This window comes from Orussus abietinus, unplaced genomic scaffold, assembly GCF_000612105.2.
Source record: "Orussus abietinus isolate OABI.00-Male unplaced genomic scaffold, Oabi_2.0 scaffold71, whole genome shotgun sequence".
Lineage (NCBI taxonomy): Eukaryota > Metazoa > Arthropoda > Insecta > Hymenoptera > Orussidae > Orussus > Orussus abietinus.
Window position 1 is genome coordinate 15,422 of NW_019394238.1, and position 144,179 is coordinate 159,600.

The 144,179-nt window shown below is 43.5% G+C and overlaps 1 protein-coding gene across 1 annotated transcript; it reads right to left on the reverse strand.

Annotated features, from left to right (window-relative positions):
• Positions 1–32,333: 32,333 nt before the first annotated feature.
• LOC105699014 (T-box transcription factor TBX20) lies at positions 32,334–91,841 on the reverse strand. Its single transcript, XM_012423715.1, has 6 exons — positions 91,394–91,841; positions 71,021–71,252; positions 61,986–62,259; positions 55,807–55,971; positions 37,320–37,396; positions 32,334–35,825 (listed from the first exon to the last, which is right to left on the reverse strand). Exons 1-6 carry the CDS (start codon positions 91,839–91,841, stop codon positions 35,174–35,176), a joined length of 1,848 nt encoding a protein of 615 aa, XP_012279138.1. The 3' UTR covers positions 32,334–35,173.
• Positions 91,842–144,179: the final 52,338 nt, after the last annotated feature.

The following is a 144,179-nucleotide window of genomic DNA, read 5'->3' on the forward strand; positions in this document are numbered from 1 at the left end:
AAGCTCTTCAATATCCGTATAGAGTCACGGCCACAATTGTTCCTAGTATTGTTGAACATTCGTCAATTAGCGATTAGTTAGAACACAATAAAGGCTGCAAACACGTATCAGCTTTAAACTGGTAAAATGATTTAATTGCACAAGTAATTTCGTTAAGTACCTTGTATTAAATAACGAATTCTGTTTAATTGCGCATTCATATGTTTTTGATGTCTTTAAGTTTTGAGCATTAGAAAAGAAGTTTACTATTTTTCTCAACTATCGGAACATCTACCAACAAGATGAAGACGAAGAGGGAGTTTCGCTTCACAAAGGAACCGATTCCTCCGGAAAGTTCGATGAAAGATCCGCCTAGAGAAGCGGTTCGCGAAAGGGGGAATCTGACCCCAAATCAGCCATCCGCACGATTTTATCGTAGAATTGATTTCGGCACATCGGGAGGTCGAGGATGCCAAAAGTTGGAAACTGAAGTTACGCGCTTTCATGGCTCTTTGGATATAATTTTGGCTCGGAACTCCTCTCGATCGTCCTTCAACATCTGGCACTATGGATGATAACCAAACGGATTATTCCTCGAAACTTTATCGAAGTGCTCATCTTCGAGTTTTGTACTTACTGCAAATACAAAGTTATAATCCTCGGTTCGTTTGATTTAGCGAATCCTAGTTTTCGCATTGAGAATTTCTAGCAGATTATCCGATCGTATCAACTGTAAAGAACTATTTCCCCACACATCCACTGGTATTATACACACCTACCTAATTTAAAGTAAAAATGATGCACCGAATAACCAAACAAAATAGGCCCAGCCCCCAAGCAAATAATACTTAATGCAAATCGAAAATTTAGGAGGAAATAACGATTTAACGATCTCCTACCATTTCACGGGAACATGCAGTCAACGCTAAGATTACCTTTGTTCCATTCCGAATCCACTTACTTTAACTGGATTCATAACTTTAAGAAGTCAGCCAGCCAATTTTATTGTTGTTTGAGAAAATAAGTAATATCATAAACAACTTCTGGGCAGGATTCTGAAATCCCTGCTGACAGCCCAATCTAAGAATCGATGGCGATCGGGATAACTGGGGAACAGAGAGCCAAGAGGAAGGGAACCCGGAGTCCAAAACCCAAGACCGGGGACGCCCGCGAACCGGGCAATAAACGCCAGTGAAACCGACACCGCTCTATTAAAGAAAGCCGAAGATTTGTGAAACACGCCCTTCGGCTACCCGGACCGAGAGGCACGAATGTGCGACGTCATCCGTGGCCCAAGATCAAAGGGGGCCCCACGACAACGCCCCGGCGTGAACGTGTTCCTAATTACTGCACGTCCACGGCCCATCTCCGATGCCGGATCGGCGAGGGGTTATAAAGGCGAGTATCCAGCCATCGGCCACTGAGGTTGGGTGTCGGAACTAGAAGTCGACGGGCTGACGTTTGGAGTTTCCAAGTCGCCAGGAAGACGAGAAGGTCCTACTCGCCAGGAGGTCGAAGAAATTAACAGGAATAGGAAGTGCACCCCAGACTGGGGGCATCGGCGGACGCGATGGGGACGAAGTCGATCGTCACACCGAGAAATTTCTGGACTGGCGGTTTGGAGAAATGCATAATAAATCGTACAGGGGTGTTATAGGTACTTATCGTGATCTTCTCGATGGGAGGAGAAACGGCATCCGCGGATTGTCCTCTTCTCGAGAACGATATAAATCGCGGACTCGAATTCCGGGGTTTCGGATTTAATTTCCCGCTTCTGGCATTATCTTACGGAAATGGACTTTTTCGTGGGATTTAAAATTAACTTGACCACCTTTGTTCGGAGAGAGGAAGAGATATCGGCCAACCGGAACCCGATCGAGAGGTCGGAGGCATCGTTCTTTCCGTCTAATTTCCTCGGAATGACGGTCCTGCCCGAAGGTCAGCCGTAGATCTCGACTTAGCGAGGCGTCTCGGTACGTCTCTGTCGGTTAAGGTCCGAGGTCCGAGAGGTGCTCGAGCCTCGATCGTCGTCACGCGATCGGACCCAGCTATCCGGACCTCCTTTCGGGCCAGATTTTCAACACGACAGGAACGGCCGACGTCCGAGCGAGGAGGATTTCTCGCGGATTCTCGCGGCACGCCCCTGAACGACCTTTAACATCGAAACACGCAGAGCCTCGACTCGATGGCGAAGACGTGCGAGAGGGTGCTCCCTGGATATCCATTAAGCAGGTGCAGCCTCTCGTTTCGTAAGCGGCTCGATTATCCGCGGCTCGCGGAAGATTGCCCGTAGAACTCGGTAGCCACTCACGATACCGCGTGTCGGCGCAGATTCTTTGGGGATCAAAATCGGAGTTCGTCAAGGCACTCGCCAGTCCTGCCAGCCGATAAAGGTGTCGGTGCTAGGTGTCGGTGTATGGGTGTACTTATCCGCACGCCAACCCAACAACACGATCGCACTTTTTCTCCCTCGTCTCCGGCTAAACCTTCCTCCCAGCTAGAGCGTTCCGATTTCCCCTAGAATCAGCCTCGGGTCTTCCTTGCTCCGATTCCCGTTACCAATGTTCGAGGCACGATTTACTTCTTTTCTCGATCCAAAATGGACAAAATGCAGCGTTACGTTGTCCGTTCGATCGCATCCGAGTCCGGATCGATGGGTGGTTGCGATTAGAACCCCGGACGTTCCGACGCGTGCTCGATGCCCTCGGCATCTCGAAGCGGATTCATCGACGCCGCGTTACTTAATTAATTACAAGTTTCTATGCAAATACATATCCGTAGGCCGAACCGTAAGACGACGAATAACAAAGTCAGGGGTAATACATCATCTCCGCGTCGTGTTTTACCCAAGGAGCGTGTCAGGACGTAAGCCGCGTCGACTAGTCGACCGGCGTAGGTTTCGCCCTGTGGGGTCCGGGGAATCTGCGGTCATTGGAGGAAGTCGTACACGCTTCGAGTCGTCCGACGATTAGGAGGATAGGCCGATGAACACGCGGACGAAACAACCGCGGCTTCCTTGTTTCGGGAGATTAATGTTGAACTGCCAACCCGCTTGTTTCGTAGATCCTAATCTGTTCGGATAGCGGTCGTATAGGAGGAACTCCGGTCCCTCTTGGGCTGGCCAATGCCGGGTCGTCTCGAAAAAGTTGCTCATTTCGACGTACCGCGGCTTATTCGACACCTCTCGACCCACCAGAACGCGTCCTTTTGTGCTGGCCGCGTCTCGAGGTGTTCATAATGCGGTAATAATAAGTGCGGGACACGCGATGTCGAGGTCGAGGGCTGCCTACTTCGCACAAGCTCCTCGTCTTGCAAAATATTACGCTCGCTCGTCCCGCCGAGTGCGACTCCCTCTCGGCTCTTTTCAACTTTGTCCAGCCTCCAATTTTGCATTGTTGCCCGGAATATCCTCCCTGTAAAATAAACGCTCGACGACCGACGATACCGAGGGGCGGAGTTACTCCACATGGGCAGTTCACCTGGCGAAATGTTGTATTTATATGCGCTGGTAATTACGGGTTTTTACCCTCCTTTGGGCCTTCCTTGGTTTTCGTTCTCTCGTTATTCCGCGGAAACTTTGCGATGAAATGAATGCTCCGTTTCTAATGAAGGCCATGGGCGGGGTTACTTTATGTGGACAACTTCTCTCGTCGAATATTACATTTACTCGCCCTGTCGGTAATTACAGGTTTCTCGGCTGCCTTTCGACTCTCGTTTCCAATTTTGTACCGCTGCGAGCGAATTCGATGACGTAATGAGTGTTAAATATTGAACGGGAGACTACTCAGGGACGTTTCGTTTCGAGAGATATTATACCTATTTAACTGTTTTTCTGATGACGGGCCTGTCCCTTTACCTTTCGAATTCGAAGGCGAGTTACAACGTTATACGCCACGCAAGTCGTAACTACCATCAAACGTGAAAATTCGCAAATTGGAAAGAACCCTTTTAATTTATCAAGATCTTCTTTTATTTCATCCTATCGAGACTTTGCCTCAATTCCGGACCTTATACATTTTATTTAAATTGTTATTTAAATTTTATACCTTTCATCTGTACATATATATGTAGAAGAGATCCCTGATTGACTGACCGACTCATTATCATCCAGCCCAAACCGTTAATTGTAAGCCTAGAAACGTAAAATTTGGAGGTTATGTTCCTTTCGTAACATAAGTGCTCACAAAAACGGAATTCTTCGAAATTCAACCCCTAAGAGGATGAAAAAGGATAAACACATTTTCACCAACTTTTTAATATCTCTGAAGCCCTCTAATATATCGACTTGGCAATTCTTTAAAAATAATACACATATAAATTCCCAAAAATCAATTTCAGGATTCTGCCCTAACCAACTCCCAAGGGAGTGAAAAGGGGTAAAAAGAAAGATTGTAAATTTTGTATTCCACTTACTCCTATCGCGATCGCCGGGGTTTAAATTATATTCAACCAAACATTTATCGGAACATTACTCTTGAATAAATACATTAAGTGGACGTTCACTTTATTTATTTGTTTATGAACCTACTGTCAAACAATGAGCGATTACCTAGGTACGTAGGTTCGGTGAAAAAAGAGAACAACGTTTATGGCATGCAATCATTTCATACGAGGCAGGACGTCAGACTATCGTTAACAGCATTATTAGCACTATTTACGAAATCGAATAAATAAATTCCCGTCTCGATACGGTTCTGTGTAGAGAGTTTTTACGTTCCTGGTTCTCAGGTTGGTTTGCCGCTCCATCGCAGCCGCTCCCTCGTATCGTTTATCGGTAGTTGGCCGTTTACTCGAACCAACGTTGCGCGAAGACGCCCCTTCTGGACGTTGCGACGCACCTAAACTTCGAGCTTTTTCCGATAATGTGGTAAGTCGACCTGATGTGCCTTCGGTAACGCACGTTTCAAGTAGGCTTGTACCTAGCAATATCGGAGTTACTTCAACGCGTACAAGAAGTTTCACAATGCGAGGACCGATCGCCACCGTAAAGTGACGTTTAATTTCGTTGAAAAAGTTCAATGGCAAATATTCGTCAATTGATTGCGATTACTTCAGAAGGTGTATCTATCCTCCGAGCCAAGTGATCAAAAGATTTAATTTTGTTTCTAAAATGTAATTTTGTTCTATCATAGATTGTCGAATATCCCACAAAAATGGTTTATCGAGAGGATAAACTATGTGTTACATTTTGAATTAATGAATGGAGATATCAATTTTAGATGAATTTCCATCAAGAATGCGGTTTTAAGGTAATCATGCATCATACTTGTATGTTTCGATTGCCTGAAACATTTACCCAGCCAATATCCCGAGTCGAAATTTGTATTCTACTCAGGATCTCTAATTCTAGTTTCTTAAATGAGTTTTGGCACGATATACTTTTATACATTTGAGACCCTACTTTAGATCTTAAAAGTGGCAGATATTTCCATTACATCTACTCGTGGGCCTAAATTAGCACGTAAAAGGGTGAAAAGAGGACTCAGAAGAGGGGAGGAGGACCAAAAGAGGTCTCACTTGGGTTATGCAGGCTCAAAGGAGGGCTACAATTTCGACTCAGGATTCCTCTCCTCCTTGGACCGGCACCGGCCAATGGCACCGCTCCAAGGTGTCGCCGGGCGGCACCCTCGGCCCGCCGTACTTGGCCATAACTTGTCCGAATTCCATCGCGAAATCGCGATCGGAGGATGGCAGAATCGGCACCGATCGGCCGGGTCGATAGCGACTCGCCGGTTGCGAGCCCGATGCCGATCGGATCTCCGGAGCCGGGTGGGAAGAGCGGTGTGGGAAAATGGGTGAAACGGCTCGGCGCGGTCTCCGGGGCCGGGTTCGGCGGAGAGCGCGGATGCATCGTTAGTCGCGGTATCTGGGGTGCCGTGTCACCCTCGGTGCCGGTCGTCCGGGGTCCGAGCGAGCGCGAGAGAGCGCGAGCTAGAGCATTGTGCTCGGTGTCGAGGATACCGGCACCGGCGGATGGGTACGTACCGTGTCCGTTGTTCCGCTATCGGAGAATCAACGCGCATCACGCAACGCTAATTTGTCTTCGATTGCCCCGTCGGGGTTCGTGGCGTGGGAGATCCTTCTCCCCGGCCCCGTTGGCCCCCCTCGCTCCCCTCGCCCCCCTTGCCCCCTCGAAACCGGGGCCCTCTCGAGCGGCCGCCCTCTCGGGCCGCGACGGCCGGCCGGGGACGAGTATCGCGGGTCATCGGATGCCGTATTCGTAATGACCGCGTCGTAAATAACGTTTGTTTCAATGTTAATCTGCGGCTCGGATCAAATCTAATAAGTACAGAGGCGACGCGGAGCAATGCCGAGGGCGATCGCGCGCCCGGCTCGGCTTCGCCGAGGCCGCCGCGCGGCTCGGGAGGGGGCGGAGGACCGGAGGAGGGAGAGCGGCCCATCGGGACCGGGGAAGGAAAGGTAGAACGAAAGAGAAGACGGGCTCCGGCATTGTTCGCGGCCGCTCGCTCGTGACTCGTGACTCTTGCGACCCGGATGACCCCTAGCCTCAATTACCTCGGACACATCCGCCCGCTCGGCCGCTCGAGCCCACCCCCCGCTGCCGACCCACACGAATTCGTACCTGCGAACCGGCACGACCCGACGCGCCCCCCCTCGCGCCCCCTCGCGAACGGGCGCACCGCGACGCGACCCCGACCGGAGCTTCTGCCACTCCGCTCTCCTTCCTTCTCCGTCCACCCCGAGATTCCCTCTCTCGTGCCGATCGACGGGACTCGTATCAAAGGATGGCCCCGATACTTCCCCGAGATCAGTTTTCGGGAGCGGTTTAGTAAAGCGGGCTCCGCGGGGCGTCGGAGAAGCTCGACCTAGGTCAGGAAAAGGGAACCGAGGTTGGTGCTTGAGCGTTGTCGATCTCAAAGGAGGTAAAGAATTACGGAAACCGTTTTTTCCCTACTTTTAAGGTAAAGCAGCAGGAGATTAATTTTGTTTTATTCAGATAAATGGTGTTTATAAGGGAACGTGAGAGAGATTTCATCTTTGAGCATTGATTTTATAGATCCGAGAATTAGGTTAATTATTTAAATTGGGTTTAGAATTTTTGTTGGGGGAAAGAGTTAGTGGTTTAATTATACTTTTCATGGCGGTTACTCCAGGGGGCAGGGGGTGCAGCGCATCGTTCCGAGTGTTTCTAGAGTTATGGGGTGAAGTAAAACGTTGGTAGACACGGTAGTGATTATTGAACAAAATATTTTGATAATGAAAATTTGAATTCCGTCGTCAACGTGTGTTATACGATTGGATACTGTTCGTCCAATGACACGAATATAAAAAACTAGCTTTCTTTTTTATGAACGCGTAGCATCTGTGACCTCTCGATGAATGACTGTCCCATCTTCCATTAAGAGCAATTACGTCACCTTGACTGCTCTTTCCGGCATGTACTTTCTTCCTTCGATCTCTCTCGCTTAATTAATCTCATTGCAGACACTTTTTACGGGTATGCTATAATTATATGAAACGTCGTTATCCTTTTATCTTCCTCTCGCACTCTTCTTAAATTTCTTATCGACCGTTTAAGTACCTTAACGTAAGAATTTAAATGTATAAAGTGAAACGGCGAACGATCGCTCTGCTAGAGAATACGACCAGGTTCCCCGGAACCGTCGAAATTGAAAATGCGCGACTTGAACCATTACCTGGTTTTTGAGAATGGTGCAGAAATTTCATCCGCTCGATCCGCAAGTACCGATCAGTCGTACCTGAAACCCACCTCGGCGATTAGCATCGTGAATAAGCGGTTGTATAGAAAGCAAGAAAAAGCGGTTACCTTGCCCCCCACAGGAAACTATTCCATCAGCAACGCCGTTTAGTCAAAAGGAATCAACGGGTAGGTAAACGGCCATCAAGGGAATACCTTCTCCTCTTGGCAGGGCAGCACCGCCGCTGTAAAAGTACTCGGCGAAACTGGTTTTGCATAGACGAGGCTAAAGTAAGCGATCCTTGGCGAGGGAGAGTGGTTCGAAGAGAGGCCAGCGAGGGGAAGCCTTTCGCGGAAGGAACTGGGGCGTCTTCCTAAGTTAATTACCTCGAGCCGCGTCGAAGCTGCGTCGGGGCGGCGGGCGTCTGCGCCTTCTCCTGTAATTTACGTACCAGGTCCAGATATCCGTTGTTCCGTCAAGCATTCCGCCGCGAGTACAACGCCTAATTACGCTTTACCGTAGCCTTCGCGGGAGCGCGAGCAAAAAGCCGGCTGAGGCGGCTTCGACGGCCCCGAGGGACGAGGGACGGCCCGAAGCGGCACTCGAATCCAAATACGTGAGTACAATTAAGTGGGCGGCGTTCCGTGATCGATCGATGATAACTTACCGACCGCGTGGCCACGATAAACGATCATTTTCTTGGCGCTAATGCCTTCGCTCCTCGCGATTCGCGCATCGCCGCCAAGCCCGCCGCCACATCCGCCGCATTCGCTGCGTTCGCCACATTCGCCACATCCGACATATGCGACATATCCGACATATCCGACATATCCGACATATCCGACATATCCGACATATCCGACATATCCGACCGACATATCCGACATATCCGACATATCCGACATATCCGACATATCCGACATATCCGACATATCCGACCAGCCAGTTCCAAGATAGCTGCAGGATTTGTGTATTTGCTTTGGAAAATTAATTCGGTGTAAAAATTTGATCATTGATCGAAAATTATCATTGTCAGGGTACCGAACTCGTACATGACTATGTCGATGGTACCGTCTATATAAGAATTCTCAGTTAAAGAACGGTAATTTTTATGGTATATGCAACTTTATATATACGGAGGGCGGTCGGCCCGCCATTGTGATCGGTGAGACTCGCGAAAGGCTCGTGAATACTCTGCGTTAAATGTGATAACATTTGCTTAAACAAATTATCTAACATAGCAAAACTGTGGATTAAAGGGTACTTGATCCAAGGCAAAAAAATGAAACAACAGCGACATATCAACACCTACACAGGAACGAAAGTATAAACGCTGTAATACCCGCTAACGACATTGCAAAACCCTGGCTTAAAAGGAAACCAACTCAAGGCGAAAAAAACGAAAGAAAAAGAAGAACATTGTATATATTATAAAATACAGCAATATTGAATAATTGATCGTTGAAAGGGGAATGCAAGATGACCGTTATAATCCATATCGTGCGAGGGTAATGGTTCCGATCACTCTTTTTTGTAATAAACGAAATAAAGGTAACTAATAGGGTGGAATTTGAAGAAAGATTGTCACCGTGAAAATGATTCGGGGTAGTAAGCAAAATTATTGAGGTATCAAGTGATTGGGATAGGCTCGTAAATGTTGCCGGATGATATTTTTGAAAACATTCGTGCATTTCACAATGTTGTCACGGCACCCAACAATTGTTCAACTTCGAAGAGGTGCCGTATCACTCGCAGGGATCTGAATTGTCGTGTTCCTGTCCGTTGCGTGCCGCGGCTCGTGCACGCATTGAATTTGTAATGTCGTGATTTCTCGATCTGTGCCCGTCCATCGCGTTAACAGTGCCGACGAGTTTGCACCGCATCATGTAGGATAAATAACATTAAAAGGCAATGAAGTCTTCATCCGTCTAAGAGTGCGATAAGTTTAGCATACTTGTCGCCGCAGCGTATCGCTATCTATATATTTCCTGCAATTAGTGCTGTAATGAATTTTTTGCAAAGTAATCACCCCCCAAAAATGTATGGTTTTCCTCTCGCCCATGATAAAACGTTATTATATCCCTGAAAAATATGAAATCGGTGGAAATAATTTGCTATTCAACATTTTCGTTGTGAAAACTTCCTAAAATATTTGGCAATGTCAGACTACTATCGGAGAGATTCGTTAATATTTTTTACACGAGGCGAATATTCTTCTTCTAAAAGTGTTCTTCGTTCCATGGCACATCGTATACCGGTGTTACCGATTTTCCGAGTTTAAAGTTTCAAAAGTTAAGTTCGAGAGTCTGCGGCGAGCAATGCCGGTGGGGCAGAAGTACGAAAGAATCTTCAGAAAATGTGAGAAAGTTTGTAACCGAACGGTAGGCACCGGTGCGAGCCGTCAGTCGTGGAGACATCTTTCATAAATGTATTAAATATCGGTGGGATTTATAAAAACTTGAGCTTCGGGGTCTCCCCGAAGACTCGTATTTTCCTCGGCGGTATAAGCGAGGGCTTAATCCGTTATTCGCCCTTCCGCCTTGATATCCCTTACTCCTCGGTTATTGGCCGAGGCACGCCCTAAAAGAAGGTCCCCTTATATCTTCCAACTCAGTCGGTATATTTTTTAAATTGCTGCGTTTAACTTTATTTACTTTATCCCGTGTCACTTCGCTCCGCTCTCCTCGGTGTCAACGCATACACATATAGCGACGCGACTCACTCTTGAATGTACTTGTAGGGAATATCCATGTAAGATGTATGGAGGATGATCCAAAACGAAGCGACAAACGTTCACAAGTCGAAATATTCCGTTACCTACCGACAATTTCTATTTTCTCTTTGTCTTATTATCTATAACAATCTTTAATGGAATAATGATAATTCATTGATATCTGTTCTGACGGTATTTTGTTTTAATTTTTATATCTTCACGAGTAGAGTGATTTGTGTAGGTTTGGTATTAACTTTGTGATATAGGTAGGTATGATCTACTGGATCCAATTCCGCACCATGAACTCAGGACATCTTCTCTTTATCACTTGAACAAATATTCCTTTGTTATAAAATATTAACTCGTATCAACTGACGTTGGTAAAATTCGTCGTCGTTAAACCCCAGGGAAATATCTCTAAATGCATGTTCCCTATATCATGCTGACGTTGCGAGCGAAATAGAAGAGGGTAACATTTTACCTAAAAAATGAAATGATAAATATTCGAAAACGAAGTCTCGGTGTATTTATTTCTAACAAGCAACTTCTGCAACGTTTACATTATAATTATTTCAAACATCTAATTTTTGGTATTTTAAGCATTCCATTAATTTACTGGATCTTTTTCGGATTTTTCATCCGTTATACTTGGTTGACACAAGTACTCTATCGGGTAATTTTATAAATAATTACTTTATTTCCTGTTTTCAACGAACAAAATACAATCCAATGTTGCAGTCTCCCTTCATCATCCGAACATCATTTGCACTACTTTTTTAAATAAATCGGAAACGTATTAATTCTTAAATATTCAATGTTATTTTTTCTCTACACTTGGAGAGATTATCTACATAATGTTCATCGGTGAGTTAAAAGTGCGTCGATGTCGGTGGGTAACATCCTTGCAGGCGTTTCGTGCGTTCGCCGGGTGTAAAGAAGCGTGTCCGAAGGCTATCTCGGTTGGTTACTCCGGCATAGCGTGCAGAGGCAAACGAGCTTCCTCTTGGTTGCTCGCTAATTCGCGCCAATTGAATTAGGCAAAACGAAAATCGCCTAGGACACCGGTCACGAGAGTCCTTCTCGAGTTGGTCGCTTTTGAAATCCCCTCGAGCGTTCCTCCACCTGACATGGGAAAAGAATCTGCGGAATCATTCCGGTCTTTTGAAATCTGCAATGGACTATCACAAATTACCCCTTTCCCATGTACAATGGAATCGGTAAAATGAATGTCCGAGGACTACCAGTACTTGTCATAACGTGGAGATATTAAAAAATGATTAACTGTACACCATACCGTTATACGTTATATTCAGTTTTCCTCTTCTTAAAAATTGACGCAGAACATATTAGCCTGTTTACAACGACGATATTTTGGAAAACTACGAAACCTGGAAATATCTTCCAGAAATATAACCGTTTAACGGCATTCACCACCAAAGTGGGGACGACGACTTCCACCGCTAGATGGCATTAGCATCGAATTCGGTGGGAGGTAACCAAAACGTACTTTCTCGCTCGGATAAGTAAGACGCGACGCACCAGGGGCGGTGTATAGCGACGATCGGAAAATATGTGCGTATCTTACACGTGTGGTACTCACGCAACGGCTAAACGACTCTGATTTGGCATCGAAGCGTGTGTGTCATCTGGACGCCCGCACCCTCCAGTTGGACGCTTCGCCTAGATTTTATTAATTTTAATTTACTTTAAAAGAGCATTGAAATAACGTCATAGCACTTTTTCATATGAAAATGGCCACTTATCGAAAATCCCTCAAATATAAACACAGGTTAACGTTTTATCTTTAATATGAGCACTTGTTGAGCTCGATGGGTTTAAAAATACGTTCAAAATCGTTGTCCCCGTGAGGCTCTGTAAATCGCTGGAGCGGTGAGCGCCCTTAACACTATTTCTACCACGATTTTGTGTATACCTATTTCGACCAAAAGGTTTCGATGAGCTGGAGGAAAATGATACCGCTAAATAAATTTAACAATTATTATACGAAAACTCAAAACATTAATTGAGAAGAAATTATTACACTTTAAAAATAATTTCAAATTAAAATTTTAAAAGGTGTCTTTTGACACCTTTGGTAGAAATAGTGTTAATTTAATGAGTGGGGCGCGATGTGGAAGATCCTCTCGTAATAAGCGCGAATCGAATTCCATGACTTCGATCCCCGGTAATGTTTATCGTGCGCAGGTTTCTCGGTTTCAGGAATTTCTCCCGTTCTCCAATCGACACGAGAAGGAATCCCGAGGGTTCTCCGGAATCCTTGACGGGCTGCTTCGACTCGCCTCGCCTCGCCTCTGCACAATAGGATCAATATCCCGCTGGGGGATAAACCCCATAATCCTCCCCGCATCTGTGGGCCACCTGCAGTCAAGCGTTTCGTCACGGACACCAAGCAGTTTTCCTCTCGGTGTCAACCACTCGGTGTGTACCGGCCGAGATTCCAAATATTTAGACAAGTCGCTCCAAATCCTATTTTTCAAAAGCACGTATAGGGCTCCGCCAAACAATTTGGACAGATATGACCAACGGAAATCTGCTAAGTGTTTAAATCTTACGATGCTTCACGGATGGTTTTTGATCACTTTTGCACTATAACTCTCCTATGTGAAAGTATCTTTAGGAATTCGAGGTTTGATATAGGTGGGAATTAAATGTTTGGACACTTTTATTCGCCTACAATCTAATGCGTTAATAAGTACTCGAGCGAGCGTTTCTCCCTCACCCTTTTGCATCGTGTACAGATTTATGTCGATAGCCACTTACGGTCTTGGGGGACACGTAAAAAGTCTCCAGGGGTTGTTTGTACGACGACGTAAAGCCATCGATCTTCAGTAGATACTGCATTCACGCATGGGGCATGTAATCGTTTAACCTTACATCGGTATCTCAGTTATCGTTATCTAATATTTATGGCTTATTAGGGTTCCGAATAAAATGCTTTCATATTGAGCACCAATGACGTGGAGTTACTGCACGTATGATGTACTTGAATTGTTTTATTAATAGATAATTATAAATTTCGGAACCATTCTCTCGAGGTGTGGCAATACGATGAAGTATTTTTATTTTATTTTTTTCTCTTATAGGAGTCGTTTGACAGATAGTTGTTTTAAAGACACGTCTTTAAACTGTCAGCACAGAAATGTAGGTCGTCTTCATCCGTGAATAGGAAATTAACCCTTTGCACTCGAGGCCTTTTTCTCCCGGCCGACCCAGCAACTCGAGACGATTTTCCACATACTTGGGGAATTTCCTCCACCAACTTGGGGAATCCAGCTAACGTAAAATGATTTCACATAAAAATTAACGTATAAAACTATTATATTTTAATATTTCACATGTATCCCTACATGTGAAAGAAGAAAATTTGTTAAATATTAAGGACTGTATTGTTGCTTTGTATGGCATTTTATAATATAATCGCCAAGATGCATCCTCGGCTTATCGGGGCAATTATTGTATTAATATGTTGTTTGATGTCTTTCGCCGGGCTTATTTCATCAAGAGCAACCCTTGCAATCATTCTTAACTCCTGTTAGAATGACATGTAGCTTTCCATTCGATCGAATTTCGTCGAAAGTAGAGGCCGAAGTAGAAGCTCGATCACGAGTCTGGAGTGGCATTTTTTTTTTTTTATTAGATATGGCAACTCCTCATTTGTTAGGATCGTTCCAGTTAAATGACAAGGGGTATCATTCTACCCTTGGTCAAATTGTACAAACATATGTATACCTTGTTGCCGATCGGGTTTCCGCATCAAACGAAATGGTGATCGAGTGTCACCTCTCGAGTGCAAAGGGTTAATCTAATCACTGTACGACTTTCTTACGTTTTCTTCGTCTTCGAACGTAAGACTTACGTCTTCAAACGTAACCTCAGATTAAATGCATCGAAACCGTACAGAACGCAACGAGGACGTCTAGACGTCAGTTACCAACAAAGCGAATCGGAGCTTTAAGGACGTTTCCGTTTCGTGAAAGCGCGCGAAACGGTCCTTCCATGGTCGGTTGGTCGCGATCAGCTTTGTGGCCACTTCTTATGACCGGCAACAATTGGAAGAGGCACAGGCAGCCGCAAAATCATCGATCCTTTTTGCCGATCGATCACGGTGGTTACGCATTTCCGAGACTCCTCGTGAACGTCCGTGACGGTTTCCCAATAAAGCCTAAAAAAGGAATAAGGAAGCAGGACGGTCCGAAAGATGTAGGACTCTTCGGGGCACGTCGTTTCCGAATTTCTCAGTTCTCACCTCCTTTCTTTCTTTCCCTTTCACCGCCTGTCAAGACGCGCACCCTAAGTCCAAGACGAAGGATGGCGTCAACAATGCGCCAGCGATGACAATGGCCGGCGTACCGCAAGATCTCCAAATATTTTCGCAACCATCCGACTGTACCGTGACACCGATTTCTCTCGGACGACCGGCCGATCGACTTGACTTTAAAATCCTATCATTTTGCGGCGACTTTGAGAAAGGCATTGAGCTCTTTTCTAAACGAAGATGACGGTCCGGTGACGTCTGGCACCTGGGCAAGTTCAATAGGAAGTAGCTAGCGAATTTAGCAACTAAGCCGAACCGTTTACGTATTTTTACTACAGATTAGTATTCATAACGTGGTTACAAGTACTGGGCTATTCCAGGTTTTAATATCGCGTACACGTGGAATTTACTAAGTTTCTTACGATTTTACACCTGGCAAAGATGCCATGCTTGGGACAAAACGAACAGGAATGATCGCTATGGTATATCCAAAGAAATTGTTTTCATTTTTTATTCCTCCCTGAGAATTAACAGGGGGAAGGAAAGAACGCCTCCGATAGTTTATGGTTTCGACACGACCAGCAGAGTTCTTCAGGACTTCGCTTTCACCCTTAAAGCTTTCTTTGCTACTTTTTTACTCACGTCATGAAGTAAACGTTTCCGTTTGCGTGACTTTATTGGGTCAGTCGATGAGTTTCTCCAAAAGAACTCGAGTACTCATTAAGGCGAATACTCTGGGTGGTCCTTGTAAAGTGGAATCAAAGCACACGAGGGCCTACGGAATTTTCCGGGCTATGTAATTCGATGAACGGCTTCTGTACTCTGTAAATACGTCGACAGGAAATGTATTCCGCATGTCGTTGGGTCTCCAACATATCTGCAATAATTTGTGATACCTACATTTTAGTAATTAACATTGCTGAATTTTGGTCAAACTTGGATAGACTTTCCGTACAAATCATCGATTAAACTTTGCCAGTCATAAAATTACTTCCCTGTTTACAATAATTATTATCCGCAATGATTTTAGGTACCGACCGTAGCCTATAAGAGTGATATTAGTAATTGATACCACAAGACATAGATTACTTATAAGTACTCCAGATAAATATATCGAATTTCACATTCTGGAAACGAACGCTCGTCTTCCGGAAGATCTACTGTTAAAATATAATCCCCCGCTTAGGTCATTTTTATATACGTGAATGTTATTAATGCACCATTACAAGTTTGACGGAAACATTCTATTTCCTGTCGATTTAGCACTAACAGATACCTCCCATTAACTCGATCATCATGGGTGGTCGAAAGTCGGAAAGAAGCCCGACAGTGACCGTCAAGTTTTCCCGACCACGTAACATCGTAACATGACGGATCGGTCCTCCACATTCGGATTACGTCGGCGATGAACCGCACCGCGGGTGTCATTGAATCACGAGGGTCACAGCAGGGCGGAAGTACCGAAGGGAGACTCCAGGGTGCCGGGGTTACTAAGGGCTGGTCCAACAATGCTACCAGAAAAGGGACAATGGACCCAGGAAGCCCGGAGCAGCGGACATGGAGGCTCGCTCGTGTCCAGGGCAGGGGACATAAGGGCGGATCGTGCCTCGTTTCTTCGACACCGGCTCCCAAGAATTCCTTTACCGGGTCGCCGAGGACCGGCCATTTTCAATCGTCAACGTCAATCCACTTTGCGGCGGGTTTGTTGCTCCTCGGCAGCATGCGCAGCGCAGGGACGGATATTTGGACGGCGTTGGCTGTCGCAAATCTTGGAGGTGTCAAACACCGCCGAATCACGCGCTCGTTCCGCTCCGGACGCGGACCTCGGCTCGATTCGTCACCGATTATACGATGCGGAGAAAACGGAGCGGATTTTTGTTTAAAACGGCAGCGCAGCTGCCCGCCAACGCGAGTTGCATCAAAATTCTGAGTCTGATGGTGATATCGAAATTCTGAGTCTGATGGTGATATCAAAATTCTGAGTCTGATGGTGATATCAAAATTCTGAGTCTGATGGTGATATCGAAATTCTGAGTCTGATGGTGATATAAAAATTCTGAGTCTAATGGTGATATAAAAATTCTGAGTCTGATGGTGATATCAAAATCCTGAGTCTGATGGTGATATCAAAATTCTGAGTCTGATGGTGATATCAAAATCCTGAGTCTGATGGTGATATCAAAATTCTGAGTCTGATGGTGATATCAAAATCCTGAGTCTGATGGTGATATCAAAATTCTGAGTCTGATGGTGATATCAAAATTCTGAGTCTGATAGGGCGCAACCCGAATGATTGAACACTATGATTGGCTAATCCTAAAAATTAACCACGAGGCGATGGGTCGTTCACAATTCTTTGTTGAGTTGAATCGCGTACACTGAAAGAAATCCATGGAAATTTACATACTTTTTTACACCCTACATAACTGAGGTTCTACATAAAAAAAAAAACGCAAAATGTACAGATTACAGATTAGAAAATGTATAAATGCCATTGACACTGTATATTTACTGCATTAGTTGATTTTTAATTGAATTAAATGTAACATTACGTAGCAATGTTAGCGGCGTAGCGTATCATTAGTTGTTGCGGACGTTTGGTCGGTGAAGATTCAGGCAATCTCCGGAGCTGACTTGCCTCAGTCTAGTGCCATCGAATTGACGCGAAAGAAGTAAGTACCTACCCAGGAAAGTGTCTTACAATTTTGGTTACGTTTTCTTGTAGAATATGTTTTAATAAGTTTACGTCTGGGTTAGCATATGAGGCCCGTCAATATTATCACCGACTGGAAGATTACACCCCACATTTACACATATAATATAGACCGATTATACATTTGACATGTAAAATTACCCTATGCCTGCAATGTTATTATTAATTATAATTAACCTTTATGTTTACATATGAAATGTACGCCTACAATACATTCTTTGGATAAATTTAGATGCTGAATGTGGTATTACCCAAACAATTTCATTTTACGTTGTTAATAGTGGCATTAAAATCACCAATGATCAAGAGTGTAAATTTACATGGGACTTTTTTTCCGTGTACGGTTAATTGGATAGGTAGGTTGTAAAAGATGGAGGCATACCTTATGTTCAAATTGCTTGGGTATTCTACGAAGCACGGGGTGAATATTGATTACCTTCGAATGTAAGAGATTTGCATACCAGTTTTTTGCAGTCCAATATACAAACCGCTAATAAGTGGCTGGATGAAACAGCTCTTCGATATAGTTTATTATTATGGATTTCCAATTCCTCTACCGGATCGAAATGAAAAGTATTTGTCAGAGGGACTCCAACCGCGAAAATCGGACGAAAGCTCGATAGGAGATCGATGGCTTAGCCGAAAGTTTAGCTATCGATTCGCCGGGATCGGCGAAGCGCGGTGACCCTACCGGGCCCCTCGTTAAATCGGACTTATACGATATTTGAGCTACGTAAGTTAAGAAGTGTGTTTAAGGATGGCGTGCCACCCAACGTATCCGCTGGCTGGGCTTGCACTCGGACGCTTTCGAGAGCGGCGAAACCTGAGCCTTCGGCCGGCTCACCTCCGGGGATAGGCACTCTATTCATTCATTCGTTCGTTCGCGTGCACGACCTACCGCGCGTCGCTAATCTCGATTTACGGCTGAGAAAAATCAACTCCTCGATATCCAATCAAATGTTCGGCATTGGGTTTCAATGGGTCGCAAGGGAGCTCGGCCCGCACCGCTCCCTCGGCCAACGGGCGCGACCCGAGCCCACGGTTACGTCCCAATTTTACGGGGCCGCGATGTCAAACTGTCAGGAATCAGTTATCGACCCGTAGCCGAATCGTTGACTGAGTTATCGTTAGGCGGTAGCTAATGCTGGGATGGCTTTAGAATGTTAGGCTCGCTACCGATTTTAGAGATTTTTTTAGATAATTTCAAAGTTAGCAGTGGAAATGTAAACATGGTGAAGTAAGAACCGGATTAATAGATGGACTACAAATGTGAATATTCATTATTAAAGAGACGCGGAAATAGCGATGACATTTTATAATAATGGAGATTACCTGCTGGAGACACGAGATAGTTTTGTTATACGGAGTGTAGAATTCTTGCACGTGGTTTATACGCCGCTATCTTTGTGGGAAGTGGAGTCGAAAAGTCCTGTATATATTTTGTTTATGGTGCATAGTTTGTTTGGGATAATTGATTGAATAATAGCCAATGAGGTGTGTCGATTAACTGAACGCGTATCAGCTGTGCCCTGCTGTCTACGGTCGTACAGCTAGATTTTCACTTCCTGTTTACTGCAAATCTGATTGCAGCGAAATTACCTGACTGGCTCGCAATTCTCTCTGTGTCATCCATGATGACTATTTTTAATCAATTTAATGTATGCAAGGTTGCAGCAATGTAAGTAAAATGGTACCTTTAGAGTAAGACAGTTTACGGCGTGCTCTTCCGATTCACGTCTCGTCAATCAACGTGCCAGGTTTTTTTATTTTTCGATAAATTAATACAAGTAAACTATTTGGCACTAGGAAAAATTGCCAGAACTTTTCGAATGTACTTCCGGCAATGATAACTATGTGTAAACCGTGGGCACAAATTCTGTTACGACTTTGTACGTGAAAGAATAGAGAGAAACAAGAGATAAGGTGTTCCATGCGATAACAACAATTGTATTATGTGCGTCATAAATTCTTGTTTTTATTTTTCATATTAACTCCTCCATTTTTACACAATTTTTTATAATGAAATATCATTATTCCTATTAACATTAATAGAAAGCGATCCTCTCCAAAAGTGGACGTAGTTTAATCATATAAATACGTAGTTCGAGCCTTCAATTAAATACATTAGAAGTTGAAAAATAGTCGTTGAATTAGCCGATAAAATTTCAATGAAATTTAGTGGAGTGAGTTAATCCGAACGTTTACACGATGTAGATAACGGTCCAAATACTCACTAAAATAGAACGCTGCCTCGTTATAATTGCGTACGCATGATTTCTTTTCTAAATCGTATCAATAATGCTATATGCGATAAAACCAGTCATGTGAAATCGATAAAGCGTCTTTTCAATATCACACGAAGTGGATTGCAGGTGCCACAAGCAGCTCCGTATAGAAACGTACTTACATGTATATACTGGAAAGCGTATGTACGTGTTAAGTATAGTATGGTCAGCCCCAGACATTTTGACCATTACTGTCGCTTCCACTGCCCACTTCTTTTCCGTGAAGATATTAAGTTTAACGGCAACTCATCGGACCTCCCTTTGATGTACTCGCCGCATATAGGATCCACGTAGATCAGCAGGTGCAATTTCCGGTTACTCGAGTAAGGAGTAACGAGGTTAACGATAACGATTAAGGCGATCGTTCGGTTCACCTCGGCTGTGTTCGAAAGAAATTGCATTTTTCTTCCCCGAAACACCTCATATTACGTCCATGGCCGTATTCGATGAGCGGAGGCGGACAAGTGAATCTGCATGGGAATTAAACAAAACAGGTTATTAAACGTCATAATGCGCCACATCATTTCGCTAACACACTTTTTGGTACATTCACTGTATTTTCAACATGACTAAAAAATGACACCTTTTCTAAATTCACACGAAATACTCACTGCGAGGCAATTAGTTTGAGCCTTCTAACATTTTATGGGTACTATTGCTATAATATTGTAAATGGCATGAGGTCCTGTATTTCTGTCATTTTGAAGTCGTTTACATGAATGTCCCGAGTTAAAATTGAAAGAACGCTTCTATTCGCCGCAAATTTAAGTGAAATTTTGTAGAATTAAAATAACACCGTCTTACATTTTAAATACGTAAGTTAGTACCGTTCCATTTTTCATTACCTACAAGTTATTAATTTCAACTGAATTCATGTGGTTTAACGTTTTACATCACGATTTCAGCACGTTTGTGCTGGCGAAAATTCCACCTTTCTACCCGCAGTATGTAGATTTGAATTATTTGGTTGTCATTTATTTATGATATCCTCGTATCTAACGATGCGGTCAACTTGCGGAAGATTTAATTTTGTATTTGAAAATCAACCATTAATGTATATAAATCATACTTTAATTTAATAATTATAAGGAAGCAAATTTTTAATGTAGACACAAGTCTTCAAGCATCTCGAAGAAAGGTACTAGTACGAATGTACTTCCTGTTTTGCATATGGACATGGGTTTGCAGTCAGTGCATAGTATGCAACCTACAACACACTGTGCAGTATGCAACGCAGGTGCATGCTCATGCACGCGCATCGTCGACGCGTGTTTCGAATCGGTACTCATCAAATGGCAATTGCGCACTAGCGGTTCATTTCGATTGAATTTATTCCTGTGTGAGAGGAGCGTTTCATCGAGAACAACCGTTATCGGCACTATCAATCGATTTTCATACCCAAGTAACGCGTGAAATAGAAATTCATCACGCAAGTAAAAATGCCTCATTGAAACGTGTTGCTGTAAACAATTCAATAGCTATCGAGTTCCAGAGAGTGAATTGTCGATGAGGACATTTTACCGCACTTGTTAAACATTTTTTCGCATTAACAGAAATTGAATTTCATTGCGGGGGCTAGTTAAATGTATACACAGAATCTTACATCGGTGAATTTATTTAAATATATTGTACAAAATGTTGTTAGCGAACGGTAAACCCGCGAGTCAATGGCAATCATGGCTAAATACTACAACCGTATAACAAGTAAGTCGAGAATAATTAGTCGGCAGGATTACCTAGTTTCCCGTAAAAGAATGTATTTTTAAGATCTCTGAGATCGTATAATTTATGTTACTGCTTACTCTTGCAAAAATGTTTGTAATAAATGTCTATGCAAATCGGTGCTGCAGTGTTACGAGAAAAGGAATGATTTATTCAAAATTAACATGAAATATTGCGCGGAATACGGGATGCTCTTGTAAATTACGGTATTCATTTTTGGACTATGTGAAAACTTTCGCTATTGCCTTCCAAATCGCTTTCTTCTATGCTTATGTAGGTTCATAGCATCCAATTTTGCGCCGTTTAAGAGACTGACTTGTGGGAAAAACTACAGGTTAGACGGCTTTGCGCCGAAGAAGCTTTTTTCGAAAGAATGCCAACAATTAACTGGCGCGCTAATATCCAAGGAGAAACGCCTCGGCTACGTTACTCGTACGTAATTGCATAATTGTCGAGGAAAGAAAACCGATTGTTATACCGGTAGCGCATTTGTTGGAAAAAGAAAAAACCAACGTGTCCTTTTAGAGCAACCAGAACGAGTACTGAGCTGTGACCAAATAACCAAGTATCGCTGGTATGTCTAAACTTCTTTTCGGTAAGAAACAGGTCGTGAAAAGTATAGACTTTTTAGCACCTCGGTGGTGCACAGAAAATTTGAATAAAAATTGGATTTGCGTCACATGCCATTTGCCTTGTAAAATACTTGGGTAGTTTGGGAAAACCTCCTCGACGCCGAGCATATTTCTTGTTGAACTTCTACATACCATCATGTGCTTACAATCTAGGTAACTTGTATCGCATAGGAAAAATTCTACCTTAACCAGGAAATTTCACTTTCATGAGACAATAGGTATCTGTCGCTTCACTTCCATGGTCCGCATTCGTGAAGCGTATTTTAATAACGGTTAAACCCGAATATTATACTCATTATCCTATTAACAATTTTAAGAAGTAAATATTAAACATTAAAAATGCGGTCCTGCGTTAAGTTATGAGCCCTGCAAATATATAATTCGTGGTACCGCGCTTTATATTTCACTTTTGATTGAAAGGCGTTGTCCATACATCCATCTTAATAACAAAAATAGGTATCTTCTACACAAAATTTGACCATTTTCGACGCACACTGAGAAAGATAGTATCGAAAATGACCAAACGGTCTACGAAATAATCTTCGGGTCCCTATAAGGGATACGATATACAACTACAGTTTGGAAAATTACGGTTTGTAGGGACATTCTTTCTTCCTGTATAAACCTCATCCTTCCTTCTATATTATACTCCTCATACGGACTGGCGCCTAATTCACAACTGCTTTTTCGCGGTGCAGGCCCCTTGACGCATTAACGCAATTCACCCTTCTGCGTTGTTTAAGAGACCAGTGGAACGCACATGCGTTAAACGGAATAATTTCCTTGGTATCATTAGTAAGGATCGCATCGCACGCGGAGCTGCCGGCGCGGGAAAAGCTGGGAGGTAAATTCCGGAAGCAGGGCGGCTCCGGCAGGACCCTCGAGGTAGGCATGCCCAGCCATGATCGCACCAGGGCGCACGAAGCGCATGGCCGACGTATCCGGCGCATCCGGCGTGCAAACGAGCCTCGCCGGTACAAAGGCCCGTCGCAATCTAGCCGCGGGATCGGATCCGATCTGATAATCGAGTTGTTGGCACCTGTGAAGCGAGCATAATTAGCGCCCGCAGCAGCCTAGAGGTCCACGGGCTCGCACGGGACATTACGGCAAATTAGTCGGGCGCCACGCCGGGCCACCGCGCGCTGCGCGCCGCCGGTGCGCCCTGCGCGAGCTGCGCGCCGCTGCGTGCGCGCGCGTCTCATCCACCGAGCGCGGCCGCGGCCGGCACAAGGAGTAAAGCGGCCGCGCGGTGCGTATCGCCGGAAGTGGGCGGTTCGCGGCGCCAAGCCGAGCCGACCAGTGGCCCCGGTAAGAACCCGGCATCGAGCCTTCCTCCCGTCTTCCCGTCTCCCTTCCTCTCGCCCTCCGTCTCCTGCGCGTCGATGCACCTCACGCTATCACTCGCCTTTAAACGCTCGCGAGGGCCATGCATCTTCTTCGCCTCGCCTTTTTCCTCGATTTTTGCTTCTTATTTAATGAGCATTTATACCGACCGCTCGCGTTGCATCGGCCATACTCCAGACCGTAGCACCTGCCGGCCGCGGGAATAGGAGAAATAGATATGGGCTAAAACTCGATTTTCCGAGGCGAGGAATGATTTAATGGCGAGATGCGCGGTTTGCGGATTTTGAGGACAGTTTTAATACGTCGATGATGGATCGGGTCGCTTTCAATCTGCATGCTAGGACGTGAATTTCTCGTTGGCTCGCGATGTCGATTGATATTAAACGTTCGCGAAGTTCCTACGAGTGATTAATTTGACCCGCGGATAAGTTTTGTAATTCCAACGAGAATTTGGACCAGGTCGAATTTTTAAATTATTTCAGTCATTGGACTGCTGCTTTTTTTATCCAAATTATTGATCTCGTATCCTGTCAAGCGGGTTTAAATTTTTTTATAGGCAATATGTCATCTTTACGGTTAATTAGTATTATATGTGTCTTATTTAATAAGTATTTATGACAAGCACCGGGCCGTGGATTTTTGCCATCGTCGAGTTTCCAGCACCTGCTCGAAAATATAACCAGATACTGTCAGGAGGATACGCAGGACGAAATGTTAACGATGTCTGCTTAAGGGGACAAATTGCTTTAAATTGGTATACATGTACAATACTAAATGCCACGTATTTTACATAATTTACTTGGTTCGAGTTCTGCGCATGTTGACACTTCCGATTTTTTTTACGCCCGTTGAATTTCTCACAACCAAGAATAAGTATGTTCACTTGCAACTTTTCTTCTCATTAATGCAGTTTATATTGGGGCTTGATTTATATACCTAACTTCCTTCCTTTTCCGCAATTACGACATCCGTTAATTACTCACCATCGAACGAACAAAGATCCTCCGTTTCCCTTTGCTTTTTACCGTCATTACTCCAAGTTATTATGCATTTCAATAAACCCCGGTCGGGTCTATATTATTACGGTATGTAAAATACTCTTTAAAAACCTCCCGGAATCGTGCTTAATAAACTCTGGCATTTTAACTGCGCATCAATTTTCGATAATCTCACGTCTCAGTAAACCCGGCCGAGGTAATCCGGGAAGTTACATCACAAATGAACTCATCGAATATTCCGCAAATAAGTATTCTTGAAGCATACCAAAAATCTCCCAAATTCATGATTAAACAGATATTATTACATGGACGGTTATTGCCTTTATCGGATTAAAACGATGAATCCCAATTTCTTTGATTTTCATTCAACTATATTTGTCATGTCGATATTCGATTCATCGTCCTGACAATGCAAGCTATCGTGATATAAGTGAAAATTATTTTCAACAAACAAATAATTCCAGGTTGATCTCTCCGATTTGATTTCTTTTATAATATGTTATAGTAGACTAAAAACTAAGCGACACGTATTTCTTTTTATCTTCCATTAAACACTTTAAGGGGGTGAAACCACCATCCAAAGTAAGGCATGTCAAGGGGCGATTTAGCAGTTTCATCCACAAGAACACAATATTTTTTAACCAATCCACCTGGAAAAGCTTTCTCAAGCTGAAAAATATAATTTTCTCAATTAAAAAAAAAGAAAATTAAGGAGTGAGCCACCCTAGGCCTTACTTTGCATGGTGGTTTCACCCCCTTAAAGTGTTTAATGGCAGTTAAAAAAAAATACGGGTCGCTTAGTTTTTAGTCTACTATAGCATATTATAAAAGAAATCAAATCGGAGAGATCGACCTGGGATACCTTCCTTGTAAGTAGTCGTCGAACGTCATTCGAAAATTTGATGTACGCATTTGAACGATTACGCAACGCCGTTAAACGGTTACCCGGGAGGCAGTAAATGAATGGAATTCTTAGAATAATATTAATAAGGAATATGGGCCCGCGCCCCTCCGGGCCGTCGGCGTCCCATCCACTTGCACGGTCTCCCCTCTCGCACCTTCCGCTTCCCTTTGCCGCTCTCCACGCAGGGTAATTAACGATTTAACAGACACGCTGCATGAGCATCGGCCGCTTCGAGGACCGGGCGCGCACATCAGTTAACCAAGTTGTTATTAGGGCCAGACTCGGCGAGCCGAGTCGCGCCGGAAAAAGATAGCGCGCCGAGCGTCGGCAGCCGTTAATGTTTTGTGTATTCAAATAAAGAGAGTCGATGCGCATTCGCACGCGAGAGAGGGCGCCGCCGCTGGCTAATGGGTTTATAATGCCTTCATTTCGCATTAAAACTCCGCCGATTCGAGCCGGCCCGAGGCCGCCTTTTTTCGACGATTTTCACTCGCGCCCCGGGCCTCGCTTTCTCTCTTTCTCTCTTTCTCTCTCCTCAGACCTGATTCCTCCTAATTAACTCAACGGAGACGGTGCAGGTCGGTCGCGACCCAAACGATCCGCGATTTGTCCTTTTCTCGAATTTTTACCGTTACACGTGGATGATTAATTGAATTATTCAGAAATTACTGCAAACGTATACAGAAGAGATTCTGGAATCATGGCGGGTCACAGATTGATTTATTAAAGACAAGGCGGATTTCGTTCAGTGGGTTTTATTAAGGTAAAGTAGGGGATATCGTACCGTCAATTAAATGGTACGACTACGATACTTAAGAACATAACTTAAGAAATGGCCATATAACTGGAAAGTTATGAACTTAAGCTTGCGACATTTGTTTATACCCAACTATTTAGTGGCAGCACCAACAGTTTTGTAATTGTCTCACGTAAACGTAATAATGGCCAGGGCTTGGTGTTACAGCTAGAACAAGATATTTGGTAATACGTAATGGATGGTGTTGATTTGAAATGTGCTTTGTAGGTTATTTATGAATGATAATCGGATTCTTGTAGTAGTATTTTGTGGAAAATGTCATCGTTAAAATATTTACATACTATTCTTATCTAATTCAGATCAAAGAAACTATGTCAAAGAGAGACGTTTATTGCTATACTTAATGCACCGGCAGTAAACGGTAGGAAAGAAATAATTAATGATCTTCATGCGTGTAGTAGTTAAATCCTTGCGTATAGCGGCGAGATAATCGGCTTTACCCAACCGTGGAAAGTAATGCCGATTCGTCCCACTTTATTTACATATTTAATTGCCTTCCGCATATGTCGGTTCAACATCTGCTCAAGAGTCACTTTAATTTATTTGATTTCGACAATTTTGTAGCTTGCTTTCCTGGGTCCAGTACGAGTCCAATAATCCATGTTTTATATAATCCCGTTACTGATAGTGTTTTCGACTTGGCGCATTTTCAAAGTTCTCAGTATTTTAATTATATAACTCACGTTACCTAGTTTGAGCAAATACGATAAAATACTGTGATTTCAGTTAATTTAAATTCAATTTTTGCAAGTCGATGTTATCAATTTTCAATATTCGTTATTCAAATCCCAGGGTCGATATTTCGGGCGAGTATTCAAACACTTGTTAGAAATAAAATAAAAAATTAAGGTGAATTTATTGTCCATAAAGTGAAGTCGTTATATTAGTTGAGTAAATATACTGGTATTTTTTCTCGGTACATTCGAGGAGTGGTTGGTCGGAGAAATGGTGAAACGAGATCAAGTAAGGCACCGCGCTCCCTTTCTATTTTTTTTTTTTTCTTTTAGGAAAGACGATCGTAAATCGTGAAAAGATCGGATATGGTGGAGGGCGAAATGGTAAGAGCGATATAAAGGGTAGCGACGTGAGGCATCGTAAACTCGTATCGACGAATATACAAAATGCAGCTAGAGGGGTGCCCGATAACACCGTGTCATCGTGATATCAATTCGCAACATCGCTCCTATAGTTTCTCCTTATCGTTTTCTTTCTCCCTAGGAGTCATCACCGCAAAGCGAAGCGCTGATCTTGTCACCCTGTACGAACCGAGTTATCAAAAAATTCCAATTTAATCATTTCTACGAATCATTGCAAGTATCCATAAGTAGTGATCGCATTTCAATAAGAACTACTTTTATATTTGTATCAGCGAGGGTCAACTTTAGGAAGTTTTTCTCGCAGAACTAAATTTATTACTATAACAGATAGTATCGGTATAATTTTCTTGATTATTAAAAAAAAGGGGGGGGATATGATTCTCAATACTTCTTCCAGCGATTTTCCTGTTCAAATCTACGTCTCGTGCAATGGGTATGCTCTAATTGTGTAAACATATTTGACTGGAATTGATATATGTTGACTTTTAACGATCCATCTTTTGATACTTACATTTGGCTTGGTCATGCAGGGCCGCTTCTGGATTGTTGGCTGCTCAAGGGCAAAAACAATAATGCCGCCTTTATTAATTTCATATTATTTAAATAAGAATTTGATACGAAGTGTTTACTATTATATGTTTACATATGAGGATTCTTTATTTTTGTATTCAAGTAATGTTACAAGATTTCTTAAAACGTTCAACTCTCGAATAAAATTCGTGAAGATTATCGAAGTTCACTGATATTTGGAGAAAAAGAGAGTGAACGTATTTGTAGATCTAAAGGGGCAGTCGTTGCCTCGTAAGGAGGTAACTATCTCATTCGTTCTTATTCCTTCTATCGTAGAATCTCTGGTAAGTTCGCCGGTCTCGTGCGCGACTGTTGACTTTATCATCCCCTAATCGCATAGCTGCTCGGGGTATCGCGTGAGACATTAATGCAATATCCTCTGACTGGATAACCCAATGGATCTGCTAACATTTGCCCACTTCACTTCGAAGAAAACCGGAATTGCTATGTTCACGGATTTACTTCTGAATGTAACGCGAGCTTCCAGCTTGCTGCTATCAGCTCGTTATTCTTCCTTAATCAATGCCTTGTAGGTAAATCGTACACACTTCTCTGAGATATTTCCTCTTCCTAGAGAGTTATTTCGAGAAAGTAGCATTACGCACCGAATAATTTGTGCAATTTTTGTTCGGAAATTAGAATTGACAATGTACAGATTACAGTCGTACTTCGATAGGTACCTAATCGATTACATTTAAAGAAATGTTCGATTTGACAAGAAATCATTCGGTCAACTCATTTATAAATAACTGATTGTGTTCGTCAATCGTAATAAAGTTTAATAAACAAAGTTATAAATGACACTGCATTGGTAATGATTTTGCTTGTATCTATGTCGTCATAAAAGCATCAAATATATAGATAATGTTTCAAATAGTTAGACAATTGTATTCAACTTACGATCGCATTAACTGATTGATAAAAAATTGATTGTTCGTTTGTAATACGAGTAGCGTTTAATATTTGTAATAATTTTATAACTAATTGCACAATTATACGGGGTGTTCTTTTTAAGATTCCTTTTTTTTAACTCGAGTAACTTTCTTATTTTTTAACCAGTATTGATACATTTTTAAATATACCGTACTGATGTCATGGGTTTTTTTTCTGAAAAAAATCACATTTTAAAAATGAACATTTTGCCGTCACAATGTCAGATTATTTTTAGTGATACATTAGTAGATCGGAATTCCACGAGGAATCGAATGAGCTTACAATTATTCCGCTAAGATCATTTTGAACACAATTATAAAGCAAGATGTCTCACCACAAAAAAACATATCTTCCTTTGAAACTTATCCATTTGCATTTTGAATTACTCATTCTCCAGTAAAAAATCTTAATTGTTGAAGAAAAAAATCTTATGACGTCAATATATTGTATTTAAGATTTCTTCAAAATTGGTTATGAAATAAAGAATTTCTTCAGATCACTTTGCACCCCTTGCTCTCTTGTAGGCATCGCTTATTCGAATGAGTCTAAAGTATGCCTACGAATTCTGTCATTTCAATGCGTCATTTTAACAACTGGAGTTCCAATACGTCCGATCGCGTTGCCCTCCATTTTTCAGTTATCGCGATCGATGTTCGACTCGGTAGCACCAATCAGCAGCCGACTACCTAATTCGTCTTGCGATTTTTTCTTTTTTCTCCCCTACATATGTATCAGTTGACGAGCGGCGAGAAGGATCCGGCGATCGAAGATAGACTCCCGATCGATGCTTAGATACTCGGCAAAATCGGTGCTACCATCGCCGATCCACCAGCCAGTCAGGACGGTCAAGAATCTCGTCGACCCTGACGAGCGGAAAATAAAAAGTTTCGACGTCAGGCCAATCGATAGGTTCGAAAGGGCGTGGCTGCTCGCTTCCCTGTCGATGGCTGACACGTAAACTTCCAGCTTGGAGTTCTATGGTGGTCCAGAAGCTGTCCGACGAGCTTCTGGAATTTGACGTTCCTCTGTTCCAGTTTCATCTCCGATATCACACGAGTAAAAAATTCTCACCGTGTAGGTTTTATGAATGTTGCGTACGTCCCGTGGATTAGGTCAGATAAAACTCGGAAATCTATCAAATTCGACGACGAAAGAATCGTTTAAACCGAGTCGTTTTAATTTTTTCATAAAATTTATTTACTTGAAATTCTCTTGGATTCAATAATTCCAGAGTTCCATGGAAGCTGCTTTTTAATCGAGGAATGGTCGACCAATTAACTTTTGTGAAATTCCAGCAGATGAACCGCGCTTATGATGCATGTTAATATTCTTCATCTACAATTCTGAATATTAAGGATTTGAATTTAGATTAACTATTCTCGGACAAAAGGTTAAAAGTGAAGAAGAGTCGGGTATATGGAACACGCGTCCTCGTTAGAAAATTTGACACCATATTATATCTGGTTGCACAGTCGCACATGAAAAAGAGTTACGAATGTAATAGGCGTGTTTTTCGAGGGAATATGCTCGTACATTTCAGGACGCAGTTTTACATTAAACGTGTCTACATGTGGGTATGTCACATAGGCGAATGCACAAAATAACATGTAAAGATTCATAACGCGAAACGATTATAGCGTCTAACTACGCGTCGTTTTTAAATTCTCTTTGTTAGCCGGACATTTGCAACAGTAATTAACATGATGTCTCTTTACCGCTTGTTCCCGTCGAGGAAAATCCGATCTTTATCAGGAATTACGCTTGTCGCATTTAAACGCAGTCCCGTAACCGGAATTCACCGTTAATCCCGCAAGTATCTAAACTATGATAAACGAGATAGGAAATTCGTGCCGACGTTCGATAACAAGTCGGCGGAATTTATCATCATCATTAGAGATTGTAAAAGTCACTAGGAATATCGAGTAAAAGAGTCATGTAGTTTTTTTGCACTATCGATACTTCCTCTCGCAATAGATATCGAATGGATAAAAGATTCAGGAATCGTTCGATGCTTTTTGATTAAGTTTTGATTAGGGATTGAACATTTGATCTATCATCAGGAAATTGAAAGTAGCTTCTTCAGAAGAATCGTTCACTTATATAAGTTCAAGACCACGTAATAAAAATGATGACATTCTCAAAAGTTAACATAGTAGAAGGTATTGTACCGTGTGTACCCTCGACGGTCAAATTTGTAACTCCTCCAATGACAAATTTTTTAATTATTAATACTTGTGAACGATGCAAGTCATCCGAACATTGTAGAATATTTATTAAAATATAATTTTTCAGTAACATTGCCTGCGTAAAAGATAAGCTTACCAACCTTGGGATTACCCTTTCTGTCGTAGTAATAAATTTCACATGTCTTCAAAGCAAACCTAACATGTTTCACCGTGTTCAACGTAACGCCTTTAATCTATGATGTTTATCTCCCCTGGCAAAATTCTAACGTTTCGTAGTAAAATTCCGAACGTGAATTTCCGATCACTGTCGCAACACCCACGACGATAAATTCACGGAGGATTACTCACTCAAGGTGGATTAAAATGAAACATGTCTTCTTGCATTACAAGGCCGTGGTATTTAGAGATGGCCAGGAGACGTTAACCCAATGACGGCAGAACGGCCCCACCACAATCGTCCCGTCATCATCGGCATTTTTTAGCGAAGGCCCGTCGTCATTACGTGCCGGTTTCGGGCGTCACATTACCGGTCATTATAAAGCGATCAAAGGGTCGGGAATCGTTCTTGTGGGATTCGAAGGCAAACCGTCCCATTACCCTCTATGGGCATTACCGAAAGCTTCCAAAGAAAACCATCTTTCGAGAATCTCGACCGCAGCTCCTTGACATTAACACGTAAGTGGGGAAAAAATCACTCTCGTATTTGTACTTACTTGCCATTAATTCTTGCTCATCTTCGTGTGCAACCACAGGAAGCTGACATTCCGCTCGTTGATGTTTATTGAAACGTAGAATATCCTTATTTTCTCGAAAAGAAAAATCTTTTTATGCCATAAAGATGTCCATGAAGGTAATTTAAAAAGTGTACACCCAAGTATCTAAGTGCACTGATTACTTTTGCAAGGTAGATGAAAATCTATTCAAAATAACATTGAATACCGCGGGAATAATCTCAGATAATAGGTTCCTCTATGTTTGTCTCTATGATTATCACATTGAGAGAAAAAGTTGATTCAATTAAAGAAATATGCATTGCGAAAATAAAATCCTGGGATCAAATACGTCCAAAGAAATGTCAGATTGAGTAAACAGAATTATGTTAAATCAAGTACAATTAGTTTAAATTAACATCAATTTTTTTTCTGAACAAAATAATTATTTCTTGCAATCATATATGATGCGGGTAACAATATATATTTGTTTCAATCAACTAATCCTTTTTCCTTGGTGCAACTCGCTTGTTATTTTTAAATAATTTCACGTAATTAAGAAAATGTTACTGCTATTTCACGTTTGACATTTAAAAATGAAAATTGGCAGGAATAAATGGAAGGAATATCCTGCAATTGAAAGAAACGTTAAATGTCACTATATAAAAGCAAACATTAAATGACTGCATTTAAGCGCAGTGGATATTATTGCGTTGGTTCAAGAAGATAGGTATATTGGGGCGGATAATTGGAAATGCTACCTGTGCATTCAGTACAAGAGTTTATTGGGTTTATTTACAAGGGAGTAGCTCGCTCAGCGGTAGATATGCGTACTCACGACACAAGCGTTAACAATATAACGTGCTACCCTAATACTAATCACCGCGCATCGATAACGATGGACATCGGTCGATCGTGGAAGCAGTACGCGATCAGCTGTCACGAAATTATATAAACAGTGACACGTCAACACCCAGTACAGACTCTCAATAACAATGTATTCGACATCTCTGCCTTTGCCAATTTTAAAAACCCGGTTGAAAAGCTTTCATTAAAATTCCCGAGGGAATCCCCTGCTACGTACATTCCGCCATTTTGCCCGAATTATCGAGAGCCTCTACTGCGATTTGGCACCTTAATATTTTCCAAATATTCCTCAGCCTCCCATTGCCTCTTACCGTGATGCACCTTTACACTCCAAATAAATACTTAAAAATACAGATATTTAACAATTTCTCGTTTCGGTCACATACTTTGGTAACAGGGGGAGAAAGTGTTTCCTGCTAACGTAAATGATCTTTTCCCGAGGGAGGCCTGAAAACGTGCCACGTAATTCTTAGTGAAACAACCATCACTGGGAGAAGTTTTTACTCCACCCTCGGTAGGTTGTGGTTCCGACCCGAGCCTATCGCGCACCCCCTCCACGAAAGCCAACGCGGAGCGGTTTAAACATAAATAACGATAACAGTAAAGTGGTGATACGAAATATACAGCTGTATGTTACAGAAGTGGAGGCCAGAGATTACCCATTGATCGTATGTACAGTGGCATACTCGACAACTTCACAACGTAATTGGTTCCCACCGCAATCGTGCGTTTGCGCTCTCCGTGCCGTGAACGAACGTGTCTCACGAATGTCTCACGCATGTAGCTGCAGACATTCTTACAGGATCGAGGGAGTCCATTGAAAGTCTCACGGTTACATATTTACACTCGGCGCATTATTGGGCATATTAATCGCAGAGTTTGATCGCGTTTTCAGCAAAGACACACCCTCGCCATTCAACGTTTTTCCACTTCTCGCTCAATATTATGAAACGGGAAAAACATTGCAAGGTAGTGCGCAGGGCAGCCGTATTATCGACGCATGTAACCATTAACGATTACATTAATTAGCGAGAGGCGCACGATGCGCCCTTCCGTACCGAAAATCGATGATATCGTATCGAGTACATTTTTTGCTGCAACAAATCCGACAATACGGAGGGATGTTCGCGACACTAAGGGATGTTTTAATCTGGCAATTAAGGGCGAAGATACTTCGAGACCCGCGTGTCTTCGGTCCGTGCACTCGTTTTACTACGGTCATGTACCTTGAAGAAGGGAAACAATTAGTCAAGATCCTACCGCCGCTAAAAAGAGTGAAGTTTGCTAGGGCCACTGAGATCTGTCTCCCTTCAGACCCTTCGAAATACCCAGATGCGGATTCGCCTTTCGTTGAAACTTAATTTCGTTTCTACTTCCGTTAAAGAGACGGAATTTCCTCGAACGTGTTCAAGTAGAATTTAAGAAGCCTGTCTTTCCAAGTCTCATTTTTTCTCTTTCGGAACTCGTTACCGACGAGGTACGTGTAGGTATATCGTTAGATCCGGAATGTTTAAAAACAAGGGTGTTCACTGTAAACAATCATTAACGAACGATATACTTTCACGCTTTGTGCAATTCTATCTTAAGGCAGTATCCTGTCAGTGTGCATATACAGTACTAAATAAGTCAAGGTAATAAAATATTTTTCATCATTTTCTATAAATGTGTGAGTTTGAGAATTGTAATTCTATTTTACAAATTGCTACTAACGTTTGCAAATGTACACTCCAATTTATTCGGAATATTCGTGAATAATTGTTTACAGCATCCCTTGGCAAATAATTGAATCAAGTACGGGTGTACAGATGTGTCATAGAATTGGATCATAGCGTTCGGCAGATATTCACAAGTTCGGAGTTTCTTGGCAAGGTTTAACTAACACAGAGATCACGACCAAATTGTGCAAATCATTTTTGCATTATCGTTTACCTGGGCAAATGCCAAAAAAGTCCTGTGATACGGGAAAGTGTGTCAAAACGACAGCCTTTGTCCCTGTAAATTTGAGGTACAGGGTTCCAAATTATTCTTGCAAATATGATTTCTTATAAAGACCTACTTCATTAATTCAAAATTCCTATTGCAATGAAATGTTCAAAAATCTAAAATGTTCAGAACTTGCACACGATCCACACTTGTTCCATAAAAATAAGCACTCCTAATTCCGATCCATAACTCAATCCGGAAACGTGAAACGATGCTTCTCGTTATCCCGAATTAACGATCAATACTTGATACAACAAATCTGCATAAAGAAAAAACAACATTGCATTTTCACGGTAACCAAACCGTACCACCAAACCGTATTCGAGTTCTTGGTTGCCGATCTCGATAGACCGTCCGCTCCATGACCTGATACAAGTTATTCGGATCCGTAGGACACCCATCCAAACCGTTCCAATTCCAATCCACGTCCTCCTAATTTTGATATCCTCTGACATGGAATGATCCCAAATTTTCCTAGGCCAACGTCTACGGGGCAAAATAAGCATCCTTCCAAAACGACTCTTTGATACCATCTCGTTCGAGTCTCTTCGCCACTTCGAAAGCCAGCCGCGTCTCGTTTCTACGTATAGTCCAGGCCCGTACCGCCGACCAAGAGTCGGCCGCCGCGCCGAGGTGCCCTCAACACGTCGACGTGTTCCCGCGAGAGCGCAACGACGAAACCGAGGTGGGGAGATCCGGGGGCTAACGGCGGCCGCGCCCCTCGGCGCTCCGCGCGCAGGTCGCCGGGGAGTGGGCTACCCTCGCGGGTGGAGGCGGCGGCGACTACGAGGGCGAGAGGTCCTGAGCCTCCTTGTAGAGACTGTCCGTCGGCGAGGGGGTGGCCCGCCGCGAGGGCGAGGGGGAGGACGAGGGCGCCCCGGGGGTGGAGCGCTTGGTGGTCGTCGAGGTGTGGTACGGGGAGAATCGATGATGGGAAGAGAGGGCGAGCGCGGAGGGGTAAAGAGCTCGCGGTGCTGCCGGCCCCGAGCGACTCTGCCGCGCTCCCGAGGCGGCCAATTGCTGCTGCTGCTGCTGTTGTTGCTGCTGGTGATGGTGGTGCGCCGCCGCGAAGAGCGTGGGTCCCAGCGAGGAAGCCCACCACAGGTGGCCGAGCTGCTGCTGCTGCTGCTGCTGCTGGTGTTGCTGCTGTTGGTGGTGGCTGGTGCCCGCCGCGGCCGCCGCCGCCGCCGCCATGGTCGATGCGCCCGGGTACACGAGGGCTGGACTAACCAGCTGGGTGTAGGGTCCCATCGCGGCCGCAGCTGCGGCCCTCAGGAGGATCTGCGAGCGCGATGCCCACAGCGCCTTCTCCTCCAAGCTCAGGTTGCTCGCTCCGCCCGCCTGGAGCTGCTCCATCTCGAAGGGAAATCGATGGGGAAACCTCAGGGACTGCTGCTCCGCCAGCATGGACTCCATCGTCTCCCTGCAAGGGAAACTACTCCATTATGTTTTGTCTTCTAGGCTCGGAGCGGGAGATCGGGCTACTCGGGTGGTCCCTGCTCTCCCTTGGCGGACGCTTTCGCCGAAATCCGACGTTTCCTTTCTCGAGGAACCGAGTGCGCCCCACGGTGGGACTGGTTCTCGACGAGGCCGCGACGTTCCGTCGATCGGGACTCTTTGAGTAAGGTCGGAAAAGACGGATCGGTTCTAACGAACGGGGGTACATGGTATTGAAATGAAGGGCGATTCAGTTTTCTTTGATTTACTTGAAAAAAAAAAAGATTTCAAACGGTCCGTTAACTCTCACGTAACGGGGCGATCCAAGAGTCACCCGACTTTTTTGGAATCTGTTCTCAGCGTCATTTCGTTTTATTCTGTCATGGATGACGTAAATCTGCTTAATGTCTTTCGTGATAGGTAACCCATTACCCTACAATGTGTGTTCAGATTCACCTGACATAATAAAGTAGAACACCGCAATGATGATAGCGTGACGTAGCTCTTTATTATACGATTCATCTGTTTTAAAACAGGGGGTAAAATTGGATCTCAAGAATCTGTCGTACAAGACGAATTGCACTGTCGTACGCGATAAAACTGTCAAATCGCGTGTAAAATCAATTTTCCAAATCAAATATTATGCTTCATTTGGAAGTCGCCCAAAATCAAAAGATATCGGACACTATATGTTCCCAAAGATGTGCACGGGAAAGGACGACAATTAGAAAAATAGATTAGTTCCCTTATAAATTCTGTATAATTAGTTATCCAGAAGTAAGACTTGTCAAAGCTGTAATCACATTCTTATAACGTGGATCTGCATTATTACCACAAATAGTGACCACTCTCCCATAAAACTCTCGTAAATGCATTAAGTACTTATTTTTACGATACGAAGGTTTATTACGATAATAAGTGTTACAGTCATTTACGAGTCGCAGCATGTACTACGTTCTTCCGGATGATTCAATCTACATTTTTATCACGAGCTTGGCAAGGACGGCTAGGATTTCCAAGCATTTTTCTTATACATGATTTCTTTGCTTCTCACATAATTAATCACGACTAATGAGTCTATAAATGATCCGAGCTTGACCTCGTAAGCAGACTTAACTATTTATATCTGCCGTAGAGTCGATACACGCGTCATTGTAATTCATATTGTTGAGCATAACGCGAAGAGTGACACGCGTGACATTTCACTCGAGTTCAATACGCGCAATTGTAACGCGAATGATACATATCATGACACGGAGATACCGTTAAAAGAGGTCTTTCAGAGAAAAAGAAAACCGATATTAACCCAGAAGATCCAACAGCTTTGACAAGCATTTAATACAAAGAAAATTGTTAATAATTATTTACACCCATTCTCAAGGAGCAGTTTTTTAGGTCGATAGAAGAATCTCGGACTGACGTTGAAAATAAACGTTACACACAAAGTTACTCGTCTAATCAAGGGAGAGCTATAAATCGTTGATTAACTCACCTTTCGAAGTCCGTGAGCCGCGAGGAATCTCGAAAGCCTTTGGCGAACGGATTACTGTCGATCTTTAGTTTAGTTATCTGAAACAAGGACGACGGAGCTTTTAGCTGGCGGAAGAGATCGTTTAATCCTCACTCTTTAAGAGCGACCACCGCAGATTTCCCGATCTTGTTCCCGAAGCTGCTACCGTTCCCGAGGTGGCCGACGCCGTCGAAACCCGGCACCGCATCCGACCAACATCTTAAACATTAATGGCCCGTGTCGGGAAACGGCAGGCAGTTCCGAAAGGTTTTGTACCACTGATCGAAAGTCAACGATTCGTAAAGCCAACTACCGGGGACACCGGATACTTAATTTACAGCTCCGGTGGCAGTAGAACAAAATGCCATGCTAAATTGAAGGGAACACCGCTGTAACAGATTTTTCGTAAATCTTATTAATTGTAAACAAAAAATGATCATTTTTAGCGAGAGCGATTCCACTTCTACAACGGTAGGCCAAATTGTACAGAAAAGATATGCCATGAAAGTTATAATTATTAGAAAAATGACAATACCTTGTGAACTGTCGAGTGCACGTATGCACGTGTTATTACAAATATTTCAGTATTTTTACGACCATCCTTCGGAGCAATACTTTTTTTGTATAGACGACATGTTTTTTGAGAAATGACGAGCGGGTACATAGGTATGGCTCGAGGTTCGAAGATTTATGAAGTCTTTTGTAGGCGACTCTCTTTTTAGCAATTCGTTGCTAGGAGGTTTACGATGACTTTCTGCTTCCGTTCTGCCTTTCTCCCATTTCACCGATACAATTGTAGGTTTTTTCCTGTGCCGTTAACACGCCTTGTAAGTCATAAATCTGATATTTAGTGCTTTCCAGTTTAACTCGGACGGTGACCAAGAGACCCTAACAAGACGACCCTTGAATTGGTCACGGACCAGAACACCTTGAATGCATCAGTTTTCACTTGGCCATCCTTGTAACTTAAGACGTACACTTTCTAAATGTTGTTTCGATTCGGCTGTCGTGTCTTTATTTACCCTACTTCACGTATTCAAACATTATGTAATTTATAGGTATACAAAAAAATTAACACTTTACTAGTTTTCAATTTAAGAGATTCAACTCTGAATCCGATATTTCGGCTGTGAAATATTATCGTAAATTTTTAATTTTTTTTCATGGAGTTTAATATTTATTAAATCAGTCCCTTTATATAAAGCATGGTTAAAGGACACTTTTATTACTTCCAAAAATTCGATGAGAGTCTTCTTGCCAAGTCAACGTATTTGTACAAACTGAAATCAATTATTTCTTGTCATCGATCCTTGTATTAGTTATTTTATTAAAATTTCACCTCCTTTCTGACAACTCACCGCGGAAGAACTTTTGCAATATTGACGAGAACGAGTCACTAAATTTTATTAAAAAGATATATTTTAAATGTCGCTCAGAGAAGAAACACGTTCCAACCCATGTAGCCCTAAGTATTTCAGTTATAAATTTAGTAGTAAAAACACATATCCAGAGAACTCATTTCAACTTATTCCCTTTTTAAATACAAATATTAAATATACGCAAAGAAATTTAATGTATAAAAAGTTAAGAGGAAAAAAAAGTTTGGGTACAATCTTAGAAGCGCTTTTTCTAAAGGCCCAGCCAACAAGGGTCCCAGTAGAGGGAAACGAGAGGGGCATTTTCTCCGTCCGATCGCTGTCAAGAGATCCCGACTCGTAGAGTCTTTCCTGTCTGGCATTGGGTGTTTCGCATTACAGTCCGGACCACCCACAACGCGAACGATGTACAGGTGGCCTCGGTCAAAAGCCTAGGACATGCCCGACCCCGACGGTCGCTTTGCAAATTTCGGGAGAAAAAAAAAAGGGACCCTCCGGTGGTCCTTCCGATCTTAGGAAGCTTAGACTCCCCGTAGCTTGGGATGTCCGGATATAAAAAAAATGTTGGACCAACATTTTCGTGTCGACACCGATACAACAAAGCGAGGGAAGGAAATGCGGACAAACGTCCGCTTTGAAGAACGACAATACGATTTTGTACTTACAACGGGATGATCCCATGGTACTTTACCGAGAGATGCCGTTCTTCGCGGCTAAGAAATTATGGATTAATTACGATAAAAGACTGAGGTATCGGCTATTCGAAGGTAATCGGTACACCATGTCCTGAATGTAGACGCTAAACAACAATGCCTCGCCTTTCCATTTCGTTTTTCCAACGTGATAATAATTTCTATTGAAATTTTAAGAATCAGCGCCCCATAATTTCTCGGCCGGCAAGTTTCAGCCGTCAATTTCAAAGTCGGACAGCTAGAGCCGTTATATCAGCAGAAATATGTCATAACTAGTGCACCGGAACAGGATCATAACATTAGACGCGATAAAAAAGTGAGGAGCGCGGCGCGCTCGCTCATACGGATTGAATTATGCCCGTGTTATTCCAACTTGTTGACGCATACCCACGTTATCAAACTCTCCAGACGTTTCCGCGTCCAACAAGGATACGCGTTACACGCGAACACGTGGGCCCGGTTATACCCAACTGGAAGCTGCTCGAAGCCCCGCGACCATCACCCAGGTGCAAAAAGAGCCCAGCAAGCCGCGTTCGCCGAGACGAGGGGCTATCTCGGTCGGACTGCAGGAGTCCCTCGTCGAGGCAACCCATCCCGGTTAATCCCATCGGCGGCGATCCTCCTCGGAAGCGATCCCGGTTCGCGGTCCATCGCGCAAATTGGCCTCCTCGCGGCTCGGTCGGACAAGAGATAGCCAGGGGTATCCGGGCGCGAGGGGATCGCGCGATTAGGGTATTTTTACGGCCGCGGGAGGGTATCCATCCCTGGAGCGCTCGTGCCCCTTCGGGAGCCTAAGTGGACATTCCAAACGTGTCAGTCGTCCCGCCCCCGCCCGCCACTTCGGGGGATCCGCTCGCCCTCCCCGGGAGTTTATTTATTCGGTAAGAGGATCGTCGCTCGTCCGGTCTCGCCCTGGGCTCCGGCCCTCTCCCGAAGGAAACCGGGAACCCGGGAAGGCGGAAAGGAAGGAACGAGGGGAAACGGCGGGGCGTCAAGTGGGTGGTCCAATTACCCCTCGGTTTCGCGCTCACGAGCAGCGCGGGCAGCACGTGCAGCGCGAGCTCGCCGCCGTAATAAGACTCTTTTCCTTCAAAGCCGAGCTCTCGACCCGACTCGGCCGCGAGGGCGGGCCCCGGTTTTAGTTACGATTCCGCTGACATCATTAGCCAGACATCTGGCCCACTTCCACGCCCGAATCACCCCGCCGCTTTACGATTATGCCCGTCTCGGACGGCCAGGACCGCTCTTTGATCGGCTACGAGGGTTCCGCCAAAAGGAGGAAATCCCCGAGGCCCGACTGCCGCCAAAGTCAAAGGGGCCCTGCCGAGTTACGACGTCGGTGACAATGTCGCGAGTCCCGGTGGACGCGGACGCTCCCGGCGCGTCTTCGTCGTCGAGGAGCTCGTCGCGTCGTCGCCGGGGAACGAGATCGGAAGGAGCTGGGGCGAGGTGCGACCGATGGAGAGGATTCTTGGGCTAACGAATTTATTTTTCGACCGGTCGAATGTTGCCAGAGATTAAATACGAAAAATATACCGTGCCGGCACTTTTTTACCTTGGAGTGGCTGCTTTTAATGGCGTTTAAGAAAGGAACATACACGGGTTTGATATTTCGGTCCCCGCGAATTACGCGATCTCCCTCGGACGTTTTCGTAGAACAGAGGAGAAGAGATAGACATTTAAACGTCACCGCGCTTTAGTTAAGATGGGTGAACACGGAACTTGTACCGAATGTAGAATAATGGAAGTACGTCCTTATTTTGGATCGCTTCAAAAACATGCGCGGAAATTTCTCGATTTAAATGTATGTACATGCTCTAAATATATTAAGATTATATGAAAGGCATTGAGAAATTTAATCGACGTCGATAAAATAAAATCCATCTACACCCTTTTTGGTGGTAATGTCATTCCGAACACTTAAGTGAGAACATAAGCTGGCGCGTCGCGTTGCCGACATTTATATTTATGTTGAAGTCTTTTACAATCTACATTGAGAATTATACGAACTGAAGCGTTCCGTATGTCATTTCGGTAAAGTAATGATGAAGAGATCGACGTAAAACTGTCGAAATCCCGTGAATTCATTATTCTAACGACTGTTTAGAATCCACATTGCCATCTGTGACGTTTAGCGGCAACTAAATTTTTGTTCGAAAAGCACGTGTTAGCCCCGAGACGAGCCAGCATTCTCTTGCAATCGTTGGTGAAAGTATTTTCCATATTTTCCCATCTGACTATGTAATATTCCACTTCTACGGTATTCTAAATTCTTCGAGCTAGGTCCTGAAACTCTTTATTTTCGATTCTAAGCCTCCAAGAAGCGTAAAACATCGAAAACGTGCCCGAACCTCGCTATGTTAATTCTAGTCCATAACAAATAAATTTTGTATGAAAAATGAAATTTCATGAGTTTCAAGGCCTACTTTGGAGCCTCCATATTCCCGTGGTAAAATTTGAAACGAATCGGTACACCCAATTCGGAGAATATTTTCCTTAACGATTTGACTTCTCAGATATATATAGGCTGAGTTTTTCATATCCACCTTAACACTAGAACTACCAAGACTAGTCAAAATGCCTGGTGTCAAATGGTCCATCCTGTACAAAAAAAAAATCCGCCGGTAGTTCTAGTGATAACGCGTCCAAACGCGCGGCACCAAAGGACGAACCAACTCGCGCGAACGTCCACGAGTCCGACATTACCAGCAATCCTCGAGTTTTGTCCGCAGACCAAGAAGCGAGGTCCGTCGTTCCCATTCACGATTAGGCCGGGATTGCACGCCTAAGATTCCCCGGGCAAGAAAGCGCGGATAGCGGTATCCTCCGAGCGATTTCCTCCGATTTTCAATTACCGAACCCGCCGCCGTTTCTCCCAGGAGGATGCACAATGTATCCCGGGATAAAGGCGCGCGCAAGAGGATCAATTTTCCAATTAAGGCTTGGCCAAACTGCCGGCAATCTGGCGGCGAAACGACATGTCTATTAGGACGCTCCGAGGGGATTTGGCAGAACCGAAGGGGCGCTGGGAATTCCGGTGTTCGCGTACGATTACTAGCCGGGGAGAGTTCCAGCCGAGGCCGATTAGCGGCTCGCGTGCGGGACCCGCCGGGGCTGCGAGACCGGGCTCCGCACGCTGCACGTCTTTTCTTTGCTTTTCGCGCGAATAAGGAAATTAAATCGAGTGGCCTGTTCGCGAGCGGGGGAAAAATCTCGCACTCGAGGAAAAACTAGTCACGACGTGTACTCGAACGAGTCTCTTTTTAGGCCCCCGCGGACGAGTCTTGAACCATTCCACAAGGAGTACCTAAGGTACCTTGGAATGCTTTCAGGTAGTAATACACAAGTAATACAAATAGGTATTGAAATGTGGTAGAGACGATTAAAAACGTATTTGGGGAAGATGAAACGTAGAGACTGTGACTCTGTGAAGAGCCCGTATAAATTGAATAAAATGAAAATATCCACAAAATGGGATTTTAGTCATACTTATATATGGGCCGAAGTCAAGTACTTTACCTTCGTTCGGTGGTTTCAGATTTTTGGGCTTGGCTGAATGAAGAGCTTATAAATAGCCCATGAATATGGACCGGAAGTCCATGGACATGGTGTGGGTGCTACCTTCAATGATCTTCCGGGGCACCTTGCACGTGTGTTATTTTTAAAAGTCAGTGAATAATTTACCGGAATATACTATTTAACGTTATAATATATTACCCAAATATGTAAATATTTTTAACAAAGAAATTATAATTCTTTGGTATCTTATATTTGAATTTGAATGATTTGAAAAAGTGGATAACTTGTTTAATTATTTTTAGATATTATGTTCATTTGTTCAAGAACTGTAGGAGCTTTTAAAAGGAACTGGAGGAAGTCGGGAAGAAACGTGGACGTCTGACGGTACGGTGCTATTTCCTTTCCTTCTTCTCTTTACTTTCTCGCTTATAAGGAAATTGAGGCACGCGAGTGATTAGCGCACCGAGGAAATGTTGCCCCGTAGAAAATCCAGTCACGGAAAGTTATTTGCGCGAGCCAAGCTTCCAGATTCTTGAGTTATTCCCGTTAAGCGCAACTGCGCCGACTTTTTTATCGTCGCAGTTGCGCTAAAAATTATGATTCTGTTCAGTTTTTATTTTAAATACGTCGAGGAAATGCATACGAAGGAAGTGAAGTATTACCGCTCTTTACTCAAAAATCGATAAACGTAACTGTAAAGGTATTTTTAAGAATTTAGGAACGAATAAATGGCAACTGGGTACTTTTTATTCACTTTTGTTTAAGATAATAACGAATTTAAGTCACACGTAAGATTAATGTGGAAGAAAAGTGTTACGTCCGATGAAAATCTAATTAGGGCACATTTAACAATTTGGCGGCAAAATATTCCAGCAAGCCATTTTTAAAGGGTTTCTTTTCAGTCTCGCGACCTCGGTGATTTCTTATCGCTGCCGTGACGTGCAGATTATGCTGAAAATTACGGTCCTGGTCGTAATTTTTTTTTCAGCAACGTCGTTAAGCGTACAGTACAAAAGTGATTTATTATTTATTGCTCGGAAATGCGTTAGCTTTTATAGGGGGCAGATTTCATACCCGAGTAAACATGCATGTATTCTTATGAAATTAATTTCTCTTAAATTTATAACGGCGTAGTTTTACAGCAGGCAGATTATGCACACATTGTGCTTAAAAAATCACCTCCCCGTTTGACGATAATTTTTCCGAGGACTCATTACCGTAAAGATTAAGCAGCAATATTAGCGAAATTTACAGTCCGACATTAATATGGCCGAACCGTTGAAATTAATCGTTTTCAACCGATTGCTCCTTTAGACATTAGACGTCAACGAGTTCTTGAATATCGCCGCGTACATTTCTCATTACGTCCAGAGGCATAATTGAACTCTGTTTCGGTGTGAACGTGCCAGAAATATTACACTTCCCTGCGACGTAAATTGATCACTGACCTTTCACAAACTGCAATTCAACGATTAAAAACTTCATTTTTATTTTCATTACCGTAACTCTAAATAATAACGACATCATTATTTCGGTTGCAATATGCGATAGCATTGAACAATTAATCGGCTTGTTACGTGAGCGGTAAACATAACTATATCAATTTTAACAAATCACTCGTAGTGTACATATAGCTCGGTATGATTCTCTGAGAAGTTTTATCTGAAAGTATCTAGAAACATGGAATGCAGTTTCATGTAGGACAATAGGTACGGCTTGAAATAAATGGATCCACTGAAAGGTGAGAAAGTGATGTCGATGGGAAAACGTAGACACTTCGGTTAACCTAAAGCCTTTATCCCACTAGTACGGGTTCATATGACCCCTTTCTTCCGTAAACTGCAACAAACCTGACACTAGTAAAGATTTTCAATAATTTTATTGCTTAACTAACTTATTTCCCCCACGACTCTCTGACAGAACATGCTTAACAATATGAACAGATCGATACGAACACAAATCCCTATATAGACTTCGCTTGGCGTAGTAACTCGCAATTGCTCGCTCTAATACTTATAGGCAATACGTATCGAATTCAAACAATTTTTTTCTTATATAACAGATGCATCGAATGAAATTCGTGAAATCATAGGTGTAGTGTTTCTTGTGACGTTGACTCGTATGTTCACACGTCTATCGGGAAGAAAAGTTTGTGTTGAACCGATTCGAGGTTTATCGCTTTTATGCCTGCAAAAACAATACAGTTGGCATCTAAAAACAATTCGTGTAATGTTTTTGCTCCGCGGAAGTCGAAGGCTATAATTGATAGACAATCTCGCGGGTAGCAGAGAAGCGCGAAAGAAAGGTCGTTTCGGAAAGTGCATCTTGAAATGGGGATTTCTTCGGTAACAGAAGAAACCGTTTCGCGCCGCCGTAATAGTCAGGCTTTGAGTTTGTCGGGAAATAGTGGTAGCTGTTTCTAGTAGTAGCTCTCTATTACAAGTGCATCCGAGGTAATATTCAAGGGACCCGAGATATTCCGAGATGTCTCAGTGCACGTGCTGCGGCAGCTATACAGCTGTATTATGGGATAATGAGCACAAATAAACATATGCATCTTGAGCTAAAATTTCGCGTGGAAACATTAGAAAGTGATTTGCTCTACTTTTGTGGTCAGCTTTTGAATTTCTCCTCAAACAATTAAATCTGACACTTCCAATAGTCCGCTATTACAAAACGCACCATCTAAGGTAGCACGCAAGTGGTCTAGGGTATTCCAAAGGTCCCAATCACTGATCTATACATATCCTAACTGGCTAGCTGATACAGATTTGTTCTATATGAAGGGAACTTCGACGAATTCAAGGCACCCCAGCACTAATTACATATAGGCAGCGACATTAAATGAGTAACACGGGCGCATGTGTAAAAGTTTTGAACCGTCAACCTGTCAATCGCGGCAATGACAAACGTTGAACCGTAAACGTTTAAGGGATAAAGGACAGAGTAGACATAATTTACGGGTAAAATAGTGGATATTGTAAGAAAGCTTCGACTAAAACAAAATGTTAATTATTTTTCCAATAAATGTAATTTGACCCTTCTTATACTATCTACTGTTGAATGACGCGTTGTTTTGACACATGCGCAAATACTAGAATGTTAGTTTATGTGCCCGTGATCAGAGAGCTTTGGCCGCTTCAAAACGTCCCGCCGTTTTTTAGGATATCAGCTTGTATATTATATAGGATAGGAATGGGAAACCAGTTAGTATATAAATCAGTGGTCCCAATACATAGGTGTGCTCTGGCAACTGCATCGCCAATACCATGGCATAACCCTGCATAAACAAACACGTGCATCGGAACGAGACCATTTGCAACGGGACTGGCGAGCGGTGCTGAGAAGCAAACATGTTTGTTTCTGTCAGTCGATCTTCAGGCTTCGGCTCCCTCTCTTAATGCATCTTCTCGAGCACGGATGCACGTGAGGCCCGAGAGCGCTGCTTGATTCCAGCCGATAAATATAACCTGGATATACGTTATGCGTTTAATACACGTCTTGGCCGTAGCGATCTACCGTACAACGCGAGACCACCTCCATTTCTTCGGGAAAAGTGAGGATCGAGGCGCCTAATCGACGATCTTGTTCCGCGTTGCGAAATCACGACTTTGCGAAAAAGGGACAAAAATAACGCGGGATATCATGTGACATGTAAATGCGCCGGCTGGTTCAACGGTTTTGAAGCTCATTCGATCGAAGTACTCCTCGAGGAAGATCTAAGGACTTTTGCGAAAGTCTAGAACGCTGACGAAGAGCGTTAAAGAGGAATACGTAAGCGGAAAACAGTTAACGTTTATGACGACTTTGCCTTAATTTTCGGAGATTATTCTCGCGATTTTTGGTACGGTCAGCGAAGTATCGTGAAAAACTGAGCACCGATTTCATAAGTATCGACGGTTTGGATATGACAAAGAAGATGGTCTCATGTCACCTGTTCAAAAAGGCGACGCGAGTTAACGTTGTGAGATAATTTACGAGAAGAAACTATTCATTAAGCCCATCTTGCGCCCAAAAAGGGTACAATTTAAATTGACAATATTACCGAAATCTCCGTAATTCCCTCGGCAAATGAAATAAAAATTACGAATTATCCCAACAAATTAAAATATCCTAACAACGATCACTTCATTATTGTGTATCGGCCTCCTCGGGGCGACGAAAGATTTTGGCGGCACTTTCTAATCTCCTCATCCGCAGATTTGAATGATGCCCTTTGATGAAAATGATAAAAAATGAGCCGAATTACAATCACCAATACGACTTATTTTTTCTTCTCCGAATTTATCGGCGCAATTATCTCCCGCGGACCATCAGGCTACATAAAGCGCCTCGGCGCCCGACGCTATTCCCGTGGGATATCTCGCAAAATGAAGCCGTAATTGAAAGGGATGCTTTCGCGCGGATAGTCCTAATAATAGACTTAATAGAGACACGCTCATTGAAGGGGGTAGGCGCGTTTACGTTCCGTCGGCGGAGCGCAGGGCGCGTCCAGGGCGCAAACGGCGTCGGGACGGCAAGGGGCGTCGGGCGATAAGGGGCCGAGGGGCTCGAGTTGGCAAGAGTAACGCCACGTCGCGCCGCCGTGTGTGGCTTCGAGCCCTCCTGTCTCATTTGAACGCGATTATTTATGTTTTCTTCCGTTCAACCGGCCCGACGCCGACGCCTGCAGCCACTAAAACCATCGCCTCCTCCTTCGGGTCCCCTCTTCGCGCGCACCGCACCCGCACACGAGCCATCTACTATGCCCGCTCCGAGATTCGTCAACTATCGTCTCGTGTTCGTCGGTGACGTCTGCCTGCCGTCTCTCCTTCGGCCCTGCCCAACTCTAATTGGAGAAACCCTGGAAACCGGAGATTTAAGCGGGACTCCTCTGGACCCTCTTTCGACTAACCGATCCCGACAAATTGATGATATCCGACGCGCGTACTCGGTATGTAATTGGTGGGGAAAGTTAGCAGAAAATTTGCCCCGTGAAACTTCGCGTGCTGCTTCGCACCCGTCGAGGTTGAATAAGGCAAACGGATGGATGTGAGATGTCGAGAATACATTGCAAGCGAGAGAAATTTTCAATACAAATTATGGTTAGGGAATAAAGTGTGGTCGTAGACGACATGAACACGGGTATCGTTTTCTACCGTTTGATGTATGATCTCGTATCCCGTACTAAATGTGACGACCGAGAGGAGTTCGCAACATTTGAGGTTTTCAGAGACGCGTATATGAATAATGTCTCGGATGAATTACTATTTTTCATGCCAGACTTCAAAGCGTTAGCTACGTTTACGGGCCGCCACTAACTCGGGTTGACACTTTTTAGTCGTAACTTGATCCCTCCGAAATGTGGGAAACCAGTATTACGTGCTGAAGAAATGAACAGATTTCTCGCCGAAATGCTAATCGTCTCGTTACTCTTGATTAGGTGAAACGTCATTACGGGAGAAATTTAGCCCTCGACCATGTATATCGGATCGTGTTGTAAACGAAGTGAAGAATTCAACGGTAGCGGTAAAGACAAGTATAACGGAGATGCTGACTGTTTTCGACTATCTTCGGCTTATCTACCACTTAAATCCTCTCTTCCGTTTCATTAGGGGCGTTCGCGGTTTGCCCCAAACTCAAATCGTGGTAGTGGCTCTTCCAATGACTCGGCACATCGATGCCTCTAATAACTAGATGTACTAGATTGCGCGTTAAATTAGTTAGATCAAAACCCAGATTAGAAGGCAGGAAATCTAAAGTAGCGCCTCCTAATGTATACCCAGGGTAGACCAACGTGTAAACGCGAGCACTTAGTGCGCCTACGCAGGCCATCAATTTCACGGTTAAACCGCAATTTCCCAAATGTTATCGGATGTAACGAACCATTCCCGCCGTATTAACACGATCGGTGAAAAAAAAAAAAAAATACTTAAAGAAAGAAATTGGTACAGCCAATCGTCCACATATTGTTAACGCTCTCTTGCAGGCTTGTAAAGTTTTTCAAATCTATAATACCCTATCACTGACGGAAAGCAGTTATTACACCGAGTCGGTAACAGGAACGATAAGGGGAATAAAAGGTACATTCCAGAATTTATGAGCGCGAATACGCCCGCTAGAATGCCGTAAAGATCGAATGTCAATTTCACAAGCATCTCGAGCGAACAGAAATTAATAAGAAAAAGAAGTTTTCAGTTCTCCAGTTTCAGGAAGTTGATTCTGAACGTCAGCTCTCCGAAGCTCCTCTTGCTCTTTTACCTCTGGGAGGTTAATTAAGACCTGCGCGGACGCCGGAAGCTCCCGACGTCGGGACACCGCCGGACGTCTCGGGGCGTCCTCGGACCTGCGCCGGGACGTTTTTATCGTCTCTCCCTACCCGGGACGAATCCTCGAACCAGGGCGCAATCGCGTCGACGCCCCGTCGACCAATCGCGTGACGGCACGCTAAGGTGGAACCGCGCCGACACCCTATTTGCCAATTCCGTCGTGCCGTGACGCGACGACCGCGTCGCCCCGTCGACGTCCCGTTTTGCCCTATTACTCGTCCAGCGATAAGGGCCTCGCGACGACCTTTCCGTCTACCCCTCGACCTGGTGGCAAATTTGGAAGTATCTCAAATCTCGACAAATTCAAGTCGTCTAGAGAAGTCAATTCTCGAGCAAAGCACGGAAAGGCGAGCGTCTTGGGAAATGTTCCGTGCACACACAGCAAGTAAATGTGGGGAATTGATTAGTTCGAGGTATGAAACTCGGTAGAGTTTCTAGGGTAAAGTACGGATAGATGCCCATAGGATAGATGTTTCCCAGATCTTTGAGATAAAAGTACTTTTAGCAACTTGATGTCACTGGTCGCATAGACCCTCCCCCCCGGAACTACACTTACTTTTTGTTAATTTTGCTAAGATTAAAAATACGATTTTTCAAACAAATTGATTATGATTTCATTTATTTTCCCTTAGGAGATCTATCTCACCTGAGTGGGATAGATGCCTTTAGAAGTACACGGCGCAAAACACTGACCTGGTAATTAATTGCGATGTTTAGCCTGGCTCGTCAAATTGAATAGAAAATGACGTTTTCTGAACCTCTTGAATGAGTATTGTCAACTTTAATCAGGTCATCGAGATCGGACCATTTTTTCGCATTTTTTGAGCTACGGTACTGATTGGTACCGATTGATACATTTAATACAGAGATATGCAATTTGAAATATTTCACTTCGCTTGGGTTATTATTTTTCAAATGTCGAGTTCAGAGCTACCGAGTGGTGATTAGGGAGTTGTACTATATTGCGGTCTCGTTAACTTAAGAATAATGTATTTCTTATAGGGCTTGGATGGCTTCAATGTTAAGATGAGCCTCGATTATCTATTGCACGTCCTAAGCTTGCTCTCTGCAAATGTTAAAGTTTTTCGATATGTAAGACAAGACCTTCCGCAGGCTTTGTGCCGGGATCATAGATCGATCCGGGGCAAATAATTAAATTTATAGTCTATTTTAAGGTTTAGAGCGTTGCAAATGTAGTAGCGGAAAGTTATTGCTGGCGAAAAGTGATTAAGTGAGAGTCCAGAATTTTGGGTTGATTAAGTTTAGGCGCCCCATTTGGAGAATCTTACGTGGATTCGAAAGGTGTGAAATTTCCCGGAGAAATCTGTTCTACTCGAGCACCTTTTTTTAGTTAAGCGAACGTTAATTAAGGGTTGGCGTGAATGTACCCCTTTCAGTCTTCGCGGCGAAAAGTGCTAATTTTACAGTCGATTCCTAGCATTAAAGTAAGTATAGCGTGGTATGGTAATAATTAACATATGCAACGTGCAAAAATACCAAAGCGAGAAGTCTAGAAATTAGCTCTGCTAAAAAAGGTTACAAGTGAGTTTAAAAATAATACGTTTAAAAAAATCAGCTTTCGATGGATAACGATACAACTAACGACAGCGACAAAAGATGGCCCTTTTCCTACAGCGGCCTGCATTCTTGACCTACAGCAACGCAGTTAACCAAGATTTTCCTCAACACGTGGAAACACTTAGTGGCTTTCTAACTTCCAAAAAACGTCGGACCGATCCTTTTCGGAGTTTCTGAAAATACTAAGTGGACGGACGAAAAATGGACGTCACTCTGGACGGATATGAGCACTTCCAAGCAGAAATCTAGCCGAAGGACGAACAACCGAACGGTTGTTAATAGTTTGCAGTTAATAGTACAGAAATCTCGACTCTGATAAATCCTCTTTGACAACATTTAACGTAACACGATATTTCATATAAAGTAACATGCACGTCAGCGAATGATGCACACATTACGCGTCACATCACATCATATCTGGTCTCAATATTTCCCTCGACTTTCTTCTGCATCAACTTTCATCATTTTAATGGTTAGCATTTACAACCTCCGTTAACAACACGAGCAAGTAAACGTCACATCTGCCCGTAAAAAAGAAAATTGTAGCGCCCGATAATAAATTCACTGAAGTCAGAGTGAATCCCATTATTCGGGAATCTCCTGCCACCGAGACAACCCTCAAGGACCCATCTCGCCCAGAGTAGGCGAAAAGGCCAGCCAGAGACGAAAACTTACCGAGATAGATACGAGATAACGAATTTAAATCCCGCAGGAAGTGGAACGAAGTCGACACGTCGCGTCGGTCCGGACGAGTTCGGCCTCGAAGGCCAGAGCACGCTCCTTTTCCGTCCCATTCCGTCTCCCCGAGAAGAAAGGTGTAGCGGCGCCCGAGGGGCAGAAGGAGAGAGGCGTAACGCGATAGATAAGCCAATCTCGTGGATGGCCAGGGAGGAAGAGGACGGAGAACGGCGATGGTCGCGGCGTCGGCGCTGCCGGGACGCCGGCGGTGGTTAGGGGGAAGAGAGAGCAGTTAAGTTATGAATTATGACGTGGTGCGAGCGAGAAAGACGGATCGAGTCGGTCGTAAGGTCGTTACGAGAGCCGAGTCGGCCGAGGAGGAGGCAAAAACTGACTGCAACGATACTTACGTAGCGCGCCGGCTCACGGGAAGTCGGCGCAAAAAATCACGCTAAACGAGCATCCACTCTGCGGTTTTAGAAGGCGGCCAAGTGCGAAGCCGACCGGCACCTCGACACTACACGGAGAGGAGGATTCGACGTTTCCCCGGGAACTCGGCCGACTGCCTCGAAAAACTACTTCCTGGCTGGTCGCCCTCGGTTAACCAGGAGACACGTTGGATCGGTTAACTCGAGCGGCTTTAAGGTGATACGAGAGGGTAATTCCATAAACAAGAAACGTCAAAATATTAATAAAACTTTCCTCCAAATTGGGAGTATCGAAGAATTTGAAACTTCAGCATGTGAAAATGAAACTTCAAATGAAACTTCACGAGCATCGCGTTCTTCCTTAGAGCCTTCATAATTACGCACCGAAGTTTCAAATGATTCGGTGCACCCAATTTGGAGAGGAGTCTTACAAATATTTTAACGTTTTATATATATATAGAATGACCCTTTCGTATCACCCTAACCCTTTAGAGCGTTCAGCCCTCTTGACGTATGGGCGAATTTCATCAGGGCGTGCAAGCAATAGTGGACCAATCGTCGGACGCACCTATGGGTCCATAGCGCTCAATGGGTTAAAATATGACTCTTGACTTATAGTGTGGAAACGGGGGTCGGCATCCGTGGATATCCTAGGGCTGCGCTTACGAAGAACTTTGTGTACCACATGCCTCCCGGTAGTATTTTATGGTTTTAGGTGAATTTTAAGAAATCTTTACAGGGAAGGAATCAAATTAAACATCGCCGAGATGTAAGGGCGATTCGGACATAGGTACCCGTACCGTATCCGGGCGGGGCACTGATGGAAATGTCATCTTAGATGTATATCGGGGTATTCATATGTATCCATATCCGTTCGTCCGTAAGATCGGGTCAGGGCCAGTGCTCCAGCCAGTGATTCGATCCAACGTTTTCCTTGACCGAGCGGTACGGTCCGATGCCGGCACTGACACATCTGACCGGCATCCGGACGTCCTGTCGACGCGTTGCGGCTGGAAATCAGTAGTATTCCACATTCGCGCTAGTTTGACGTCCGCAGACGTCCCGAACCAATGGCTACATCACGGCACGGGACGCAGATTAGGGAAAAGTGCAAACACCCTTTACGGACGTACACGTACACGGCACGGAATCGACCTTTACTCGTCTTTTAAAATCGATCTTTCGTATTGTAGTTTCAAACGTGGCCGGTCCCGTTTGGCCTTACCAGTCGGACTTCTCGCAATTATTTCCGGAAATGTGAGATTTGGAAGATAATTCGACCCACGGGAAACCCTGTTGTTCGCTATCCGCTTACCTCGGGTACACCGTATAAGCACGCCACTCGCCGATCCCTTTTCCGCGCCCCTTCGACGCATACCACGACATCGCTCATCGGGTTCGCGTTCTCCAGACCCGACGGATACACAACAGGGTGGGAGCTCGGCCGCCGACGAAGAGGGCCTGGAAGCCGAGCTTCCTCTCGGTTCCTTTTCTCCTGGGCTATTTCGGTGGCCGGTTGAAAAGCCGTCGAGAGCCGCTCGCTCGTCGAACGTTGCCGAACGCGAGCCGGTCGCCGCTCTCGCCTTCGAGTTTGACGCGTCCACCTCTCGCCCCCTCTGGTCTCGGGCCGCGCAAGAACGGTAACGAGGACTCGAGAAAAGGAGGGAGAGAGAGACGCTCAAAGCGAGGGGGGTGCAAAGCGAGAACGAGACGCCGAAGTGGCGAAGATACGGAAGGAGAACTGTCCCGAGGTAATTGCCAGGGCATCTCTTCGCACCTCATCATCATCATCAACAGCTCGGCCGCTGTCGTCGTCCCAACGAGGGTAGGACCCGGACCACCCGTTCGCTTTGAGTACTCGAGGCGCGTACATTACGTTCCTGGCTCCCCCCTTCGGAAGGTGGGAAACACCGAGGGACTCGAAGAAAGGGAGGACCAAAGCCGAGAGGGATCGGACGAAGACGGAAGGCCCGGCATGCGCCGCGCACCTCCATTCGTCTATTGTCGCCTCCGAAGATCACAGATACCCTGAGCTAGATTCCGCGCATACTCGCGACCCCCTCGCGACCCCCCGCGACCCGATCGTTAGGAGGCGCGGGGCTCGAGAGGGCGGACGCCGAGCGCCGCGACGCCCCGGGAATGCGACGTCGCCGACCTGGACCACACATGCCGCCGCTCCTCTAAACGACTATCGTGAAATATGATAACGCGCCCGCCACCCCCCGGACACCCCTCGCGACCGGGTCCCCGTTTTCGCCGAGTTCCTCGCCGCGGCGTCGAGCCGGAGGATCAAAGGGTTTCCTTTCGCGCCGACCTCGGTCAAACGCGAGGCTTCCCCGCACCTCTGGCTCGGAGGTCGTCTAGACGAGGGAATTTCAGGCGGCCGATCGGATTCGACTTCGGCATCGAGGGAGATTAGGAGTGATTTACGCATCGGAGGCAAAGCGCGGATGCGGCATTCCGCGATTGGGTACCTATTTCGGATGGCGGTTGAACCTTGGGGGAAAATGGATATCTCTGTGCTCCCTGGTCCAATTATAATGTTGTCTTAATAAGATAAGGTTTAAATCATTTTATTTAACGTCTTCGGCACCTAAAGCTGACTTTTCTGCGACGGTGCACATAAACGGACATTCTGCGGGAAGTGAGGGCAGGACGGAAAAGAGCCTCGCAATGTCCTAGAACGAAAAAGTGCCGACACTTGTACTCGCGCAGGCACAAAAAGACGCGTAGTCCATGCTTTTGTTACATAAAGTACCGCGTGTACCACGGGGGCAAAGTTTTTTAGATCTCGCGTGTTTGCGATACTCGTCTTCGAGCCTGCGACTCGTATTGCAAGGTCAATCTGACCCCCTTTGCAACTTTAATACACGATTAGGTATTGTAAGATAAGGAGCGTTGGGGGGAATGTTGTAATTATTTTTGCACTCAGGGTGTAGATATAAAATAAACGCCTGGCCATAAAAATTCAGTTTCGCCATTCGGATTCAATCCAACTGTGAGCAGTTGATGTTTACATTTATGGAAAGTATTGAAAGTTTCTCTGACATTTGTAACGACTGTTTCGAGATTCGTGCATTCCTAGTTGTATGTAATATTAATGAGGGGAGGCAACTTGACCAGGTGCCAAAAAATGATATTCGACAAACACCGTTGTTTATCGATCTAATGAGCATATTCCTCTGATACGCGCGGTTCACAGCGCCTTCCTAATCATCCAAACAAATTCCCGCTGAGGTATTGAAATATTACGCGGGCACCGTGCCAACCAAAGCTTCCGCTATTTCAACAAATCATTATCCCGGGTTACGCCTACGATTAATCACGTTCGCCCTACTAACAGGAGCAAATAATTCATCACGATACTCTACGTTTTTCCGGCAACATTGAGTCCCAAGGTACCACGAGCTCCGAAAAAGAACCAAGAGGCGACGCGATTACAAATGAACGATCCGCTTGCGGGACCGGGAAAAAGAAAAAAGACTGCGACCGAGGCGAAACCAGCGGGACCCGGTGGAAGCGTTCAGCGGGCCCGTAACAAATTAATGTGGTGACAATTTAACATAAGTAATCGTTTTTGTCGAGCCACCTCGAGTCGTTGCATACCTTGCCTGACCACGCGGAGGAATGTGTTAATGAATTTCTAGGAGGCCGTGGCGACGATTTAACGAATCGATTTCACCTCCAGGTCCGAAATACCATTTCACACCGTGGAAAGAAGAGGAATGGGTCCGGAGGCGGTGAAACGAGACGGAGAAGGAAGAGGTCGAGAACCAGTTCTGGCCGGACGTCATCGGGAGCGGACGAGGAACGAGAAGGGCCAGAAAGGGCCTCGGTGGAGGTCGAGGACGAGGAGGGGTAACGGTAGCTAAATACGAAATGAGACTTACGAGCTGATTCTGATACGCGGTGACGGCCGTGAAGACCGACTCGGGGAATATGAAGGTCTTGTGCGGCTCCTGCTCCAGGTCCTCTATTGGATCGCTGGCTCCGGTGTCTGGCCTCTTAACCAGATGGATGCGCGGCTGATACTTGTGCATCGAGTTCAGGACCAGCTGAAAACCAACGAGACCAAGTTATTCTTCGTCGGACGATGATGTGCCAATTATAGGGTTTAATCGCTTAAGATGATAGGAAGGCGCTGAGAAATTTAATCAAGGTGGATTCATTCAAATTCATGTGTACCCTTTTTGGCGGCAACGTCATTTTGAATACCCAAGAGATACTATAAGCTGGCGCGTCCCGTTACCGATATTTATATTAATGTTGAAGTCATTTACAGTTTATGTTAATAATTATACGAATTGAAGCTTCCATATATCATTTCGATAAATTAATGATGAAGAGATCTACGTAAAACTGTCGAAATCCCGTGAATTCATTATTCTAACGACTGTTTAGGACCAACGTCGCCATCTGTAACGTTTAGCTGCAACTAAATTTTTGCTCGAAAAACACGTGTTAGCCCTGAGACAAGCCAGTATTCTCTTGCAATCGTTGGTGATAGTATTTTCCATATTTTCCCATCTGACTATGTAATATTCCACTTCTACAGTATTCTAAATTCTTCGAGCTAGGTCCTGAAACTCTTTATTTTCGATTCTAAGCCTCCAAGAAGTGTAAAACATCGAAAACGTGCACGGACCATGCGATGTTGGTTCTAGCCTATAAGAATTAATGAATTTTTGATAAAAAATTAAATTTCGTGAATTTTAGGACCTATTTTAGGGCCTCCATATTCACGTGGTAAAATTTGAAATGAATCGGTACACCCAATTCGGAGAATACTTTTACCAACGATTTAACTTCTCAGATATATATAGGCCGACTCGTTCATGTTACCTTAAGGTGAAGTGAAAAACGTCGAAGAACTTAATCGACGTGGTGAACAAAATTTTTCTGAATACTTACGTTGCCGACGTTCGTTTTATATTGACAGCTGTGTCGAATTATATTGGATATTGTACTAAACGGCATACACCACATGTCGTTTTCGTACAATAATTATAAAAAGATCGAAGTAAAACGCCAGAAATCCTCTGAATTCATAGTTTCAGAGTCCCTAATTGACTGCAGAGGGACCCCTGTACCATCTGTGATTTTCATGTGAACTAAATGTTCACTCCGAGACCTGGTATTACCATCGTTTTAGCAAAGCAGCGCATAAAACGCCATTTTGGTTCCGGTTTGGGCTAAGTTAAAAAATTGTATTCAAAAATCCATATTTCAAAAGTATCAGGATAATTCCGAGGTGCTCACGAGACGTGTGTCAAAGTTTCAGATGGTTCGTTTCAATACCATTAAAAAAAAAAAAAAGTGTCTTATTCGAATCGACTGATTTGAGGGGAGTTTCACTTCATCTTAACGATCCGCGACTGACTGTTCGACATCGATGACCGACTGGAAGTCGACGAGGGAGGACCTGATTCTCAACCGTAAACCGCGATGCTCCTCTAGGATTATTTAACCATTTAACGACGACGCTAACGCACCGCGTGTCGTCCGAGATGGTAAAACGTGAAAATCGAAGTCGCAGTATAAATAGACCCTTCTGCCTTTGCGTTGAGGTGCGGTATTTATTTGCGAGGCCACCCATATCTGTGACGCTCCTTTATTATCCTCCAGGAGGAGAAGCGCACAGAAATAGAAGTTACCGTTGCAAGCGCGAGATTTTAGGATGCACACGCCGACAGAGACCCTCTTACCGAATGGAGTAAGTACGGTTAAAAAATGACTATTACAAATTAGCGAAAATACGTTTTCCAGATAGCACCCCAGGAACAGCAAGATTCTTCATGCCTTGGTAAAATACAAAACGTGGAAATATTCTTTCTCTTTTCACGTTTAAGATTTACCGTTAATTATTTTCAATTGTTTCTTTAAGGAAGCTGGGCACTTGAACTGTAAATCGAATTTCACCGTTTGAAACGTTTCTTCCTATTGAATTTTAACATCACTTTCCGTCGCTTTTGAACGCTCGAAAAGTTAGCACGTTATCAAAATTATTCGCATAAATTATTTCATAACATCAAGTAGGCATATCAATTCTAACCGTAGTGGCTAATTTGAATAAAATCGTGTCCCTAGATCATATCTAACCAATTTACCATCCCCGATAGTGTCACAAGTCGATTAGAAGAAATCAAGATCGAAGGTAGGAAAAGTGAAAGGTTCCACGTCTCTCCAGCTGCGGTAGGAAAAAGATAAGATATACAGGGGCGTTTTAGCGTGAAGAGACTTCGGGCCCGATAAGCATCATCTCGGAAAGAAATCCTTGTTCCCCCGTGGACTTCTCGAGGGGGTCAGGTGCTCGTCCCGAACGTCATCGCGCGACGTAGATGGTCTTCGATAAAGAAGGGCTCGTTCAAAGAGCAAACGAACTAGGAATCGTTCCGCGGGGCCAGGTATCCCTCTCATTCAGGGAATCACTTTGGTCGGTCCCAGGACCGGTAACGTTCCAAAATCTAGAGTGAGTGGCGTGAAGAAGCGCGACGGCGTCCCTATTTGCGTCAATCAGCCGATGAATTAAGGCCCAGCCGGCGAAGAGGCAACGGACGAGATCTCCGAAGGGAGATCGTCAAGGAGGATGGGTGGGCACCCGAGGTGTATCGGACCCTTTGTCGAAATACAAGCCGCGTTGTGTAGTCGCCGGTCCCCCTGACGCGAACCATTAGGCATCACTCAACGCCGCCGAAAAGTGGTAGCCCTCTCGAGGATGAAACGAATAATCGACTGCAGCGGTCGATTACCGAAGGACCTGTGCGACAACTTGCAACGTCGGTTGGCCTGCGAAAAAGACGTACCAAGAAACGACATGACCGATGGCTTGGAAGCCTGTCACGGCAATTAGTCGCGTTGCGAGCTAAGATGCAACGCCCCGAATCGAAATTCTAACTCTGCCTTTACATGCGCTCTTTGAGTCCCACATTCGACTCTTTAAGACGAAGTGAAACCCCCCTCAAAACAGTCGATTACAATGAGACACCTTTTTTTAAGGGCATTGGATCGAACCCTTTGAAACTTTGACACATGACTCGTGAGCACCTAGGACTTATCCTGACATTTTTGAAATTTGGATTTTTCTCTGGTAATCGATAAACTCGCATTTGAATGGGATAAAGGCAAGGAAAGTATCTTATGCGCTGCTTTGCTAAAACGATGGTAATACCAGGTCTCGGAGTGAACATTTAGTTCACACGAAAATCACAGATGGTGCAAGGGTCCTTCTGCAGTCAATTAAGGCCTCAGAAACCATGAATTCAGAGGATTTTTGCAATTTTACTTCGATTTCTATATAATTATTGTACAAAAACGGCACGTGTTGTATGCCAATTAGGACAATATCCAATATGATTCGACACAGCTGTCAATATAAAAACGAATGCCGGCAACATAGGTATTTAGAAAAATCTTTTAGAAATATATCGCACTTTTAAGGTCTAAGCAGGATCTCAATTCTGTAGAAGTTCTACAAGCTACCCTTCCTTACATTATCTCAAAACCTATTTAAGATGATATGAAAGGGTCATTCTATATATATAAAACGTCAATATATTTATAAAACTTTTCTTCACACTGGGTGCACCGAATAATTTGAAACTTTAACACGTGATTATGGAGACCCTAAGGAAGAGCGCGATGCTCGTGAAATATTATTATTCACAAAAAGTGTGATTTTGGTTCTAGTTAAGACTAAATAAAAAAACCTTTGTTTGAAAAATGAAATGTCACGAGCATCGCGTTCTTCCTTAGGACCTCCATAATCACGTGTTAAAGTTTCAAATGAGTCGGTGCACCCAATTTAGAGAAAAATGTTATCAATATTTTAATATATAGAATGACCCTTTCATATCAGCTCAAAGCCTATAATCAGAGATTCCAAGTAGGATCACAATTTCGACTCGGAGTTTCCACCTTTCCTGAATCCACAAGGTCCCTTGGGACCACTTTCAAGAGATAAGATTATCCCGCAGCAGAAAAGGAAAAAAAGTAACAATGCCAAGAAACGGAATCGCGTATCGGTTTGTTTCATAAAATTAGCCCCGTTTGGCGCGAGCCTTGGATATGCTTTATCGTCGGTTTCGAGAAAGGGAACCCTCTGGCGACGTCGCCAGGAAACAGGTACGGGACGCGAGGGTAACGGGTGCGAGAATCGGCCCGATAACTCGTGCACCAGATAGAGTTCGGCGAAGCCAATTAGCGAAGGGGCTTAATAAATCGGAACAAGTAGGTAGACAAGAATACGTCGCTGGGAGATCTGGCCTGTGCGAAGCCTCGCGCCCCGCTAATGCATAACTCATTTGAATAGGAACCGGTCTATCGCTGCCGCTAATTGCCATGAAGATTTAATCGAGGAGCTCCGTATTTCGAATCGATAGTCCACGCCAAAGCGTTGCAGGCTTTGGCAGCCTCGCTCGAGATATTAGCGAATAGGTGAACGGTTTCATTAGCCGCGCGATACTTTAATCGGGTTTCCGCCTCCGCCGCGACGCCGAATCCGACCTTTGGACGGATTATTGGAGAACGGCGAACTTGGTATCGCGGCTGTCGCGAAACTGCTCGTTCGAGACAACAACCTAAGAGCTATATCGGTTACCAAGAGTTATATCGGTGTATCAGTTCCCAGCTCGCATTTCCCTGCATTACCGCAGGTGCTACTTTCAAGCTTCCCGTCGTTGATTTCAACAGAATCCGAGAGAAAATTATGTTACCACTACTTTTATAGCCAACCTAGCTACACCTGCTGACATTTCCGAATACATGCTGGGAAGCTGTTGATATGCTTGAAGTAACTAATCCGCGGATCGCGGTTAACGACTAACTTTCAGAGCTACGCAAAAAGAAGGCGTTTGGGTATTAAGATGCAATTTGAAATCATACCTCGCGATAATATCGACCTGGAGATAAATCCATGTTACAAAATGATGACGTGTACCCATTTATACTTATCCGGAAGACAACAGTTGCGACAAGCCTTCCTTTATTATCGACGTCGGAATAATGGCGTTTTAATCGACGAAACCAATTTACAACCAGCAACTTATACGCGAAAGTTCCATGGAGATATAAGGAAGCATAGAGAACGGATTGCAGAAAAAAAACTAGCGTATAAACCTATCGAAGACAATAAAACTGATAATTTTTTAAGTGCAATTGTTCGCGACTCGATCAAACGATGGATGGCTTAAGGTGATATGAAAAGCGATGAGATATTTAATTGACGTCGATAAAATAAAATTCATCCATACCCTTTTTGGTGATAACGTCATTTTGAATACTCAAGAGTACAAGAATATAAGCTGGCGCGTCCCGTTACCGACATTTATATTTACGTTGAAGTCTTTTACAGTCTACATTAAGAATTATACGAACTGAGCATTCCATATGTCATTTCGGTAAATTAAAGATGAAGAGACCGACGTAAAACTGTCGAAATCCCGTGAATTCATTATTCTAACGACTGTTTAGGACCAACCTCGCCATCTGTGACGTTTAGCTGCAACTAAATTTTTCCTCTAGAAATACGTGTTAGCCTCGAGACAAGCCAGCATTCTCTTGCCATCGTTGGTGAAAGTATTTTCCATATTTTCCCGTCTCACTCTATACTCTTCCATTTCTACGGTATTCTAAATTGTTCGAGCTAGGTCCTGAAACTTCATTTCCGATGCTAAGCCTCCAAGAAGCGTAAAACATCGAAAACGTGCACGGACCACGCGAAATTGATTCTGGTCCATGATAAATAAATAAATTTTTAATGAAAAATGAAATTTCTCGAGTCTCAAGACCTACTTTAGGGCCTCCATATTCGCGTGGTAGAACTTGAAACGAATCGGTACGCCTAATTCGAAGAATATTTTCACCAACCATTTGACTTCTCAGACATATATAGACTGACTCTATCATATCATATGAAGCAATGGTCTGGGTGCACTGTGAACCATCTATGAGTGGTCGATACATTCCTAATTGCGAAACAAACGATCGTGACAGTTTCTGGCTGCGGTCGGTCCTCTCATTGCGCGAGTAACGAACGCGAACGTAAGCGCAAAGCATGACGAAGGGAACTCACGTGTCCATGCCTGTCCATGTCGTTGTTGGTCAGCTTGACTTTCTCGAAGGAGACGACTTGCTTGAGGAGCTGCTCGCTGGTGAAGGGCGAGTCGGGATGAACGTAGAGACGAGCCGGTGCCGGGGGGTCGGCTTTCCCAGCGACCGACCAGCAGCTCCTGTGATAGGTGTATCGGTACCGCTTGTCGTCCACTGGCACGATGTCCATCAGCACCGAGTAACGCCCTCCGGACTTCAGGTTGCTGAACGAAACGCGACATGTCGGGAACATCCGTCTGCGGGACAACAAATAGACCCTTTACTTAACATCGGTTGAAAGGTCCTTACCATTGGCATTGAAAAAAACGATGAGCCAATATTTGTCATGCAACCAATTTAAGATGTGGGATAATTTTGAACCTGTGTCCTCACAAAGCTAGATTGTCTTTTGGGTATCGGTGCGTTAGGTGAACACCCCCTATTTACTTTTTACATTTCGTGCTAAAAATATCTTTTCTGGATTTTTCAAGAACTGGAAATTCATTGGAAGGAATTTCAGCCCGTGTAAAGGATTAGTCGAGCATATTCCTCTTCCCCGTGTGAGCTTCGTATTTCCTTTCTTTCTATAAGTCAACACCAGACGTACTGACGTAACGTACCGATATCGGTTTTACCTAACAGGTGTATTTTTCATGTACGTAATCTTGGGGCGGTGGTAACAAAATTACCGATATCGTTTTTACATAACAAGTATATTTTTCATGTACGTAATCTTAGGACGGTGGTAACAAGATTTAACGGAGTAACTTATTGTTAGTTGTAAGCTAACCACTTAGTTATTTGCAGGAATGCATTCCATGGGTCAAACTTCGCAAATGAAAACTTTCTAAATTTATAGGCCGAATCACGACTTTCAGAACAGCATTCTGCGTAATCGGCTCCATTAATCGCGACGTACCACCGGATGTAAATGTGAACAGGGCTGTAATTGAAATAAAACGATCATTCGATAGGGAACCCATATCCCGATCTTTTAGTAAACACGTCGTCCTCGATGATTATCCGATCATTCGCGTGATAATGTGTACGCAAAAGCCATCCGTGGGTGGCCGGTCGCGAGTCGCTGGCGAGACGCGTGCACGAGTGACCGCGATTTCGCCTAAAAGATATTAAATGTTTACATTTGACGCGATAGCGCGGGATCCCAATCGCCCTATCGCGTAATTATCATGGAACATTAAGAACAGTAATTTGTAATTACAGCTGGTAACCGAATTAGCAATTCTCGACTCGCGATACATCGTGACGTGACGCGGCGATGCACCACGTGGACGCGTTATCGGGTCGTAATGTTTGCGGTAATATGTACAGTCGTACCTGTACATAACGGTACATACCGTACTTAATCAACGTTTGAACTCGTCAGAATCATCGTTTGAAAAAGATTGGGCTCACACGTCGACGAAATCCTTAAAGAAAAATTACCCGATTGCGCCATGATAATACCTCCACCCGTGGACTATCACGAAATTTGTAGATTTCAACGTTCAAAATGAACGACCTTTATTTATAATATATCTCGTATCTTATAGATACTAAAATGACCGATTCCCTGCTACTTTCATAACGTTCAATTAATCGTTCGAGATTACCCTGCACGTTTCTAGGAATACATTTATGATCAATGTATTTTTGTATATATGATATGAGCCATCGTTTTATATTTCTTAACGCGTAGAATACCACGGAGGTCAGTGGTTGGAACTCAATTTTTCCCCGACACAGTTAGAACTTTCGCTGATCTTTCTCATAAGAGAATAAATAAGAAAACGCGTCGTATCATGTTACATAATGTAGGTATAACCTTTACATCGTTCGAGTTCTGAAGATTTCGCCCCGGCCTTAAGAAAATGCCCTCGACCCTCAAGGTGTTAAACGAAGCCATTTGCAGTCATAAATCCACCTCTCATTAATAATGAACCAATTAACGATAACACCCTGATTTACTGCAGAGCGAGGTCACGCTATGCTGAGTTTCCACATTAAATCTTTCTACATCGAATGAAAAGGTAGTTTGCCACTTGGCACAAATACCAACGAATCGTGCATCTATCTAAAGCCAACTCCAGACGCCAGCTCCTGGTGTTACTCCCTCGATCAACCTTAATCCCCGGGGAGACATCGCAAAAGCGACACCGGTCTCAGAATTCACGTACAAGCGTAACATATACAGGGAAAGACTCGACACCAAAGGGAGCGATAAAGAGCGAACCACTGATGGCTTAGAACACCCTGGCCGAATGCACGTATCGACGGCCATTTTTCTCTTCACGGATGCGTCGCGCGTCGCGCTACGTGACGGTACCGCACCAATACCTGTTGGTACCACTTTTTCATCGCCAGCTTTTCCGGGCCTCATCAGTAATTAACGAAAAATCAAGAATTTAAAACATGCTCGCAGTTCGCTCGCTCTTATGAAACAAGGGCAAAGAACATTGTACCAAAATGGAGACACGCGAGTTCACGGCCCTTGCGGGGGTATTCGGTGATACGAGGTCACGGATCAACGAATACCCGCGCCCTGACACAAACCCGGGCTCGCACACTCGGGTCCGCGAGCCCACGGGGCTGGCGCGTGAATGTTTTGCCTCGGAGGCAAACATTAATACCGTGTCGGGCCCCCCGCTGCTCGACCACTAAAACGCGGGGACACCCGCCGATCTTATCTCCGTCTTCTCCTCGGTCCTTGTCGACTCGGTATGCATTCATCCCGCCCGAGCCCACGAATGTGAGTAATGCTTTTATTTATCAAGCCGTCCTTTGTTAATGAATTGAACGCGGCCCCCTCTCGCACCCTCGGGGGCCCCGAAAGGGGTGGCGCGCCGCGGTGACTGCCGTCGACGTCGAGGCCCTCCACTGCTAACACCGGCCCATTTCTCTCGCGACCTCCGCGGGTCCGAGATGGGACGGGTTTTCGTCCCTTCTCCACTCCCACTCTTGCGGAATGTCCGCCAGTCCGTGGCCGCGACCTCCGGGACCCGCTCCTCCTCGCTGCCGGTCTTTGTTAACGAGTTGGGCCCTTCCCGTGCCCCCTTCTTGGGCCCTGAAAGGGGTGGTGCGCCCGGACGCTACCGTCCACGTCGATGGCTCCACTTCTGACCCCAACCTACGTTAGTCGACACTTACCCCGCGTTAATAACACCGATTTCAACGCTCAAGCCATGTCGATACCTCGATTCTCATAAGATCACCGAAGTTAAACGACGTCGGGTGCGGTCCTTCCTTGGATGGGGGTGACCATCAGGGAGGGGCGTCGCGCGTAGCGTTGCCGAAAAAACCATTGTACTTGGCCCTTAGTAAAAAGGGCTGAAACCGAAACAAACAACAAACAAAGCACCGGTTCTCGCTCGATCGCCGAAGTTGAGCAACGTCGGCCGCGGTTAATGCCCGGTTCCACCAACCTCTATTAAATCATTGATTACCTAACAGTAGGTTTAAGTTAACGTCTAAATTAATCATGGGTTATAAACGTAAATGGCCCCTCACATTTATTTAGAGAGTGATTAATCGTATACCCTATTCGAAGTATGTTGAATTGTCGATGAACGCGTTCGCATGATTGCCCGATATTCCAATCGACTAGACAGCAAGATGGATGCGCCCTTGTCGAGACACGAAGTCCCTCTAGCTTCGTGCAAGAGCTTATTTGACAGACGTTAGCCTCAAGAAGTTACGTTCTTTGGTTAAGAATAAATATAAAATATTTTCAAGCGTACTTGGATCATTAAGAAATTGTAAATAAAGTAAAAAACGTCTTTATCCGTTTCATCATGAGAAGGTATTAACACATCCTCAATATAACCCATGCTTTCCTCGGGTTTTTACAGTTTTTAGGTTGAAGTTCGATTAACCGAAGCTAAACGATCTAATTTGGCTGGTTATCTGAACGGGGGTTAATGGCAATTAACCCGTCGTTAAAATGTAGGAGAACGAACAACTCTTTGTAACCAAGGATTAGCTTTTTAGCTGAGGTTGGGGGAATCGGGCATTGTATGATCGACTGCCTGAGAAGACAGAGTGCGTTGACAATAAAACGTAAAACGAACAACTGCAAATTCAGCCTACTATATACTACTACTAGAAAGATAATGTCTCGATGATGGCTAAGGTGTCCGAAACCTACTGCAGGCCAAAATAAGCGCTAAACCAACAAACCAACCAACCCCAATCTACGTTTCTTGCAAGGATCTCCTTCTTCCCTTGTAGACCTCTTTTTTAGTCATCGATGCGCATTCCGTCAGCTCTAAATAGATGCGAAAGCGTCTAATTGAATCTCCGTTCTCCCATTTGTTTCGTTATCCGACCATTGGTCGGCATGTGAGAATTTCATTAAAACGGATTGCAACGAAACGAGCGGTTATATTTAAGTTAGCCTTCCCTCGCCACTGGTCATTCTTCTTCGTGGGAGCGAGACGGCCCGAGGTTTGGTCTCGCCGATCTCCTGGACCACTCCGTCCTCCACAGAATGTCCGCCGTTTCGTGCTTCCATTCAAATCCGCGGCGTTTACGACCCACTCGCCGAGTTCTTTCTTTTGCTAACGAATCGATGGCGGCCACTTCGCGCGCCCCTTGAGTGAGTAGCTACCTTCTCTTTGAGCCTCGAAAGGATGGCGCCCCGCGGTTCTTGCCGCGACACTCCCTTGGCCATTTTTTTCACGACCTCGGCGCGACAAGCGAGATAGGACGAGTTTTTACCCGTTTCATCCTGGTCCTTCCTCTGGTTCGTCTATTATAAAGATTCCACTGTTTGAAAGCAATGTATTCCTATCATCATAGATCGTATCGTTTATTTTCATAAATTAAATGTAAGTAATTGGGAACGTCGCAACTTTTCTAAACATTCGTTTATTTCAGATCTACTTGAAAAATTAATTCTCTTAAATCCAACGTAATAAAATCAAAGTCGTAACGTTTCACTTAGAAGATAAAAATTAGTGGATAGGAACGCGAGGCGAAATATTTATCACATTTAAACCGTAAACGAGTGTAGGCTTTTCATACATGAGTATCAAAATAATATAGAGAAGAATAACTTCTATACAATTGAGGTCCTGCATTGGAGCTTAACCCTCATCACTCCAAGAATATTATAAGAGTATTAGAAGTGTATTAGAAGTTGGCAACATTACTGCCGGTTGGAGTGATAAGAGTTAAAAGTGTCGGAATTTCTACGACTTGTAGGTCTGAACGAGAACTTATTAGTTCAGATTAAGCAGGACATACCAGGTCAAAAGTAGGACTTGAAGAATGAAATACGATCAGAAGAGGTCCTGAATTACTTCGATTCCATGTAGAGTTAAAATTTCGTAAATGCGTAACACGTTTCGACCATCGAGACGAGACGAGAAGACCAACTATCGGTATAGCTTTTAATTTCTGAAAAGTTTAAGCTTATACCTTTACTTGGAAATTTAATAATGGACTAGTACGACCAAACAATAGTTATTTAACGCTAAGAAAAGTGTACATACAAAAGGATGCGAAGGAGGCGTTGTTCAGGTGGAAGACATAAGTTCGAGCATCGAAGACTGCCGACGAGCAATGTGCCCACTTTCTGCGCGATGTCGCGTTCAGTGGTGGTTGTCTGGCGGAGCGGACTGCCGTAATGAAAGGGTTAAGAACGACTACGACTCCATGAAACCGGGACGCGACTCAGCGCATCGGACGTGAAATTATCCGAAGAAAAAGTTGGGCAAGGCTTGGGGTATTTTCACGACTCCGACTGAGCGCGGCGATCCAAGCCAGGGATCGAGGGACAAGGAAAGGGGCGACGACCAGCGCCGCGACGCGGGTCTAATTACTGACGCGCGAGTAAGCGCGCGCCCACCCGAGGGGACCCCCAGAGGACGCCCACCGGAGCACGGGCGCCCACTGTCGGAGGCGTCGCGGCGGGCAATTAGGCGCGCGTCGGCCGAGTCGCCTCTCGCGCCCTTCTACGCCTTTCCCTTCGTTCGCGCTTCTGGTCCCAGGGGCCCGTCCGTGGAGGGCGGCCGGTCGGCGTCGGCGTCGGCATCGCTCCCATTTCGCCAGCGACGCGAACTCCCGTTTTGCAAATTTCATTAGAGGTCGGGATTGACGGACCCTCAAGCGGTTACACGAAGAGTATCGTTTTCGCCGGAGTAATTGTAATTAAAGCTGCCCCCTCGTAGAGGGTGCGTATTTTGATGAGACCCTCAAAACTACCTGCGCGAGGGAGAGTGGGACGACGGAGCTCAATAATAAACACACCGATAGATACGCTGATTACCAGAGTCGAAATGTTGATTCTACTTAGACCCTCTAATTGTAGGCCTTAAGGTGATATGGAAATGTGATGTATACGGAACAAAAAGTCAAAGTATTTATAAAACTTTTCTCCAAACTGGGTGCACCGAATCAGTCGAAACTTCCTCACAACATTATGGAGGCCCTAAGGAAGAACGCAATGCTCGTGAAATTGCATCTTTCGAAAAGAAATTTATACTTATCTTGGACAAGAACCAAAAACAGGCAATTTTTTTTCTCAAAAAATGAAATTTCACAAACATCGTGTTCTTTCCTAGGGCCTCATAATCAAGGGTTAAAGTTTCAGATAATTCGGTGCACCCAGTTTGGAGAAAAGTTTTATAAATATTTTCACGTTTTGATGTATATATATAGAATGGCTCTTTCATATCACCTTAAATACCCGTTGCAAAATGTAGGGAAACAAATATATGGGTGTTTTTGTATTCAAGGGTCAATTTACACCCCGAGCAATTCACATAGTCGAACCGTAATTATGAAAGTGGTCAAAGTAAACAAATTTTTAAAATAGAATTCATCCCATATTTAATGTTATATACACTTAAATTACAATAATGACAGTCTTTAACATAAAAAATGGCAGACCACTTCCATAATCACGAGCACACCTGTAGTCTAAATTACATGAAATGTTAGAAACGATTTTGAAAACATTTCTTCGTGATGTGTTACCGATTAATTAAGGGTAGTAATGAAAATTTGTCTATTTTAGCAATTCGATAATGCACACTTGTGAAATTGTTCGCACTTGGGACTTGAAGGGTTAATCGTTTTAAGAGAGCCGAGACCGAGCAATTGCCCGGTTCCGTTTACTTGCGCACTTAAAGTGCGCCGCGATTAATCGTGCCTCGTCACGAGATGAGGGTGTGCTCATCGAATTTGTTTAAACGCAAGGAGCGTAAATCCTTCCATCAGGGCGAGTAGGACAGAGGGGAAAGGGGTAAGGATAATGAGGCCAACTCGAGCGACGTCGACACGCTTGGACATTGATGTAGCGTTCCAGGAGTCGAGGGACCGAATCGTTTTATTGAAATTAAATCCTAGCCTAACACCGAGGCATCCATTAACCCTTGAACATTTCGTCTCTCCGGTGTTCCAATGCTGATTAACTTTTACCGTGAAAAGAAAAAAGAAGAGACAAATTGGTAGAGCACTCGTCGACGAAGACCCGGACCAAGACGTTTCCTTACTCGTCCGACATAAATTATAGATACAATATCTACACCTATTGAAGTAAGGATTACGTGACGTGACTCGATTTGTATTCTTAGATCTAGAGTATGAACTTCAATTTCCAGCAATAAACTGAGCGAAAGAGAGAGGTACTGCATAAAAAAAAACAACTAAACGGAACCCACCGCAAGAAATGGTTAAATCTTTTTCCCCTTTACAAATCCGTCACATTTTTGCAAATTTACATGAAACTGAAAAATTATATGATAAATGCAAATTCCCCATTTGTTGTGTATGTATTCCACGGAAACGAGGGTACATTGCTCAAGTTATGCCGCATTTGGCGAACAACTTATCATTGCATTTCGATTTGACCGGCTCGTGTCGCAGTGTCCATCATATGTACAAATTGACTCCGCCAACATAGACTTATCTTTAACTTAGGCGACGGAGTCTCCGTTAGGATTTCAATGTCCTTGTACATAAAGAAACTCGTCCAACGGGGCAATTCGGCATAAACGTTTCGGCGAAACTGATCGAAATGTCGACGTATAGAGAAACGGGTACTATGCTTTTGTTTCCAGGAGTGCCTTCACCCGGCGTTTCGGGAGTCTGGTAATTTAAGACGCGACGAGGTAATAAATTATTCCCGAAATCCAGGACGATATCGGCCAGACTCGCCTTTCGAGATATTTCGACCTTCGTACATGAGTAATCGAATAGTCGACGTGTCGTGCGGTAAATTGCTCGTCTGGAGATTCTTGCTGTCCCAGCGATTGACAACTCGCGATGTCGCGCGTCCTCGGCGAATATTTCATCGGGCAAATCGCCCACCTGGGTGGTATTAATATAATTAAAGTAATATAATTATGCGGCTAGGGAAGGCGATACGTCGATGTCAGATAAAATTACGGACGTGTAACTCTATCGCTGGTAATGTGATATTCGGGGAAATTTAAATCGAATATTTAGCCTTCTTAGAATGCCATCCAGAATCGGAATTTGCATTTCCAGAATTCGAGAGAAAGAAGGGAACGAAAAGATGCGACATATTTTGCGTGCCGCGTGATTTAAATACCGATTATAAATAACTCCCCTAACCTTTCCTATTTACCCTGTGACGTGGTAAATTTATCTATATTGTCCTACATACCCTGTGACGTGCAAGTGTAGTGAGAGGAAGGTCCGTTAACATAGACGACGTGCATTCGCACAAACGTCTTATATTTTACTTCATCGAATGCGAGCAAGCTCCTAGATAAAAACGATGCATAATTAAAAAAAGAAACTCGACATTAAACATAAAACCTTCTTTTTTCTTGTTGTTTTATTTTTCTTCTGTAGCATCGATTGCTGGAATCATTTGTTCTTTTTCCTTTTAGAAATACGATATCCTAACATTATTCGGTATCAATGATCTTATCGATCTTCCTCAAGCATCGTTTAACTACGCCCTACGTCTTTCCGAGATCAAATTGCCAAAATATTAAATACAAGAATAAAGCACTCGAACGAGCCAATCCGTTACATGTCTCTTACCTTCCGGTTTTAGTGATGATCATCTCCGTGCCCAAGTCGTGGAACTTGTCCCAAAGGTCCTTGGTCTCCAGATGACACACAACGTTCCTGAGTTCTTCGCAATTGCAACGTTCCTGGATAAAAATCTTGCCGCTGGAACTTCCGGTATCGTCAGTTTCCGGTTCGTCTTCGACGTCGGCGGGTTCAGGGGGCGGTTGCGTCCTCGCCGCACCGGAACCGCTGGCTTCCCGCTCTGAAATAAAATTAACAATAATTGATTAAAACGCAACAATAATCGACATTTCCTATCCAGGGGAGACCGATTTCCTCGCGAAAAATACGCAGGAACGTTACGCGATGCTTTCGGAACCTATGCCGAAGAGCAAGGACTCGAGCATTGAGAGATTTCCTCGTAACTTGCAGATAAAAGAAAAAAAAGGTGTAGAAGTGTCACGAGACACGGTGTGGGCAATAGCTTGATGTAAGAGGGAAAAAGAGTATGTAAAAAGTGCCGAGCGTTAAAGTCGACCGTTTCCTCTATACGTTGTATAACGATAGCTGTCCTTAGTGCCTTCATGGTGATAGAGCGAAACCGCTGTTGCTAGGATTAGAATAAGAAAATCGAGAAAAAGATGGAAGAAAGAAGCACGAGGATCACGGAGATACGATCTCAGATCCAGATCCCAGATCTATCTCGGAGAGTGTCTCTGATTTTAGCCTTGTAGCTTTTTTTATTATTGGATAAGTGTGGTCAGCTAGAGGTTCCCACGAGTCGATGTTATTGCAAATACGGGCATATAGACATACAGACGATGAATTTGAAATCAAAATATACAATACTTTAATCAAACAATTATTTGATTTAAGGTCTCCGAAAGTACTAATTGTTGTCCTCCTCCTACTTTATCATTGAAATTGACTCGTAGAGTTTTAACCGCAATTAATACGATTCGAGAAATATTTAAAGTGCATTTGATATCAGTACTTATTTGACAACTGCATATCAAGTTTCGTGATGCTAGTTTAAATTTATGATATTGTTCAGAACGTTGTATTCAATTGGCCATTCACTTAGCAGAATCATGAAGATGAGCCCAGAATTGAGCTTAGTTTTCATGTAAATGGATTAGAACCCAGACTAAGTTTCCGATAATTAAATTTTATCCCGTTATTTGAAGAGCGTGTCGTATAATGAGATCTCTTCACTGATGCATTTAAAGGACAGACATTGAAATGATTTGCACACTTCTCTGCTGCTTCCCACGTAATACATTTTTTACCGTGAAGTACCACTCATCGTCGAAGTACAGATGACTATGTCTGACATCCAATACTAATGCGGCTGTAAACTATATACTATAGTGCAACAACGACGAATTACATCCATTACAGCACTGGAACGTTGCCGATGTTTCTCGGAAGTAGGAAACGACCTTTTACGAACCATCAGGAAATTCTAAGTGATTCGGAAATAAAAACTCACGTTTCCCGTTTCCCCATTTTTCCTTGGGATCTCGTTACTTTGCCACATGCTCAAACCATTATATATCATTCAAGTACATACCTAGGCTAACAAATGCTTATTACTGAATAGGACGTAGATCTTTTTAGATGAAAGCGTATATCCGCGAACGAACAACTAACTTCTATTTCTCGTGATCGTTTAAATATTGTCGCATAACTTTGATATTCAGTAGGTTACAAAAAGGTTTTTGTACAAATTTTACGAGTGACAAATTTAACGATGACGAGTGAACAAATTTTACGAGTAAAGTATTGTACAAATTTTGTACAAACGTTACTGGATTTCCTAGGTCCGAAAAAAAAAAAATATAATTTTACTACAAAAAGTATCCGAGTCCTTTTTGAACGATGAAAACTAGTTAAAAAGTAGTTAATTAAACTAGATTTTCCTCTCGGTGTAAGAATTTAACAACACTTACGAGGTAATAGTTGCAATGAAAATGTATAGATCGACGAAATATTTTTGTAACGAACTCAGTCGATATTATATACAATTTTACCCTCTTTCATGTAAACATTTAATAGCACAGTTTACTCTTCCATTGACAACAGATGACTCCCCTAATTTTCTCGCGAGCAAAGTCATTTCTGACAAAATGACCTAACCACGTAAAGGGAAAAGTATTCGGCAAAAGTCTTTTGACCCCAAAGTCGCCGTTGTCGCGTTGGATTACCGAGAAATCATCCCGACGCGAATCCTTGCGTAATTCGCGCGAAGCGAGGCAAAAGGTCCCTCATTTATTAATGGTATCATCAGGCGAGAGCTTGGGGTAATGGTTCCCTCTTCCCGACTAATAGGGAACTCGCCTCCGCGCGGGCAAGACGAACCGATCGATCTCTCCCTAGACGGCGAAATATAGATAATTAAGCGATGCCTCGGCGGCGGGATACCAGGTCCGAGCGAGTAAGAGAGCCCGTTAGCCGGGAAGGTTCGCAACACGCGCGGTTCAATTGCCGGAGAACGGTCTCGGTGGCGAATTCGACGGTGGGCTCGCATCGCGCCAAGGATGCCGCGGAGAAATATATACACGATAAATAATTGAAACAGTGGGCATGGCAGCTGACTTAATGGTAGCGATAAACGACCCTCGAGGGCTCATAAATGATCCCCGCTCGAGGCGACACTAATGGCGGCTTCTGGAAAGAAGGCGCGGGATTATTAATCGGCTAATTTCAGGCATATCGTTCACGAGACCCGACCCCGCGGTGCGAGAGGGCCTCAACAAGGATCTTCGGCGGGGGCGACTTTTAACGTTTTTCGTCAAAACATCCCACCCGTCCGCCCCCGCGCCGACCCGATAGAAGAGAGCGAGCGACAGGACGCACGAAATTCGCGGGAAGCTGTTGACATAATTTACGATCCGCCGCGAGAGCGTCCCGTCAGAGTGCGCATAAAGGCACCGCGTTCACAAATCAAAGAATCTGTAGGGAGAAAGAAAGAAAAAAAAAGACAAGGCTCATTGGGATTTGAACCCGCGACCTTGCACTTCGAGGCGCACCGGGAGGATTGTTGAAACACGATTGCCTCTGGTCGTAAATCCAGGAAGATGTCCTTTCGAGATTTAAGGATTCCTTCTGTTTGCCAGAGACGAAGGAAACGTGATAAAGCTCGGTAAAACTCAGGGGGGCGCGGAACTGTAAATTCGTCTTCGTCCAAGAATAACAGAGTCATCTTCTCGCTAGAAACCGCAACTGTTTCGTTCTCCGCACCCTTGGATACTTGATGTGTTCAAACAAACTGTGGTTAGTAGATGCGTCGTTTTTTGGGGGAACGGATTATATACACAGCGCTGTTCGAATTAGTACGGGAAATAAATGTTTACGTGCTTGCAGTAGGTATTTGTTGTTACGAAGGACCGTGAGTATCAAACTTGAACTTATTAATTCCTATTGGATGAAGAGGATATTGTAATTAACTTCTGTTACGATATGCGTCTTGTTGACAGAAAATGGAAGGATTTTACTTATCTCAATGGTAGCCCGTTATCTGATAATTATGTTGAAAAGAACTATCTACAAATATATTATTTGGCCGATAATAGAAAAGGAACAGGTAAAGAAATTACCTTGCAAATTACACAAGTAAATTATATATTTAGATTTCTATAAGAAAGAATGTAAATCTTAAAGCTGACGGAATGAAAGAAAATTGCTGATATTTGCAACTCATTTGTATAATTGAGTACCGGCAACGTTTCCTCGAGGAAGATAAATCATTAATAAATGTTTCTAATATTCGATAATATCTCGTAAAAAAACAACAACTGTTACGTAAACAATTTCTTTAAGCCGAGATTTTGCTAGCCTTTACTACAAGAATTTCTGTAAATTCGAGTTCCAATTCTTCCTTTCTTTTTCTTTTTTTTTTTCTTGATAATGTGTGGACATTAAAACATCGGTACAAGTAATTACGCCATCTTATGACCGTAGCCAGAAGCAACCGAACACTTACTCGTAATGATATAATAATACCCACATAACTAAGAAAAGAACACAATTATCCACTTATACCACACTTGCTTCGGTTTAGTGCTATTAGTGTGCTGCAAGCAAATTATGCCTCGACGGACGTAAACATCGACCGACATTTTTCCACCCTTAACTTTCCGGTACAATTCTATCTTTTCCAGCTATTACTAAAATAGGGAAAAACTACAACTTTGATCAAATAATGAAATAAATGTATACAATTAGTGTATAACTAACTGTAAGAAAATATAATGCTCGATCAATTGACAGGTAAGTGTTCCAAATACCTCAGTCATTCTTATGAATTCAAAATTTCCAAGATCGAGTCAATTTTTAGCGAAAATGTCCTCAACTAATAAATGAAAACAAAAGACTTGGGTAATTAAATTGTATAACATATTGCAAAAAGATGTGAAATCACTACAAAAACACCATCGATGTAAAAAAAATTCGTGCCAAATGCATATATTGCAAAGTCATATACATATACCCATCAAACACGGTTACGTAACAATAATATAACTGTTAGATAGCGTTTGTACTATGGCGGTCATGGCATATATATATATCAGAAGTTCTCACTTCTACACGATAGCCCGTATATATTCGCTATATATCACGTTACTCCAGTGTTATGTAATTGTAACATAGTGTGTTTGAAGGGTAGTGGCTCATATAGGTCCTGAAACTCTTCCTTTTCGATTTTAAGCCTCCAAAAATCGTAAAACATCGGAAAGGTGCACGGACCACGCCATGTTGGTTCTAGTCCATGATGAATAAATAATTTATGAAATGTATTGATAAAAAGTGAAATTTCGTGAGTTTCAGAACTCACTTTGAGGCTTCCATACTCACGTGGCAAAATTTGAAACGAATCGGGTACACCCAATTCGGAGAATACTTTCCCCAACGATTTGATTTCTCATATACATACACATACATATATATGAGAATTTATTACATTCTCCCTTTGACGTTTGCCTATTGCCGTTAGAATAATGAATTCCCGGGAATTCGACAGTTTTACATCGATCTCTTCATCATTACTTTACCGAAATGACATATGGAACGCTTCAGTTCGCATAATTGTCAACGTAGGCTGTAAAAAACTTCAACATAAATATAAACGTCGGTAACGTTACGCGCCAATATATATATATGAAGCGACCCAAGCGAAGTGAAATATTAAAAAATGCAAATCTCTGTATTAAATGAACCAATCGGTTTCGTTCATAGCTTAAAAAATGCAGAAAAATCGTCCACTCTCGATGGCCTCGTTAAAGTTGACTTTACTCATTCAAGAGGTTCAAAAAAACAACATTCATTGTCCAATTTGACACGCCAGGCTGAACATCGCAGATAATGGCTAGGTCTGAGTTTCGCGCCTCTATATATATATTTGGCGCGAAACTCTACCGAGTTTCTTAATAGGCCGACTCTTTCATATCACCTTAAGCAATTTCCGCGTAACCGTGGATTCGCGCACGCAGTCCGGCCGCGGCATTTTGTCGGCGGCCGAGGTGCCGCGTCATTACGCAACTCGCGGTCTTATTGCGGCGCGATAAGTCAAAGCGAGACAGCGTCGGCTCTCTTTGTAGCCGCGTCGGCCATTTTCAGGGGGATCGAGCTTGGGTATCGCGTTGCGCGCGTGCCATTGCGGCGAGCCGGGAGAAACGCCGCGGCCGCGGAAACGAGCGGCGCGTAAACGCGACGTAAACGCAGCGCCCGCGCGGCCTGTCCGTGACGAATTCGCCAATGCTCGCCACCGGCACCCGAGAACAATGGCGCGACGCGTTGCGCGGGGGCAACAATGCGCCTTCGGAGAATCCGCCTCTCGTCGATTCGCGGACCGGGTTTCGGAAGCATCGTTTCGCGGGCCCAACGGGGTTAACGGACTGGGTCGCTCGCTAAACTGCTCCAGTAAAGAGGGACTTCTCGGACCGGAAGTTAATCTGAGCTTGGAAAAGTCACCCGTCACGTGGCGACCTCTTGGCACTCGTACATTCGATCGTAGATAGGAAAGAAGAACACAGTGGAACGGAAAAATTTCAATCCACGTTAAGTTTAAGAGCATAATTTCTAGAAAAAAGAAAAAAAAATGGGACCTAGTTTATGTTGTTAAATAGACTTTTCGGAATTAACTATATATAGTTAAGTACTTGTGTTTTAGGTATCGTCGAATCTTTTTATGAGTTTAGGTATTTATAAGTGTTTTACACTGTGTCCCACAGGTGAGGTACCTACGGTGACACAGCGTTATATTCTGCCTCGAGACCCCTTGTTTCCCTATGCTCCACGTCACGTATTTGAATGATTAACGTCATTTGCAAAATCCTTACATTAAACCATTAAACAATAATACCTTGTCACGCCCTTAGACATTTCCAGCGATAGGAGCAGGACTCGAAGACCGGAAAATTTAATGCATTTATTACTAAAAACACAATTTACCGGAAATTTACTTTGAGGTACCATAGCAGCATGCACATCCGATACCGATCGTCACTTTCGCAACTAGAGTCGTCGACTTCAGGCAGAATTGAAAAAAGATTTGTTTGACGTTTAAGACAGAGCTGTTTACAAAGCATAGGTACTCTGACATCTCTGGAACATATGTCAAATTCGCTTGTCTGCAGAAAAAACGTTTAAAATGAAGTACCGTCCAACACAAATTTATAACACATGTTATAATGTTTGTATACCATGTCTGAATAAAACTTCCAACAAATATGTTATTAAATTATCATACTTTTTTTTTTAAACAGTGCAGCAACGATTCACCGAGTCCCATGTTTCACTGTACCCCACTATCCCATACGCGTGGCTTGATCCAATTCTGCTTAGCCGATCAAATGTCTCGAGAACGCGTAACTGGGTAGTATGGTGAACCTAGAAAGTCACGTCATGGGACGAATTTATCGCATTCTGACAATTTCTCCTATTAGCGACAATCGTTACCATTAGAAGGTGGCAGTCGCGTCCAGGGAGTTCACCAGTGCACATCGTAGAGAGTTCCCAATTTTATCTCGACTAACGCGTGGGTGGTATTTCGCGCGAGGAGTAACATTCGAAAGCGTTAGATCGGTAGGTCGTTAAGCCACGGAAGCCATTGTTGACCAATGGTTTATAGGGAATCGGTAAATCGGCAAACGCGGCCTCGGGGTGAAGGAACCTCCGAGAGCGACAGATCGGTCGGTCGTTAAACCACGGGAGTAGATTTAGTCTCTTGCCTCCCACGGTCCGCCGTAGGCGATAAGTCGCACTCGATTGCTATTTGCGGATTGTTAAGATGGCCCGAGCCTAGATATGGATTATTGTACGCGAGCAATAACGCGCTAACTACCCGCTGAAGTCAGATTTTCTCGTCACGGTCCGTTCACGTTCTCCCGTTTATACGGACACGACACAGATTTTCCGCTCACGGAATTAGTAACATATTCCCTTCGAGCTTTTAAGCCGTCCTCGTAAGGACATTCACGTCAATTCATATCGGATCCCACCTATGCGCCACATATGAATCACCCTTATTCTTTACGTTGTCCGGCGAACGCGAGATGAAAGAAATATGCGATGATAAACGATTCTGATAAACGTGCGAAAAGGAGCACCACAAGACCTAACAGAACTAAACATCGGTTTATCTGACTGACCCAACAGGGCTAACGTCCGTCCATTCTGCTACCGTATGTTCAATTTTGATATAAACGATGTCCAATTATATCTTACGATAAGAGCCCAACAATATTATTGTCACGATGAAATTGACGTTACTAAATATACATTTGTTAGCGACATTAAACGTGTACCCGACACATTGGAAAGGTATTTAACCACGTTACAATTACACGTGGAATATCCCCTATTTATGCCGCCTTTAGAATATTGGGTACAGACATGTACAAAAATGTATTTATTCATCGTGGACTAGAACCAGCATCGCGTGGTACGTGCAAGTTTTCGATGTTTTACGCTCCTTGGAGACTTAGAATCGAAAATGAAGAGTTTCAGGACCTAGCTCGAACAATTTAGAATACCATAAAAATGGAATACTACAGAGTTATATAAGAAAATATGGGAAATACTTTCACCAACGATTGCAAGAGAATGCTGGCATGTCTCGTGGCTAGCACGTGTTTTTAGCGGAATAATTTAGTTGCAGGTAAACGTCACAGATGGCGACGTTCGTGCTAAACAGCCGTTAGAATAATGAATTCCCGGGACTTGGACAGTTTTGCATCGATCTCTTCATCCTTACTTTACCGAAATGACATACGGAACGCTTCAGTTCGTATAATTCTCAACATAGACTGTAAAAGACTTCAACATAAATATAAACGTCGGTAACGTTAAGCGCCAGCTTGCGTAACCACTTAAGTATTTGGAATGGCACCACCACCAAAAAGGGTGTAGATGAATGATAATTTATCGACCCGGATTAAATTTCTCAGTGTCTTTCGTATCATCTTAATGTCATCAATGAGCTTAGTGGTTTCGGGAATTTCTCGGTACACATCATGGCCGCGTTAATGCGACCGACAAGTGCAAGCCCAACCGCCTCTCGATCAAAGATCATCCAGTCTCAGGTTCCAGGGGAATCGGGACAATTTCAATCGGGTTTGGCATTCGCGGTCGTAGGATGAGTCGAGCTTAATTTTGGGACACGAGCGAAAGGGACGTAGAACTGTCCCGTAAAAACGGGGACAGGACGGCCGTCCGCGAGAGCGGCATTCGTGTGTGGTCCATCATCGGAATATTTTCATTCGGTGGTGCGCTCGACCCCGGCGTTAAACGACCGATGAAACGGATGACGACACGTTGGAACTTCCAGCGTCTGAGCTTGCGAGGAGATTTACGAGACGGGACGCACTCGTAGAGAGGGAGAGAAAGAGCGGGCGCGTTAGTGCCGCGCCCGAGAGCGGATCCGGATCAAAGACGCACGGAACAGGTTTGAAGTCGTCAGCCGTGCTCCGCGAAGGATCGAAGACAAGTTGAAGGTTCCCCCCGCGCGAGGGAATTACGACTTAATTGTAATTACCGCGAGGATAGAAAGATTATACGAGCTCGGGGCGACCGCGCGCATTCCCTCTCTCTCTCTCTCTCTTTCTCTCCCTAAGTCGAGGACGCGCGTGGGAATGATACGACTTATTAATGGCCGCAATTAATTCAACGGGAAACTCAGCGAGCTTCCCGCGAATTCGCGTTTTTTTAAACACCCCTCGGGAAGGAGGGCGGAGTATGTAGATGGTCGGATAAGGGAGATGGCCGTCGCGCAATGAGGACTAACATGAAGATGTGGGCTTGTTTCCTCTGAGAAATGAGTTAGGTGGTGTAGCGTGGATTTGTAACAAAAAAATTAAAAAAAAAATAAAAACAAGCTATACGCGATGCGGATACGCGAACAAGATTAGACCGATAGATAGGGAGATAGAGGGAAACAGCTGTACATCGAGGCGAGGACCGACTGCAAGGATAAGGAGAGAAGCACGTCAAAAAAAATATTAAGTACATTCCTTGCAGCTCGGCTTTCGCTCCTCGTATTCGCCTTGGGAAGGCGGTTAACGATTCATTTCAAGAGAAGTAGGCGCAAGTTTGTTAAGAATTGCATATTTCGTTGCGATTAGCGCTCGAAGTTGCCGTGAAATATGAGACGAATATTTTACGCCTCATTCGGAGGTGGATCAATTTATTTACCGGGTACACCTAATAGTTCACGTTTATTGATAACGCCTACCCTCCAAATCCTCTGCTTTAAAAAGAAAACCATCCTAGATGGTTATTAAATATTATTATTCCGGGTTCCTTGCCATCGAAACGCGCCTTCAGACTAAATTCCATATCTTACCAAGTCATGAGTGTCAAACGAGTCAACGTGTACATTTTAATATTAAAAAATGAAAACCATTGCACTTCGCTTCACATCAGAATTTATCGAGCATGATTATTTTGCTAGTCAACGGTGCTTTTAACCGAAGTAGACGTAAGTAACAACTATACGGCGTCTATGTATAGTAACACCTATTACATTAATCGTAATTATTCGATTAACTAAGCCGCATTATAAGTACCGTTACCGCAACCTCCAAAGTCGTTACCGAATCGAATCCCCTCGGGCAAATCCGTAATTTACGACTTTTCGTGCAGCTCGCGATCGTCCCTTGACAATTATTCAAACAACTCATCGTACGATCCGAGTACTTCCAACTCCGCGATCGCATGAGCCGCACAAAGGTACATCGCCTTAAGGTGATATGAAAGGGACATTCTATGTATATGTATATAAAGCGGCAAATATTTATTCAACTTTTCTCCAAACTGGGTACACCAAATTATCTGAAACTTTAACATGTGATTATGGAGGCCCTAAGAAAGAACGCGATGTTCGTGAAACTTTATTTGTCGAAAAAAAAAAAAAAAGACAAAAAAATTGTTTTTTTTTGCTTCTTGTCCGAGATAAATAAAGAATTTTATCGAAAAATGAAATTTCACGAGCATCGCGTTCTTCCTTAGGGCCTCCATAATCTCGTGATGAAGTTTCAAATGACTCGGTGTGCCCAATTTGGAGAAAAGTTTCATAAATATTTTGACTTTTTGGTATGTATTGTGACGTGGTGGATTTTGGGCCACCAGTCACATTAATTTCTGAGGGCCATTTAGCCCTTTTTCGGGATGTCGGGGCGCGTTCTGGTCCGTTCTTACCGAAATGACACATGGAACGCTTCAGTTCGTATAATTATCAACGTAGACTGTAAAAGACCAACATAAATATACACATCGGTAACGTGGCGCGTCAGCTTATATTCCCACTTGAATATTCAAAATGACGTTACCACCAAAAAGGGTATGGATGAATTTCATTTTATCGCGCGCCGATTAAATTTCTCAGCGCCTTTCATATCATCTTAACTATCCCCTTCTCATCTATCGCGTTTTTCCCTGCAACGGCGATTAAGTTATCCAGCGAAGCACCCGGGATCCAAGATCACCTAATTGACGAAGTGACCGAGCACCGGTAACCACTCTCAGGTGCGCACTTACGATGACAGGGCAAAAGTGCCCTTGCCTAGGAAAAAACCGCCAATGAGAACGTCTACTGTCCATGCGATTACCTCGAGAACGTACCGAGTGGTCGCAAACGCCTTATCGTCCGTGATGCAGCGATTGCACGCGATCCGAGACCCAAGGGGGATAATTAGCCTGGGTACCGGGGTCCAGGTCGGAGGTGGGCAATTCGTCCAATTAATTCGGCCGTTTCGCGCATCTCGGTGCATCGGCAGGTGGCGGCGCTTCGCAATTTCCCTCCTCCCCGTGGCTGCGTCTCCGCAAATAAATTTGGCTTCGAGTTTACGCCGCCGACAGTCGACGAAACTCGAGGGAGGCTCCGAGGTCGGCGGTTCTTGATTTGTCATCCCGAACTCGCGACAGCCCGAGAGGTTCCAGTCACGCGGAACTATTAAGGAGGCAGACGTTTATTTCCCGCGAACGCGCCTGTCTTGAGATCGTTTCGCACAAAGCCTTTGCGCGTCCAGGAATTTAGATTGACCCCGGCTTATGTCGGAATAAATGTGTTAAAAGAAGAGAAGGCCCTCTCTCCGGGGCCCGGAAGAGATCACTCGGTATGTGGGATCGGTCGTGGAATTCATCCTCGCGTTTGCATTGTTTGCTTTGAGTAGTTGCACCCGTGATATATGTTACGCGCATCCAGGAATACGCATCTTCAGACTCTGGGAACGATCAAAATTGAAATACGATCCGAAGGGAACTTCGGGATTGAGCTAATACCCGGAAACGTTCCAAATTTAATTCGAGTACTTCAACCCCTTGCCTTACTAATTAACTCGGGATAATCCGAGCCCAAGTGATCCGTGAAAATGTTCAAAGTCGGCCGAAATGGCGAGGAAAGATGCTCGCAGCACGGGAGAATTTTCTATTTATTCCGGAATTGAGATTATGAGTCTGACTCGTGATGGCCACGTTTGGCTTAAAATTCTTATCCCGAGTCGGACTCGTCAAAGTACGGCAAGGGATTAAATCTAACCATCGGTAATAATCAAAACGCGAGTTCACGTAATTCACGACAGATACCGTGCCGATTTTGCGTGGCTCACGCCCCGTTGCGTATTCTATGAACATCCAATGCCTGAAATTGGTGACGTGAGCAAACCTTCGGCTACTTCAGGGAAAACTACCGCAAAATGGTACCCAAATCAATCGACGTCAGATTACATCCCTAAATTTCGAGGGAACTTAACGATATACACCGTCAATTGCGAGACTACTCCCGCGAACCCAAGTATTAACTATTACCCTAATGCCCAAAATTTCTTGTATCCGTGCTTCCATCAAACACCCCTGTTTATAACGAGAATATATTTAAAAAAAAAAAAAAGAAAAACTACCGTACCATTCGGCCGCAATAATTGCAACGGTGTTTCGTTGTTCCGCGTAGAGGCGATCCAAATAATCGACAAAACCGCCACGCGGACGATCTTCGCCCTGGTATTTTTAGAGGGCGCATCGATTCTCTCCTTCGCGGCCTTGCTCGAACATCCGGTTTGAAGAAATATCGCGAGACTGTCAACGAACGACCGGGGGACGCATAACGACGTGCAGGCCGCCCGGCCGGGTAATAACGTCCGCCAGGGAATTATATTAGCGCCGTTCGGTGTATCTCCTCCACCCGGAGCTCGTCGTCGTAGCGCTGACACCGCATCGAATGAAAACGTCAGTGGGACCGCGAATGGTAGCCCGGTCTACCAGGGGGTGATATCCCTCGACAGGATGGAGAACGACTATTCACAGCGACGGTATGTCGCGAGCCTGTGGCCAACCTACGCATCGTCGGGGCATTACTATCCCGAATGGGACCCAAGCGGCGAAATTTCACGAATAGGACGTCGAAAGGACCCTGAAATCGGCGATCGTTTAGTCCGGCGTCGGCGCGCGATGACGGTCAGGGGAGTCGGAGATGTTGGCCCGACGTATTTATATATATCATTATGGCGTATCGTGTATCGTCGGTGTAAACACGTTTTTTTAATTACCTTGTTAAGTTAACCGTTGCGAGAGGAATTTCCGCAGAGATGTGGCTACGACCGATAGTCAGTCGGCGATGACGGCGCGATGGGGACAGAATTTCTATGATAGGGGACGACAATAAAGTTATAACAGAGTTACGTTAGGGTTTAATCCCCGTTAATTTGAATTACCTTCGGCTCCGATGGAATCGACGCGACAGTTTATCTTTTCACTTTTGTCGCGCCGTTTGATGATGTCGTCTTATCGTGACAAATCAGTCGGCAATGAAATAGGAAAGCTGGGTGGAAGACGCGCGTACGAAAATGTGCCCTCCAATTGAAGAAAAGTATCCAAATTATGGAACAAAGAATTTCTTACGTTTCAGGACTCGGCTCGTTATATGCGCGTCAGTTTCATTAACTGGAGAATTGCGTTAAGTTTGCGACATATGTATTGAGCCATTTTCTACATTTTGGGGAATCAACTTTCTAGTCAACCATAAATAACGTAAACAGTTTTTTCCTCTACGCACTAATATATGGATGTGCGTACTGATATATGGATTTGCCCCAACTTGCCGACGGGAAAACGAAATTCTACTACGGGTTGCATCACCGACCCGCGTACATTCTCTTCGATATCTAAACCACGTTGCAGACGTGTTTTAGCATTACGGGTGTTAATAAATATCGTTTGCTCCTCGTAATTCGAATTCTCCTAATTTGCGTTTCCGCTGGTCATTCGTGATTTCATCGAGTCATTTTGTACTTTCGAAGTCTTTCCACCGATTCACTGTCAATTTTTCGATTACTTCATAATTGTTCTTTTGATACACAGCGCGTCAATTGACAAAGTTCAAAACGAAATTCGTCCTTTCGAAATCTCCCCACCATTTCGCGGTCAATTTTTGAATTACTTTATCATTGTTCTTTCTCTACAAAACTCGTTGATCTACATTATCAAAACGAAATCGATCCCCAATCTCGTCGGACGATCTGTTTCTTCATTTAACGTCCTTTTCCCAATTTAAAACTACCTCTAGTTCTACGTTCGTGATTTCCTTCTATCTCTATTTATCACACCGTTCTTCTCTGCAGGATATATTGTCCGTTTATGTATATCGAAAAAACATGTTGTTCTTGTCTCCGTGCCCCCTTTCCATCCATCGTGAGAAATGGAATCAATTCGCCGTCTTTCCCGATTTGCGCTAGAAATTTCCTCGTTCCCATAGCCGTATACTTTTTATGCACTTTCGCCGTTACACTCCTCGCCAGGAAGCACGTCCATTCGTTTCCGAAAGACGTGAAAGGCAACAACTGGAAGGCATTTTCGCGATAGTTGTGTAGGTATACGAGACGCTTTGACGCGGTTCCATGCCACGGTGGAAGGTTTGCACCCATTAAATGATCCACGTTCACTTTTGTCACGAAATAACCGTTCTCCCCTTTCTCGTTCTTTTCTCAGAGACGGTCGTAAGATCCAACGCATCGGCCTGGCATGCAATCGTCACCCCGCGAGTACACGCTTCCATCGTATCTCTAAAAAGAAGTCCTTAACAATATCGCTCCGTATGTTCATCACGGGCACATTTCCCTGTCAACAAAGCTGTTTGAATTTTAAATGATCCTCCCTGCCTCAACACTAATCAACAGTTAACACGTTCTCTTCCGTTTCACGCGCATGTGCTTCATGGTCCATAAAGTGAGTTATAAAAAAAAAAAAACTGATACAGAGGACGTGTTAAGCGCGAGTGTTGCTCGCAATCAATAAGTGACTGCGGGTATTTTCGTGCAAACGTGGACAGGAATTTAAACGAATATCTCGACGAAGAAAAAAAAAATAAAAACAAAAATATTGTCATCACCCTTTTCACGATAATAAATGGGAGAAGAAGAACCCATTTGAAATCGACGACGCATCATGAGCGACATAGACCGGATATGTACAGAAGAATAGTTGCGGTTTCGAGTGGGTTAATATTGTGCAAACTATTCTACTATGTGAATCTGTTTCGCTTAGGTTATAGTTTACACTAACTCCATATTTGGATAAAATAATGCGTCGCACCGGCAAAGCTAATCTACTCAAACTATTTCCAGGTAGTATATCCAAGGTCGGGCCCATTTTATTATATAACTATTAACATTTCTGCAATCGGTCACGAAGTCGGTGCCTACATTGTTGCGGGCCGATCCTCCAAACGGGGGCAAAAACCACAATTTTCAGTTACATATATACCGTAAAGCCTATTAATGAAAGGAAATTGATCGTCACTGCTTGGTTAAAGGCTGCCATGGCACAAAATATCATAGTAAAAATAATAAAAATGACGCAAACATCCCATTCAAAGGTATCGGATTAAGTGATACCTTATTTATAAACAATAAACTTTCCCTCTTTGGGCAATGCGAAGCTTCGAAGTGAATTTCCAAATATATCGAGATTTAGGTATACGTGGAATAGCATTTGGAAGTGAGATTCAACAGTTACTGGATAAAATAATTTTCCATATAAATCTCGGGCCATCTTCCCATTCCGAACTCGAGTGGAAATGCTAAAGGTAAAGTTATTCGAAATGTAGCTTATTTTTAAGTATCTCCTCGATTTAATGAGTCGCCCTTGTGGATAACGTTATCTCCATCAAAATAATTAATATTTGAATTTCCCTCCTTTTTGGTCCACGACTCGGGCCTGCACCGCGGTTCACGTAGGTCTCGCTGTCAATGCGTGTTAAAATACGAGCGGCAGCAGTCCATACCTATATAGTCAAAGGGATCGTACTTGTTCCGCGGCTAACGCCTACTCCTCCTTTCCGCTACCCTTAGGGTGTGTTTCTCCCTTACCGACCGCGTCGGCATACCGACAGGGAATCGAGCGCTATCTCCCCCGAGATCGGAGACCCACCGGTGGGCTGTTTACAAAACATTACAATTTACAGGGAGACCTACACGAAAAGCTACCATTAATTCGTTGGGACGGTCTCCCTCTATCTTCGGGTGTGCGGGACCATCGGCAGCCCCTCCCTCTTCCTTCCTGCCTTTTCCCCGTCCATCTCACTCTTTCTCTCTCTCTCTCTTCCTCCCAGTCGACTCTCTCTCGCTCTTTCCCCCTGTCTCGCTTAACTAAGTCATTGGCTATTTATTATCCGGCCAGGCGACACGTTAATGAAACCCAACGCTACTTTTTATTCGACCGTTCATGCCCGGCTACCATTTCGCCCGACTCGGATCACCGTCGAGACTGCCACCGTAGGCTAAACCGACTAATTCTGCCGTGGCGTCTAATCGGTAACGAGCTTTTTTTTTTTTATCAGAGGCCCGCGCACCCCCGATTAAGCTTTCCTTAGGAGCCCCTGAACGCGTTTCGTTTCCTCCGGATTTATGGCCCTTGGAATCGCCCTGCGGACGGTGCAAAAAAATGATCGCGCATAGCATTTATAGTAGACCCAGGAGCTGTTCAGGAAGCGCGATTTACAAGTCCATATGATAATTTCGAAATATACCGAAAAAAAAAAATGGTATTAAGCGTTACCACACAAACCGTGAAACATGCACCAGTCCCTAAAACGGCGGATATGATGTACAGTTGTCGTTTGTAAGGTTAAGATTTTGTATAATTATATTTCCTTCTGCATTTGCATGTTATATCGCTTTTAGAGACTGACGCTTATTTCTCGGTACTTCTTCTCAGGGTAAAATAAAAAGGTGGTTAGAAGAGATAACATAAAAGTAGTCGTTTCATGAGATGAGACTTTACTTAATTTTCGGACTAATCGAGGAATCGAGTGAAATGTTGAGTTTATTACATATGAACAAAATATTCTTACGAAAACACGTAACGTGATTGAGTGGGGATTAATTTGACTATTTTTACGTTGATTACTAATTAATAATGTATTTATCGGTTTTAGACATCTCAAGATGCGAGTAAATTAATCGTAACACCTCGTCGTTCGGTCTATCCAAAATAACCAAACAAATTGCCAGACCACCCGAGATTAATCTTTCAAGAAACGTCCACCGTGCCAGTAAATTCAATTATTCGTCCCTCTCGACAATTCCATTTGGCTCGAGATCGCGAAGCGACGTCTTCTTTACGATATATCTATTATTATTGTTTTCTCGCTGTCCACTATCTCTATTCCTAATTTTACTGTACCAATAGGGCATACCTATATGCTCACCTTGTGCTGTTCCTAATGCTCTATAAACACCAAATTATATCGGTTACTAAATTAATAAGTCGTCAAGAATAAACCGTGTTTAACGGGATCAAACAAGCTTTCGTAATATTAATTTTTTTTTTTTAATATCTTTACTACGAATCCTCGAAAACCAATCACCTCCTCATTATACCCGAAATGTTCATCATCTATAATTACGTCTTGCAACTACCTACTTTTATTTACTACGAGAGTATTTTAGTTTAACAATCGCGGCCAACCTGATTCCAAGATTAACCTAGACAAAATGTCTAGAAATTACGAAAAATATTTTTAATATAAAAAAAAACACGATAATCACCGGTAAATTAGCCGAAGCGGTTTGCCAATCTTATACGAGTAGAACTACTTTGGAAAACGAGGTTAAATGAAAATGTCCGACGTATTTGAGGCGCATCCGCCGTCCTCTAAATTATCTTTAAACTACAATTTTCTGATGATTTTACGTGTTTAGTTCAAACAGAGGTGCTGAAGAGTAGATACGCCATCATAAACTTTATAGTGTATTTCGTACTCACTTGCGACTTTGTCGTTGCGTGACTGATAGCATTTAACACTTGATACATGAAGTTTCAAATTTATAGTTGCCCTATATTACAGTCCAAATTTGAGGCAAAGTATTCTCATCACTCTTCCGTTGATGTATCATAATAATGGGAAGGGTTTCCTAGTTTTAAGTGAGAAAGAACTATCTACTAATCCGTGAATTACTACTTCATTTGTTCACTTCGCTCATTTTAGACTGAAAAGTCCCAAAATTCCTCGATCGAATGTATCCATCCATTCTATTCATTACTTACACATCTTCTTGTTATTTTTGTTTACCGAAAATCATTAAGTTTCGTAGCAACAAGCAAAACCATAACACAAACTTGCCTTAATTTTCACGTTTTGTTCTTCATTTTATATGCACTACATATATTATATCGTAAACATCTCTTTATCATAGACCTAATTATTTGAAAGAATATAAAAAAAAGAGAAATAAACTTTTTTTTTTAATAAATACTATGACGTGTAATCGACAGCAAAAACGTAGTTTCGTAAACACTAAATATAAGGCTCTAACTGTTCATGGTTGCACTATAACATTCTTTTAACCCCAACACCGAAAATCCATTTCTTAAACTTTCAGTCTACCCAATGAAAGCGGTCATCAATCCAATAAAAATAACCCACAATTATAAACCTAATGACACATCCCTTTTTTTTTTTTTTTTCATGAATCTCTTCAAGAAACATGACAATTGGGGTCATTTCGCCGTCGCATTCGCATCGCTTTCATTAATCCGGTTAAAAACGTCCTGCACTTTCGTTATTTTATACTAAGGATCACTTTCTTGTCACTGGTCAAGTCAAAATCAAAATTGACGTAATTATGAATAAATTATTTCGCTTAAATAAATGTCACTGATAGCAACGTCATGAGAGATTTGATTCGCGTTACCTAAAATCAAGTCCTATGTATATCAAAGTGAAGGTAATTTTAATGATCTCTATTAGGTGAGTTTCATTACTTATCCGGAATGATTAACTGAGTTTGTATCAGCAAGTACGATAGTTCCACATCGTAGGTTTTTAGATCGCCGATAATGCAGCAAGATGACAGCTGACATCCATTAAGGCTCATTTTTCTCTATGCCTGTAACTGGATTGTCCGACTGATCGAATTCGAAAAATGTTTACCATTAATGCCCTTTCGTCAAACAAATGATAACGCAGCCGTCGCACCGCGACTTACCGGCGAAAACGAGACCGTATCAAATTATTTTCTTATTTTAACGTTTGCCAATACATTCATTTACGTGAAACAATTGAAATTGAGGCGATCATTAGAAAAACACGTTCCGAATTGCGTATGACAATGAAAAATTTAAAAGCGCTCTCTATCATGATAAATCTACAACGAAAAGTCATTTTCTGCATTTCACGTTTAATTGAATGGAGAAGTGGAAATAGCAGTTTCCTCCTATGCCTTAAAAAAAGAGACCAACTATAAGTAATATTGACAATATCGAAAAAGAAGTCGATTGACCAAAGAAATAATCAGGCTTCGACGCGACATAAAACGACTTTTTTTCCGGATTACATTCTGCACTTACTGTTCTACAGAATAAACTAGTTCGCATTTGGATGTTTGATTTTTCAACTGTTTGGCATAAAAAGAGTGCCTTACAAAACGTATCATATCATGCAAGAGAATTAAGATCGCGATATGAACATTGTCTTTTATTGGACTGAATAAAATTTGGACTCGAAAATACGACTCGACGTCACGATGTAGATTGCGATAAATACGATTTACTTTAATTCACGTATCACAATTATCAGATTTTTATTTACAAGTAATACGTAAGTATTTATCACGACGTTAAATACGGTCAAATAAAATCCAGTCACGATAACCGTTAATTCTCTTCTCAATACTCGAATGTTTTACGGGAATATATTTGACTTAGGTATCATTTTCAACACAATTATTCAAATTATCTCTCGCCGTTTCTTTCTTCTTAAACGAAGAGCAGGACATAATCGACATCGCGATTCACTTCCACGCATGTTTACTAAAGCTCTAACTGGTCAAACAAAGTTCGAGTTAACTTTAGACACATAAACAAGCCCAAGCCATAAATTCGGAAGTACCGACAAGTCCCATACACCAAGCAGGCGATTTACTAACAATCTCCATATAAATTGTCTAGCGGGGCAACAGACGAGGAGCTGAGATCATCATACTTCTTCCCAGGAATCGAATGCCACGAAGAAAGAAATACCACCCACGAGCCACACTACACGGTTAATTTCATTCTATGTTTCAGGTACTCGCATCGTTCGCGTTACACCATAATTCGTCGAAAACGCATTTAACGACGGCAAAAACGGAACCCTGGCATCGCCCAACGGGAGCGACTCGGAAAATCGATCAAAGATTCAATCGGTACGCGCTTCGTCGGCCCTCGAAGCCTATCGGTCCGAGGGATTTATATAATAATAAGAATGGAATTTAAAGCTGCGGCAAGAGGACAGGGGGATCGGTACCCACACGAGGCTCGACGAAACGAAAGACGGAGAAAAAACAAGGGAAGCGGCCGACCCGGAGATCTCGCTCGGCGTCGGCGGGAAGGTGGAGGATTCAAAATGGCGGCGGCCAGAAGTGAACTCACCATGGTGGCGCCGCTTGACGCCGGCGGCGGCCTGTTGCTGGGAGTGCCGGTGGGGATGGTGATGCAGGAGCTGCTGCTGCTGTTGCTGCTGTTGCTGCTGCTGTCGAGAGTCGCGGGCCATGATGGCGGCGATGCTGAAGTCGGTGGCGCACTGCCTGGTGCAATTGTTATTGTTGAGGTTGGGCGAGGGGCTGGAGCTCTCCTCGCGGTCGTCCCTGGGGGCGCATCGCGGCGCGTCGGGACTGTCGGCCTCGGGCTGCATCTTGCCGAGGACGGTCCTCGCGTCCTCCTCGTCGTCCTCGCTGCCGGGAGCCGCCGCGGCGGCGGCGGCGACGACCCCGAGGGCGAATCCGGGGGCGCCGCCGCCCGCGGCACCCCCGGCCCCGAAGCTGCTCACCGTCAGTCCGTTTCTCTTGCGTGCGACGAGACCGCGCGCCTCCAGCAACATCACCTTCGGGCGCGCGTCGCGGCGCTCCTCGGGGCCGGCGTCAGCGTTCAGGCGCGTCCGTCGGACGGCGGGGGCGGAACCACCGGGTCGGAGGGCCGCGACATGCCGGGCTCTGAGCGCTCTCTCTCTCGCGCGGGCTACGACTCGCGCTAGGCGACGCGCGCGTTCGCGTCGCTGGACGGCGGACACATGACTGCACCACCTGCGCGATAACGACGCGCTCTCGAGCGCCGCGCCGGGGCCGGGGGGCGCGCGCCGGACCGACAAAGAACGGCCGGGGGAGGGGGATCGGCTGAAAAATCTCCCGGGCGCTCTCCGTGGGACGCGCGAACGTGCGGACAGGACCGAGTAACGGACCGGTCGCCTGACGGACTGACCTCCGCGGCTGCTGGATGGCTCCGGCTCGCCCCCCCCACGCGCCCTCGAGCCGCGGGGAGGCGGCCCTCCGGCCGCGGCCACGCCTACCGGCAGCGTGGTAGCCGGCGCGGCCGCCGCGCGGCGCTGCCGCGGAGAGCCGAGGGTGGGGGCTCCCGAGAGAGACGCCCGCCGGGGATGGAGAACCAGGGGGACGCCCGGAAGGGGAGGTACGTATTATGGTCTCGTCCGCGCCATCCAGCCACGGCAGCTGCCATTTTTTCCTGCGGAAGGGGGCAATTGCTGACAGGGACCGCTTTCCCTCTGGCGCGACCGGCTCCGCCGGGTGAGTAGCAATTTATTGTTTTACCGTCGGACTTTAAACGCGACCGAGGGGCGGACGCTCCGACGGGTGGGTGGGCGGGTGCGGAGGATCGCGAAAGGGTTCTCGCGAGAGGAGAGGGCCGGCGCTTCTTTGCCCGATTACCTTCTCGTTACCGGCCGCGGCCGAGCTTCTCTCGTCCTTTCGGAGCTTCACCGAAACTCCGGCAGCCCCTCGCCGCGACGGCGCGCCGGCGCTCGATCCTCGGGGACTTTCCCGACGAGAGAGCGTCGCCGACGCTCGGGCAAAATGGCGAATGCGCGTTCGCGCACCTATTCTAACGAATCAATTTCCTCCTGAGAGTTCTTGCTTTTGCTTTCATCGCGTTTTTCCTGTTGCATTTTCGATAGTACCGAACGCACTCGAGTTAATTAATAATATATGGGTGATGCGCGAACTCTACAATGAATTATGAACGCACCGTCCCGCTTACGTTGTAATTCCTTTTATTGATAACCTGGAGAAAGTAATCGTTTGTACCTTGAGTTGAATTTCTTCCGATTTTTCCATCATATGAACCCTGTGTTAATGGTTTTGACGAATCGTTTTGGAACTGCGGAATATTTTCTAGCAATGGATTGCTGCGAGGAGGCGGCTGATAACTTTGATTCGATGGACGGGTTGTTGCAATTATCTATGGATCGGGGTTGACCGGTCTTCGTTCGGGACAACGGGACAACGGCGCAATTGTGTCGCAGTTCTGCGACAATATCGCTTACTGCCCAGAAGATGAGTGAAATCAGCGAAAGGCCACTTTCTCCACACTCAGGAAGATATTTACAAATTTCTTCCTCGGTGTTTTATCGCCTCATTAATTCACCTTCCAAGTAATGCCGCTAAGCATTCCTTGCAACCGCTTTTGCGGCTCGGACTTAGCCGGAAATTTACGTATAACTAATTATTGCCAATTGGCTACTCGCTCACCTGTCGGGATACCAGCAGGTATATCGAAGTACCTTTAAGAGATGAATACTTACAACGCGTGGATCGCAAAATAAATAAACGAGTGCCGATGCATCTTTTCCAGCTCTGTAAACGGTTATTGCAGTTATCGTCCGAAGAAATGTGCGCGCGATCATGCTTTGTGGAATAAATGCGAATCGCATTGCAATTAACCGGTTTTCATTTGAATATCACCCGATGGGGTGGCATTACCATGAACGACAGATAATGGTTCGAGCATATCTGCAGAGAATCATGGTGACCGTTACTTTTGGTGCCGTTGCCACTCGTAATCGCAACGTTAGTTACGATAAAATCAATCGTGCCAGATAACGTAGTAGGAGATAGAGAAGTATGGCCGCCAGTAGCTACCAGGGATGGGGTTGTAATTAAGGCACATAATGAGTAACGCGATTGATAGTTTGATACCTGTTCCGAAGAAAATACCGTGATACGTATGTCATTATTCACAAAAATGAAGGGGAAGTGAAACACGTCGAGGAACTGGATCGACGTCGTTAAAGAAGACGTTTCTAAATACCTACGTTGGTGACATTCGTTTTTATATTGACAGCCGTGTCGAATTATATAATGGGTATTGTACTAAATGACATACTCCATATGTCCTTTCCATAGAATAATTATAGAGATCGAAGTAAAACTCCAGAAATACCCTGGATTCGTGATTTTTAATGCCCTAATTGACTGCAGAGTGACACTGCGCCATCTATGATTTTCGTCTAAACTAAATGTTCACTACCGTCATTTCAGCCCTGAAGCGCATAAGACACTTTTTTGCCTTTTTCCCGTTCAAATGCAAGTTTCTTGATTATCAGAGTGTTCTAAATTGTCGTACAACTGTCCTGAAACTTCCGTTTCTCAAATTAGAGCCTTCAATAATTGAATATCGATCGAAATATAAGAGCTCAACGTCATTATGGTTCTGATCTGGACTGCTAAAAAAAAAATTGTTTTCAAAAATTCACATTTTGAAAGGGTCAGGGTAATTCCTAGGTGCTCCAGATTCGTGTGTCAAAATGTCAGACAGTTCTATCCAATACCTTTAAAAAAAATGTTTTTGTTCGAATCGACTGATTTGAGGGGGGTTTTACTTCACCTTAAGTGAACGTTCATATTTTTATTAGGCCTTCGCCCCTGGGGTTGATACAGGTGGTTACTCAGCATTTATCTACTGTTAGGTAATTCAATAATAATCTACGGTTAGGTAATTCAATCTGATTAGGAATTCTCCATGAGTTACCTCCGGTTTGAAGATATTAGGTACACTGTGACATATTTTTAAGATTGTCGATCCTTGATTAACTGGAGATCACTCAATCGAGATTCTATTTTTCAAATACCTGGTGATCTGAAATCTTACGAATGAAATGGAAATTATCTGACAACAGGTCAGATGTTTAAAAGAAAATGGTGGCACATTTGCTCCAAAAAGGTGTACCGATTTCCTGGAATTTCATCTTGAAATATATTGAGCAAACAGTCCACAAAACATCTGTTACTGAATTGGACATCCACATCCGTATTACGACTTAATCTGGCAGGATCGTTTAACCCGTTGAATGCCAAAACAACCGACGAGTAAGCTACTGTAATGCGGTCACCGGTGACCCCACGGTATTCAAGGTGTTAAATCCTACCCAGATAAGCTACCTCATTACGCAACCTGATTAAGCAATATTTGCCAGCAACAGAAGTCTAGACGCCGGAGAGTACACACAAGATGAAGTAAAATCTCGATTAACGAATAGGACAAATTTTCTTGCGTACCCTCCCACGATGTACATAAATTAAAGCTGAGAAAATCGTTCCATTACCAAAAAATCTAATTTAATAATAGAGTCATTCGATACATACAACGATGGACCATCGAACAAACGCAAGATTACCACATGCGCTCGGGTTGTAAATATCTTAAGTGCCTCAAAAATATAACCGTTACGGTTTAATTTTTCACGCTCTGCTTTTTCATAAGCGTAGAAAGACAAAAAGAAAGAGAAAAAAAAGAATAGGGCAGGTTCGAGTTATACGATATGAAATTTAGTTATCTTCTAATGGTAGTCAAATAGGTAGGAAAGATCGCAAGTATTTAGGAGAAAACCTCAGTGTCACGTTACAACAGGTGATACGTCAATGGATATACATCTACATGGTGCCTTTCTTTCTTCTTTATTTTCTACATATCCTTAATAAAAACTAATTATTATTATAATAAATATATAACAGATTGTAGTTAAGCAATAAAGGCAAAAAAAATGTCATATTGCGTTTGGAGCTCTACAAGCGCTTAAATCGCTACTGATTATGCATTTTGTCATCGAACGCAATAAATCCTAAGGATAATAATGTATTACCAAGTCTTTGCGTTATGCATGTGATTATGCATTTTGTCGTCGAACGTAATAAATCCCAAGAATAATAACGTATTACTAAGTCTTCGCATGACACTTACAAATGTTTCTTCTATTCTACCAATAAGGAACCAGCGGTATCCGTCATATCTCCTAGAAGTTTCCCTGTTTTCCTGATTCTTGAAATTCCCTATCTCGAGTTTCAAAGGCGCCCACTAATAGGTACGAATTTACACGGTCTAAAAATAAGGAGCGAGTACGCAGATAGGCCGCTCCGCGGCACATAGGGTGCCGCTTATCGCTTTGAAGTGGTTTCTCGTCCACCCCCACGAGTTTGCAAACGTTAACGGGTTTACCTGATCGTAACGCACGGGTAATAATGATAATAACGCGCGTGCGCCTGGCCCGGGACTCGCCATGCTCCAAGATGTGGCGGAGGGCGGAAGAGCGGAACGACCGGAAGCGGCTGGCGGCTCCTCTTTGACAGAACGCGCTTTTATGGATAAGCTTGGATACGATTGGGCAAAAGATCGGACCCGAAAGCTTCATGCCATGCGTGCAGAGCACCGATGCCAGTAGTGCCAAATTAGCCGAGCTTTATTGCATCGTGCTATCTCGCGTCCCAAATGGCCTCGCAAATAGAGTGGGGGACAATTGGAAAGAAATTGCAACAGTTCTTCTGCTCTTTCTAGCTGGACTTGACAAGCTCTCTTTCGGTGTCGTAGTTATTTTAATTGAAACAATAAGTACAAAATAACTCAAATAGGCATGTGGTTAGTAATATTGTTTTATAGAAGCTACTTTGAGGAGAGGACTAGATAAACTATATATTTTTTAAGGCAAAGCAAATTCTGTAAAACGTTCCGTCGAAGCGAGCACAAAGAAAAATAAGAGCCTTCAAGTTACAAGAGGCTATCCGTTGGAAATTCTTGTTCTCGATGTTAAATATCGATGTTAGAATCCAGATAGCTTTACTAGAGAGAATGGATAGTATGATTCATTTTTTATTGTAAAAGAATTAGAAAGTTCTGTTTCGTCATGCCTCTAATAGAATACGCTATTAAAGAAATAACTCCTTTTTGGTTCTTGTCCAAGATAAATGCAATATATTTTTCGAAAAATGAAATTTCACGAGCATCGCGTTCTTCCTTAGAGCCTCCATAATCACGTGTTGAAGTTTCAGATAATTCGGTGCACTCGGTTTGGAAAAAAGTTTTATAAATATGTTGACTTTTTGGTACGTACGTATCACCTTAAGGCTATAGCACGTTAACGTTCCTTCTCGCGTGGAATATCGACGTGCTCCAATTTATAGAACCGATGAAGACTGAACTTCTATAATGATAGCGGCCAGAATGTCGCCGGAAATATGAAAATGGAGAATTCGTAATTGAAACCAAACATCCCGTACTCGCGGCGTATAAATACTCGCGGAACGTCGAAACGAACCGACGTGGATGCGACAACAAGACGGAAAAGGTAATGGTAGATATAACACGAGGAGCGTCACCGCGGCGTCGAGGGGCCGAATTCGGCGATCCTTCGAGAGACGCCAAGGGGTCAGCTCCCCGCTCTTTCGGTCCCGAGGACCATTGGGAACGGAAACGGGCCCGTGGTCCATCCATCGCGGCGGGCCGACCGCCCGGCTCGCTTTCGACCGGCCGGTCGATCGGTAGCGAACTTATCCCGCCATCACCTCCGCACGTCACGCGCAATTACAGCCGGATGTAATACCCGACGCGCCGCCATTAATTCTCGTGACAGCCGAACTCGGTCTTCGTCCGGGTCTCGTTTCGACGGGCTCTCGAAGCAGCCGACGATCGGTCGATCGGCCGCCTCCGCCTCGCGGACCCCCCAGAGATCGGCGCGCGATACCTCGCCTCGCCTCCGCTAGGTGGTGATCGCGCGCTCACACGTGCGCGCGCATACGGACGCGCTGCGCGCTCGTCGGCCGCTCCGGGGATTTCTTCGGGGTTGGTGCCGCTGCCTGACTTCGGGGACTCGGTAATCTGCTTAGCCTGACGCTGATCCGGACAAATCGGCGCGCGGTTACGCGGCATTTATGTACTACCTGTGTTCGGCTCTCGATACACGTATACCGGCACCTCGACCCCGTCTTTTTCTGGCGGACGCTCTCTTGCTCGCCGCGGCCGGTCCTTGCCCGATCGCTCGATAATCGGGAGCGATCGCTCGATACGCCGAGCCGATGCCACGGGGGCTCGCCGATAAACCGCATTACCGGCAACCTCCCCGATCGTTCGTTAGGGCGAGGTGCTGCCTCCGCTCTCTTTTTCGCCTCCCCTTGCCCCTCTCGCTGCCGCCCGATACCTCGCGAATCAAATCGGACTTTTTTACCATTTTTTGTCGTCCTCGTACCCGGCGAGGGTAGAGCTGCGGTACGTGGAATATGTTGCGCCCACTGGTGCTAAGTATAAATACGTATATGTACATAAATGTCAATGTTAAATGCACAAATATTACCGGATGGAGCTCCGTGTGCGTGGTAAGGTGAATCGCGTTTTGGATTTTTCGCGCCTTGGCGACTCTTATGGCGATATGAAAGGGTCATTCTATACGTACAAAAAGTCGAAATATTTATAAGACTTTTCTCCAAAGTAGGTGTACTTAATCATTTGAAAATTCAGCATGTGATTATGGAGGTCCTAAGGAAGAACGTGGTACTCGTGAAATTTTATTTTTGATTACAAAAAACTTTTATTTAGTTCGAACTAGATCCAAGTGTACATATTTTTCTTTTTTAATGAAATTTCATGAACACAACGTTCTTCCTTAAGGCCTCCGTAATCACATGCTGAGGTTTCAAATAATTTGGTGCATCCGGTTTGGAGAAAAGTTTTATAAATATTTTGAAATTTGTATAGACATAGAATGACCATTTCATAACACGTTAAAGTGATATGAAAGAGGTGTCCGAGGTAATCGTTTATAAAACTTTTCTCTGAACTGGGTGTACCGAATCGTTTGAAATTTTTACCTCGTAAATATGGAGGCCCTAAAAAAGGTCCTGGCAATCATGAAATTCCATTTTTCATTAACAATTAAAGCAATTTTTTATATGCAAATTTAACGAACTTGAAATTTCATGAGGGTCGAGACCTTCCTTATGGCTTTCACATTCACGTGGTTTCCCAGTCCGGAGGAAAGTTTCATAAGCGAGGTCCCTCTGACGTCACTTTCGTATCACGTTAGACGCATGGAAAATTATTTACTAGGTTTAAGCGGAAATTAAGGTGATTTAAGCGAGGACGAAGTTTGCCCACAGTGGTGAATATAGCTAAGTACGTTTAGGAATAGAATAGGTGTAAGGTGCTCTTCCTTCTTCGAATTAAATAATTTGATGAATACGCTGCTGTGCGATCCCGAACCACTACTGATTTACATGCGCCATTCTTCATGCAAAAAGGAAAATAACAATCGGTACAAGACAACTACAATGGACGAGCTAGGTATAACATCGTGCTATTCCTGACTGGTTTTAAATGAAGAATAGCACAATGTTGCCGTAGCTGAGTTGCTCGACCAGCACGGCATGGAGCAGATATGTCTTTGGAATTGACTCTCGTGATTAACCTTTGTTCCCCGGTACCATCCGGAAACACGGTAAGATTATCGAAAAGGTGGCAGACTTCGGGATTGCATGGCTTTAATAAGTACCTGTTCCCCGTCACACGTATTCGCTTTTCGATACTTACCCCTGGGACATTTTTGTTACACGCACCAGGTGCAATTTTATTATTACCTCGTCTTTCTCCGACGCGTTTCTTTCTTCGTGTGAGTGGAAAACTCGAGAATAAGGAACCCGTATGAAAAATAGTGTGAGTATCGTTGGCGATTTAACGTCAGGAAGAAAAATTGAAGGGACCGTGGAACGGAGGACGGCAAAGGAGCGGCGGTACGAGAGGAACTGACAGTTTAACGATAATAGTCATGTCATTAGCGACGAACGTGTCATTAATGCGAGTGCACGGTGCTTTTCGCAGTTTTTTGACCGTGACTTTAGCCCCGGGTGAGTGGAGTTCCCCGAACGATGGATTTTCGCTCCGCGTGATCATACGACTACTTGGCAGTAAATCAAAGAAAAAGAGAAAGCGTACCCCCGGAGGAAAGCATCTACAATGTGTGCTTGATGTATAGCGGAATGTCTTCGGAGAAGGACATCTGCAGCAGGAAATTATCCTGATGTCATTCAATTTGTAAGTCATTTCTTTTGGAGAAAAAGTCACTTCGAGGAGGTACGTCAAGAATGTCGTTCAAGTCCGCGGGGCAATCACCTGCCGCAAAGAAGTCTTCAATATTATGATACCGCCTTTTGTTAAACGATTGTAACGTTAAAATCATAACCAATGATGCTTATATAATTAATTGAAGTATAGTTGGGTTATTTTTAAGCACTCATAAATACAATCTAGTCATTATGATATTTCTGTTCAGGAAGGTATCTCTCTTCAGGTTCCACTTTTCCGCCCTAAATCTCTGCGACGTGTTTGTTAATAATGGTTAACAATGTTTCAACGTACAAGGTGTCACGAAACTCGAAAGAACTTCAGGAATAAATGCATTTGGGTGCGGAATACTCCGCTAACCCGACAATGGCTTAAGATTATTCCTTAAGAAATAGTTAATAAATAGTTCAACACATTAAGGTTACCATGAATAGGAAGGCACAGTGACTAGTTAGACGTGTAATTATATACACCCCTAAGTACGAATACGTCACGTAATGGTTAACGCGTTACGAAAGTCATTAACATGGATCATTTTGCCCACCCCCTGCAGGATAATAATAGTGAGTAGAAAGGAAGAAGTTTATCGTATCTTCTCGTAGTAAATGGAGCGATATTTTCCCAGATAAGAATTCTGAAAACTTGCTGGGGTACTTAATGCGGAGGAAGCGTTAAAATATCGTTACCCCCGGTGCACATTTTTCCGGCGTATTAAGATCTCGAATTCGATAGGATCGTTGATAGATGGAAATAAAGCGGGGACAAAAGAGGATTCGGGCGAGGGATTGCGCACCCTACGCAATCGCCCCTTCTTCTTTTGACCCCAGGGGGGCATCCGAGCCCGCTACTTTTTACAGTGTCAAGTTGCTACTTCTGGGGCAAAATAGTGTCTATCTTTTGTCAGGTGATCAACGTTCAAGATATTCCTGGATAGACGTGAAAATGTGCACAATTCCTACGGGATACTTCCGTCGAAATTAGACCGTTTAACAATTTCGGTGGCGTTCCTTCATCCGTTTGCTCCATGAAATTTCATAAAACTGTTGGATTTCGAGCTGCAAAACACCCGTAATTGGTATTCACAGACTGTTGTGTCAATGAAGAAGTAATCTGACCTTAATATTCAAGTATGTGTTAAAACATGTAACGGCAGGGGTCCAAAATATTTCAAGGTGGACGTGCAAAAGTTTAAACACTCTTCGGATAGTCCTCGACGCTTTGTCGATTGAGTACTCCTGCTGAGCATGTTTGTCTCTTTTTGTCCTTTCCTATTATTGAAACAAAAAATCATTTCTGCGAATCATGGAGTTTATGAAACGTCGGTAGGTTCGATGAAAAAACAAAATAAAAATGTACTGACTTCTTTTTAACATCGTTATTACTTTGATATATGTTTTTTTTCAAGCACATTAAGATTTTAATGTTATTATAGGATTGTTGATAAATGGGTATGAAATAAGGACGCCTACTTCCTTCTATCGGTATTATCCTCAGGGTAATCTGATCTCGCCAACTCTGGCGGGGTCTAAATTGTCGGCTTCGGGGCAAAACGTTAACTCGCGTCTATCTCTCCTCGGATAATCGAGATTCGTGATATCTCAGGTTGAATGTGCAAATGTGTAAACCTTCTTCGGGGAGTTCTCAATGTTCTTCCGACGGATTTGGAAGATTTGAGAATTCCTTCTCCCCTATTCTCATTCATAACACCCTGAACAGTCAATGTGGGGGAGACCGGGGCTAGTTGTATCATTTTTCACGTTATTGAATTTTACAGAAATTTCATACACCTCGAAGTTTGTGGTATGTGTATGTTCCAATTAAAATAAGTCTTTTTGCTCCTTTTCATCGGGTCATTTTTTTCGTACATGGGCCATGTACCTTGGACAATATTATTTAATAATAAAATAGTCTTACGTAGATACTTATTAATACTGGGGCCACTTTTGTAACCTTGTTAAAACTTCTCTCTATTTAATATCCCAAAATATCTATGAACGTATTAAGTATAGCACTTTATACAAAATGTCTCTACCTAAGTTAAAAATATGAATCTGCGTTGAAATAAATGACTGATACTCGAGATAAGTCAAGTTGAATGTGCAAATGTGCAGACCTACTTCAAAGTCTTTTGTACTCTTCGGGTGGAATTGCGCTGTTTGAGAATTTCAGGCGTGTTTCATGGTCTGCTTCTTTCTCTTCGGCACATCGACATGTCGCAAGTAACGCAGGAAAGATACATACTACGTACATATAAAACGGTGCCTCTGTAGACGAACGCGAAGGGGATCCAATCGAAACTTTCCTATTGGTATGCGACGATGGAGTGAATACTCGCTCTACATTCGGGAATACATTCAATAGTGGAGAGGGTAGGTGCAAATACAGAATGAAATATATTTGTATATGCAACAGATAATAATGTGGCGGCAGAGCGTTCTTGTCGGTGGACATGGAAATTCTGATTTGATAGCAATTTCTACAATTTAGATAGGGAAAAGTACGGATAGACGCCTACGTTTTCAACGTATACTTCTAAAGTCGTTATTTCCTTTCGTTTCCAAACAGTTTAATGTTGATATCATACCGTAGTATTTTATCTTCATTATATTCCTCAATTATTTGCCTAGGATCAATAGTTGTTATAATAGAACAAAAATATGAAAGGTCTCGATTTGGGCATCTATCTCACTCGTGTGGGATAGATGCCCAAATGCTATAGTAAAGCTATACATTTTTTTTTTAATTTGTATCATTGGCTAGTAGATGCCTAACCGCGTTTCTTCTACATGGTCACGCTAATGTCGCACGCGGTCAGCATATAAAACTACCGAAATTCTCGTTGATTCTCCGACGGTTTGCTAATAGTATACCCAGTAATTGGCTAACCGTTGGGGTAAACAAAACCGGGAGTCGTAAATTTGGGGGTTGCGCTCGCCATCAACCTCGCGAAGTACTATAACCCCCAGCAATCTGCGGATTAAACCCCAACCACCACCCCTCTCATTAACACGCAAACGAGAAATTAAGTAGTATCATTTTCAATAAAGGGCCTGGATCCACCGTCAAATATTTTTCATAAAGGTGTAATTTATCTTACAATTAGCTGAAACTTTAATCCATTGTCGTGATAACTCCACTGGCCAAATGTCATTTAATTCATGCGACCTGACTTCAATATGATCTTAAGCCGAATCAATTAATAAGGCCGTTAAATATTGTTCGCGCTACAAATTTTGTTTGCGTAATGGCATAGATAGCCTCGTCAAATCCATAAAGGATAATAAAATCTGAAATGAACATAATGTATCAAATCTTTCTTTTATTTTACGGGTATCAACTTGATAAAAAATACTGTCTTGGCCGTCTCGAATGACGATACAACATGTGTTCTTCGAAGTACCTCTGATCGTGGAATGATGATCTTTAATCACCACTCATCATTCACCGACTCCCAAGACTATTGGTCAAGAACCTTTTTTACTAGTTATATGATGAAGCGAACGCTATCTACGTCACCCCTCACGTGTACTACAAAAATAACATTTTAAAATTCAACATATTTAAAATACCGGCCGTTCTTAGTCTACGTATTCCCATAATACCATCTGTTATCCTTATAAATGTTTACATTTTACCCATTTCTTCTTACAAACATATCTTCTACTTTATGAATCCTTGATTTATGAATGTTCGCCAAGAAGCAATTAATTCGTAAAAGTTGAAATTACGGGTATTTTCAAACTAAACCTGTTGACATTGATACAAAGTTTCATTTGCAGGATTTAAGGTGATATCAAAGTGCCATTCTATATATATATGAAGCGTCAAAATGTTTATAAAACTTTTCTCTAAACTGGGTGCAGCGAATCGTTAGAAACTTTAGCACGTGATTATGGAGGCCCTATGGAAGAACGCGATGCCCATGAAATTTCATTTCTCAAACAGAAATATGTATCCTTGGTTCTAGCCTGGGATACATAAAGTATTTTTGTTTGAAAAATGAAATTTCACGAGCTTCGCGTTCTTCCTTAGGGCCTCCATAATCACGTGCCGAAGTTCGAAATTATTCGGCGCACCCTGTTTGGAGAAAAGTTTTATAAACATTTTGACGTTTTGGTATATATATACCAAATATATGATATATATGGTGTANGGTATGTATATATGACACTTCCATATCACCTTAATTTGTTATCAGGTATACGGGGCTGCTCTATTCCGAGGGTATAATGACAATAAAATTCTGTATAATCTCAATGTTCCTTTGTCCTCCAGGCTTCTCTTTGTTCGCCAGGTAGGAATTCGAAGAACGTCGTCTCAACGGTTTCGGACGACATTACGACGCAAGTCTCGCGGACTCGAGGAGAAGTACCTCTGACCGCGAGATGACGGTCCTCGATCACCACTCGTCATTCATTGACTCCTAGGGGCGACCCCTATCGGGCGAGGATCGTTTTCAAAAAGGCCACACAATCACGCTAGTCCAATCTGTCTGCCTTATGGTCGCAGGTAACAGGGTATTCGTTTAAGCGCTCAAACCGTAACATAATATCTCATAACAATGGCCTCTACCTCGCTCACCCTCCGGCCGTGATTGACGGGCCTTGTTCGATGTCACTCGGATTTTCAAAGGTGGACCACTGCCGCGGAACCGCCGCGGAACGGAACGCGTGACGCGTGCTTGGGAGATCGCACGCACTCGACGCCATGACTATCTCGGCCCGATATTTCGCAAAATCAAAAAGAGGAGTAATAACAATAACGCCGGCCAGAAAGCTAAACAAGCTCGCGTGACGGTCGTAACAGTCCAAACAGAGCGAGCCTTTGATGAACGCCGCATATATTCAGAAAAATAACGCCCCGGCGAGCACTTCAAAGTCCGCCAGTCTTTGACGCGCGCCAATCGCGGAACTTGGCCTCCAGGAGCCCTGTCACGTGCAAACGAGGCCCGAAGACGCTCTTTTATGTAGCCGAGGAATTTAATCGGCGATCATTCCGCCTCGACTCTGTCGGCTTTCTCTGCTTTCCTGCGGCAAACGGTGCACGGCCGCTTTCCTAGTCGACTGTAGTCTAAATTAGACCAAATTTAACCGTTTATCCAGGCTTAAGGTGATACGAAAGTGTGATAAATACGTAACAAAAAGTGAAAATATTTAGGAAACTTTTCTCCAAACTGGGTGCACCGAATTATCGGAAATCTTTAACTCGTGATTATGGTGACCCTAAAGAATAACCCGCTGCTCATGAAATTTCTTTTTAATGTACTAATAAATGTTGTACTTATCTCGGAAAGGAACCGAAAAAGGGTATTTTTTTTTTTCGAAAAATCAAATCTCGGGCAGCGCGTTCTTTCTTAGAGGCTACATAATCACGTGTTAAAGTTTTAGACATTACGTTATTATTTTGTAACTCATACTTGTCATCCTGTCTTCTTGTGTTTGTATGTTTCCAAACTTCAATCTGTTTAAATCAATTACCTTTGTGCACTACCTCTGTTTGTTTGAATTTTCTCAAGTAATGTTTCGCATTGAGAGGTCCGAATTTGGGGAAAACAAGGAGTCCTAATTTGGAGCACTTTACGAAAGCTCCTATTTTTAGCACTTTTTGCTTTTTTCGATAATAATTATTATTGGACATTTTACATGTATTCTGACAAAGGTAATTGGTTGCTGGGGAATGACTCTTTTTACTTAGCAAAGTAAATGTTAAGTCTAACATTATGAAAACTGACATAGAAAAGACATTGTGGGTCCGCTTGTGGTGCACCTTCTACCTTTATTTAAGAAACATGTCTAAATCGAGAGAACGAATCATTATGGTTTTTTTCACGCGAGAAGTAAGGTCGTAATGTAAAAACAGCGTACTTATGCACACAGGGATATGACAAAGTGACCGAGGTCAAGGGCACGAAGAGATCTATTCGAAATAGCAGCTGATTTAAAAATCACGCGCGCAGTATGCATTATTTATTCCAAGTCGAGACTTCCTTTCAGACCTCTTAGAGTTTCCTGGAACGTCTACAGAGAATATTTTTGAAACTCATTTCTTACCGGGAGATGCTATCTCTCGTGTGTACTTTTTAAACCGCGATCGTAAGTGAGTATGGCTACGTTCCCGAGTTGCTGCGTTCCCGGTGTTTCCGCACGTACGCATTCGCTCGCGTAGCCGTACACCGCAACCACCGGAACTCGACTAACGAATCGACCCTGTCAAAACTCGGATGATAAATCGGCCATTACCGAGGAAGTTTCGCGTTTTAGGGAGCCACTTCTGGTATATAAAAACCCACTAAATTGGACAGGCTAGTCAAGACGCCGAGGCAACACACCTTCGTAAATGCCGGCTAATCTGGCTCCAATTTTACGCGCGAAATTCGTTTCGAGTTCAAGCCGTGCGCTTGCGTATTTTCGAAAATCAAAAATACGCGTATTAACGCACCATGCTTCCATTAGATAAGTGTTAATAATGAGAGTTAAGATTTTAAGAAAGGGTGGCAAATGGATATCAGGAATGATATCAGAAATGAGTTGGAATTGTAAATAATTGTGGAATGTAACAGAGGTTTTATTCCAAATACTTGTTAAATTAGTATTGTATCGGTGTTTAATTTCAAATCAAATATAAGTAAGGTGTCACTCGTGGATTGAGCTTGGACGGTAATTGAACTTAATCGGGCTTTTGATTTTGTCCTTCTTCTCATAGCGTTTTGGACAGAGAATTCATCGGAGTTCTACGATGAGTGTTCATCCAGACAAACGATCGCGTTTGTCTTATTCACAGCGGAGAGGACTCGTTATTTCCGACGACCGACGTATCGTTTCCTTGCCACACTAAAGTGTTGTCGATGTAGACTCGAGAGGTCGTTATACAGAAAATGGAAACTGCCCGGAGCGGTTCGTTGCTAGTGTCGAGAGATGATCGATCGTCAAGACGTTAGAAGTATCTCGATCACGAAAACTGTTAAAAAGTAGTCTAAAAGCCCCTGACAGTATTCTTCTCAGGGATCGTTTCCAGGAATTGCACACAGCACCCGTGTCAAAAATCTGTTTAATATATTTTAGGTAAGGTATGTGTACCAGTGGACGAACACCTAAGACGCCATTTAGATTCCGATAAAGATTTAGCATATAATGACCGACATGAGGTACAAATAACTTAAATATATGTAAAGGTTAGGATTTCCAGTTTCTAAAACATGCTATGTACATAGAAATATTGAATAATTTATTATTAATGCCGCGAGAAATATGGAAAAGCCGAATGTACCAGGATCCGAACAGCCATCATTTATTACGTTTCTGTATAGTTATAACGAAGCCGTGGCTTCAAATTGTATGAAGTATAAAACGTAGCAATGAAAGAAAATACGTAATTAAAGACGTATATAATACATTCTTATGAACATACATTCACATTTACAAAGAAAATTCACTCTTGAAAGACATATTGATCAAAGTAACATACACGTATCATTGCTATACCTTGTAATAACAGTTCTTCGTAAACTTTTAAATGTGGACATGTAAACACCTAGAAGCAGCGTTTTAAAAACTGAATCGCCATAAGCCTATATTAAGTTAACATATTTGTATTCGACGGTATTTCAATCATACATTCACGTATTTGTATCTTAGCCCTTAAAATGCACACCATCGACAGCATATTGTAAATAAAATCATTCGTGAAAGACCGCAATGTAAATGCGAATCAAGAGAAATGTTCATTAGTTCCGTTTACTCGTTATCGTATCTCAGTGGCTTTCTACCTAATGAATTGTATAATGAATGCTTGAAAGTACTGATGACAGTCATCAACGGCTTTAAGTCTTGCCCGGGCGTATTTAGTGAATTTTTTAAGTACTGTGCCCAGAAACGTAATTACAGAACAGACCGCAAGCGGCGAAGACGCGCAGCGCTTCAGCGCCCACCGACCGCTTGTAGGAAGTTCGCTCGCTGGTTCACTACCTCGAATTGCCCTGGAATCGCCGAAATCGCCCGAGACCACGAAATCCCTTGACCACGAATTGCGGCGCTGCCAATTTCGGAATAAACGGACGCTTAGGCGCGTCATTACGAAGTTTAAAAAGAAAAATTACCCAGCAATCGATACCGCCGATTGGGCTTCGATCTCCCGAAACGGCGAATCGCACCTGTTCCGAAGAACCACTAAGCGCACCCAAGTGTTCGTCACAATTGTTTAAATTATCGACACGTAGAAGAATTCCATTAAAATATAAATCTCAAAATATACCCCCGAATATTTATCATTAACCCTTTCGGCAGGGAGTTTTCGTAACAACAGCTGAAATAAATGGGGCGTAGATGATACAGTATGCGCATTAGTTCAACCCTGTAAAAATATATATGTATGCAAATGCGGATTCGTACTCAAAAGGTTAAACAAATGCCCTATTCGCGGGTACTTAGACAAATTGCACCTTGCGTTTCCATTGAAATGCATCGTTTACATTAGCCTGTACTCAGCCCGGACTAATTAGCCTCGCGGAATCGACTTCCCAGATACCTCTTCGGCAATGGTCGCCCTCTCGCTCGTAAAGTCATAAAATCGAGTAACTCCCCGTGGGAATCGATTTCCCCGTCGATTTCCCTTCGGCGGATCCAGGGCCCCGGGGAGTGTCGTTCCCGCTTCGGCCGTGATCGATTTCACATTCCTCGGGGCTCTCGCGTCGCGGTTCCCATCCCTGAGGGTCCCGGTGCCCCCTCCCGGGGGCCAGCCGCGAAAGGAAGCGAAGAACCCGGGTTTTCACCGGTTGATCATTAAATTTGCAAAAATCGCAAGATCCGCCCACCCACCGGTTCCCGGCGGGCGAGGGGCGGGGGGAGAGGCGGGAGGGCAGGCAGGGCAGGCTCGGCAGGCACCGGTACCAATTACTGTAGCAGCCAACCATTAGGTATACGTACCCACACTCGGCTAGGTGGGCACGTAGGTGGGTATAGGTGCCGGTAGGGAGGTAAGAAGGTAGCTCGTAGCCAGGAAATCTATCCCGCATCGGCCTCCCTCCTCCGTCTCCACGACTTTTGCCTCACCGCCCTGTAATCATCGCGAGTCAGTGGCGGCGGCCGCTAATTATGTTTCATAACACTTCTTACCCCCACCTAATATCCACTCCCTTAAGGGCACCTCGTCATTTATTTACATCATATTCCTCCCGAGGGATACGGCACAGGCCGTTCGCTCCTCCGTTCGCTCCTCCGTTTATTCATCCGTTCGCCCCTCCGCGCTCCTTCGCTTCGGCTCGATTTTCGAGCCGCGTCCGCGCAATTTCCCCGCAAAAACCGTCAAACACGACGCGCCGCCTCTCGATCGATCCACCGGGAATCGGACGTGAGACGTCGACCGTGGTTGGACCCTAAGGATTTTCCCCTCGGACGCACACCGTTCAAGATATCTCCTCGATATGTGATATAAAGTAAATTCTTCCGAGATACGGTTTTTTAAAATATCGTGGACTGTTGTCTTCAGGATCTTAGAATGCGAGTACCCGATTTTCAGAAGGCTTGGACATTCGATTTTGAAATCTTTTGTATTACGATCTTTGATCATGTACACGTACACGAATTTCGATGCACGCTGCGGTACATTTATTACCAATCGTACTAATTTCTTTCTCGTGTTATCGTTTTGTTCCTAATTTTGAACACGTTTGCACAAATTCGCACGTGAAAGGGTTCTGCGAAATGCAGTATATATTTGTTCGGTTTACTTTTCGAGTGCCGCTGTTTTTGGTTCGAACTATTTGCATTCAAAAGTGTTCGATATATCGGAACATTTTTGACAACGACGACCATGTTCTGAAGTTTTGTTGAACCTTGACTTTTAGGATTAGTTCGGTAAAATCAGGATTCAGAAATTTTTCTCTTTACAATTTTAGAAAGTCTAGATTTTGGAAATACATTTGGATTTACTGTGATTGAACTTTGAAAAACAATTGCGGTAATATCATTCCCAATGCCACTGGACCTCAAAATGATACCGAAAGTAATAACGCTCCTGCGTTTTCTTTGATATTGGCCCTTTCTTTCTATCGTCTGACCTGTAGATTACCTATAAATAATTCCGTGCGTTGGCTTGCAATAGTTTCGTGCAGCAGTTAACGCATCACCTGTAAAGGGAAAAACACAGCCTGCAAAGAGTGGGTTTCGCGTCGTCCTAAATGCTACCGTGGATGTTTCAAAACGACGTCTTTACGAGTGGAGCAGATTTTATGTTCCCTTAAATTGACTTTCTTTTTAGTTAACTCACGCCTCGAACCAGTTGCGAGTTTTGACCAATTATCTGAATCCAAATTCTTTGGAATTTCATATGAACTTCTAAACATCAAGCAAACTAGTAACAAACTATTTTATTACGAAGGATATCTTTTTCAGGACCTTTTTTATTATTATCCAGTAAGAACTAATGAAACGGAACTGGTATACTATTTAGTTGGAAACCATAAACATATAACTATCTAAAATTCGGTAAACCGATATATGTACATAATCTCTGCGAAGAATTAACCAATAACTGAGAGAGAAATATCCATTACACATGCACGCAGGTAAAAGTGTTGTTATAACTATACCAGCAATGTTTGTACGCGCTGCTGGAATTTTTTGTCCGTTTAGTCAATATAACTACTACATATTGTAATTCCATTTGCTCCTTTCAATGCTACATTCAGAGCCCCGGTAAGTCAAAGTTACACGGAGAAAAACACATGCAAAAAGTATCGGAACGACCGGACAATTTACAAGCATAAACTATAATGAAAACAGGGAGATGTAGAAACATGTACGAGCATCTTTTACTAGAGTGAGCTGTTAAATCTGCGCGCGTCTAATGCTCATCGCGGAAAATATTCCTGTCGTGGCCATTGACTTAGAATGTATGATGCCTGTACCTGACGTGGCCATTGACTTAGAATGCATGATGCCTGTACCTGACGTGGCTATGAAGATGGCAGAAATGAAACCGATAAAACAAAGGAGCCGTTTTCTTGCTCTTTCTTTCTCTCTTTATTTGCGCGAAACAGTTGCGCTGCGCAATATAACTGCAATCTACCTTGTTAAAAAAAATGCATACACTTTTAGTGCATAAGGTTGAAATACAATTATAAATTTTATATCCCTTAGCACACATTATTTATGACTTTATAAATGTATCTTCTAAAGTTATTATAAAATTATAATACGCGTATTATAAAATTATTACTCTTTTTAAAAATTTTATTACATACGTGTGTACTAAAATTATAACACAAGTTATATATTTTATTTGAAACCATGTTATAAAATTAGTATACCACGTCTGAATAAAACTTCCATCAAAAATGATATAAAATTTACGCAATTTTTTTAACAGCGTATCTAACAGCAAGAGAAAGAAAGAGGGGAGCTCTTTGGTCGCTCTTTTTTCTTTTCGCTACTTTCAAGAATATAAAGGGAGAGGGGTCTGGTTTGAGGGCTTCAGATATTCTACGTCTATGGTCGTGACACTATCATACGTGTTTAATACCAGCATTAGTTGAATGTTGCCGTTGATCGTTACGGATCGTTGAACTAACTACTGCGTGTTAGTAGAATTCGGTGATTACTCATTAACTTTGACCGTCTCAACAGGAATACGTGTTATAATAAACAGCGTTTCAAACGTTAAATGGTACATTCGAGAACGGTGACATGTACAGATGTCAAACGATAACCTTTGCTGTAGTGAACTAGATAATATGACTGTAAACGTTACTGCCGAATGATTGTACAGTGACGGACATGAACGCAGACTTCGCAGGTATGACGTCGTCAGTGCACCGTGGGAAGGCATTCATGTCCATCAATGTCCCAACAGCTAATCCGTATTTTATACACACTGCAGATCTAACATTTTTAGAGAAGTAAACGCAACTCTTCAAAATTGTTATTCCTGCATGTACCCTCTGTTGTTACAGTCATCCCAATTGAAGTGACAATGACATTCGTTTTTCCTCCGTAAACCGTTCGATTTTCCCACAACTATCGCGTTTTACGCGATGTCAGAAAAGGCACGGGGTAAGTATACCGAAGTTTAATAGGAAACAGCTCCTTACGATTATACGATCAGCCGAACGATCAATGGGAACGTTTGACTTCGGATGACATAAGGAATAGCCCTAAATGCCTGAATAACCCTTGCATGCACGCCTGTCGATCTTAACAACTGTGACGAAACAATTAAATTTCTCGAACGTCACCGTCCTTTGTCCGCAACGCTCTCCTAAAGAGTCGATTAATCGATCCAGTCATCGACTCGCACTTTGCCGTCAAACAATGACTATATTGCCCAGGGATTACCACAAAAAACATCCCACTCGGAAGCATGCTCGCAAGACACATTGCGATTTAAATCCATAAAGAACCAGCACCACGATTCGTTCCGGGATGGGTATCCGGGTGGTATCTCAAGATCGAAAGACGTTAGCCCGAGGTAGCAAAACAATAAGAGGTCGAACGGCGGGGGTGGCGTTTCGCCATTCCTCAAATTCGGCTCGAATGTGCCGTCGTTTGGACGCATAAACATGGAGGCCGGGAGCCGGCGAAGGGAGTCTAATAAGTATCTTTGGCGAGGCTCGGGGTGGGTCGGACCGGGGAATATATTCCGGGGTTGGCCGAATCCGAGGTGACCCCCCGGAACGGTGGCTGGTGGAATCCTTAGAAGGAATTGAACCGCAACCACGTGATACAGCCACTCCGAAGTCGTGGCATCCGACCGGGCCGCTCCTCCTCGTCCCCTGCCTCCTGGCGCTCCTCCTTCGCAGTCAGCAACATATGCGTACGTGCACGAGGGCAATATGGAGGAAGGAGAATGTATGTGGAAGACCGAGTCCGGCCACAGCTTGCGGGGATGCGAGGCGGAGCACACCCCACGAATGTTAACGCGCCGCATTAGCCTGGTATTGGTTAGGAAGGGCGGGCAATAATTTTGATAACGCAGCATGTTGTCATGTCGCTCGGCATACGAAATATGCCGCGGCATCGTCTTTATGCGAAGACGGAGGATCAGCGCTCCGCGTCCCCTCGCTCGGATCCGCCATAACGCGCCCCTCCCACGCGGAGACTCCGCGAAGCCCTCCGAGGCACCCCGAAAACGGCCGGCGAGCTCCAACTTTTTTAATCGCCCGTTTTCTGCCCCGCCATGTCTTTCTCGGGGGACGAATAACTTCGACACGTGTTCGGCCCCGCACCGGGGAAATTCTGCCGGGAAATGGGAATCTTCTGCTACCTACTCAGGAAGAAGTAATCTCCGAAGAAATGTTTTGCGGCCGTTAATGAGGGGAGCGGGAAAGAATATCAGGGGTAGAAAGGAAAAATGATCAAGAGACGCGATAGCCTCGCGGGTAAGTTCGGGCCCTTTTCTTTTAGCTAATGTGTTTTTTCTTTTTTTTTTTTCTTTTTTTTTTTTATTAAGATATTAACGACCCACTCCGACTTCGCCCGTGAAAAAAGATTCTCGAGATTAGCCCGAACGAGCAGACAGACAAACGCGTACCGGGAACTTTATTTTATACCAGTTGTAGAGATTTTCACTTCAACGATTAGATCTAGATATTCCTTATGAATTCTTAGAGTAATTTCAATTTGCTTTAGAACTGGGCTGTTTATAATTGAGAGTACATTAAGGCCAGTCGCGAAAGCATTTGAGTTAAAATCCTTAATGAAGAATTTCTTAACGCGTGATTAGAGTTAATTATCCGATTTCGGGTGGTTACTTGACTTGATTTTGATCTTCAGTTAATCTAACTCTTGTTGGTGCAATACGAATTTCACTAATCCAAGATTTACCAATATATGGAACGTTTTTATTCAAATTTGAAATTAAATTATCATACATTTTATATAACACACTTGATGTCATCTGTTAAGAATTCTGAACTAGAAAAAAATGCAGCCGTTAAAATCATAATCTTGTCTGACCATTTTTTAGGTAATCTTGTTTACATGTACATCCTTCAACGTCCCTATATAATATGAACAAATTTGCATCCATTACTCCATAACTCCTTTACAAACCGTCAACGAAATGAATTGTACAGGTTTTGCTTCACGGTTTTAATGTGTTAACTACTCATGTAATCGCTGATACATATTTTTCCAAGGTCTGTCTCCAACACATATTTCGTTCATCCATTCGTATATACCAACGAATGAGGAATACAATACTATATCGATACGAGAGCTGAAGCATTCATCGAATTACAAAAACTGGCAATGAAACGTAAAATTCCCAAGTAGGAAGACTTTAAAGCCGGGTCTTGAAACTTTTAGGCGATTAATATGGTTCGACATCGACCTGGAAGAAATCCGGAAGCAATCGTCCGGAACATCGATTCACGATTTCCTTTGGAAATCTGTCCGCGGCGGAATCGAAGTCGAGCCTGCTGTCGCTTGAAACATATTTCCGGGGGGAGGAATCGTTGGGCAAGCTTCCAAAAGAGCCCGAAAGTACGTAACGGCGATGTCCCGAAGCATAATTTACATCCGAGCGGTTTTAAAAATCTCCCTTAATGCGGACGTTAAAGACCCGGGCTCGGAGAGAAAAGTGACAAGCTCGAAAAGTTGGAGGCGCGTCACCTGCTGGCCACGCGGAGGGTCGAGCGAGGCTGGATCTCGCCGTTCCGATGAGAACCTCCATAAACCTGGCCCGTTTATATAATCGATATGATATCCCTGTAACAGGCGCGGCATTTATCGGGGCGACATTAAATCTTGGCGCGTACGACGTGGCGGGGTACGTTAATTCATGAAAATGCAAGATTAATTCGCGGCTCCGCCTCATTGTACGTGGGCTTCGTTTACACGCCCGCTTTGCAAATGGAGAAATAAACGAACGGCATTACCGGTCGCCGAGTCATTTTCGCTCGCTTTAACGCAAATTGTTCAAAGGCCTTTTCGGCCATTAGTTAACGCGTCTCCGTCGGTTTCCACGTTGGAGTCGAGCCAAGCGGTGAAAAATTTAAGGCGCACTCGAAATTTGACGTACGCGATGTCGTCGACATTCATTCCGCTTTAGAGGGAAATTTTCCTCCTACTCGGCTTGCTTGGCAGGTATTATTTTTGTAAACTAGCTTTAATGAAGTCTTCCGAAGTAAAACCGTGGAACGGGAAAGATGAACTGAGAGAACTGGGCATAAATCGTTATTTTTCTAATTTCTATTTCCGTATGACTCGTTAAATCTGTTAATTATTTTTACGACTTGTTACCGTAAGACATGACCTTCCGGTGATAAGAAATTGTCAGAAAAGTACATGTTATTATGTTAAATATTATGTTAAATGGTTTTAACAAAGTTACGAACTTAAACAATGACAAGTTATAGAATTAATACATGTATGTGTATTTCCACTTGCGTATAGACGTATGTGCCTTATAGATTTCGAATCGATTTAATAGGTTACGTCTACATAGTCTGTAAACATTGATGTGATAACGCATATGCTTCTGTGCATAGAGCATGCAAATGTTTTACAGCCCGTCAAATATGTCTCACATTAGCGTTAGATGACTTAGATTAGATGTAACTAAAACGTGACTTCAAGACATGTGCTATTTGGATATAGGAACGCAATAAATACAAAGTGGTGAAATCCATGTTTTATACACGTCAAGCTAGTGGAAATAGGGTGGTAGGTGTAAAAATTAGACACGCATCCACCCACGGCTTTCTCTCTACGTTAAATATACATTTACAAGAAACCTTGATATTACGTGTTAAGTTTTCTATGCAGCTACCCGTAGTTACCTCTGGAATGAAGGGGGTACTATAGTGGCGTTCGTAACTAAAGGGTTAAAATCAATGATTTTTTGAGTGAATACCTCGTTCTCCATACACGGATCAGCGTGCGCCGTACGTCCTACATCCACGGAGGGGTAGCGACAGTCCTTGGTACACACGCGACAGCCGGTAACGTCGGTCTCTGACGACCCAGAGCAATCGTCGCTTTCGCAAAGACGATCTGCCGGCAGAGGGCGCACCTGCGCGCTCCAGCAGCAGCTCCGGGAGGATTTCGGCGGATCAGAACCCTGGCTACATGCCTCCCCTCATGCCTCGCGTGCCCGTGAAGAATCTCTTGTTTTGACGTCGGCGATTTAACGTCACGAAAGATTAAACAGCTTACGGTTAAAACTGCTGCGAATTACACGGGCCTCGGCTAATCCCTGATTTACGGTCGGCGCTAAGTCGGGGCAGCATCGAACCACCCCTTGGCCCGATCTCGATGCCGATCTCCGTGGAGAATCGGAATGCACGAATGCAGAGGGTGGCGCGCCCTCGTCGGGTCCAAGGGTGGACGCGTGCGAGGATACGCACCGCGCTTCTCTTTCCGCGCGTTCCCAGCGAACCTAACCTATGAGCCGGAGGCGCAAGGGTGCACGCCTAGGCGCGATAAGTTAGGAGCGACAATGGGAATCTAATTCCCGGCAGTTCATTTTTTGATCGCAGGATTTACGGGCCCGAGCACGCGTGCGCTCGACGAAAGGAAGAGCGAATCGTTTGCCGTAACCGATCCGATGAGAGCGCTGCCCGATTTTTCAAGCACGATGCGTTACGTCAGATCGGAGAGGATTAAAAAGGATGAGCAACCATGGACACGGTTGCGGTTAGCTTAAATAACTGGCTGGCTGGTTTTAGGTTCGGAGTAACTCTTAGGTATGCGATCGAGGGTACTCGCAATGTGTAACTTGCGTGTAAGGTTACATGTCGATAACTTTAATAAATATTAAGTTTTTCGCGTTTATTCATTCATCCCTAAATAAGTAATATCAAATTAGGCTAGCAGGTAGATTTTACGATGTAAAATATAAATCTTTATGCAATACAGCGTTAACAACTGTGCGCTTTTATTATTCCTTTCTATACGAAATCTCATAAGAATCTTTAAATATTTTAATTTTATTAGAAACTCGGAATGACCATAAGTATTTTTAAACTAAACGGTACGTTTATGGAATACGCGAAGTATAATAAGTCGAAGGGAGATGGTCCAGCGAAGTTTTTCTACCTTTTCTACCATCAGGTGGTGAAGTATTTATTTACTGATTGGATCCTAACATCCTGTAAGTAATATTGTGATAAAAGTTTCAGCAAAATAATAAAGATAATGTAAGTAATTGACATCCTAATTTTTATGTCACTACGTTTTTAAGGCTAGCTTCGTACCCTCACACTCTTGTAGCTCGTCACCGGAGGACAATAGTGTACGATAGATGGTCACCCCGACGTTAAAAAAATTGTTTTCCCTATATTATAATACTGATATTACTTTTTTCTTCTATGTCACAATAAGGTCTTTGAGTACATATTTAACAAAGAATTTAAATGCTGCTGTATTTTCAAAACATTTAAAAAAATCTTAATTTTGAAATACTATAGTCATCTCCCCTCCGATTACCATAAATTGGGAATCAAATGATTCGACGATACACATTGTAAGCTCACGATCAGTCTCTTTATTACATTCGTCCATTAGGCATGTAAATAAAAGTAATATTATCACACAGCCCATGTGCAATAAAAATAAGTATCGCTAACACTAAAATGAATTCTTCCATGAACAACATCTAGGTTTAGCTTTACGTAAATAATGAGAAATAATATCCCACCTGCATGGTTTCCTACATGATATTAAAGAAAGAATATAGGAAAGCACGCCATACGATCATATATAAATAAATGCTCCAGTCTTGTGCAATTCCAATGTAGTGCACGCAGCACCGGGTGCAATATGCACCGAAGGCAGGGACGAGGATAGGAAAACTCGGGCCAATACCGGTGGGCGAAAAAGAGTAAGAGAACTCAGAGATTCAGTTTCCCTCTACAATAGACAATATTTCCTCGCGAATTCCAGTCTAAAGCACTTCTCCGTTTTTCTTTCTCGACGTGAATCCTCTAAGAAACCTATCATTTGCTTTTAAAAACACCACACTACATTACCATTCACCCGCGTGAAAACATTTGAACAAGACTTGAAAATTAAAATTACCGAATCCACCGTTTGAAGAAACATTTCAAGACTCAATCTACCCTCTGCACCTTTCAAGAAAAGTGTAATACACTCCTTACCCTCGAATGGGTAGAAAGTGCAGACAACGCGAACAAACCTATTACCTACACGTCCTGGGAACAAAGCCCAGGAGCACCATCCTGCAATTGTTTTAATTACCAAGTTGTTTGGAATTCTATTTTCCTTTTATAGTTTCTACCTGAAATAAACATTCTTCGTGTCCCCTCTTCTCATTTCCCCTTCCCAAAACACTTAATATTTTAGTTTTTACAAGCCTTTCAAGTTATGGTGGGCCTTATTACCCAAAGTTACCTTACTCGAAGAAATGAAATAACTCGGGATCGCGCTCCTTCGGGGGTCATTTCTTTTTCCTTCATAAGCGGTGCCTGCTAGGCGCTCGCAGCGACGGGTAGGCATTTCGCTAAATGCAAGAGTTAAGAAAGTGCGCGGTGTTGCCACCAAAGTGAATTGATTCAAATTAGTCCTCGATAGCGTGTAATCGCGGCGTTCCCGGGATGTCGGAGCCCTCCTATTTCGCCGTAGATACGTGATTATATCGCTCGCCGCCTAATACTTAGGTCGATAGGTGATATAATGCCAGAATTATTGGCCGCGCGCCGGCTGATCCCTCGCGCCCTTCCTCACATTCGACGCACATACGAAACTCATACGCACCTGCTCGCGTGTGGGTTCCGCACACGTTCAAACGGTGTCTACACCTGTGCACGCGTCCCTATATTAAGACATTTCCTCCAGCAAGAACCATTTCCAATCCCCCAACGGAGTCAGATCGTGTCCGAGCACTTCCCACGGCGCACTGTCGGAATGACGAATTCGTGCCGGCATCTTTTATTTCCCTTTTATTTAAGTTCCTAGTTTATGGTTTCTATATACGGTTTATAGGATTTCCACGATTCGAGGACGCCGAGCATGATGTGTAGAGTTCCACGATCGCGGATGCACTTGAAGTGATTACAATGATTACAATGAGTTAGAGTTCCGGGGTCGAATAGTGCATCGAATGGTGCATGCTACCGTTGTCTATCCGGAGAGATGCATTAAGTTGGGCAGGAAAGTTCAATGGAAATTTATATTAAATTCAATGGAACCTTGTTCAGGATTTTGGACAAGGAAATCGTACAGGGTGCTCGGACATTTCATGAATACGATACATTTCGACACGAGGCTCGATTTTTATGGATAAAATTAGTCAATGAAACTGCACGTTTCATTTGGATGCAGCTAATTAATTGGGAACAGAATCAGAAAGACCGTTATGCAATTGTGTCGTAATTTGTGAGAAGTGCTCGGTAAAGACAGAATTGGTCTTTAGATGACCAGTGGTTTCTCAAGGAGACCGTTACGAACAAATGACCTCGACGACGACGAAAAAATCAAATAATGTAAGAAATAATCTAAAGTGAATAAACCTTGGGTGCACGTCTGTCAATTATGAAAAATAGTGGAATAGGCCTAATAATTGATTTTTAGAATGTCACCATCGTTTATGCCGTTCTCGTTTGACGAAGGCCTCGAAGAATTTGTCAACTCAAGAGTCAAGTGGTCGATAAAGAAACGACTCTTTTTTCTCATTACAATTAGACATATCGATACAATTAGACTCAATATACAATACCGAAGGGTCAGTGAAATTTTAGTGTCGACGTATAAATTAAATCGCAAAACCATAACATGGTATATTTAATAGAAAATTTGTGTATGGTTTAGTGTTAAAGTAATCATGATACAAGTATTCTAACATTCTTTCACTATAGAACAACCGGCGGATCGTTTTGCTTTCGGTGAGATATTTGAAATTGTCATTTTGAAAGGTTTGGTCGTCTAATCTTAGGTTATTACACGGAAAATAGAAAAGATACGCTGCAATCTTTCCTGTTCAGATATTTGCGGTAGATGCCCACCCACACCGTCCAGGGTTGATTAAAGTATTTTTAGTTTACTTTTTAATTACATAAATTTCCTCATCCGATTCACAGAGTAGGGAATCTAATCAGGAGCAGCTGGATAAAAGAAAATCACCTCAATACGATTGATATAACGAAGGCCACGATGACAGTACATTTGGAAACAGTGCGTTAATCGCATAAAGTTATTATATGAAAATCGAAATATTACCAATATTGTGCTTAAAAGTAGTAAAAACACAGAAATAAAAAATAAATTGTTCACTAGTAACCTCTATCTAAGAATTGTAGCCATCTTACCCTAGAATGTTGGGTAGATGCTCAGGTGCAACTCTTTTAATTAATGCCTAATAAACGTCAATTTGATATGGCTTAAAATACTTTCTGTCTTGTTCTAAGTTTTGCGACGTATAATGCGGTTATACTAAAAGTCTCAGTTATGTCAGACAAATACGTATGTGATTATTTTATTTAATATTCTATCCCAGACTTACTCTAGGTACGTCATCGAGTCAACATTTGGCATACTTCTCACGTAATATTTGATACGTCGATTTGAGTCCCTTTGAGAAAACAAGGTACTCCATCTTCTGGTCCATCAGTTCATAATACACGTTTGTACACACATGCAGTTCAGTGCACTCGTCCTGTTGCCGTCCTTGATAAATGTCCTGCGCTATATAATATTCGGTACCTATATCCCGTTTCGCTGGATATTACATACACCCGTATCAAGTCCTTCTCAACGACTTTTGTTCGCCCAAGTCCTTTTGCTCCCCCCCTGTCGTCTGTCGAGTTGTGAATCATGCTCGAATAAAAGTTCCGCGAAGAGTTAAATGTTCTGTCTACGAGGCGGGCAAATTTTCAGGAGACCTCTCGCTCGAAAGTAGGACCGAAGTTACTTTTTTGTTCTGGTAGGGTATGTCATTACAGTCTCGCGTTCACGTGCAATTCAACACATCTTACCAATTCGAAAGAAGGGTGGAATTACCGATGCATTATCAGGGACCTGTGTCATTAGCGGTGAAAACATACATTACCCACACTAGCGATCTTCTGGATGCTCCGACCAGGCGGAGAAAAATGTTTATAACAATAATTACCGAATTACCGAATACGTCTTAGGGCGAGATATCAAGAGGAAGATGTTCCGTTTTTCTTTCTTTTTCAAAAATCCGATGCGCAGGGGAGCGCATAAAATTTAATGTATGCAGAGTTTTTGCCTGCCTGCCTCGTCAGTCGAGAGTTAAAATCTGGTCGAGACCTCCTAAGCGTATCTGATCCCTTGGCACTATGGTGATCCGTGAAACATCTTGTTAGCTCTGTACAAACGAATAAAAGCCACCACCTTACGGGGTGTTCGAGAAGTAGCTCCCCGCTTATCGGTACCTTATGCCACAAGGAATCGAACTTTCTGGATTATTCTAATCCGATTTTTAAGATGATAGGAAAGGCGCTGAGAAATTTAATCGACGTCGATTAAATAAAATTCATCTATACCCTTTTTGGTTGTAATGCCGTTTCGAATACTCAAGCGGTAACATAAGTTGGCGCGTCTCGTTACCGATATTTATATGTCTTTTACAGTCTACGCTGATAATTATACGAACTGAAGCGTTCCACATGTCATTTTAGTAAAGTAATGACGAAGAGATTGATGTAAAACTGTCGAAATCCCGCGAATTCATGACTATTTATATTCTAACGGACTTGGGTCGCCATTTTAGCTGCAACTCAATTTTTGCTCTAAAAACACGTGTTAGCCCCGCAACAAGCTCTTGCAATCGTTGGTGAAAGTATTTTCCATACTTATCCATCTGACTCTGTAATATCACATTTCTACGGTATTCTATTGTTCGAGCTAGGTCTTCAAACACTTCATTTTTTATTCTAAGCCTCCAAGAAGCGTAAAACATCGAAAACGTGCCCGGACCGCGCCATGTTGATTCTAGTCCGTGATAAGTAAACAAATTTTGAATGAAAAATGAAATTTCCCGAATTTTAGAACCTACTTTAGAGCCTCCATATTCACGTGGTAAAAGTTGAAACGAATCGGTACACTTAACTCGGAGAATACTTTTACCTACGATTTGACTTCTCAAATATACATAGGTTGACCCTTTCATATCACCTTAAGATCGTCGAATTCGTACGTAACATCCCATTTGCCTTTGGAAGGAATTTATTTTCTCTTCTACGATCCATGCCATAATTTCTAAAATAACATATTCCCATTAAATCTCCCCTGCTTCTGCAGATTTCCACCCCGAACCAGATTCAAAACCGTCGCGCCTCTCGAATGGGATCGGCGGGTCCCTATTGCGTTTTCAGCGGTGCCACCCAGTGCACAAGGGCTATCCGTCGACAAAATGACGCGATAGCTCGAACCTATTAGAATACGTCAGGCTCTCCTCGGGCGATCCGAGTTCCTCCTTTTGTCTATCAAGTGGCTCGGCATGCCCGGCTCGGCCGATCGCGCGGTCGGCTTCGAGCTCGTCTTCGTCTTCGGCGGCGACGGCGTGGAGCCTGGTAGCCGTGGATCTGGGTACGAGGGTGGGCTGACGAGTGGCAGGTTGTACCCGGAATACCCACCGCCGTGCCTCACTCAGGGGGGTCTCCCCCTTATTCTAAGTGCGGGCCGAGAGAGCGATGTTATCTCCGTGGAGAGGGATAAAAGCTAAAGGCAGCCAACTACGATGATACCGTACGAGTGTCAGGATGCTTCAAGTCCCGAGGCGGGCCCCCGCGGGCCCGGGCCCGGTGCAGGGCACGGGGAGAGGGACAAATGGAATGCGGTGACCAGCAGGCCCGGTGAGACCCGAAGAAGTGGCCTAACCTTACGCGGCCACTCCGGGGACACTGACGTGCCCCCCGTGGAGAACGCGAGGATCGTGCAAACGCTCTCGCGTGCGTGCGTGCCTGCGTGCGTGCCTGCCTACGCGTCTGTGCGTGCGTGTGCTGGATCCCGCGAATGCGTGAAGATGGGACCGGTGTGGGTGCACAGGGGAGACTCTGCGCGCCAGGAAGGTCCCCGATGATGGGGCCGGGTATGCGGGAACGATCGGGACCGATAGTGAGGGATCCCGATGATAATAGGAACGTTAGTTCGGGAGGATTAGGCCCACTGACCGACCAATACCGGCCGTCTGGTATGCAAAGGTAGAGTCCGCCCTGGGAAGGGGACCGTCCTAGAGGAGAGTCGACCGCGGATCTTTGGAGGTAGATCCGAAGATGATCCGAATCTGTCGGGCGGGATGCCCTTGTCGGTAGATGGAACGGATGCACCCCGACGTGGTTAATTTGGATATATCTATATGCAATTGGACCGTCCATGATATCGTAAAGAGAGGATTTGCTGATTACTGGAATATGTAAAGCTAGCTGATCGTTGTACATTTTTTGTAAGCTTTGAAGGTCTTCGGTCAGGAAATTCTACTCATAAAATCCTAAAATGCCCGATGTTCGAAAATGCAAAAGCACAAAAATCTCTAAACTTTTAAATGCGCCGGTATGTTGGTAAACTCGCGCGAAATTACCCATGGACTAGTTACTTCATGGGCTCAGTTACCCCGACATACTTTATTCGTTAAATGGCGCGATGGCCTTTGAAAATGTCGCATCATCTCACGTTGGAGACCTCCCGTGATAATGAGACGAGCCTGACGGGAACGATCGAAGTGATAGCAAGCAATATCGACAATAATAGTAACATTCGTTCGGGAAGATTAGGACCTATGACGAATCGCCCGGTTGATACGAGAAAAGAAAAAGAATTCGGTGAACTGAAGAGATATTGTGATGATGATCTTGAAACCATTTGAGATTAAATGATTTAAAAAAAATGATAGTTGTTTTTTTTGTGGAGACGTAAGATTCTAACAAAACAAAGTACTCTTCGTAATTAATGAATAAAAGGTAATTTCCTTTAAAGTGACTTCGCTTTCAAAGACAAAATTTGTTATATCGATGAGTCTTCGCTCTTATCATATTTACATAAATAGGGTGGTTTCTACGTTTGTACAGTGGCAGACATAAATGCCTTCTCTGTTAACACGATCACGCCAGTCCACGATAGAAAGACATTCGTGTTCGCCAGGGTACAATCGTATTCATATAAAAGTGGTTCTTATCATCGTGGCTCGTTTCCAAAATTTTTCACAATTGAAACGAATACGCGGCCTTCCGAAGATAGCCTTCACGTATTATTTCCAAAGTTTTGCCAAAGTGAAACGAGTACGTGATTTTCTGCAGACAGTCGTCACGCATTATACTTGTAAATATGATTATTGCGTTGAAATGATTGCTTATTGCATGTAATTAGATCGTAGTAAAAAACCTAATCAGCACGCTAATGAAGCAGTAATTATAGATGACGTAAAAAAGGAGAATTATTGTTACAAATAATTACTACCGTTTCTACTATTATCCGAGCAAGGCTTACTTTATTTATTCGCTTGAGCAAATTTACTGCTGAGAAACAACGGTCGCGAATCGTGGTTTACTCGTCCATTGTCTATTTACGAGCCATTGATTTTGCAACTAGCGTGACTTCCGTATGAATTAACATTGAATTTTGCTCCGTGATTTCCCTGCACATTGAAGATAATTTCAGGAGAAAAGTCAACATGGTCGACAAATACCGACCACGATCGACGACAAAAAGCAAACGCTCGCTCAACCTAGATTTACGGCACTTGTCACTGACCTTTACAACCTCCTCGAGAAAATAAACTCGAGCCAACATTGTCGACCATAAGTAATAATAGAAGTGACCGCGGTGGCAACTTGGCATGGTCGCGTGGAGTAACGAAGTCGATGACAGCAACGATAATTTAGATTCGCACTTCGTTAGTGGTCCTCCTTGGTCGCTCTTGACTGATCACTATTTTCCGAAAACTTCTTGCAAAATGATTCAACTTCTCCCTTAGATGATACGTTAGTCCTTGATCAAAGTATCTTGTTTATCGAAGATTCACGGCGGACTTTTAGTCGCGTCTTAAACGAAATTTTTCTAGCGTGAAATTTTTAATGTCATCAGCTGCCTCAGGTTCATATTGAAGAAACTTGTAAAAACTATAAAATGGATGGGTCAAATCTTGTATACGCGATCAAGAGAGCCGTCCTTTATCGTAGAACCGTCTAGGATCTACGGACCACGCCAAGTCGACCTCGTAGTCACCATTCACCCCTTTATCGCATTACTTCCCACTTCGATGCAAACATTTTGACCCAGGCCGTATAAATCATATCGAAGAAACTTGAAAAAACTATAAAATGGATGGGTCAAATCTTGTATACGCGATCAAGAGAGCCGTCCTTTATCGTAGACCACCGTCTAGGATCTACGGACCACGCCAAGTCGACCTCGTAGTCACCATTCACCCCTTTATCGCATTACTTCCCACTTTGATGCAAACATTTTGACTCGGGTCATAACGCGCGACGGTCCCGTCTTCGGTCCAGCCCATTATCACGTGCACAGAAAAGCCCATACGTTCCCGAAATACGAAACACCATGAACGACACCGAGCCGTCCCGTCGCGATCCCGACTTAGATTTACTGGACTCTTGAGCGCCCTTTACAACCTTCTCGAGCAAATAAGCGCCGGCCAGGATCGCCGGCTATAAGTAATAATAGAAATGACCGCGGTAACTCGGCATCGCGGTCGTGGATAACGAAGACGATGACAGCAACGATGATTTAGGCTCGCGCTCCGTTAATGGCCCTCCTCGGCTCGTCACTATTTTTCGGGAACCATTCAGGAGGCTCTCGGACCCTTCGCCGAGGCTTTACCCCCCGTGGACTCGGGCCGCGGCCCCGCCGCCCCTCGGCCAATTTATTCCCCTCGCACCCACGTGTTGGGGCCTGGTTTATGGTAGCATTTACAATTATAATCGGCCCATTCGTGGCGAAAGAAAAAAGGAGGCTCACGGGGAATTCGCGGACCTCCTACCAGCCCCGGCCTCGCTCATCCCCGTGTCTCACGCGTCTTACGAGGCGCGACGCGACGCTTACCGAATAATCGCCAGCCCGGCGATAAAGGACCTTTCATAACTTCCTTTCTTGACTCGGCCGAAACGCTCGTTCGCGGAACGAGGCCCGCGCGGGATTTCAGGCTCGGATTGATATAGATTATCTGTAGGCGGTTCCACGGGGGATTTTACGGCAACCTAGAAGACCAACGGGGCGTTTATGGGAAGCATTAGTCGCTTTATTCTCGGGGTCACCGCTTACGTCGCGGAAAATTTCACGCAGAGACACATGGGATTTTTACATTGTAAAGTGGGTACGTTTGGAGCACGTAACAAGGACAGGTCGTAAAACTAGGTCGATCGAGGTCCTAATGTTTCGTTAGGGACTCGAAAACATTTTCCGAGTACGGTGACAGATTTCCCCTGAATGCGTTTCTGTCAAGAAGGAAGAAGATTGCCGTTTTCGACCCAGTGGTTTCAACATCGTGAAATTTATGCCGTTTAGATACAGATTGAAATAGATCTTGCTGCGATGGGTGTTTAGATTTCATGCGTTCTATCAATTGAAACCGAGTTTGACGTAATTTATTTCCCTTGAAAAGTTCACTTAATTTATGCTCACGATGGACTCTTCTAGGAAGCGAAGCGCGATCCGAAGATCGGTTTCATCGCTCAAAATGACGTCATTTCGAGGTAATTTCCGAGTTGCTTGAAACCGATCTTCTCTACGAGCCGGTATATTTAGTGGATGACCTCGGTTGCGGATGTAGCGTTTAAAAATGAATTGCGAGTGCGGCGGTTGAATTAATCGGCGCGACTTTGGAGATGAAAATAGGGATACATATTTCGCAGGACGCAGCTTGCCAGCTGATTCGTTTAAGCGAATTGCACGCGATTCTAGAACGCATCACCTTATATCTGGTGGATGCGTAAATTTCGAGCTCGCATAACTTCTCATTTAGAAGACGTCGAGTGACCGCGTTTCATTTGGTTGTTGAAAAAATTGCGTCTCCTCGAGCTGGCGACGCAACGATATGTTTTCGTCCCCCGGACCCATCGATTTGCAAAGTCAGCGACAAAACATCTTTCATAAGTTCTCGACTCGACCGGGACATTTAGCCGACGAATTCGGACGGCAACGTGGCCTTGAAAAGTTGACTCGTGCAGATTCCATCGTTGAATTAATATAGGCGCCTCCACGAGGAGAAATAGGTATATTTCGAGAGACGCGGCTTGCCAAGTAACTCCTACGAGCAACTCGCACGCGATTCCATACCGCATAGATTTAACGAGTGAACGCGTGAATTTAATCTCGTGCAGAGCTGCATTTTTAGGAAACACTTGTTCGGTGTAAATTTAGCACCATGCAAGGTTTCGAATTAACGAGAACCTAGATAAGGTTTGATTAAATTAACAGTGGGTACATGACACGGTTGACTACGAACGAACTTCAGCAGGGCAGTGCATAGTCCTGGACCGAAATTACAGGCACTGCACCTCAAGTTGCACGGAAAAAAAAGAATGGGGAGAGAAAACCACAATTGTGGTAATCGTAACCCTATTTCAAGGCAACATACGAGACAATAGGAGAAAACCATGGGAAGAGGTTGCATTAACCAGCGTAACATAATAAGGGTATGTGAATGTGGAGGCTATAAGGAAGGTCCTGACACTAATGAAATTTCATTTTTTAAAACAAATAAAAAAAATTCCTATGATCAAATTAAAAAAGATTTAAATTTCATGAGTTTCAGGACCTTCCTTGTGCCCTCCATATTTGTATTGTAAAGTTTGATTCGACTCGGTGCACCCAGGTTGGAGAAAAGTTTCATGAACGAGAACTCTTAGACGGTACTTTCACGTCACCTTAATATTTCATTTAAATTTTTCTCTAAAAAGAGACTAATATTACTGATCTACGGCAAAGAGGTGTGCCTCTTTTTCTAATTGTAAGATTCACAGGGCAGCAATGTCACTAGCATTGAGTATTTTGACCAGACCATTTTGACCAGTGAGTCGCTCACGTGCCTCCACATGAATTGACATATACAAGTAATAGATGTATGTCGAAATTTGCAACTTCTCAAGACCTCATTAAATACGCAATTTCAAGGCTTGCTGCGTTATCGGATAGACTCTGAGTTAAAATCTCGTAATTCGGTGAACTAGAGGGAACATCCCCGCAAGATGTAGAGGAGTGAAGCAGGAGGTGTTGCGAGTAGTGTCAAAAGAGTCGGGCAAGTGTACCCTGACCGAAGATAAAAATCTCCCGGCGACATTTATCTCCCCTCCCGGAATCGGACCCCGCCCACACGTGGCCGGCCGCAAATCAATCAATGGATGACTGGGTTTCTAAAACGGGGCCCACGGTCCCCGGAACGCAAAATGACTCGATTTGTCAGGCCTGAAACTCAACCGGCAATTACGAGGCTGACCAATAATAACGAGGGCCCCGAGAAACGGCCCTGCGTTATCTCGATCCTCCTGGCGCGAATCCTGTTCAAGACTTGCATACTTATCTTTTTTTCCAAGTAATGGTCCAATGCTCTACCTTCCCGAATTCTGAATTTTACTTAACAAAATCATTTTTCAAATACATGTATAACGTTCCGAATAATGGATTTTGGGAGTAATTCGAGATTTACAGTAAAAAACTGTTAAGCCAACCGCTACCGGAACTCGTTTCGGATTTTTTTTTTTTTATAATTCAGTCAGGGACTTCACCCAAGCTCAGTTCCGGAGTTCAAAGGAATTGGATAAAAAACAGCTAGGACCCTTAACTGCCCTATAACCGAAAACCTTTAAGTTCAATTTTTTAGGTTCAAGAAGCGACCCGATCTCAAGTTATGAGGCGTACAGTTAAACATACAAATAAGCAAATGCGGATTACCAGGATAGATGTGCCCTTGGTATATCTTAGGAAGGCCTGTAATTAACTTGATATACTGCATACATTGAGGCTGATCAAATAACTTGATAGTTTTACAACAAAACGTTTCGTGTACGTAAATGTATGTACGCTTGAGTATTCTAATAAGAATGAGAGAGAAAAGCGGTCCGACGAGAATTCCTTCATATTCAATGTAGCGCGAGCTTTAATATAAATATTGCGCCAAAACCAAGATTATTTTTACGATCTTTTAATTCTTATTTATTTAAGGTAATCGCAATGAAAATGTGCAATCCCTGTATTTTGGCGTTGTACATCTGAGAAGCAAATTCAACTCATTCAAACAATTACATGAGGGAAGAAATTACACAGTTTACCTGGAATTATTCGGTACGGAAAGCAACCAATTAAATATTAGTAAATTGAATATTTATTGCCCCTCCAGTTTTTACTAATATATTAATTTTATTTTATTTATATAGACATTTTCGAGTTTGAGGTCCCAGGCATACGTTTCTTGCTCCGAGATACCCGGCCACTAATTTTAATTACAGTAAATTTTGCTGTAAACAATTGTTTGGAATTTTTACGGGCATTAGAATATTTTATTTACATAAAAACCAATTCGGTATAAAATTTAACAGGATTAACGTAATTTAATCCCGAACTGTCTCGAACTAAGCATTCCTGGGCCTAAGTTCAATTCTCTGCCAGCAATACTTGTGTTACGGCTACATGGAAAAAAAAAAGGATCGTCAAGAAAACTACAATTATGATAATTGTAACCAGGAGATTGTTGCAACCAAAGTAACATAGTAACAAAGTGACGGTCACTTCACTGTTTAGTCAAGGTAATTACAAGGTATTAGTGTAGTAACATTGTTTATCGTAACTTCATTGCATAGTTAATATTACCATTCCAAATGGTAATGACCACAGCAACCTATGACATGGATACGACAACTATTGGCAAGGTTACATTTCCTAGTCTCAGAATTTGTGCGGTGCATATTACAACAATATTTTAGCCCTGTACCTACAGTAATTGTAAACAAATAACTTTGTCCATGCATGTAGTCTATTTTTTTATCCTTCTCAACTCCGACGAAAGTTAAGAATCCTTATAACTTATTGATACATTACGAATTCTTGCAATATCCACGAATCGATATCCCCAGTTTACGGTAAATACGTAAGTAGGTGTCCATTTTAAACGGAGGCTGTAGCTTATGAGAAAGGTGTACATTACCGATGATGCTAGGGCCGCACCTCTTTCTTCCTCGGCGTAAAAAACCCCGGTTTATTTCGGCGATAGTCCAAGACGAGAAGATCGGCGACGTCGTCGACGTCTTCGCCGAGTTCGAGGAACTTTGGCGATGAAGAGTTAGCGGCGCGAACGACGTGCATGCCGAGGTGGTATACGAGCAACGGAGGGTCATTTGTCGCGTTAATAATTATAAGAAGGTGTGACCCCTCACTCGCTACACCTACGGACAAGGATATTTATGTATCTCAGGTGGTTTCGCGGGGTGCGGCGCGGAGGGGCTCGGCGAGCAGAGCCTTCGAGAACCGCGGGGGGCGACGTAAACTAACCGCTGGTTAATTATTGTCCTCCGGTACGGGCACTCGGATCCGAGGTGGGACTCCCTTTGGGCCCTGCTAAGGACCAGAACTACCGTGGTAGCATTCAATTAGCCTCGCGGCATGTGAAATATTATTGTCTGCCTCGCGCGGTACACTCGATTTTTAAGGAGGAGAAAGAAAGGCATTACGGCGCCCTCCTAACATATTTCATTACTGAATCATCCTCGGACCGGCTAACCCGCGGCCCTGAATCACTCGCTCGCGATTATTCCATTTTTGTAAGGGAATCCCACCTTTTCATGGGCTTCCTGTCGAGATTCGCAGTCGGGGACAATTATTTCGTACCTCCTTGTAGGTACGCGGACGAATCGCATGGCGCAGCCCGAAACGTTCCTTTCGAAAACGAACGTTCTTCGAGGGTGCTTTTTGGACCTTGTAACGGATCGGATGTCGACGGTCATTATTCTTAAATATGTCGCGTAAGCCCACCGTGGGATAAGTAGCTAGGTTTCAGTTTGCTTGAAATGTTCTTCCGGTAAGGCCCATGTTAATTCTCTTATGAATGTTAATTGACTATGATACTTGATGCTATTCAGTTAACTCCCAATTGTATACGCGGCTAATTCACAGGTAAGTCAAATGAAAACATTATTATTTTCTTTTCTGCTGATTTCCTAGCGTAACGAAGAAACCGTATTTAGAAACCTTCAGCAAGAAGCTGCGGAAACCCTAATTACCCAACGATAAGTATATGTAAACGTGTTAATTAAATATTTCATTAGTTGTTTTATCGGCCCCCTCATTTACTCTATTCAGCAGTTTACTGTTTTTGTTGTACTTAAGCACGTATTGTTGAATATTGTGACATTATCAGTAATGCCAGTCGAGGGCTACCCTCAAGTTGTGATAGTTAAGAATATTCATATATGTTTTTTATATGGGAAGTGTATGCAATAACTATCGATGCTATTGTTAACTATGTTCATGACACGCGGTTAATAAATAAAATCGCCCCGATTAACAAGAATTCGAGGGCATTGCAGCGTCTAACTGTTTACGATTCGAGCAAGTACACGGTGCGATGGCGTCGTGGAACGTATCGCATTTACGATCGCGGCAGTCCTATAAGTCATTACTGTTGACGAAATTGTGAACGATACGGCCATTCGATTCCGCTAACGTATGCGCGGTAATTGGAATGATCAAGCGTGCTGCGACAAACAGTTGTAAGAGCATTCGGCTACGAGTCACGAAATACCAGTGAGCGAACAATCGTAACGCTTTGCGGGTGGCAATAGTCGCGAAGAGGGGGATGGAATATAGAGTAATAATTGTAAACGTCACGAGAGGCATGACACCTCCAAGCCTGACGGTAAATTTAAGTTTTATCTACTATCGGCGAAACGCTTTGGTACGTCGAATTGAGGTTAACGAAACGAGCCATGTTTTTTAAAATCTTTAGAATTTATACTAAGCAAGCAAATATACGCGAAATAAGCACAGGTTTTTAAATGAAGGACTTTTCTTCGATTTATTTCCGTGCTCGATAACGTAGTCCAAACATAGATTATTCTGGGTACCTATTTCTCCCAAAGCTGGTACTTTCGCAAATAATTATCCTTTCGAAAATATTTACCTTTGTGAAATTTACGTTTACATACATAATAAATGTGCGCTATCATATCTTATACTTTTGTTATATTCTGTATATAGATTATATTATTGCATCCTAAATGTTAAGGAGTTTGCGTAAGTAAATGCGTATTATAAAAGTACATCTAAAAAGGCAGGTCATAACGTAAGAATAGTAATAAATGACCATCGAACAGCTGGACTTAAATTAATGTCCTATGGCAATGATGGACAGGGAATAAAGGCTGCTATTTCTCTTTTATCGATCTAGATTTAATGCTCTTAGTGCGGATACGCGTCAGATCTAACAGTTCGTGTCGATGTGTCAATCGAAGTACCGATACAGCTCAACTTTTGTAACAGATGAAAGTAGTCTGTGATGCAAAGAATCAAACGGCTGCACGGATGAAACGGATTTAATACAAGCGATGTAATTTGTCTCGTACAATTTCAAGATCTCTTGACTGAATTACGCAAAGAGAATCGTTATCGTTTATCAACTTCTACATAGAATAGAACAAATTGCACGTTGCTATAGAATTTACGAAGAAAAACAGACTTACTTAAAAATGTCACCACCCTTTGTACGTTCCAAACAAAAATCTACGTAACTAACGATTGTGTCATAAGTCACTTGGAATTAATTACATTTAACGTTTAATGTAATAAAAAGATACTTTGTTTCGCGCTATTGCTTCTATATTGATAAATAGCAGATCATGCTAGGTATTATATTCTCTTAGAATTACCTCGTATAAGCAGCTTCCTGTTCTATTACATTTTCAAAGGAAATATTGAGGTACGCTGTTATTAACACATTAATTGATCACCTGTTCTGCCTCATTAACTCTATTGATATTCACGTATCTATAAATTGACTGCAAGAGTTTAGTTTAAAATTCCATTAAATATTACAGAAAGCAGTTCAAATCTACTCACCCGTTAGCCATTGTATCATTGATGGTCTAGAAGGTGCAAGTAGTGGCGCACCGCAGCTACCTCGCCAGCGAGAATGCTGTGCCGCCATCTGTCGGCATGTATCGGTAGCGTGTTCTCAACGTAAATCCTCGAATTATAAACGTTAAAAATTAAAATTATTGCGGTATTTTTACGTGTAGCAGAATATATCCACCCAAACCACGAAGTATTATATGGAGATATAACTCCATATATTAAAATCGTCCCCACTTTAGGGGCCCAAGATCTTCAGATTTTTTTTTCAATTTAATGCCGAGAGCCCCTCCTTGATGAAATTTTGAAATTAAACATTATCGTCTGCGAGCGCATTTGCTAATCTTTATCACATTAAGAACATCACGTTCTGTATATTATCCGCAGATTATCGTTTCACTTTGCGTACCTTAATTGCAAAATTAAAAGCATTTCAAATAATTTCCACCGGTAGAAAATATTTTGGTCATGTAAAATTAGAATTCCCGAATTTTCCACAAGTAGCACTCACATCGTTAGATCAGCGAAAATCTGAGGTCCTGGGTCTCGATATCCGGCGTTGTATCTTCTTATACTATTTCAAGATCCAAACGTGACAATAATAACACAACATAGAAACTGAGCTAATGCAAAGAACTCTGATTTGAACATCGTCAATTTGAATTCCACTATACGTAATTTCTCTCATGCGATACCTTATTAAGACGCAAATATTTTGGGAAGAAAAACTGTAAACAAGACAGAGAATGGGGGTAATTATTAAAAAATTACTTGTTTTCAATAATGTGCAATGTTTCACCCGTTTGATGTGGTAACGTATTTGTACATCCCCAGATTCCTATAAGTACTACCAAAAAGAAGAATTCAATGCGACACGGAAAAGAGGAGACCTTTTGAGGCGGAAATCGCGACACGACCACGTTGCTCTTCGACTTGTCTTCTCGAGCATCGCTCGACTCGTTATTTTGAGCTCCCTAGAATCCCCGGGATCCCCGGGGAAACGTCTCGAGAGCTACGCGGCGAAGAGGTTAGAGGGATGCCGAGGTAGGTAATTACAGGAGAATCACGCGGTTGCAATTGCAATGGGAAAAGAAGAGAGTCCGATTCGCGGTGGATGGAAAAGGGGAAAAACTGCTCGCTACACAAGCCTTCGGGGGAAAATTCAAATTGCCGTCACGTAAAAGTGCCGCCGAGCGGGAGTCGATTAATCCGAATGCCTGCGTATTTTTATTCACCCATTGGTATTTTCAGAATGTAAAAGAACTTACTGACGTTAAAACTACGTAATTAAAGGGTGTTAGGTGGTTTTAGTAATAATCAGAAATGTTCACTTATGTAATAAGTTTATGGATTAAACATCTTTTTTAAAAGTGAAACACATTTTTATTATTTTCAACAAAAGAAGAACATAAAGTTTCTTTAACATAATGGCATAATGGCCTTGGCATAATCTTGGGGCCTGACTGAAATTGATTCCAACTTACCTTTAGGAAAACTATTTAGATCTTGCGTTATAACGTGAGGAAATTCAGTAGCTAAATTAAATTAAAATTTACTGTTACAATTCCGTTTTATCGTTGACTCTAAACGTACTATTATACTTCCTTCATTTATGAATATTTATTTAATTTTATTAGGATAATGATGCGGGAGTATCTATACCCTGGAAGAATCACTAATTCATAGTTATGTCTTCTTAACTAACCATTTATTGTTCTATTTACGATTACTGAAGTATTCTTGACATGATTAAGGAGCTGCGAGATATTTAGCACGGTTAGGAGTGCAAAGACGTAACAGGATTTCTGTACATTCTATTCTATCTATCCACGAGCACATTAACCTAATTACAATAACTAGATTATCATTTACAATAACTATACCCTGAAAAAATAATACTTTCGCAATTGACAAAGAGTTAAACCGAAATCGAAAGTTTTAAATCATTCCAATAATATCACATCAAGACATGAAAGTAATGATTTGATAAAGATTTGATAAAACGTTAATTGCCCTACGACTGCGATGCAATAGCTTCAGAGACAATATAAAACTGATACGAGTGATCTGTCTAAATCCAATTTCGTCCAAGAGAACATTAGGCAATAAAGCTTGACGAGCGAACTGTTCAACATTTCTATCCGACATTTAGAATATATGGGAAATTAATCTGGAATAATATTCACGACTATTTACGCTACACGGAAAATAAATCTGGTGTAACATTCACGAATATTTACAACAAAGAATTCATCTTTTATCTATATTACCTTCCCATTCATTCAATGCTTTAAACCCACTCGTCCGGTAATAATATTATCAAAACAATAACGAAGGCCCTGTAATAAAAATCCCGACACCGAGTTCAACGGAGCACAAAAGCTCCTGCCGGTATCAAGCACGTCAAGAGATTCTTATTAATAGGCGAATCAAATCATTTGCAGGGGAGCCTGCCGAGGGTTCGGTGGCGAAAGACCTGCACTCGTAACCAGGGGTGGTTCCGTTAAGGGTAGAAGAATTTAGCCGGAGTGCCCGTGGACTTTCACGACACGGAGCGTGCGTTGCCAGCGGGACATGGGCCGCCTGCGCCGCCTCCACCGCCTCCGCCGCCCCATCGCCTCCACCCCGCCTGGCTGATTCCCTGCTTCGAGTCGGGCGGAGTCGTTCTTTTAGCGATCCCATGGGGGAGTAGGTTGAATGGTGCTCGGAAAGGGGGTGAAAGGGGGGGCGAAAGGGAGTGAAAGGGGCAGAGGAAGCGCCGGAGCGTGTAATTGAGTCCCGTGCGCGATCGCTACTTTATCGACCCCTTTATCCCTCCCCTGACCCCTTACGGCCCCCCGCACCGTCGACGTCGAAACCAGCGCGCTCCACCCTCAAGCCCGGGAACCCTCTCCCTCCCCCGGCGTCCCCTCGAGTTCTCTGGAGTGCTCTCGATTCCTCTCGACTCCTCCCGACTACTCGCGAGTCGTTTCGCTTCTCCCCCCCCCCCTCTCCCTCTCCTATCCGCGACTCGGAATGCTCGGAAGACGCTTTCCCGACGCTCTCCCGATGCTCTCTCTCTCTCTCTCTCTCGACGCCGCGACGGCCGAGTGTGTGTCAGCGTTCCGAAAATTGATGAAAACGAGCTGCCGAGCCTTCCTCGACTCGAACTGCGACGGCGCTCGTGTTTTTTCCGAATAGCTCCCTCCTGGGAATCAATTGTTACGGTTTACCGATGGCAGTTTCGTCTGGTGGGGTTGACTCATTTCCTCCGTTGTTATTTTACTTTTGGACTTCTGTTATCTATTTCTTTAACCCTTTAACTACAAAACGCTACTATAGTGGCTTCCGTATAATCGACATTTTTTACGAAGTGCCACTAAAGTGGCCCCCCTCTTTTCATTCCCATATACTCAAGCGGCAAATGAATATCGTATTCATATAAAATATGAACATTCCGCGGCAGGTATTACATTTCCACGTCTGACTTCGCCGTAGTTGAAGGGTTAACTCTAAATGCAGGAATCCGTAAATTTGACTGGTTTTGGATTTCACGAGCAAAATTATAGAATTATAGCTGTTTTGTTTTCTAGTCATTTTTGCTGACCTTTAGTATTGGAACGATGCGAACGTACATCCAAACTAAATTTGCAAGTTAATAGGGTACAATTAAATTGTTTGCAAATAAAATTAATTATTTTTGTTGAGGAAATAAAGATATTCGATCGCCCATCGATTTGAAGGGTGTCCGTAGAAATAGGAATACGTGCAATGTCCGTAAATGCTCCGAAGGTTTCTTTCAAATTTAGAATCAGTTTCAAAATAACTAAATTTACAACATAATCGATAGCAGTGCAGCACAATTCGCGATGACTCTTAATCAAGATCGGCGAAAGATATCGTCTCGGACCCGCGTATAACCCGAATTTTTCTACATGAGAAACGTTCCCATCCGTAGGATTTTTCTGAAGAAATTAATCGCCAACCCGAGGACGTTAATTACCCGGGGCCGACGCCGTGTTCCCCCGGCTCGACGGCGAGGTAAGTTTTTTCTCCTTAATGATATATTGGGCGAGGTATTATTGAAACGCGGCCGAGTTCCTTATTATACAATCGATACAAATTATAGGAGGTGATGTATATACGCGAGCACGTCGGTCCGCCGTAACTTTCCGCGCAGCGGACGCCTGCAATCAATTACCATCAATTTTTCAATAACCATTAACTGGTCCGCTCGGTCGCCGCGGACGCGAAGAGCTCGCCCCTCGGCCCGCGCGGGGAGGACACGCAATTAAATCGAACCTTTAAAGCGCGGCCTTCGATGAATTTCGATGCGCGACGTTACGGATCGTCCGCCGCCATCTTTCCTTCTCGGCGTCTCTTTCGCTCCCGCGTCGCTCTCGGCCGTCGAGAGCGAGACGCCGCTAGAGAAAAAAGGATTAACCCCTTCGGCCCGCGCGAGGTCCGTCGAGGCGGCGCGGCTGATGCGGCTAATAGAGAAATGATTTGATTAAAATGTAAAGGAGCCCCAGCCTTCTGTTTGCGCATTTCACGGTTCGCCTGTAAAACGGTCCGGGGCCACGCGTTAGACAGATGGCGGTCGCCATACTCAATGGCCTGAGAAATTGGATCGCGTTTTAACTCCCTTACGTTTCGACTCTCGCACGGATAACCTATATTACCCGGTGCGGGTGCATTCGGCGGACCGTGCATTCGTCCGCACCCCTGGCACGAACGGCTAGCACCTTCTAGACACCCCCTCGATTTCGCCGCCTGGCATCAAGTCAAGGAAAGAGTGAAATATCTCCTTGCCCTTGGGAGGGTCCTCGTCGATGCGAGGGCCGCGTCGAATGCTCGAAAGGGTGGCCCGCCTAATCGTGGCCGTTGCGAGGATAGAGTAGCACGTTATCGGGAACATTTCGCTACAACGCATCGGGAGAGGCGACTGGAAATTGAGAAGCTTGGTTTAATGGAGCCTTTCTCGATGAGGGGTGCAAACGGAGACATCGAACGAAGCGAAGTGGGATTCGAAGGGGTGCATCATTTCGTATTTGTACCCTGATAAAAAAATTCATACACTTTCAGTACATAAGGTTGTAGTACAATTATAAATTTGATGTCTTAAAAGTGAATTAGCATACATTTGTAGCAAACTTCTGAATAAATTTACAATTTTATAACGTTGTTATATTTTTGTGAAACTGTACGGAGAAAATGATAAATTTTGTATCACTTAGTACATATTATTTATAATTTTTTGAACTGTTTTTAATTTTATGATACTAGCTTATAATTTTGTAAATGTGTCCCGTGTATAACTGTGAAAATCCTATCAATTTTCCGTTTTCCTTTGGAAACTCTGTAAAAGATGACAGGGAAGGCGTTTGACAAAATTGAGGGGAGGATGCGCGTTTTATTATAATCAGTGGTTATTTTCGATATATCAAGCTGTCAGAAGTAAAGCGTTTGCCTTGAGCAAATTACAACCGCACTCGTGGTACGATCGCACTAACGCGTTTATGTGTTCAACGAACGTTCGTACTGGAGTACTTTCGCGAATTAATGCCGATCACGTACAACACCTTTAAAGTACGATACTGCGACATTTAAAAGCAGCTTTTGAAACGAGGCCAATAAGGGATTTCAACGCTCTTTCGGAAAAGATATCAGTTAAAAGAAATAAAATTGTTCAACGCTAAAACAAAACGAATGATCTACGATATTTCATAACGTAACGACGTAAAACTGTACTACGCAATAACTTGTACGGTTAATTTTTATTTAAACAAATCTTAAGTGAATTGATTCCACGTCGATGAAATTGGGGCGATTAAATGCCCGTGTTTCATTTCTTATAGGCAAAATAAAACGGAAACCAGGAACGTATTTTCTATCAAAATAATTAACCAAAGGTTCAGCTTTTCATAACATTTCAAAGTTGTTAAGAAAACATCCAATACAGATTGATAATATTTAAGATGTACGCATAAAAGTTCCTTGAAACTATCAAATGCATATCCATTGTCAGGGATCGACAATAAATCGACAATCTTCTCCCAAATCCAAGATATTGGTCGTCATTACGTTACAGTTGTAACAAAATACTCAAGGTTAGCCCATACCCCCAACCAACCCCTCCTGTAAAGACACATCGACCCCTCGATTACGTTAAATACATACCGAAAAGCCAATATATCAGGCAAAAGTATCCACAAAAACGATATTGACTCGGTTACGAATCCCAATATCCCATCGGTGGCACCCTCGCGTAGCATATAATCCCCCTAAACCGCGTGTCTAATCTCCATAACTCGATCCGCGTCCGAAATCGGAGAGCATCCCGTGCGATCCAACGCATTCCTCGTATATATATATATCCGTGTAAAATCGGATCAGAGAAGCGCGGCCACTTGCGGACCGGAGCGAGAGCGCGCCGTTCTATTGTAATCTAATCGAATGGAACGAGTCCGAGGGAGCGAGAAGGAAGGAGAAGGAGGAAGAGGAAGAGGAAGAGGAAAAGGAAAAGGAAGAGGAAGAGGAAGAGGAAGAGGAAGAGGAAGAGAAAGGAGAGGGAAAGAGGCCGGACGGCCGGTGGGTGGGAAACGGGGGCTGACGGCGACCGTCGGGGGCCGTTGGGGGCGGCGGGGCGGGGCAGGGCACCAAGAGGGGAAATGGCCGAGGAGCGAAGAGGGGGAAGCGGGACCGAAGGGAAGGAGGAGGAGGAGAAGGTTACCGTGCTGGCGGCAGCAATCACTGTGAGTGGGCGACACGCGCTTCTCGTGGGTTATCAGCCTGATGAGGCCGCTCCGTACTGCGGAATAGTCGCGCCGCCAGGGGCGGGAGGGCGGGGGGGGGGTCGCGACACACGCTCGGACCGTGTACGTGAGCGCGCACACTCGCTCGCACGGCCTCCGGGAAGGGGGTGGCTGAAAACGGGGGTAGGCGGGGGAAGGTTTATCAGAGCAACTTTATACCTGCGCCGCGGTATCAGCATGTGCGTCGGCAGGGTGGGCGAGGCGGGGGCGGCGGAGACAGCGGAGACCGCAGCGGTCGCCATATGACGCGACGCCGCGCGTCGCGGCGCACCGGCTCGGCCCGATCGAGCCGCTCACTCACTCCGAGGGACTGGTAATGACGACGGGGGATGGCCCTGCGACATGTGGTGGCCTCGTTGCAGGACGAACAATTTGTATTAAAACGAGCGTTACCCAGCGGCAACAATTTGGGAAATATAAAGATGGTGGACGCGCCGGGGCCGCGGCATGGCCGAGTCGTTTGGGCTCTTTCTTGCTCGGCAAAAGGGTGGACGGGGAATGAAACGCGACCGGGGGAGAGAAAGAGTGACGCGGAGGGAGCATTTTTAGAGGACGTCGAGAGGGAGGCATGCCGAAGTAGTCGAGGGTGGACAATTTTAGGACTGTAGATCCTGGACGAGGAAAGGATTTAGGGGACATCGAGGTGACGGCTGTTGAACTACACCTGGAACTAGGGAAGACGATTTTTTCGCTCGCATAATTATTTAAATCTTTTCCTTTCGAAATTGGCATGTTTACAGAGTTACTTTGCCCGCTTTTATTAAACGGTGACGAGTCAATTCCAAGCTGTTAATAGGCTCTAGTATCTGTATCCGTTTATTTCAAGCGTTTGAATACTTTTCTGAAATCTCTGATAATGCAATTCCAGGCACGAAGATATGCTATTTAGACGTATAAAATATGTATAAAAGTACATCTTTCGTTTCAACGCTTCATCAACGATAAAAATAAAATGTTATGTTTACGGTAAATAATAAACGTGTAACGTTCTTTCGATCAATTGATATATTTATTTGGCTATATCGAGGTCACAAAAACACACGTTTAGACAGCGTAATACCTATAATTCAAATAGCGGGCGTAACCTAATTTATAGGTATGCGGTAGCGATAAGGTGTTAAGTATATCAACGTAAAAGGATTGCAACCTTTTCGGAAGGTGCCGTGTCGACGGGGATGGAAGATGGGAAAGGGAGGTACTCGAGATTTCAATAAATCGAAATCGGGTACGCTGATTCGAAGGAGATCGGGAGTATATTGAATTAAAGATGCCCTATGTGGACTCCTCTGCCTCAGGTAATATTTACTGGTGCTCGATCGAGCACTCTTAGCGTTACGTGTAGTTTATGGGATGCCCGAAGTTCCCTCAGGAAACATTTGGCTCGAGTGACCCCTAGGTAACGGCCGTGAATAGTGCTCTCACGACTTCCGGGGTGGAGCCGAGTGAAGGTGTCTCTCGTAAAACGAATATCTTGGAATTTCCGGATTCACTCTTCGCTATTTCAATCGACAGGAAGAAACGCAATCATTATAGATCATTTTCTTGACTTGAAGAAAGGACTATACTTCCAAACGAACGGCATAATTACTTAGACGTATCAAATGTGGTATTATGTGTATGAAATAAAATATGACACGTACTCATCGATTAATACCTTTTCGTATGAAAGGAGGAACGAATTTTTATTCATTTAGTATATTTTTTAGTCTAAGCAAATGGATCAAATAAAAAAAATTGATTTAATAACTTTCTAGTCGTAACACTGCACGGCACAATTTGAAAGTTCCTAATCGTAGTAAAGGATAAGAGAATATTATTAGTTACCTGTTATCACATTACTTCAGTAAGTGTGATGATTTCATCAATATGTTACCATAGCTATTTTCCATCGTCTTTTCAACAATAAGTTGGAGGAAAAACAAATTATATTTTTCATTTCTCGTTATGAGAAAGCTTTTCCAGGTGGATTGGTTAAAAAATATTGTGTTCTTGTGGGCGAAACTGCCAAATCGCCCCTTGACATGCCTTACTTTGGATGGTGGTTTTACCCCCTTAAAGTGTTTAATGGCAGATAAAAAAAATATGTGTCGCTTAGTTTTTAATCTACTATAACATATTATAAAAGAAATCAAATCGGAGAGATCGAGCTGGGATACCTTCCTAGTTAGTATCGTTAATAGAAAATACATTCTAAATTTATCATCATTCTAAATTTATGTCAACGCCAAAGCTCCATAAGATATATGCACCCGTCGATCGGACGAAATCGCAAAAACCGATGCATGGTTTGTCTTCCACGTTTGCTGACAGATGCGCAAGAAAACGGACTGCAGACTGCGCAGTAACTTCTCAGCCCGAACGTGCGTTTCTTTAACATGACAATGGCATTCAACGTCGCATTCCTTGGGTGCCCCAGAAGTGGACGCTTCACTTCGGATTAACGCCGAGACGAGGAGCGATATCGTGAACCTCCTGTCAGATTCATCGTTAGTCGATAGCATTTGCGGGAGGCAATACGTGTACCCATGGATGAGCCCGGGTGACATCGGTGTGCGTGCGATCAATCACCTTCAAACTGCGCCCGGACAATACCCCGTGCCACTAGAATCTGGTCAGTGGAAGAGCTATTGTAGCCACCCACGTTGTGCCTCGAATGCCTTCCGACCAGTGATCGCTCGTACCTACAACGCTCGGCTCGAGAGATTGCATTTCCGACGGTGACGTCCAAATTCAATTTCGACCGTTTACGCAATCCGACGCACGCCTCCATAAAGTTTCTTTCATTTGCCCTTCTTGGTCGCCGTCACACTTTCATTTATTAAGATGATATACAAGGCGCTGAGAAATGTAATCGAGGTCGATTTAATAAAATTCATCTATACCCTTTTTGGTCGTAATGCCGTTTCAAATACTCAAGTAGTAACATAAGTTGGCGCGTCCTGTTACCGATATTTATATTTATGTTCATGTCTTTTACAGTCTACGTTGATAATTATACGATCTGAAACGTTCCACGTGTCATTTTAGTAAAGTAATGATGAAGAGATCGATGTAAAACTGTCGAAATCCCGCGAATTCATGACTATTTATATTCTAACGGACTTACGTCGCCATCTGTGACGTTTAGCTGCAACTTAATATTTGCTCTAAAAACACGTTTTAGCTCCGAGACAAGCCAGCATTCTCTTGCAATCATTCGTGAAAGTATTTTCCATATTTTACCATCTGACTCTGTAATATACCATTTCTAAGGTATTCTAAATTGTTCGAGCTAGGTCCTGAAACTTTTCATTTTCGATTCTAAGCCTCCAAAAAGCGTAAAACTTCGAAAACGTGCCCGGACCACACCATGTTGGTTCTAGTCCGTGGTAAATAAATAAATTTTTAATAAAAAATGAAATTTCGTGAGTTTCAGGACCTACTTTAGGGCCCCCATATTCACGTGGTAAAATTTGAAACGAATATTTCTATGTATCTATATAAACATTTGATGGAAGAGTTATGTAGGTACTTTTGAATATATACTTAAAACGTATTTTAACTGAAAAAATTATGTTTTCCAAAGTGATTGAAAGTTCTTCTAACGATTTACTTACTTCTATATTTGATTCTAAATAGTTTTGACCATTTAGTTATTTTCTATATACAAGAAACAACTACTTAGTCCATATTATATTGATAGAAAATGAAGTACGACGGCTATACACGTTTAGGCTACGATGTATTTGGATTACATTTAAAACATATTGAACTTGATTCACTGTATTTATGTTATAAGGAAATTATGCACGGAATAATTTCGACCGCAATGTAGATACATATTGGGGGACCTCGGAAGCTTATGAAACGATTGTGAACCCTCATGAATTTAGAATTCATATTTATTGTAATCTTGAAAACCCTCCGTATAAATTCCGTATACGTATTTTTGGAGTTGGTGGATTCGGGTCAATCCTGAAATCTAAAGTCCGTATAAGAGGTTATAAATATACGAAAATGCTCCCAAGGGACAGTAGAAATGCAGGGCGGAAGAATGAAGCTTTCACGATGAGAGAGGGATGAAAGAGAAGAGCGTTTCTCTTGACCATAATCTTATATTCAGAAAGCCGTGAATCAAATTAAAAACATTTCCATTCAAAGTAACGGAATAAATTCTAAACTATCAACAATTAGAGATACGAATTTATCACTTATTAGATATCTAACGTTACAGTTAAATGTGTATAAGAACTCATTCTATGGTTTAGAAAAATAACTAGTTCC

Coding starts and splice junctions, on each gene's coding strand:
- LOC105699014 (XM_012423715.1), bottom strand. CDS start 91,841: ATGTTGCTGGAGGCGCGCGGTCTCGTCGCACGCAAGAGAAACGGACTG. Junction 55,972..61,985: donor ACATGGACAGGCATGGACAC/GTGAGTTCCCTT, acceptor GTTGGTTTTCAG/CTGGTCCTGAACTCGATGCA. Junction 37,397..55,806: donor CCGCGTATCAGAATCAGCTC/GTAAGTCTCATT, acceptor TCCTTGTTTCAG/ATAACTAAACTAAAGATCGA.